The sequence below is a fragment of the Theropithecus gelada genome, chromosome 14, assembly GCF_003255815.1.
Source record: "Theropithecus gelada isolate Dixy chromosome 14, Tgel_1.0, whole genome shotgun sequence".
Lineage (NCBI taxonomy): Eukaryota > Metazoa > Chordata > Mammalia > Primates > Cercopithecidae > Theropithecus > Theropithecus gelada.
The window spans coordinates 8,667,282-8,802,743 of record NC_037682.1 but is presented as its reverse complement, the minus strand read 5'-3'; the positions used below and the strand labels follow the sequence as shown (position 1 = coordinate 8,802,743).

Genomic DNA, 135,462 nt, shown 5'->3' with positions numbered 1-135,462 from the left:
AAAAATAAACTAGCTGGGCATGGCAGCTCATGCCTGTAATCCCACCAACTGGGGAGGCTGAGGCAGGAGAATCACATGAGCTCAGGAGTTTGAGACCAACATTGTGAGATCTTGTTTCTGCAAAAAGTTTAAAAATTAGCCAGACACAGTGGTAGGGCCTATAGTCCCAGCTACTTGGGAGGCTGAGGTGGGAGGATCACTCGAGCCCAGGAGTTTGAGGTTATAGTGAGCGATGATGACACCATTGCATGTCAGCCTGTGTGAACAGAACGAGACTCTATCCCAGAATTTTTTTTTTTTTTTTTGAGACAGATTCCTACTCTTGCCCAGGCTGGAGTGCAGTGGCAGGATCTCGGTTCACTGCAACCTCTGCCTCCCAGGTTCAAGCAACTCTCCTCCCTCAGCCTCCCGAGTAACTGGGATTACAGGCATGCGCAACCATGCCTGGGTAATTTTTTTTTGTATTTGTAGAGATGGGGTTTCACCATATTGGCCAGGCTGGTCTCGAACTCCTGACCTTGTGATCCACCTGCCTCAGCCTCCCCAAGTGCTGGGATTACAGGTGTGAGCCACTGCATCCAGCCTAAAAAAAATTTTTTTCTTTTTTCTTTTTTTTTTTTTTGAGACAGAGTCTCGCTCTGCCGCCCAGGCTGGAGTGCAGTGGCGTGATCTTGGCTCACTGCAAGCTCCGCCTCCCGGGTTCATGCCATTCTCCTGCCTCAGCCTCCCGAGTAGCTGGGACTACAGGCACCCGCCACCTCGCCCGGCTAGTTTTTTTTTTTTTTTTTTTTTTTTTTTGAGACGGAGTCTCGCTCTGTCGCCCAGGCTGGAGTGCAGTGGCGCGATCTCGGCTCACTGCAAGCTCCACCTCCCGGGTTCACGCCATTCTCCCGCCTCAGCCTCCGAGTAGCTGGGACTACAGGCGCCCGCCACCACGCCCGGCTAGTTTTTTGTATTTTTAGTAGAGACAGGGTTTCACCATGTTAGCCAGGATGGTCTCGATCTCCTGACCTCGTGATCCACCCGCCTCGGCCTCCCAGAGTGCTGGGATTACAGGCTTGAGCCACCGCGCCCGGCCCGGCTAGTTTTTTTGTATTTTTTAGTAGAGACGGGGTTTCACCGTGTCAGCCAGGATGGTCTCGATCTCCTGACCTCGTGATCCGCCCGTCTCGGCCTCCCAAAGTGCTGGGATTACAGGCTTGAGCCACCGCGCCCGGCCAAAAAATTTTTTTTCATTAAAAAAATTAAATAAACTTATTCAGAGCTCAGAGGAAGGTGTTTGGTGACCTGCTGACTACTCTTTGAGGAGTGAATATATGGCCCCTGATGAGAACCCCTGGTTAGTCGTGTGCTGAGCACTGGGAAGGAGAGAAAATGGCATAAAATGCAGACACCTGTTACCTCCTTCGCCTATACCTGCTTACTGATGTTTTGGCGAAATGCTTGGGAGCTGAGTTGGGTGGACCAAGGATGCCAGAGCTTGTCATCTAAGGAGGCTTGGGAGAGGCTGGGTGGTGGTTCTGGTTAGATGGGTCTCCACCCTGCACGAGATAGATGGGCAGGCTCATGAATCATGAGCCCCTCGTGTTCATAACCCATTAACTAGTTTGTCGCAGCACCACTCTTGACTTTCCCACAATATGGGCCCAGACATTCTCAGAGGGTACCATGTTCTTCAGTCCACCCAGATGAAATGGATTTACAAATCCAATGATGAGCTTTCTGAGTATTGACTGTGTTTGGAGATTCGTTCTTGACTGTGCCACTCCAAGTCCTTCAAATGAAAGACAACGTTCGCCCTTTTTTTTCCTTCCTTTTCTGCTCCTTCTAGGATACCCCTCGCCACGTTTTCTGTTTTACCTCCTTTTCTTTCAAGGAATCATTTTAATTGTTCTTCCTCTCCTTGTTCCTCAGTTTCCCTCGCCTTCTCCTCATGTCCTCCTCTCTCTGCCTCTGGATCCAGCCAGCGTCTTCCTCTGTGCTCTTCATGTCACAGGCACCTGTCACCAGGAGCCACTGATGCCAGGCTGTCCTGAGCCAACACACAGGGAGGACTGTGTGATGAGGGAGTGCAGATGGCAAGACAGCCATTCAGCAGCAGAATGGGGGCTGCCCTTGCCACCTAGGCCATCCAGGCTGGGGCTCCTGAGCTGCATGGTCCTCCCTTCATCACTCACCCCTTCTCTGCCAGCCCTCCTCCCCTGCCCTCCCTCCACAGGAGCCCTTGGATTTATCCACACCTGCTGGTGCCGACATGCCCTAGACTGAAAGCGCCGCTCCAGGTGTGGTTTCGCCTGGTGAATGGAGAGGCACGGGGCAGCTCTGTGTCCAGAGGTGGAAGAGGCTGTTCAGGGCCAGCCTTGCGCTTGGGTTCAGCCAGCGCGGCTGCCCCCGTCCATGCCAGGCCGTTCTGTTGATCCCCGCTATCGAGCGGAGCGTCAGGACAGGAGCTTTTGCTGTCTCCTTCCTGCCTCAGAACCCCACCCACTGTGTTTTTTCTCATCTGAATCTCATTTTGAAATCTCCAGCCCAAGGGGTTTCCCAACACCTCCCAGTTTTGAATCAACCCGCTGATGCCAGCACTCCCAGATGAGGAATAGAGATGTGAGGTGTGACCTGGCCTGGCACTGCGCCCCGAAGACACTCCTGTGCCTGCAACAGTCATCCGACTGGTGGCATCTGGACAAACCAACCTAGTTCCCTCCTTAGCTTCCATGAAGGAGAAAAACAAGTGGGTACAAGCTGAGGACAAGGCTGGGAGTGGAACTGTAGGAACAAGGACTGGCCAGATGGGGACACCAAGGCAGCCACGCTCCTCCCCTGGAGCCACAGCTGCAGGTCTGGCCTGCACCAGGTGGTTCTCTTGGGCAGCCAAAGAATTCTCTGCCCCCACCAGTGTCTCGGTGGAAACCATGCCCAGTCTCTCTCGGGGCCACCCCACAGGAATATGCCTTTAGTTTCCCACCTATGGCTTCATGGGGAAGACTTCCGGCAGCAGGGGCCCAGACACGGCAGCAGAGTCTAGAGCAAACACAGAGAACTGGGTCAGTCTTCCTCTTTGTCCTACTGCAGCCTCGGGGTCCGGTCATTCTCCGAATGGGGCTGAAGGACAGCAATAGAGCCAGAATGGCAGCCTTGGATTTTATTTTTAAAATCTATTCAAAGCTTCGGTTCTGCATCCAATTCCCAGAGAGCCCATCCCCTCATCCAAATGCGCAGAGTGGCATGCCAGCACTGAGCCACCTCTGGAGGGTCGGCACCCTCTCACAGGGGTGAACACCGCAGACTGTAACTGAGCCTCTCGCTGCTCCTCTGATTTGAGGAGCAAGCACACCTGATACCACAGCAAGCACTTGTTCTTGGCACTTGGTGTCACTCTTGCTTCATCTTGGCTCAGCTTACACTCTTCAACAGACTGGTGGCGATCACCACAGAGAACTCTCTTCTTCCCTCTCAGCGCCACATGCACACACATGCACACTCACACAAGTATACTCACATATGCGCACAATTGCACACACACGCACACAATTGCACACACACGCACACACATGCACTCACACACGCACTCACATACGCGTGCACACGCACACTTGCACACACGCACATTCACACAAGTGCACAATTGCACACACGCACACTCCACATGCACACTCACACACACACACACACGCCCGCCAGGGCAGGAGCCTGGCTCTCCAGGAGACAGGGCAAGTGTCCAGACAGAAGGATGAGCGCCATGTTGTGGCACAGGAGGGCCCCATGGCGGATGGTGGGGAGGAAGGGCCATGTGGACAGGCAGGGTGGGGTTGGGAGGGGGTCCTCATCTTTCCTGAGCAGGGCCCTGGGTGGAACCAAGTCTTCTGCGATTGCTCATTGTTGACTTCATCAGCATATTCTTAAAACTCGAAATTGCTCAGAAGATAATCTAACAGCACAAACATGCACACATAAACAGTAAGAGTCCGTTGGCATCAAATTGGCAAAGTGTGGTGGCAGAAGCACAGGAAGGATCCATTCCAGGTGTGGGGCTTGCTGCCCCTCCCTCTTCAATGCGCTGGCTACCAAGCCTTTGCCAGTCCCCAGTGCAACAGTTCACAGACTTTTTTTCTGCTAAGAACGGCTTTTGGCAACCCCAAAAATGTGATGTGCCCTTTCGGTGGATAGAATTAATTGGCGTAATAGAACGTGTCCTCCTCTCAGGCTTCAGCGCTGCTGCCTCTTTGCAGCTTCTCTCAGCCTCAGTTCTGTCACTTTTCCTCACTCAGACAACAACAGGTTCCTCCTAGCGAGGCGGTAATAAGCTCCCACTGGACTTTGGGGTCCTCTAGAATCACCTGCAAACTCCGCTCCTCCCTCCCAACGTTGTCTCTAGAAGATTCCTTTGTCCTCGAGGCTCTCCTTTCAGTGAAGGACCCTCATGGGGACACAGTGCCTCCTCTGGGACACACAGCCATAATATTCTTCTCATAAGAAATCCAACTCCTTGACCGGGCACAGTGGCTCACGCCTATAATCCCAGCACTTTGGGAGGTCAAGGCAGGTGGATCACCTGAGGTCAGGAGTTTGAGACCAGCCTGACCCAACATGGTGAAACCCCATCTCTACTAAAAATACAAAAATTAGCTGGGCATGGGGGTGCGTGCCTATAATCCCAGCGACTCGGGAGGCTGAGGCAGAAGAATCACTTGAACCCGGGAGGCGGAGGTTGCAGTGAGCAGAGATCATACCACTGCCCTCCAGCCTGGGCAAAAGAGCAAGACTCCATCTCACAAAAAAAAAAAAAAAAAAGAAAGAAAAGAAAACTCCTCTGCTACCCATGAGGGAAGGTGACTCAGGATGAAAGAGAAGTTTGACAATCCCTAAATATCACCAGCTTAAGAAGAGCCATTACCCAAGAAGTCAGTGTGGAAAGGGCTGCCGGCCTCAGCCACAGCCGTCCTCTACCCACACTGCCGTCTGCCGCAGGCCACAGCACTGTCAGCCGAAAAAGCCCAATGACATCTGGGTTACAGGGCTTGAGGCTGCCCTGATTTCTAGCCAACAGCTGGGCAGTCCTCAGCAAGAGCTCTCCTGGGAACGGGTCGGGGAGATTCCCTGTGCCCTGTCATTCTGACATCTCCCTGCACAAGGGAGCGGGTTAACCATGTCCTTGCCACCTCATCTTTGAAAACATCTCATAAAAGCACATCAGAGAAAACAGTCTTTTCATCCCACCTATCATTAGTTCCCAGAACAGGGGCTGGGGGTAGGCAGCCTCCCTGAGAGTTTGCGGGATGAGGCAACACCGGCGCCTGAACTACCATTTAGCCTATTTCTGGAGATAAGCCTGTTGATGTCAAAGTCAGGAATGACCAACTCCAGCCAACAGCGTCCTGTGGAACTGGGTCTGCGGCATCTCCTTTCTCCCAGGCACCGTCCCCAGGGCAGGAGACAGGAACCCTAGATCGTGGGGGTTTGTGAACTGACCTAGGTAAATAATAACAAGTCGGGCTGCGCTCTCCTTGAGGTAGTTCAAAGTACTTTATCACCATTACCTCACTGATCTCACCAACATCCAAGGAAGGAAGGAAAGAAAAAAGGCAGAAGCTTTCTCATTTCATAAAACAAAAGTGAATGAGGGATGGGCGCAGTGGCTCACACATGTGATCCCAGCACTTTGGGAGGCCGAGGCGGGTGGATCAGCTGACGTCAGGAGTTCAAGACCAGCCTGACCAATATGATGAAACACCGTCTGTACTAAAAATACAAAAACTTAGCCAGGCGTGGTAGTGGGCACATGTAATTCCAGTTACCCAGGAGGCTGAGACAGGAGAATTACTTGAACCTGGGAGGCGGAGGTTGCATTGAGCCAAGATCTCACCACTGCACTCCAGCCTGGGCAACAGAGCAAGACTCCATCTCAAAAAAAAAACACAAAACCAACAACAAAAAAGTGAATGGGGAGTGGGAGCTTTTAGGTGAACCAGCTCCTATTCACTCACGGTCAGTGAAGAACAGGTATCTCAAATACACACAATAATACTAATGGGGAGCGGGGAGGGCACACAAATGAACTCCAAAGCCCTGACTGGCCCATAGCCAGAAAAAAACAAAAAAATTCCCGATTTGGGTAGAGGAGTCCTCAACTGGGAGTTTGACAGTTCAGACTGATTTCAAAAGACGGGCTGAATTTCACTCCTCTGTGCTGGAAAGGGTATCAAACCATAAATTCCCCCTGCCCTGACTTCACCAAACTGTAAACAACAGAGACGCGCACCTCAGTAATTAGAAGAAAAAGCTAAGTGGCTTGTCAGCTAAGTGGCTTGAGTAGGCATAGGTGTGGCTGGAAGCATTCTGTGTATTTTCTCTACAGCCAAATGTATAAATAGTCAGAAATACTAGTTTAATAAGGTTATAAATTTGGAGTGACTCTTTACATCTGACAGTGAGGTCTGGGGTTCAACTATTTCACCTCTGAAATCAAAGGGGCTGCTATGGAGTATTCATCTCTGACCACTTCTTTTTTTTTGAGATGGCGTTTCGCTCTTGTTGCCCAGGCTGGAGTGCAGTGGCGCAATCTCAGCTCACTGCAACCTCTGTCTCCTGGGTTCAAGCAATTCTCCTGCCTCCGCCTCCTGAGTAGCTGGGATTACAGGCGCCCACCACCACGCCTGGCTAATTTTTTGTATTTTTAGTAGAGATGGGGTTTCATCATGTTGGCCAGTCTGGTCTTGAACTCCTGACCTCAGGTGATCCACCCACCTCGGCCTCCCAAAGTGCTGGGATTACAGGCGTGAGCCACCACGCCCGGCCCATCTCTGACCAATTCTTCCAGAATGTTCCCCAGGTTTCTTCCTCACACTTTATGATTCTATTTTACTGACACAAACAATTTGCCCTCCAATGTTTTGTGGAGGGGATAACAACTCTGGGTATTCAAAGATGTTTTCTGACATCTTATCTCTTTCCTTCCCTTCTTGGTCTGCCCTGGACTACCTGAAATGCCTCCTAAACGCGTGCTTCCCTTACCAATGTTCATGAGACGGGTACTTGTCCTGGTTAACTCCTACAAATTCACAAGATTCTCTAATGCTCAAGTTCAAAGCACTTGCATCTCTAGGTAATCATTGTTTGCTATAATGGTCTTTAGTTTTTTCTATCTACAATGTTTCTTTTTCTTTTTTTTTTTTTTTGAGATGGAGTCTTGCTCTGTCGCCCAGGCTGGAGTGCAGTGGCCGGATCTCAGCTCACTGCAAGCTCCGCCTCCCGGGTTTACGCCATTCTCCTGCCTCAGCCTCCCGAGTAGCTGGGACTACAGGCGCCCACCACCTCGCCCGGCTAGTTTTTTGTATTTTTTAGTGGAGACGGGGTTTCACCGTGTTAGCCAGGATGGTCTCGATCTCCTGACCTCGTGATCCACCTTCCTCGGCCTCCCAAAGTGCTGGGATTACATGCTTGAGCCACCGCGCCCGGCCTTACAATGTTTCTAAACGTTAATTTAATTGAACTTAAAAGCGACTGTGCATAATGTGCCGCAACTTGGCACTCAGCTCATGTAAACAGTGTGTTGCTGACAGGGTAGGTCTAGTGCAGGAAATAACCCCGTCAGCAGCGCTGTCCCACATAGGACTACAAATCCATGACAGCCTCAGGGTTCCCCAAGAGTCACAATGGGTGATGTCATTCTTCTGGGGCTTGGCTAGGCCATGGCTGGGTCTAGAGGCACTGTCTCTTCCCAGTCCGTTTTTAGAACTAATATTTGCAGTGCTACTTCCACATTTCCCTCTATTTCTGATTCATGCCAGCCTGGGGCCTGAGACAGAATAAGCCTGCAGCTGAACACATTGTTACCACTTTTTTTCCAGAACCTTAGGAAAACGTTGTTAATATCCAGGGCTATGAGTGACCTTGCCGTCCCACATCACGGAACTGTTTATTAAACAGACGGATGGACAACCTTATAATTAGGTCAACTACGTATACTCCGATTCAAGCCCTTGGTTCCATTCCTTTTCTCTCTAAGATTAGGGAATTTCTCAATGACCAATAACGCACAAATGCACCCCCCTCACATCCCGAGGGAGATTGCTCAGCCTACAGCCACCCTGTGAAGATCCCATGACTTCTGGCATCTGCCCCAATAACCCAAGTCTCTTATCTGTGAGCTTTGGTTTGTCAGACCCTGTTGTTCGCATTAGTCTTCCTGTGCCTGTGAGGACAGAACCCGGACAAAGTGGGAGTCCTGATCCTGCGTATGCTGGTTGAATAGGTAAACACCCTCAGATAAGGAGGCCTTGGGAAAACCATTGTGACGTCCTAAGAATGCAAGGTGTAAAAGTTCCGATCCCACTCTCCCACCCCTAAACCAGTTGAGACACAGACCTGCCCTTCCCCAGGTTGACTTGGCCCGAGTAGATAGCATCTGCAATCTACACTCGCTCCCTCCCTCCCAAGTGAATCAGTCCCCAACTGGTTACCTCCCCAGGCTCCTTGGAGACAACGCCAAGTACAGCCTAAGGGGTGACGGCTCCATTTCAGGAGCCTGGCATCTCCGAGAGTGCCACCCCAATCCTCCGCTTTGGGCAGGTGCATGGGGAGGACTCAGGAAAGAGGTGTTCTGCCATGGACCAGTCCAGGTCCAAAAAGTCTCGAGAAGTGCCTGGGAGCCAGGAGAAGAGCCGAGAGATGAAAGGAGATGCCTGAGGTGCCGCAGCCCAGGTCTGAGCCGGGCTAGAAACCGCGTGACAAAACAACGATGCCTTCTTAGCCGTGATGGAACTCCCAGATTAGCTCAGCTTTCTTCCTTTTGTTTTGTTTTGTTTTGTTTTATTCATCTCTGTAGCATCTGTTTTCCTCTGGGCATGTGACACTTCCACTTTTTCCCTTCTTTGGTCCTCTTCCAGAGGTTCTGTTCTATGCTGGATTAGGTCAGGAGTGATGGATTGTTCTTATACACACGGGATATGGTGGATGAATGTGTTGATCTGACACTCATTGAGAGTTCTAAACAGGGAATGATAGCAGTGACAAGTGGCGAAAGACACAGCCCTTGCCTCTCGAGCTTCTGTGGGACCCAGCAAGCTGGTGGGGCGCACCCAGCTTTATGCATCTGCCCTCAGGAGAGCTGCACAAGCTCCAATTTTTCTACTTTTATTTTTATTTATTTATTTTTTGAGATGGAGTCTCACTCTGTTATCCAGGCTAGAGTACAGTGGCACGATCTCTGCCCTCCAAGTTCAAGCGATTCTCCTGCCTCAGCCTCCCAAGTAGCTGGGATTACAGGTGCCTGCCACTGCGCCCAGCTAATTTCTGTATTTTTAGTAGAGACAGGGTTTCACCATCTTGGCCAGGCTGGTCTTGAACTCCCGACCTCGTAATCCACCCTCCTTGGCCTCCAAAAGTGTTGGAATTATAGGCGTGAGCCACCACGCCCAGTCTCAGGCTCCGATTTTTCTAAATGGAAGCCTCATCTCTTACTGACCCACTGGGTAACAGAACCCTTGATTTTTTTTTTTTGTTTTGTTTTGTTTTTGAGACGGAGTTTCACTTTTGTTGCCCAGGCTGGAGTGCAATGGCGCGATCTCAGCTCACTGCAACCTCCGCCTCATGGGTTCAAGCGATTCTCCTGCCTCAGCCTTCCTGAGTAGCTGGAATTACAGGCATGCGCCACCACATTCAGCTAATTTTGTATTTTTAGTAGAGATGGGGTTTCTCCATGTTGGTCAGGCTGGTCTCGAACTCCCGACCTCAGGTGATCTGCTCACCTTGGCCTCCCAAAGTGCTGGGATTACAGGCATAAGCCACCACACCCGGGCAGAACCCTTGATTTTTATGTAAGACCGATCTCTTGGCCTGGCGCAGTGGCTCACGCCTATAATCCCAGCACTTTGGGAGCCCAAGGCAGGCAGATCATCAGTTCAGGAGATTGAGACCATCCTGGCCAACATGGTGAAGCCCTGTCTCTACTAAAAATACAAAAATTAGCTGGGTGTGGTGGCATGCACCTGTAAACTCAGCTACTTGGAAGGCTGAGGCAGGAGAATGGTTTGAACTCGGGAGGCAGAGATTGCACAGTGAGCCAAAATCACGCCACTCCACTCCAGCCTGGCAACAGAGTGAGACTCTGTCTCAAAAAAAAAAAACAAAACAAAACAAAACAGATCTCCCGCTGGTAACGACTGGTTAATTAGTCTCTGGTTTTCTGTCCTCCTTCTACTCAAATGCTCCAGAAGAGCTCTGTATTTAAATACGTCCAAGTATGAATCTCTGGTCAAGTGAAAACTATTTCTAGAAAACGAGTAAGTCTTCCCAAATTCATCTGCCTCAGCTAGGACGGGCATAAATCACTTTTTCTTGAATTGGTCTGCATTGCATATCCCCCATTTCCTTTTCATCTTTTTGTTTTTTTTAATTGCCAAACAAGATGTATGCCACCCAAGCCACAAAATGGTAGACAACCAATTTCTGTCCTGCTACATCCAAAATTCTCTAAGGTTCTACAAATACGAGCAATGATCACTAAATGACTTGTGCTGTAAGGGAAGAAGAGGAACTGGAAATATTCTGGCTAGTGCCAGGAGCTCTGGGGACCCCAGCTCTGCCTGGCTGCCTGGGTCCAGTCATTCCCAAGGAGATAATGTCTATGGCTGCTGACAGGTCTCTCTGGTGACCATACTTTCAGAACTGGAAATTGGTGGTGGCCTGATATGTAGCCTGACAAAGGGCCAGTGTGTCTCTGTCCCAGAAATTGAGATAGTCCCAGAAATCTGAGGCCACATGGTTACCCGCAGGACAGTTCTGACACCATTTAGCTCATTAAAGCAGATGTTCAAACTCTCCAAACCCACCTATCTACTCACAATTTGCATCCCCCCAACCCCCATCAGTCTCCTTTTTTTAAAAAAAGAGATATGTTAAGCCAGGCATGGTGGCTCAGGCCTGTAATTCCAGCACTTTGGGAAGCTGAGGCAGGAGGATCACTTGAGACCAGGAATTTGAGACCAACCTGGGCAACACAGCAAGACCCTGTGTCTACAAAAAATCAAAATAAAAAAATGAGCCAGTGATGCGTGCCTGTGGTCCCAGCTAGCTACTCGGGAGGCTGAGATGGGAGGATTGCTGGAGCCCAGGAGGATAAGGCTGCAGTAAGCTGTGATTGTAACACTGAACTCCAGCCTGGGCAACAGAGCCAGACCCTGTCTCCAAAAAAAGAAAGCAAAAAGAGAGACAGAAATGCTAGCGGTAAAAACAAACAAAAAAACCTAACTTAAAGCCTGCACATTCCCCGCAGGGGGTTGTTTATGGCCCTGTATCCAGCTGGCTCTTCCTAGATTCAAAAGTAATTATTCCAAAAGAATGCTTTATGGTTAAAATTAAACCACAGTCCAAACGCTATTAGAACCAAGACTTTGAACAAATGCCAAAGAGGACAGTTATGAACATCTTGACAAAAAAAGAGATCCACCAGAAGGAAGAAATCTAAAACAAAAAAATTAAGTAAAATGTTGAAACCTGTTCAACCACCCTACTATAGTTAGTACGCACTTTTTAACCACATTAGGAAAGCGAAACTCGTCGTGGGTGGGGTGGAAACGCTGCCAGGTCATCCTGTCTAAAGAAACTCGGGTCGCGCCTACCTGAGGGACGTGCGGGCGCGGCTCGGCCCCCACGAGGCGCCCCGACACCCCGCCGGCCGCGCGGCTCCCGCAGGCACAGCGCCCGCCCCGGCGAGCACCAGTGCATCACCCCGGTGACGTGGGTCACCTGCCCTGATGCGTTATTCCGCCGCTTGATGAAGAAACCAGCATCTAGGAAAACACAGAGGCGCCCATTAGCGTGCACGAAAATGCCCGAGGGAGCTGAGAGCTGGCGAAGTCACGAGTGCCGGGCTCCGGGCGGGAGGTGGGGGCAGGGCGGCGGGGCAGGGCCGGGGCAGGGCGGCGGGGCAGGGCCGGGGCGGGAGCGGCGATCCGAGGCCGGATCAGCAGCGCCCCCTCCTGGAACGCCGGAAGCGCCGCGCGCTCGGGTGCCGCTCTCCTTCCAGCCCGGCGCGCCGCTGCCCCCTATCGGACAAACGCTTTGACCGTTGGCTAAAGCAAGTATCAGACGTCAGCTCCTCCAGGTGGCAAGCACGCCTGGCCAAGCCTCAGTTTCTACATCTCTCAAATGGGCGCGATGGCAACACCAGCTACCCTTGCACACCTCAGAGGGTGACCAGGAACAAATGAAGGAAGAGCCGCTGTTTCTCCCTGGGCTGGCCTCACTGCTTAGGCCCGCCTCGCTGCTTAGGCCCTAACAAAATCCAAGCCGCCTCCCTGAGGTCATCTTTCTCCCCCTTGTCTGAACTAGGAGCAGTTATAAAACCACAGTCATGTTGTTCTAAGAGTGGCGTCTCTCTAAAAGTAGCTTCAGTAACTACACAAATGTATTTAGCATGATTTTCAAAACATTTTTTCTTATAAGCATGTATCATAATTTAAATTAGTTTTCTGGCAATTAGCCATTCACTGTCTAAATCCCCCACCACACTGTGAGTCCTGGGGATGCAGGGACCTCCCTGCCACTGTCACTGTTGTGTCTCCAGAATCTGCCTAGCATAGTGCCTCCCACACAGTAGGTGCTCAATAAATCACTGTTGGAAAAACACATGGATGAAGCCTAGGAGCTGGAGGCTAGCCAGAAACAGAAAGGACAAAGTCAGATATGGGGGGAAATAGTATTTCCAGAATGGTAACTCAAGTTAATATTAAAAATGAGGCCAAAGGCCGGGTGCGGTGGCTCATTTCTGTAATCCTAGCACTTTGTGAGGCCGACGTGGGTGAATCACTTGAGGCCCCAGGAGTTCAAGACCAGTGGGGCCAAAACGGTAAAACCCTGTCTCTACTAAAAATAGAAAAAATTGGCCAGGCGCGGTGGCTCAAGCCTGTAATCCCAGCACTTTGGGAGGCTGAGACGGGTGGATCACAAGGTCAGGAGATCGAGACCATCCTGGCTAATGCGGTGAAACCCTGTCTCTACTAAAAAAAAAAAAAATACAAAAAACTAGCCAGGCGAGGTGGCGGGCGCCTGTAGTCCCAGCTACTCGGGAGGCCGAGGCAGGAGAATGGCGTAAACACGGAAGGCAGAGCTTGCAGTGAGCTGAGATCCCGCCACTGCACTCCAGCCTGGGTGACAGAGCGAGACTCCGTCTCAAAAAAAAAAAAAAAAAAGAAAAAGAAAAAATTAACTGGGCGTGGTGGTGCGCATCTGTAATCCCAGCTACTGAGGAGACTGAGGCATGAGAATCTCTTCATGCCTCCCTTCATGGGAGGCAGAGGTTGCAGTGAGCCGAGATTGCACCACTGCACTCCTGCCTGGTGACAGAGTGAGACTCTGTGTCAAAAAATAAAAATAAAAAAGGCCAGACACAGTGACTCACGCCTATAATACCAGCACTGGAGGAAGCCAAGGTAGGAGGATCACTTGAACCCAGGAGTTCAAGACCAGCCTGGGCAACAAGGTGAAACCACATCTCTGCAAAAAATACAAAAATTAGCCAGGCACTGTGGCGCATGTCTGTAGTGTCAGCTATTTGGGAGGCTGAGGTGGGAGGATTGCTTGAGCCCAGGAGGTGGAAGCCGCAGTGAACCATGATCACACCACTGCACTCCAGCCTGGGTGACAGAGTGAGATCCTGTCTCTAAATAATAATAATAATTAATAAAATAAAATAAAATAAAAATGAAAGGCCAGGCACAGTGGTGAGTGCCTATAATCCCAGCTACTCAGGAGACAGGTTGGAGGCTCACTTGAGCCCAGGTGTTCTAATCCAGCTTGGGGAATGTAGGCATCTCTATTTTAAAAAGAAAAAAGAAAGAAAAGGTGGGGATGATGAAAAAGGTTTTTAAATAGAAAGACGTGGTGGTTGCACAACATTGTGAATGCATCAAATGCCACTGAATGGTACGCTATAAAATGATTAATTATATGTTATATGCATTTCACCTCAATAAAAAAAATGAAAGGGCAGAATTGTAATACAATCATTATGATCCTTCCTGATTTAGACACTGCAAATACTTGATGAAGTCAACATAAAGAGATAACTTTTATAGAGTGTTCTACAGTTGACATAAATGTTTCATATAAATGATTTCATTTGTCCCTCCCAACAAGCCCATGAACTTGCAGACGAGGAAAACAGGATTGCAGATCAGTGGCTTCCTTCCAACAGGTAGGGCACACTCCCACTCGGGGGCTCAGCCCTTGAGGCTCCCCGCTATGAAAAGACTTCCTCCAAACCACAGCTTCCCCCTGCCCTCTTGCTGGGCTCTGCTTCAAGAGTCACCAGAAGGGCCTTCCTCAAAGAGCGGCCCTCCTCCCCACCGTCATTCTCTCTCCCTTACCCGGCTTGAGTTTTTCTTTAAAATTCTTCAGACATATTATATTGACATTATTTCTTTTTGTCTCCTTCCATCATAATGTAAGCACCAAGAGAACAGGGCTATTTGTGAGTTTTGTTCTCTGTTATAATCCTGACATCTGGAATGGTACCTGACAAATAATAGGTGCTTAATAAATACTGTTAAATGAATGCATTTGTTAATTGGCCAGATCTTTTGAGGAGCCAAGGCTTTTTAGGTCACATCACAAAAACGAAATTACAATGTGATGGAGATAAAATACCAGTTGTGAGAGGCCTGTAACGAAGCGCTACCCAGTTCACTGATTATTCCCTGCGTGTGCTCCCCTTATCCCCCAGGGAGGCACCTGACTATTGTATCCCTGGCTTCCAGCACGGTGCTAGACACCTAGTATTAGGCACTGGTCTGCATCAGTAAGAAACAATGGATTCTGAGCAACATAGACAAGAACAGAACTGGCCACAATGCACGTCCCAGTCCCACCCTAGGTGTGCACATGGCAGGGAACGGGGAGTCTCTGAGGATCAGAAGAAGGAGGAAGGAGGACATGCAGGACAGGGGTCAGAGTCCAGGGAGCAGCAGAGCATGGCCTTGTGAGCCCCACGTGATCTGTGTAGAAATGGCTACCAAGACCAAGCTGATCTGCCATGCAAACCTTGCACGATTACTTCTTGTTCCCAGGAGAGAGCTTGCAGGGCTAGCATCTCATGAGTGGGGTTGGTGTGGTCTGACAGGATGGATGACCCCTGTGCTATGGACAGTGAGCCTCTGAGAGGCAGTGGCCACTCCATAATACTGTCCAGTGGCCTCTGAGAAATTCCTGGCCAGCAGTGGCTGCCTTCCTCCAGTTCCTGAGCCAGGCAGCCAGGTGTGATGGAAAGTTGTCAGGTATAACTCAAAGAACATAGATTAAGAGTCTAGAGGCTGAGCACAGTGGCTCACACCTGTAACCCCAGCACTTTGGGAGGCCAAGGCAGGTGGATCACCTGAGGTCAGGAGTTTGAGATTAGCCCAGACAACATGGTGAAACCCCATCTCTACTAAAAATACAAAAATCAGCTGGGCATGGTGGCAGACACCTGTATTCCCAGCTACTTGGGGGGCTGAGGCAGGAGAATTGCTTGAACCCGGGAGGCAGAGGTTGCAGTGAGCTGAGATCAAGCCACTGCACTCCAGCCTGGGCGACAGAGCGAGACGCTGGCTCAAAAAAAAAGAAAAAGAAAAGAAAAAAGAAAAAGAGTCGACTCCTGTGCTTTGCTGGCAGCTCTGCTTCCCGCACCTGTTTGAACCTGTATCTCTAAGGGCAGTTTACAGATTGCAAACAAAAACTCACACAAGCATGAAATGTGGTCATTTGTCCATCCTGACCATGGACATAGGGGATTACTGTTATACTTTAAATGGAACAAAATAGGCCAGGCGCGGTGGCTCACACCTGTAATCCCAGCACTTTGCGAGGCCGAGGCGGGCAGATCACGAGGTCAGGAGATCAAGACCATCCTGGCTAACACGGTGAAACCCCGTCTCTACTAAAAATACAAAAACTTAGCCAGGCCTGGTGGCGGGCGCCTGTAGTCCCAGCTACTAGGGAGGCTGAGGCAGGAGACTGGCGTGAACCCGGGAGACGGAGCTTGCAGTGAGCGAAGATCGCACCACTGCACTCCAGCCTGGGCGATAGAGCAAGATTCCGTCTCAAAAAAATAATAATAATAATAAAAAAATAAATGGAACAAAATATTTAATACAGATAATACCTGTTTGCCAGTGTGGGCCTCACATTTGAACGTTATGGTACAGAAACATGTTTTCATCCTTAATAAATCATAAAAGTTTATTAAAATGTTCTTTTTTTTTTTGAGACCGAATTTCACTCTTGTCACCCAGGCTGGAGTGCAAAGGCGCAATCTTGGCTCACTGCAACCTCCACTTCCTGAGTTCAAGTGATTCTCCTGCCTCAGGTACCCGCCACCATGCCTGGCTAATTTTTGTATTTTTAGTAGAGATGGGATCTCACCATGTTGGCCAGGCTAGTCTTGAAAAAATGTTCTCAAAGTGAAGTTTCCTTCCCTCCCTCCCTCCCCTCCTCCTCCTTTCTTCCTTCCTTTCTTTCCTTCCTTTCCTTTCTTTCTTTTTCTTTCTTTCTCTCTCTCTCTTTCTTTCTTTCTCTCTCTCTTTTTCTCTCTCTCTTTTTCTCTCTCTCTCTCTTTCTGTCTTTCTTTCTTTCTTTCTTTTTCATGGTCTCGCTCTATCACCCAGGCTGGAGCGTAGTGGCACAATCTCGGCTGACTGCAACCTCCACCTCCGAGGCTCAAGTGATCCTCCCACACCAGTTTCCCCAGTAGCTGGGACTACAGGTGTGGGCCACCAGGACCGTCTAATTTTTGTATCTTTTGTAGAGACGGGGTTTCGCCATTTGCCTCGGCTGCTCTCAAACTCCTGGACTCGAGCAATCTGCCCACCTCGGTGTCCTAAAGTGCTGGGATTATAGGTGTGAGCCACTGCACGCAGACTCTGAAACTGAATTTCTTTCTTTCTTTTTTTTTTGAGACAGAGTCTCGCTGCAGGCTGGAGTGCAGTGGTGCAATCTCGGCTCACTGCAAGCTCTGCCTGCCGGGTTCATGCCATTCTCCTGCCTCAGCCTCCCGAGTAGCTGGGACTACAGGCGCCCGCCACCACGCCTGGCTAATTTTTTGTATTTTTAGTAGAGACGGGGTTTCACTGTGCTAGCCAGGATGGTCTCGATCTCCTGACTTCGTGATCCGCCTGCCTTGGCCTCCCAAAGTGCAGGGGTTACAGGCGTGAGCCACTGCACCTGGCCTGAAACTGAATTTCTTTTTTTTTTTTTTTTTTTTTTTGAGACGGAGTCTCGCTCTGTCGCCCAGGCTGGAGTGCAGTGACCGGATCTCAGCTCACTGCAAGCTCCGCCTCCCGGGTTTACGCCATTCTCCTGCCTCAGCCTCCCGAGTAGCTGGGACTACAGGCGCCCGCCACCTCGCCCGGCTAGTTTTTTGTATTTTTTAGTAGAGACGGGGTTTCACCGGGTTAGCCAGGATGGTCTCGATCTCCTGACCTCGTGATCCGCCCGTCTCGGCCTCCCAAAGTGCTGGGATTACAGGCTTGAGCCACCGCGCCCGGCCGAAACTGAATTTCTGTAGAAAACTCCAAGCTTTGTAAACTGTGGTCCACGCCCCCATATACAAACATGCACAGGTGCACGCCCACGCGCGCGCACACACACACACACACACACACACACACACACAATCTTCCCCCAAAGCTTCCTTATCATATGTCCAAAGTACGCAGCTCGAAATTCATGCAAATTATTTATTACAATACAAATTTTTTTGTTTTGTTTTGTTTTTTGTTTTTTTTTTTTTTTTTGAGACGGAGTCTCGTTCTGTCGCCCAGGCTGGAGTGCAGTGGCCAGATCTCCGCTCACTGCAAGCTCCGCCTCCCGGGTTCGCGCAATTCTCCTGCCTCAGCCTCCCGAGCAGCTGGGACTACAGGCGCCCGCCACCTCACCCGGCTTATTTTTTTGTATTTTTAGTAGAGACGGGGTTTCACCGTGTTAGCCAGGATGGTCTCGATCTCCTGACCTCGTGATCCACCCGTCTCGGCCTCCCAAAGTGCTGGGATTACAGGCTTGAGCCACCGCGCCCGGCCAAAACAAATTTTTTTTTTTTTTTTTTGAGACAGAGTCTCGCTCTGTCGCCCAGGCTGCAGTGCAGTGGCCGGATCTCAGCTCACTGCAAGCTCCGCCTCCTGGGTTCACGCCATTCTCCTGCCTCAGCCTCCCGAGTAGCTGGGACTACAGGCGCCCGCCGCCTCGCCCGGCTAGTTTTTTGTATTTTTTAGTAGAGACGGGGTTTCACCGTGTTAGCCAGGATGGTCTCGATCTCCTGACCTTGTGATCCGCCCGTCTCGGCCTCCCAAAGTGCTGGGATTACAGGCTTGAGCCACCGCGCCCGGCCCACAAAACAAATTTTTTAAAAATCACAACGTGATTTGCATACTGGCAATAGGCTGTTACTTGCCATTTGCCAGGGTATGATTTGTATTTTGTTTTCATTTATGCTGGTTTCAGGAACTCTGGCCATTTGCCGTTTCCCTGCACTACCTATGCAGAACCCTCCTCCCCGTGGGAACTCAGGCATGGGTGGGCATTTAGTTTTTCTCAATTCCCACAGCATGTTTTCATCTTATATTGCCTAAAATTCAGAAAAGGTATTTAGCCATCAGTGGAGGCCTGGGCTTGGCATGCATTAAATGCACAAACACAGCCTGGAGTCAAAGCCAAGCTGAGTGGCACACCTCGTGACAGAACAGCAGAAGAGCAGACCCAGGTGCGTGCGCAGGTGTCGGGGCCCCAGGCAGTGGGGCTGGCCAACTGGGGGGCACAGGCCCCAGTTGAAGAAAACAGAGAGAGGCAACTCCAGGTCCTATATGGGCCCAGTGTGGCCAGATCTTCTCATTTTCCAAGAAAAACCAGAAACATACTTTTTAATGTGAATCTCTGCATTTTATAAAGGTACCAATTAATTCTAAACATGGTGTTAAAATATTCTTTGGGGCAAACACAACACGTCTATGGCTGATGTGGCATCAAAGCCACCTGACTGTGAGCTCTCCAGAGCAGAAGATGGTTCCAGCAGGCTTCTGGACCGTTCATTCATTCACTGCTAACTAGGGCGGTCGCTTCACCTCCCAATCACATGGCACTGAAGACCCAGCCAGCTGGTAGAGCTACCACATAGGTCCAAACCCTCCTCACACCACCACTTACTACCAACACATACTAGCTATGTCATTTCGATTGACCACTCTGATGGGCTTCAGTGCCACCGCAGATAGTAAAACAATCCTGCTTATAGGGCGGTTGTGGGATTAAGTTAGATAATATGGGCAACATGCCTAACGCAGAGTAAACATTTCACATCAACTACTGCTATCCATGCCCCTGGCGCCTCCTTCCTCACCATCCATTCACATTAATCAGCCAATTCTGTTAAATCGGACTTTTAAATCTCTCTCAAGTCTTGTTTTTATTCCTCCTCTCTCTGCTGTAATTCATAACCTCATCCTCTCTACCTTGAACTATTTATTTATTTGTGTGTGTGTGTGTGTGTGTGTGTGTGTGTGTTTGAGACAGGGTTTTGCTCTGTCACCCAGGCTGGAGTGCAGTGGTGCGATCAAGGCTCGCTACAGCCTCAACCTCCCAGGCTCAAGTGATCCCCCCACCTCAGCCCCCTGAGTAGCTGGAACTACTGGCATATGCCAGCATGCCCAGCTAATTTTGTTTATTTTTGTAGAGATGGGATCTCACTCTGTTGCTCAGGCCAGTCTGGAACTCCTGGACTCAAGCAATCCTCCTGCCTCGGCCTCTCAAAGTGTTGGGATTTCAGGCTTGAGCCACTTTGCGAGGCCTGAACTACTTATCATAATGATCTAGTAATCGTATCTCCACTTTACTGAGTGCCCGCACACCATGGCCTGGTGACTCCATCTCTGAGCTAGACTTCTCTATGTGAAGCACAGATCTGATGGCATCATCTTCCCTGTCACCTACAGAACAGAGTCACAATTCCTCCTGCCTTTGAGGCTCCCTCCCAAGTCTAGCCCTAGGCTCATATCCTGCTAGTTTCTTTTCCCTCTGCTCTGGGCCGGGCATGGTGATTAACGCCTGTAATGCAAACACTTTGGGAGGCTGAGGCTCAGGTGGATCACCTGAGGTCAGGAGTTTGAGATGAGCCTGGCCAACATGGTGAAACCCTGTTTCCACTAAAAATACAAAAATTAGCCAGGTATAGTGGCACATGCCTGTAATCCCAGCAACTTGGGAGGCAGAGGCAGGAGAATTGCTTGAACCCCGGAGACGGAGGCTGCAATAAGCCGAGATTGTGCCACTACATTCCAGCCTGGGTGACAGAGTGAGACCCTGTCTCAAAAAGAAAAAAAAAAAAAAAAAAGGCCAAGGCCAAGAGCCTGGTTTTACACATTTTTTGCATTCCCAGAGGGCATACGGTAAGTGCTCACTGTTTGCTGAATGAATTAATTGGACCAACTAAGAATGCATTTTAGCCAAAAGTTAATGTTACTTATTTCTTTGTTTGTTTGTTTAGTTTTGTTTTTTGGATGAGACGGAGTCTCCCTCTGTCACCCAGGCTGGAGTGCGGTGGCATGATCTCTCCTCACTGCAACCTCCACCTCCCAGGCTCTATCGATTCTCCTGCCTCAGCCTCCCTAGTAGCTGGGGTTACAGGTGAGCACCACCACACCTGCTTAATTTTTGTATTTTTAGTAGAGATGGGGTTTCATCATGTTGGCCAGGCTGGTCTCAAATGCCTGACCTCCAGTAATCTGCCTGCCTCAGCCTCCCAAAGTGCTGGGATTACAGGCATGAGCCACGGCACCCAGCCAAAAGTTAATGTTACTTTAACACATTATGTTACAAGAAACAAGACTGGGACTATACAAAGAATAAAATAAAAAAAATTTTTAAATCATCCAGGCTTGAGCCCAGGAGTTTGAGACCAGCTTGGGCAACATAGTGAGACTCCATCTCTATTTAAAAAAATATACATATGTATATACACACACACATATGATATACATATATTTTTAAAATAGATATATGTTTATTTATATACATATATAAATGTATACATACACATATAAAATATACATATATGTATATAAAATCACTCAGGAGCCCTGGAATGTGTGTGTTTTGGTTAATTTTAGTAGAAAAGGGTATTACCTATGCAAAGCTCTAGTTGCCTAGATAACTGAAAATATCTGCACTTACCAGGTTGTTGGCATTTGTCTCGGTATCTTGGTCTTCATTTCTCTTTCTGTGGCCCTGGTGAAATGCGTCTGATATCTCAGGAGAAAATGTAATCCAAAGAACGAATGTGGTTGTCTGGTTTATCATTTGTATACTGTGCAGTGCAATCTGAGAGATTTTCACAAAGCCAAAAAGTGCCCAAGTATGACCTTGTGCCTGTGCAGGCGTCTTACAAAAAGAGACGATTCTCTGGCTCTCAGAGAGTTTCCAGAGGAGGCGAGGAGTGATGATCTCAGGATGGCAGAGATCTAGGAAAGAAAATAAACTTCATTTTTTTGACATATATATATTTATTATTATTATTATTGGAGACAGAGTCTCACTCTGTCACTTAGGTTGGAGTGCAGTGGAAGGATCTTGGCTCGCTGAACCTCCACCTCCAGGATTCAAGTGATTATTGTGCCTCAGCCTCCCAAGTAGCTGGGATTACAGGTGTGCGCCACCATATCTGGCTAATTTTTGTATTTTCAGTACAGACGGGGTTTCACCATGTTGGCCAGGCTGGTCTTAAACTCTTGACCTCAGGTGATCTGCCCGCCTAGGCCTCCCAAAGTGCTGGGAGTACAGGTGTGAGCCACCACACCCCACCAAAATTTATATTCTTAAATACTTGCCACTGAAGTGCTCATCCAGCAAGCATGAGCCGAATGAATGGAAAGGTTGCTACACAGCCTCATTCCCTACTCCCATGCAGGATCCCAGGCCTTGCTTTGGCAGGTGAAGAAGCCGAGGTTCAGGGCTTGTCTGGTAGGAATAGAGGAGGCCATTCAGCAGACAGAGCTGTTTCCAGCTCAGCTCTGGAGTCAGGCTGCCTGGCTCTGGCAGTGTCTAGTGGGTAGAGTCAATAGAGTAATAGTTCCTGTCTCAAAGAGCTATTGGCCTAAATTATAGAGAACATGTAAAGTGCTTAGCATGGTGCTGATTAAACTACTCTGGTTATTACAAGAATTCAGTAAACGTTAGCTATCATAATCATTTGTCAAAACGATCCTACCATGAGGCTTGAGCCATCTATAGCTTATCTTTACAACTCTGCCCACACCTTATTAATATCTCCACTTTATTGTCTAACAATGGGATCAGAGTTCCTAGAAAATGGAAGAACAAGCTATCAGCTTCTGCCCAATAAAGAAGCAGAAATAGCGGAGCTGTGGAGAAGCAAATAGGTCTCATACACAGAACGCCTGGTTGTGCAACTGGCTTGGCATAAAAATAGATCTGGACTCTCAATGGCCATGCAGGAAGGAAGAAAACAAAGGCGCAAGTCTTCAGGCTGCTGAGGGAAATTCTATACCCAGAAAAATCTCAAGTACAAGTATGGAACAAAGACAGTTTCAGGCTTTTGAGGCTTCAAAAAATGTGACATTCAAAGAAACGGGGTAAATTATTATAGCAATTTCTCAATAGATATTAAATAGTACTGAGACTGATAAAGTCACTGAATATGACGGGTTGATTCATTCTGCAAACACATGCTGAGTGCTACTATGTGCTGGTTACACACTGGACTAGAGAGGGTAACCAGACAGACACATATTGCTCCCCCATAGAGCTCATTTACATCCTAGTGGGGACAGACAAATGTAAACAGCTACAGTAGGAAAGCTCTGAGTCAGAAGGTGATGAACGTGATGGAGGAAGAGAAGTCAGGGCCTCTAGCCTCAGCTTCCAGGAACTGGAACTACAGAACTACAGGAACTACAGCAGACAGAAGAACGAACTACGGCTGGGCGCAGTGGCTCATGCCTGTAATCCCAGCACTTTGGGAGGCCGAGGAAGGCAAATCACGAGGTTAGGAGTTCGAGACCAGCCTGGCCAACATGGTGAAACCCAGTCTCTACTAATAAATACAAAAATTAGCTGGGGATGGTGGCGGGCGCCTGGAGTCCCAGCTACTCAGGAGGCTGAGGCAGGAGAATAGCATGAGCCCAGAAGGTGGAGCTTGCAGTGAGCTGAGATCGTGCCACTGCACACCAGCCTGGGCAACAGTGTGAGACTCCATCTCAAAAAAAAATTACCAGCAACTGATGGCTTAAAACGACAGAGGTTTATTCTCTCGCAGCTCTAGAGGTCAGACGCTAAAACCAAGGTGTTGGCGGAGGCCACACTCTCTACAGAGACTCTGGGGAAGAATCCATTCTGTGCCTTTTCCAACTTCAGGTGACCATCGGCACTCCTTGCCTCATAGCTGCATCACTCCAGCCTGTGCCTGGGAGATCACACCGCCTCCTGCTCTCTGTGTGTCTGTTCTCCTTCTCTTCCTCTCTCTTATAAGGACACTTATAATGGCATTTATGACTCACCTCTAAAGTGGGCCCTTCTCTCGAGATCTTTAACTTAATTACATCTTTTGCCATTTTAAGGTAATATTCACAGGTTCCTGGGATTAGGAAGTGAATATATGTTTGGTGGACCACTTTTGTGCCTACCATAAGGAGCAAGAAAAATGGGGCAGTCACTGGAGGGAAATGTAGGGTACAGAGAGGTTTTTTGTTTTTGTTTTTTAAGATGGGAAAAGTTGGCAGTGTGCAGTGGCTCACGTCGGTAATCTCAGTACTTTGAGGTAGAGGCAGGAGGATCGCTTGAGCACATAAGTTCAAGACCAGCCTAAGTAACATAGAGAGATCTCATCTCTACTTAAAAAAAAAAAAAAAAAAAACTAACCTGGTGTGGTGGTGTGTGCACCCGTAGTCCCAGCTATTTGGGAGGCTGAGGAGATTGCTTCAGCCCAGGAGGTTGAGGCTGCAGTGAGCCATGATCATGCCACTGCACTCCAGCCTGAGTGACAGAGTGAGACCCTATCTCAAAAACAACAACGACAAAAAAAAAAAAAAAGAACAACAACAACAACAAAAACGTTTGGAGATGGAGTGGGAACCAGCTTGGCAGAGTGGAGGTAGCTGGCACTTAAGTACTTAAAGATAATAGAAACAAAAAGTTAACAGTTCACTCTACTTATCCCAAAAAAAGTTCAGGACACTGAGGGACCAGATACCTCAGATGGAAGGAAAAAGGCATAGATCTGAGAACAGAGAAATTGTTTAAGCATCTGTATATAAAGCAGTTAAGCTCACAAATCCCCCCAACCTTTTTTAGCCGGGCACCAACTCCTGTAGCACAGTAGAGGGTTTCCTCTCTGGGGAAATTGAATCTCAGAAGCACCAACTCAGGGACACCAGGCACAGCTGAAGATGGAGTGAGCACTGAGCTGAAAACAAGGGACTGGGTGAAAACATGTGTACCAAGTGGTGGCTCCACAACCCTCTCTCCCCACCCTGCTGCTATAACCTCTATAGCAGGGGCCATGCAGATATCCCCCAGACAGATTGGAGAATTCTCTGGAGAAACTAGATGGTCCCTTCAGTGAGATTTACAGATTCTGATATTTGGGTGTACCCAGTAAAATATCCTGCTTGCTTCAGTTGCCACAGAGTGGAGCCCATAGATCAACAAGCCCCAAATTGTGCTTCCAGTTGCCTCTGCTTAATGCCTCATTCCTAAATATGGACAGTCGAAGATCAAACATTTGAGGAAAACTTCCAACAATACACACACACACACACACACACACACACAAAGGAGCGGGGGGATGGGGGGGAGCAGGGGGGTGGGGGGGAAGCCAGGGGGTGGAGGGGAAGCAGGGGAGGGGAACTCAAGGGGAAACAATAAGAAAAGCAGAAGAAAACTCAAAAACTGGAAAAATCCTTGGAAAGTTAAGAGAACAGACTCATGAAACAAGAACAGAAATACTATATATACAAAAAGAAGCATGGTCAGGTGCGGTGGCTCATGCCTGTAATCCCAGTCTTTGGGAGGCCGAGACAGGTGGATCACCTGAGGTCAGGAGTTCAAAACCAGCCTGACCAACATGGCGAAACCCCATTTCTACTAAAAATACAAAAAAATTAGCCAGGCGTGGTGATGCATGCCCGTAATCCCAGCTCGTGCAGGGCGCACAGGAGGCTGAGGCAGAAGAACTGCTTGAATCGGGGAGGTGGAGGTTGCAATGAGCCAAGATCACACCATTACACTCCAGCCTGGGCGACAGAGTAAGACTCCATCTCAAAAAAAAAAAAAAAAAAAGCAACCAATGAACAAGACAGTTAAAATGTAAAATTTCAATAGAAAGGATAGAAAAATATAGTTAATAAAGTTGAAAGTGGATCTCATGAAAAGAGATGAGACTGGTGGTTACTGGAGGCCAGGAAGGGTGGAGGAAATAAAGACATGCTAATGAGTAGAAATGTACAGGTAGATGGAAGAAATGGGACCCAGTGTTCTATAGAGCAGTAAGGTGACTGTAGTAAACAATAATCTATTGTACATTTCAAAATCGCTAGAAGAGAATGATTCGAATGTTCCTGGCATAAAGAAAAGATAAATATTTAAGATGATGGATATCCCAATTACCCTGATTTGATCTTTACACATTATATGAATGTATCAAAATATTACATGTACCCCCAAAAATGTACATCTGTTATACATCAGTTGTTTTAAAGTTAATGAAATTGTCCAGAGAGTAGAATAAAAAGAGACAGACAAAAGGAGAAAAAAAGATAACAGCTATAATTCTGGGTCCAACATCCTCTAGTAAAGCCAGAGAAAATGGGATGAGGATATAGGTTGAGTTAGGGAGTGGTAGCAAACAGGTAATTTACATAGAAAAGAAAAATGCTCTCTATACAATTAAAAGAAAAGAACAAAAAGACTTATAAATAGCAATACTTGGAAGTTAGAAGATAGTGAGGGAATTAGCCAGGCACGGTGGCATATGTCTGTAATCCCAGCTACTTGGGAGGCTGAGGCACGATAATTGCTTGAACCAGGAGGTGGAAGTTGCAGTGAGCCAAGCTCATGCCACTGCTCTCCAGCCTGAGTGACAGAGTGAGACTTTGTCTCAAAAAAAAAAATTAATTAAAAGGAAAAAAAGAAGAAGATAGTGAGGAAATGCCTTAAAAAATCTAAGGGAGGCCGGGCGTGGTGGCTCACGCCTGTAATCCCAGCACTTTGGGAGGCTGAGACGGGCGGATCACGAGGTCAGCAGATCGAGACCATCCTGACTAACCCGGTGAAACCCCGTCTCTGCTAAAAATACAAAAAACTAACCGGGCGAGGTGGCGGGCGCCTGTAGTCCCAGCTACTCGGGAGGCTGAGGCAGGAGAATGGCGTGAACCCGGGAGGCGGAGCTTGCAGTGAGCTGAGATCTGGCCACTGCACTCCAGTCTGGGTGACAGAGCGAGACTCTGTCTCAAAAAAAAAAAAAAAAAAAAAAAAAATCTAAGGGAAAAATATTTCCAGCCTAGAGTTCTGTACCTAGCTAAACTATCAGTCAATTATGAGCAAAGAATTGAGATTTTCAGACAGATAGTGTCCCAAAGTTTACCTTCCATAGTCACTTTCTCTAGGAGCTATTAAATGATGCAGTTGACCAAAGTGAGGGAGTAAAACAAGAAACAGGAAGATCTAAGATCCAGGCAGTAGAAGCTGCAACACAGAAGAGCAAAAAGAGGTGGTATTGACATAGGGATTTTGTAGGACTAGTTTCCCAAGACACAGGTCACAAGACCCCACTAATAAAAAAGGATACAGCAGGCCAGGTGGTGGCTCACGCTTGTAATCCCAGCACTTTGGGAGGTCAAGGCAGGAAGATCACTTGAGATCTTCCTGGGACCAGCCTGGCCAACATGCTGAAATCCCATCTCTACTAAAAATGCAAAAATTAGCCGGGCATGGTGGCAGGAGCTTGTAATCCCAGCTACTCGGGAGGCTGAGGCAGGAGAATCGCTTGCACCTGGGAGGCAGAGGTTGCAGTGAGCCAAGATTGTGCCACTGCACTCCAGCCTGGGCAACAGAGTAAGACAGTCTCAAAAAAAAAAAAAAAAGAAAGAAAGAAAAGAGAAGAGAAGAGAAAGGAAAAGAAAAAAGAAAAGAAAAGAAGGACACACCTACCAACAAACAATCACCATTATGGCATGTGGCTTCTTATGTTTTTTCTCACTTCTTTCTTATCTCCTCTCCTGCTTTTGTCACTTGGGACCCCTTCATTCTTCAGGCTCCTCTTTCAGAAATTTTGCGCACATCAGCCTGCACCTTCTTTCACAACCCTCAAAATCTACCCTTTATCCTGCTGCAATTATCCTCCATCTCATACACCCCATCATGTGTCAAACAAAATCCTTCTAGCCCATCCTCCATCCTTTTCTCAAACATTTCCCTATGAGCTCCCAGTCAGGTTTTCTCCCAATACCCAAGTTTCCTCTGTCAACACGTTACCAACACGTTCTCTTTCTCCTCCATATGTTCCCACTCCCTCTGAACCAGCCACTCCTCTTTACTTCCTTTGATCCCGGCCTCCGCCTTCAGCCCCAGTAGCTTTTCTTCCTCACTTCCACTCTCTTTTATTTTAGGCTCAGACTCTCTCCATTCCTCTCTCAACTTTACCCCTTCAGTGTAAAGTTGCCTGGCTCTAATTTCTCCTCTGACTTCCAGTACTTCCCTTGTCTGCCTCTTTCCTTGTTTGGTGTCAGTCCTTCATCTGCCTCATTCACTGGTACCTTCACCTATAATATCTTTATTTTCCATAGAAACAGATTCATCAGTGATATCTTTCACTTCACGCAAGACGCCCCCGTCAACTCCCACTCCTTTCTCAGTCCCTTGTAGTTCCTCACTCCCTTTGACACTTTCAAAAGGAATTTCCATCTCATCATCAGTAAATGCCATCACTCTTTCATCACCAGTAACTTCTACCACTTTTTCAATGTTCTCCTCATTTATGCTCCCCATTCTTGAAACCTCCAATTTCTCCCCACTGGTCCCCAACTTCTCCTCGCTAGATCTCAGCTTCTCTGCACTTGACCCCAACTTCTCTCCACTCAACCTCAGCTTCTCTCTGCTTGATCTCAGCTTCTTTCCACTCAACCTCAGCTTCTCATCACTGGTTCCCAGCTTCTCTCCACTCAACCTCAGCTTCTCTCTGCTTGATCTTAGCTTCTCTCCACTGGTTCCCCGCTTCTCTCCATTTGATCTCAGCATCTCTCCACTCAACTTCAGCTTCTCATCACTGGTTCCCAGCTTCTCTCCACTCCATCTTAGCTTCTCTCTACTTGATCTCAGATTCTCTCCACTTGATCTCAGATTCTCTCCACTTGATCTCAGCTTTCTGCCAGTGGACCTCAGCTTCACTCCACTGGACCCCTGCGTCTCTCCCCCGGACACCAGCTTCTCACTACTAGACCTCAGCTTCTCTACACTTGATCTCATCTTGTCTACACTCGACCTCAACTCCTCATTCTGCCCCAGTTTATATCCACTGGATCTCAAGTCCTCTCCAGTGGTCCCTACCTTCTCCCCAGCAGACCTCAACCTCTCTTCAAACCCAGACCCCTTCATAGGCCCTGCTGTCATCCCTGCACTCTTAGATTTAGCCCTTATTTCGTGTTTGACCTCTTGCTTTCCCCAAATCTCCCTTGGGCTGTCTTTCCCCAAATCTACTGAAGCATGTGATGCACTTGCTCCACGGTGCAGCAGCTTCACATCCGTCCTTTCCTGACTCGGGCCTGACTTCCCTTTCAAGACCGTCTTTTCCACATCTTCCAGTCTCCAGTACTCAGACTCCAGCTTCGGTTTTTGAGTGTTTCTACTCAGGAGCTCCACTCTTTTCCCAATCACCATAAGCTCGTTCCAAGGTTCCCAGGTTTTCTCTCGCAGCAACGGCACCCCCTTGCAGCCCCGCTCCATTGGCGACCGTCCGTGGACCGCGGCCCCGCTTGGGGCGCCCTGGCCGCGGGCCTTGTGGAGCCCCCTAGTCCTCCTAGGCTGCTTACCCCGCCGCTCCCTCACGCCCAAGGGCGGAAACCTTAACAGACCCCCCTTCTCCACAGACACTGTCCCCTGCCCTCGCCCCTGGTCTACCACCCACATCGCCACCACTGCTCCCCATTTCCCGTCCCTACCCTGCCACCCTCACCCTCTTCCCCTTCCCCTTCCCCACTGCCTGGTGGGCGCCAAACTGGGCGAGTGCGCACGCGCAGGCCGCACTTGGCCGTTGGAAGGAGGGGCCCGGAACGGCGGCACAGGGTTGTGGGGGTTCAGTCCGCCGGGGACTGGAGGGAGACGCGGCACGCGGCCTCTGCGACCCTATGAGCTCTGACCCCAGCTCCCACACTGTAGCCTATCACCGGACCACTCTCCGTGCCGCGTGCCCCTTAAAAGCTGGGGCCTGGGACAAGAACGACAGACATTGCAGCCAATGGTGTCACGCACGGTGCCCCGGTACCCAATCGAAAGGCGCAGCTGAGGGAAAGGCGGTGGGAACCGCCCCCGACTCCAGGCGACTCCTTGGCCGGGCGGGGGAGAGCGTCCTCGTCAGCTGAGAGCACACTCACTCGGTCGGTTCCTTGGGCGAGTTACGGGGACGACCTGCGGGAGCACGCGGGCAGTGGCCGGACGCTGAAGCCGTGTGTGCTGCAGCCCAGGAGAGCGATGGAGACGCATGCGGAGGCTGGGAAGGAGGGCAAGGTAGAGAAAGGATGAAGAACACCCCCACCCCCAGCCTCCCCTCTCTCCATGAGAGCCCGTGATGCCCAATCATGCGGTGGTGTGTGTATGTCTGTGTGTGTGGTTGGCTGTCTCTGTGTGTTTGTGTGTGTGTGTGTGTGTATAGTCTGCATGTGTGTGTCTCTGTGTGTCTGTGTGTATGTCGATGTGTCTGCATATGTCTGTGTGTGTCTGTGTGTATCTGTGTATGTCTTTGTGTCTGTGTGTCTCTGTGTGTCTCTTTGTGTGTCTGTGTGTCTGCGTGTCTGTGTGTGTATGGCCTACGTGTGTCTGTGTGTGTGTGCGCATGTCTGTCTGTCTCTGTGTGTGTCTGTGCATGTCTGTGTGTGTGTGTCTGCGTGTACTTGTCTGTGTGTGTCTGTGTCTGTGTATGGTATGCGTGTGTCTTTGTGTCTCTGTGTGTCTGTGTGTATGGTCTGTGTGTGTGCACGTGTGCGTGTGTGTGTGTGTCTGTGTGTGCATGCATGTGTCTGTGTGTGTCTGTGTGTGTCTGCGCATGTCTGTGTCTCTTTGTGTCTGAGTGTGTGTGTGTCTGTGTATGGTCTGCGTGCATCTTTATGTCTGTGTGTGTGTCTCTGTGTATATCTCTGTGGGTGTCTGTGCGTGTGTGTGTATGGTCTGCATGTGTCTGTGTGTGTGTCTGTGTATTTCTGGATCTGTGTGTGTGTTTGCATGTGTCTGTGGGTGTCTCTGTGTGTCTGTGTGTGTTTGTGTCCGTGTGTCTCTGTGTATCTGTGTGTGTCTATGTCTGTGTGTCTGTGTGTTGGTGTGTGTGTATCTGTGTGTGTTTCTATATGTCTGTGTGTGCCTGTGTCTGTGTTTGTCTCGTGTGTCTGCGTGTGTGTGTGCCCATGTGTCTCTGTGTGTATGTGTGTGTCTGTGCAAGTGAGAGAAGGGAGACTTGAGCAAGGGAGTGGGTAGCCTCTGTGGCACCTGTGTGGGGACTGATGAGGATGCCAAGGGAGGCGGGGTTTTGCCTTTGTCCTGACAGATGGAAAGGGACCGTCACTGTCACTCTTACCCTCCCCAGGACCAACTCATGCTGGCTTGATGGGGGTAGGGGGTGGGAGGTGGGGGCGGGGAGAAGGGCAGGATGTTAGGGATTGAGCAGAGGCTGGCATCCTCTTCTCCTTTCCCAAGGCGAGAGAATCCTGTTCAGCCCTAATGGCTTCATTTGTGTTCTGAGTTCATATAATCATAAGACTATTTCTTCCTTTTGACTTCATTCAGCAAAGAGTTGAGTATCCACGTTGTGCCAAGGATGGTTAGAGCATGGAGAGGTGCACCCTTTTGGGAGATGGAGGCATATGCACAGTGGGCCATGGCTAAGGATGAGGATGGAGCAGCTGTGGTCCACCTTTGAGGCCCGTCTCCCTCAAGCAGCTACCAAGCAGTGTAGGTCAGAGCAGAAATACTAAGGCAGCAGGAAGGAGGCTGGGGACTAGGGAACCTGCTGCACCAGTTAGCCAAACTGCATGTGTTTGGGTTCTGGGGCAAGTGGGAGAGGCTGCCTTGGGAGTGTCAGAGAAGCCAAGAAATGAGGAGCGAGGTTCAAGTGGTTTGGAGGGACAAGAGGGGCTGAGAGACACAAAGCATGGAACAGAATGGTCTGCTTCAATGTTTATCTATGTTCATCTTCATGGTTAAAGGAGTTAACATATATAAAATGCTTAGGGCATATATATGAAATGGTTAGAGTCGTGCCTAGCATATTGTAAGGGCCAACATAAGCGTTAGCCATTATATTATTATTACTGTTATATTATTATTGCTGTATGTTCTGAGGATGTGCTGAGCTATTGAACAGATGGATGCACCCCCCAGCCTTTGCAGGAGCCATACTCTCTGAAAGTTCACTACCAATACTTATCCTCTAGGTTAGGTATTGCCTTCTCTAAGATCTTCCTTTAAATATAGAGACATTAAAAGACTATATAAACAAAAATATAATAGAGGAGAAAATGAAATAATATAAAATACTAGCCAAGCATGGTGGCTCAAGCCTGTAATTGCAGCACTCTGGGAGGCCAAAGCAGGCAAATCACTTGCGGTCAGGAATTTGAGACTAGCCTGGCCAACATGGTGAAACCCCATCTCTACTAAAAATCCAGAAAATTGGCCAGACATAGTGGTGTGTGCCTGTAATCACAATTGCTTGGGAGTCTGAGACAGGAGAATCACTTGAACCCGGGAGGCAAAGGTTGCAGTGAAACGAGATCACGCCATTGAACTCCAGCCTGGGCAACAGATCGAGACTCTGTCTCAAAAATAAATAAATAAACCCAAAGGATTATAAATAATTCTACTATAAAGATACATGCACACGTATGTTTTTTGCAACACTATTTACAACAGGAAAGACTTGGAACCAACCCAAATGCCCATCAATGATAGACTGGATAAAGAAAATGTGGCACATATACACCATGGAATATTATGTAGCCATAAAAAAGAATGATATCATGTCCTTTCCAGGGACGTAGATGAATCTGGAAGCCATCATTCTCAGCACACTAATACAGGAACAGAAAACCAAATACCACATGTTCTTACTCATAAGTGGGAGTTGAATAATGAGAACACATGGACACAGGGAGGGGAACAACACACACTGGGGCCTGTGGGGGACTGAGGGGCAAGGGGAGGGACAGCATTAGGACAAATACCTAATACATGTGGGGCTTAAAATCTAGATGACGGGTTGATAGGTGCAGCAAACCACCATGGCATATGTATACCTATGTAACAAACCTGCACATTCTGTACATGTATCCCAGAACTTAAAGTTAAATTTAAAAAATAAAATAAAATAAATAAATAAAATAAATAATATAAAATACTATTTAAATAATTCAAAAGAAGACAAGAAAGAAAGAATACAGGAATAAAAACAGATGGGACAAAGAGAAAGCAACAAGCAAGATGACAAGTTGCTAGCCTGCTACATCAGTAATTACAATAATTATGAATGGACTAAATTCTCCAATATAAAAAAAACATCATCAGATTGTATTTTGGAAAAAAAACAACTAGAGTCTGTTAAAAGATACATATTTTAAATATAAGGACACAGAAAGGTTGACATAAATGGGTGAGAGCTGGGCATAGTGATGCACACCTGTGGTCCCAGCTATGTGGGAGGCAGAGGTGGGAGAATTGCTTGAGCTCAGGATTGTTTGAGGTTACAGTGAGCTGTGATTGTGTCCCTGCACTCCAACCTGGGACACAGAGTAAGACCTTGTCTTAAAAAAAAAAAAAAAAAAAAAGGGTCAGGCCCAGTGGCTCACACCTGTAATCCCAGCACTTTGGGAGGTCAAGTTAGGCTGATCACTTGAGGTCAGGAGTTCGAGAGCAGCCTGGCCAACACAGTGGAACCCCATCTCTACTAAAAATACAAAAATTAGCTGGGCCTGGTGGCATGCACCTGTAATCCCTGCTACTCAGGAGGCTGAGGCAGGAGAATGTCTTGAGCCCAGGAGGTGGAGGTTCCAGTGAGCCAAAATCATGCCACTGCACTCCATCCTGGGCAACACTCTCTCTCAAAAAAGAAGAAAAAAGAAGAAGAAGGAGGAGGAGGAGGAAAGAAGAGGAAGAAAGAAGAGGAAGAGGAAGAAGAAGAAGAGAAGAAGGAGAAGGAGAAGAAGAAGAAAGAAGGAGAAGAAGAAGAATACTAGAAATAAAGAAGGATGGCCGGGTGCAGTGGCTCATGCCTGTAATGCCAGCACTTTGAGAGGCCAAGGTGGGTAGATCACCTGAGGTCAGGAGTTTGAGACCAGCCTGGCCAACGTGGTGAAGCCCTGTCTCTACTAAAAATACAAAAATTAGCCAGGCGTCATGGCAGGCACCTGTAATCCCAGCTACTCGGGAGGCTGAGGCAGGAGAATCACTGGAACCTGGGATGCAGAGGTTACAGTGAGCCAACATCACACCATTTCATTCCAGCCTGGGTGATGAGAGTGAAACTCTGTCAAAGGAAGGAAAGAAGGAAGGAAGGGAGGGAGGGAGGGAGGGAGGGGAGGGGAGAGGAGGGGAGGGAGGGAGGAAGGAAGGGAGGAAGAAAAGGGAAATAAAGAGGGACATTTTGGCCGGGGGCGGTGGCTCAAGCCTGTAATCCCAGCACTTTGGGAGGCTGAGACGGGCAGATCACGAGGTCAGGAGATCGAGACCATCCTGGCTAACACGGTGAAACCCCATCTCTACTAAAAAAAATTCAAAAAACTAGCTGGGTGAGGTGGTGGGCTCCTGTAGTCCCAGCTACTCGGGAGGCTGAGGCAGGAGAATGGCATAAACCAGGGAGGTGGAGCTTGCAGTGAGCTGAGATCCGGCCACTGCACTCCAGCCTGGGCAACAGAGTGAGACTCCATCTCAAAAAATAAATAAAATAAAATAAAAAGGGACATTTTATAATGATGAAAGATTTCATTCCACAGAAAAATAATCCTAAATTTATATGAACCTAATAATATAGCATCAAAATATGCAAAATAAAAGATGACAGAACTAAAAGGAATAATAGGCAAACCTACAATTAAATAGTAAGTAATTGTATTTTTTTTTTAGAAATGGGGTCTTTTATGTTGGCCAAGCTGGTCTCCAATTCCTAAGTTCAAGTGATCCTCCCACCTCGGCCTCCCAAAGTGCTAGAATTATAGGCATGAGTCACCATGCCCAGCCCAGTTAGAAATTTTAACACAATTCTCAACAACTGTTACAACAAGCAGACAAAAATATCAGTAAGGATTTAGAAGATTTAAATAACATGATTAATCAACTTGATCTAATTGGCTTATGTAGAGCTGTGTACCCAACAACTGCAGAAAATACATTGTTTCAAATGCACGTGAAACATTTACCAAAATAAATGATACCTTGAGCTATAATGCAAGTATAAATAAATTTTAAAAGACTGAAATCATATAGATTGTACACTCTGACCCAGAATTAATGTGGAATCAAAACAAAAACATAACTAGATTCCAAACTATTGGAAATTAAGCAACATGCTTCTAGATAACCCATAGGTCAAAGAAGAAATTATAATGGAAATTAGAAAATATTTTTAAATTGATGATTATAAAAATATGACATATCAAAACTCATAAGATACACAGTTTCCAGAGGGAGATGTATACCACTACATGCATATTTTAGAAAAGAAGAAAGCCGGCTGGGTGCGGTGGCTCACGCCTGTAATCCCAACCCTTTGGGAGGCTGAGGCGGGCGGATCACGAGGTCAGGAGATCGACACCATCCTGGCTAACACAGTGAAACCCCATCTCTATTAAAAATACAAAAACTAGGCCGGGCGCGGTGGCTCAAGCCTGTAATCCCAGCACTTTGGGAGGCCGAGATGGGCGGATCACGAGGTCAGGAGATCGAGACCATCCTGGCGAACACAGTGAAACCCCGTCTCTACTAAGAAATACAAAAAATAGCCGGGCGAGATNGGCCGGGCGCGGTGGCTCAAGCCTGTAATCCCAGCACTTTGGGAGGCTGAGACGGGCGGATCACGAGGTCAGGAGATCGAGACCATCCTGGCTAACACAGTGAAACCCCGTCTCTACTAAAAAATACAAAAAACTAGCCAGGCGAGGTGGTGGGCGCCTGTAGTCCCAGCTACTCGGGAGGCTGAGGCAGGAGAATGGCGTGAACTTGGGAGGCGGAGCTTGCAGCAAGCTGAGATCTCAGCACTGCACTCCAGCCTGGGCGGCAGAGCAAGACTCCGTCTCAAAAAAAAAAAAAGAAAAAGAAAAAAAGAAAAGAAAAGAAGAAAGCCTTGAGTATACGACACTAAAGAAAATAGGTAATTATTATTATTATTATTATTATTAATTTGAGAGGGAGTCTTACTTCTTTGCCCAGGCTGGAGTGCAGTGGTGTAATTTCAACTCATTGCAACCTCCACCTCCCAAGTTTAAGCGATTCTCTTGCCTCAGTCTCCCAAGTAGCTGAACTACAGCTGTGCGCCACCACACCTGGCTAATTTTTTTGTATTTTTAGTAGAGACAGTGTTTCACCATGTTGGCCAGGCTGGTCTTGAACTCCTGACTTTAGGTGATCCATTAGCCTCGGCCTCCCAAAGTGCTGGGATTATAGCGTGAGCCACCGCACCCAGCTGGAAAATAAGTAACTAAAAAAAAAATTTTGGCCGGGCGTGGTGGATCATGCCTGTAATTCCAGCACTTTAAGAAGCTGAGGTGGGCCTGGTGCAGTGGCTCACGCCTGTAATCCCAGCACTTTGGGAGGCCGAGGTGGGCAGATCACAAGGTCAGGAGATTGAGACCATCCTGGCTAACATGGTGAAACCCCATGTCTACTAAAATACAAAAAATTAGCCAGGCGTGGTGGCGGGCACCTGTAGTCCCAGCTACTTGGGAGGCTGAGGCAGGAGAATGGCGTGAACCCGGGAGGCAGAGCTCGCAGTGAGTGGAGATCGCGCCACTGCACTCCAGCCTGGGAGACAGAGCGAGATCTCTGTCTCCAAAAAAAAAAAAAAGAAGCTGCTGAGGCTCAGGTGGATCATCTGAGGTCAGGACCAGCCTGGCCACCACGGTGAAACACCGTCTCTATTAAAAATACAAAAAAAGGCCGGGCGCGGTGGCTCAAGCCTGTAATCCCAGCACTTTGGGAGGCCGAGACGGGCGGATCACGAGTTCAGGAGATCGAGACCATCCTGGCTAACACGGTGAAACCCCGTCTCTACTAAAATACAAAAAAAAAAAATTAGCCGGGCGAGGTGGCGGGCGCCTGTAGTCCCAGCTACTCGGGAGGCTGAGGCAGGAGAATGGCGTGAACCCGGGAGGCGGGGCTTGCAGTGAGCTGAGATCCGGCCACTGCACTCCAGCCTGGGCAACAGAGCCAGACTCCGTCTCAAAAAAAAAAAAAAAAACAAAAAAAATGGCCAGGCGTGGTGGCTCATGCCTGTAATCCCAGCACTTTGGGAGGCCAAGGCGGTCGGATCACAAGGTCAGGAGATCGAGACCATCCTGGCGAACATGGTGAAACCCCGTCTCTACTAAAAATACAAAAAATTATCTGGGCGTGGTGGCAGACTCCTGTAGTCCCAGCTTCTCGGGAGGCTGAGGCAGGAGAATGGTGTGAACCCGGGAAGCGACGGAGCTTGCAGTGAGCGGAGATCGCGCCACTGCACTCCAGCCTGCGAGACAGAGCGAGACTCCGTATAAAAAAAAAAAAAAATTAGCTGGGCGTGGTGGCACACGCCTGTAGTCCCAGCTACTCTAGAGGCTGAGGCAGGAGAATCGCTTGAACCTGGGTGGTGGAAGTTGCAGTAAGCCGAGATTGTGCCACTGCACTCCAGCTTAGGCAACAGAGTGAGACTCTGTCTCAAAAAAAAAAAAAAAAAAAAAAAAAAAAAAATTAAAGAAAACAAGAAAGGCTGAGAAATTAATGATACATTCATTCTCAACAAGTCAGAAAAAGAAGAGCAAGTTAAACCCTAAGAAAATAGAAGGATAAGAGGATAAGCACACAAATCAACAAAGGCCGGTTGTAGTGTCTCACGCCTGTAATCCCAGCCCTTTGGGAGGCCAATGTGAAAAGGGGAGGATCACTTGAGAGTAGGAGTTTGAGACCAGCCAGGGCAACATAGTGAGACCTCCTCTCTACTAAACAAACAAACCAAAAAAAAAAAAAAAAAAAAAAAAAGAAGAAGTCAACAAATAGAAAATAAACATACAAATAGGGAAAATAAATAAATCAATAATGCCAAAAGTGGTTTTATGAAAATGTTAATAAAATTAATAAACTAGCAAGACTGACAAAAGAGAGATTGAGAGAGCAGGAGAGAGATGGAGAGGAAGGAGAAGAATACTAATTACCATTCTCAGGAATTATAAAGGCGACATCACTAGAAATACTACAGACAAAAAAAGAAGGAGTAGATATGAACAAGTTTTTGGCAAACAAATTAGGTAATTTAGATGCAATGGACAAATTTATTGAAAAAGGCAACTTACCAAACCTGAAGCAAGAATAGAAAATCTATGTAGTCCTATACATATTATAGACATTTAATCTGTAATTTAAAATATTTCCAAAAATATCTTTCTAGCACAAATAAAATCACATGTAAATTCCTCAAAACATTACGGGGGAAAATATCATTTTTATATAAATTATTCCAAAAAACAGAAATAGAAGGCACAGTTTCTGTCTTATTTTAGGAGGACAGCATAACCTTGATACAAATATCTGTCAAGAGGAGATACAGATGGTGAGGATTGCACAACAATGTGAATGCACTTAATGCCACTGAATTGTGTGCTTAAGAATGGTTAAAATGGGGCTGGGCACGGTGGCTCACACCTGTAATCCCAACATTTTGGGAGGTTGAAGCAGGTGGATCACCTGAGGTCAGGAGTTCAAGACCAGCCTGGCCAACATGGCGAAACCCCATCTCTACTAAAAATACAAAAATTAGCTGGGCATGGTGGCGGGTGCCTGTAATGCCAGCTATTCTGCAGGCTGAGGCACGAGAATCACTTGAACCCAGGAGGCAGAGGTTGCAGTGAGCCAAGATTGTACCACTGCACTCTAGTTGGGCAACAGAGTGAGGATCCGTCTCAAAAAAAAAAAAAATGATTAAAATGGTAAATTTTATATTATGTATATTTTATCACAATAAAAAAAATGTTAGGAACATTACAAGAAAGGAAAAATACACGTTAATATATCTCATGAACATAGATGCAAAAATCATAAAATATCAAGTTGCAGCTGGGGGCCAGGCATAGTGGCTCATGATTATAATCCTAGCACTTTGGGAGGCTGAAGCAGGAGGATTGCTTGAACCCCGGAGTTCAAGACCAGCCTGGGCAACATAGAGAGACCCCCATCTCTACAGAAAAATTGAGAATTAGCCAGGTGTTGGCCGGGCGTGGTGGCTCATGCCTGTAATCCCAGCACTTTGGGAGGCCAAGGCGGGTAGATCATGAGGTCAGGAGATCGAGACCATCCTGGCTAACACGGTGAAACCCCGTCTCTACTAAAAATACAAAAAATTAGCTGGGTGTGGTGGCGGGCGCCTGTAGTCCCAGCTACTCGGGAGGCTGAGGCAGGAGAATGGCGTGAACCTGGGAGGCAGAGTTTGCAGTGAGCCGAGATCGTGCCACTGCGCTCCAGCGTGGGTGACAGAGTGAGACTCTGTCTCAAAAAAAAAAAAAAAAAAAAAATTAGCCAGGCATGGTGGCACATGCCTGTAGTCCCAGCTCCTTGGAAGGCTGAGGCAGGAGGATCACTTGAGCTCAGCAGGTTGAGGCTGCAATGAGCTGTGATCATAAACACTGCACTCTAGCCTGGGCAACAGAGTGAGACTCTGTCTCAAAAATTAAAAAAAGAAAAAGGTTGAGGCTGGCCACAGTGGCTCATGCTTATAGTCCCAGCACTTTGGAAGACTGAGGCAGGAAGATTGCTTGAGCCCTGGAGTTTGAGCCTACGGTGAACCATAATCACACCACTGCACTCCAGCCTGGGTGACAGAGCAAGACCCTGTCTCAAAAAAAAAAAAATTATCAAGCTGAATAAGCAATATACAAAAGGATAACACTTCATGAACAAGGCCTTCTTCCAGGAATGCAAGGTAGTTTAACATTTGCAAATCATTCAAATGAAATTCAGCACATAAACAGATGACAAGAACATCTATATGATTATCTCAATCAAGGGAAAAACGATTGATAAAAATCAACACTCTCATCAAATTAGGCATAGCAGGGAGTTCCATTAAGCTTCATTAAGATACCCTTGATTAAAAATATATATATCGGCCGGGCGCGGTGGCTCAAGCCTGTAATCCCAGCACTTTGGGAGGCCGAGACGGGCGGATCACGAGGTCAGGAGATCGAGACCATCCTGGGTAACACGGTGAAACCCCATCTCTACTAAAAAAAAAAAAAAAAACTAGCCGGGCGACGTGGCGGGCGCCTGTAGTCCCAGCTACTCGGGAGGCTGAGGCAGGAGAATGGCGTAAACCCGGGAGGCGGAGCTTTCAGTGAGCTGAGATCCGGCCACTGCACTCCAGCCTGGGTGGCAGAGGCAGACTCTGTCTCAAAAAAAAAAAAAAAAAAAAAAAAAAAAAAAAAAATATATATATATATCTAAAAACACTTTGGGGTTAAATTTTAAATGCAGTCCCTCTGAGATTAGGAACATGTCATCATATCATCACTTCTACATTGTACTGGAGGTCCTGGCGAGTATAATAAGGTGGTAAAAAGAAATAAAGGTTGGAAAGAAAGAACTAAAACTGTCATCATTTTAGATTATAGGACTGTATATGTAGGAAAGCCAAAAGAACTGGCCAGGAAGGTGGCTCAGACCTGTAATCCCTGCACTTTGGGAGGCCTAATTTAGGAGATCTCTTGAGCCCAGGAGTTCGAGACAAACCTGGGCAACATAGTGAGACCTTATTTCTATGAAAAATACAAAAATTATCCAGGCATGGTGGCAGATGCCTGTAGTCCCAGCTACTCAGGAGGCTGAAGTGGGAGGATCCCTTGAGCCTGGAAGTTCAAGGCTGCCATGAGCCAAGGTGGCATTACCACACTCCATCCTGGATGACAGAGCAAGACCCTGTCTCAAAAAAAAAAAAAAAGGATCCACAAACAATTAAATTAATAAGTGAGTGAGTTCAGCAAGATAGTTTAAAAATTTATTAAAATTAACAAGTAAATTTGCGTGGACACAAAGTAAATATATAAAAATATATGATTTTTTTTTCTTTCGTTCTTTCTTTTTTTTTGAGATGGAGTTTCACTCTTGTCACCCAGGCTGGAGTGCAATGGGGTGATCTCAGCTCACCACAACCTCTGCCTCCGGGTTCCAGGGTTTTTCCTGCCTCAGCCTCCTGAATAGCTGGGATTACACGCGCCCCCCACCACACTTGGCTAATTTTTGTGTTTTTAGTAGAGACGGGGTTTCACCATGTTGACCAGGCTGGTCTCAAACTCCTGACCTCAGGTGATCCACCCGCCTTGGCTTCCCAAAGTGCATGAGCCACCTCGCCCGGCCTTTTTTCCTTTCTTTTTTTTTGTTTTTTTTTGTTTTGAGGCAGGGACCCGCACTGTCATCCAGGCTGGAGTGCAGTGGTGTGATGGTGTGATCATGGCTCACTACAGCCTTGACCTTCTGGGCTCAAGTGATCCTCCTGCCTCAGCCTCCTAAGTAGCTGGGACTACATGTCTTTGCCACCACACCAGGCTAATTTTTGTATTTTTTTGTAGACATGGGGTTTCGCCATGTTGCCCTGGTTGGCCTTGAACTCCTTGGCTCAAGTGATTCTCCTGCCTCAGCCTTCCAAAGTGCTGGGTTCACAGGCATGAGCCACCATGCCCAGCCTATTGTTTTTCTGTATACAATTAGAAGATGAAACTTTAAAAAATATAATTTAAAAAGCAAAGAAAGGTCGCCTATAATCCCAGCTGCTTGGGAGGCTGAGGCAGGAGAATCGCTTGAACCCAGGAGGCAGAGGTTGCAGTGAGTCGAGACCATGCCATCGCACTCTGGCCTGGGCAACAAGAACAAGACTCTGTCTCAAAAAAATAAATAAATAAAATAAAAATAAAAAGCAAAGAAAAAAGAGAATCATCAAATACCTAGGAATAAATCTCACAGAAGACATGCAAGACCTTTACACAGAAAACTACAAAACATTAAAGATGACCTAAGTCATTGGAAAGATATTACATGTTTTTAGATTGGAAGATTAAAAATTATAAATTATAAAATTACAAAGAGATCTAGTCTTCCCAGATTGATCTATATATTTGATATAATCACAATCAAAATCCCAGTACGTTTTTTAGGGGTAGAAATTAACAAGCAGAATATCTGTAGAAATGTAAAGGACTTATTTTTTTTTTTTTTTTTTTTTTTTTTGAGACGGAGTCTCGCTCTGTCGCCCGGGCTGGAGTGCAGTGGCCGGATCTCAGCTCACTGCAAGCTCCGCCTCCCAGGTTCACGCCATTCTCCTGCCTCAGCCTCCCAAGTAGCTGGGACTACAGGCGCCGCCACCTCGCCCGGCTAGTTTTTTGTACTTTTTAGTAGAGACGGGGTTTCACCGTGTTAGCCAGGATGGTCTCGATCTCCTGACCTCGTGATCCGCCCGTCTCGGCCTCCCAAAGTGCTGGGATTACAGGCTTGAGCCACCGCGCCCGGCCATGTAAAGGACTTATAATAGCCAAAATTATTTTGAAAAGAAAGGATAAAGTTGGAGGCTTTGCACTATGTGGTTTCAAGTCTCACCTGTCAAGTTACGGTAATCAAGACAGTGAGATATTATCATAAGGATAAACATTTAGACCAATGGAACACAGCAGAGAGTCCAAAGAGTGACACTCTTTTTTTTTTTTTTTTTTTTTTTTTTTTTTTGAGACGGAGTCTCATGCTGTCACCCAGGCTAGAGTGCAGTGGCAAGATCTTGGCTGACTGCAAGCTCCACCTCCCGGGTTCATGCCATTCTCCTGCCTCAGCCTCCCGAGTAGCTGGCCCTACAGGCGCCTGCCACCGCACCTGGCTAATTTTTTTTTGTATTTTTAGTAGAGACGAGGTTTCACCGTGTTAGCCAGGATGGTCTCAATCTCCTGATCTTGTGATCCATCCACCTCAGCCTTCCAAAGTGCTGGGATTACAGGCATGAGCCACCGCGCCCGGCCTGTCACTTTTAATAGGTCAATTGATATGTGTACACCAAAGCAATTCAATAGCAAAAGGAAAATGTTTATAACAAATAGTGTTCAAATAGCTGGCCACATGGCACAATGAATCACAACCCATACCTCACACTGCATATTCAAAACAAATTGAAAATCGCCAGGCGTGGTGGCTCATGCCTGTAATCCCAGCACTTTGGGAGGTTGAGGCAGGTGGATCATATGAGGTCAGGAGTTTGAGACCAGCCTGGCCAACATGGTGAAACCCCATCTCTACTAAAAATACAAAAATTAGCCAGGCGTGTGGCGCACACCTGTAATCCCAGCTACTTGGGAGGCTGAGGCAAGAGAATCATGTGAACCCAGGAGGCGGAGGCTGCAGTGAGCCAAGATCACGCCACTGCACTCCAGCCTGGGTGACAAAGCGAGACTCCATCTCAATAAATTAAAATTAGGCCAGGCACGGTGGCTCATGCCTGTAATCCCAGCACTTTGGAAGAACAAGGCAGGTGGATCGCCTGAGGTCAGGAGTTCGAGACCAGCCTGGCCAACATAGTGAAACTCCATCTCTACTAAAAATACAAAAATGAGCTGGGCGTGGTGGTGGGCACCTGTAATCTGAGCTACTCAGGAGGCTGAGGCAGGAGAATTGCTTGAACCTGGGAGGCCGAGGTTGCAATGAACTGAGATCTGCCATTGCACTCTAGCCTGAGCAACAAGAGTGAAACTCCATCTCAAAAAAAAGAAAGAAAGAAAGAAATTAAAATTAAAATGAAGAGAATGAATTGAAAATAGATCATAGCCAGGTGGGGTGGCTCACATATGTAATATCAGCACTTTGGGAGGCCAAGGAGGGTGGATCACTTGAGGTCAGGAGTTTGAGACCAGCCTGGCCAAAAGAGTGAAACCCCATCTCTACTAAAAATACAGAAATTAGCTGGGCGTTGTGGCGGGCGCCTGTAATCGCAGCTACTCAGGAGGCTGAGGCAAGAGAATCATTTGCACTCCAGCCTGGGCAACAGAGCAAGACCCTGTCTCAAAAAAAAAGAAAAAAAGAAAAAAAAGAAAATGGATTATAGACTCAAGTGTAAGCTTAAACTGTAATACCTCTAGAAAAATAAATAGAATATCTTCATGACCTTGGGGTAGGCAAAGATTTCTTCAACAGGACATAAAAAGCCTTAACCATAGAAATAAAGGACTCTTATGTTGAGCTTGTAACATTTGAACCATTAAGAGAGTCAAAGGCAAACTATAGACTAGGAAAAGATACTGACAAAACGTATAATCAACAATGGACTTGTCCCCAGGAACAGAGTTCCTACAAATTACTGAAAAACAGATAATCTGATCTTTCAAAGAGGTGGCTGGAAAGAATCAGAGGACTGAACAGGCACTTTACAAAAGAAGATATGCAGATGACTGATAAATACAGAAAATGCCGCTCAACATCATTCCTCACCAGGTAATACCAGTTACACTCCCATGCACAATTACCACGCCTCGACTAACAGGGTGGAAGTAAAAAAGACTAACAATTCCGAGCCGTCACAGTGGTTTGTGCCCAGACTGATCTGTATATTCGATGCAATCACAATAAAAATCCCAGTACGTTTTTTAGGGGTAGAAATTAACAAGCCGAGTATGTGTAGAAATGTAAAGGACCTATAATTGCCAAAATGATTTTGAAAAAAAAGAATAAAGGTGGAGGCCTTACACTGTCTGATTGCCAGTCTCACCTGTCAGATTACAGTAATCAGGCCAGTGAGATATTATCATAAGGACAAACATAGACCAATGGAACAGAGAGTCCAAAGTTTATCATACTTAATAGGTCAGTTGATATGTGTACACAAAAGCAACTCTCATCTACTCCAGAGGATTGCCTGAGCCCAGTTCAAGGCCAGCCTGGACAACACTAGCGGGACCCCATTTCTTTAAAAAAAAAAAAAGAGAGCGAGAGAAAGATAAAATGACTAACAACTCTGAAGTATTGGCAAGGATGTAGTGCAACTGGAACTTTCATACACAGTGCTGCTGGCAGTGTACATTGGTTTAGTCACCTTAGAAAATTGTTTGGCAGTATTTACTAAAGTGTTTTAAACATATAATATGCCTTCCCTGTGAACAAGCACTTCTCATACCCAACAGAAATGGGGACTTAGGTCAAAAGTCCTCAAAAGATGGCTGGATGCGGTGGCTCACACCTGTAATGCTAGCGCTTTGGGAGGCCAAAGCGGGCGAATCACTTGAGGTCAGGAGTTCAAGAGCAGCCTGGCCAACATGGCAAAACTCCATCTCTACTAAATTACAAAAATTATCTAGGCATGGTGGCAGGCGCCTGTAACCCCAGCTACTCAGGAGGCTGAGGCAGGAGAATCACTTGAACCTGGGAGGTGGAGGTTGCTGTGAGCTAAGATTGAGTCACTACACTCCAGCCTGGGTGACAGAGCGAGACTCTGTCTCAATAAATAAATAAATAAAGTCGGCCGGGCGCGGTGGCTCACGCCTATAATCCCAACACTTTGGGAGGCCGAGGCGGGCGTATCACCTGAGGTCAGGAGTTTGAGACCAGCCTGGCTAACATAATGAAACCTTGTTTCTACTAAAAATGCAAAAAATTAGCCAGGCATGGTGGCGCGTGTTTGTAATCCCAGCTACTCGGGAAGCTGAGGCAGGAGAATTGCTTGAACCCAGGAGGCGGAGGTTGCAGTGAGCTGAGATCTCGCCGTTGCACTCCAGCCTGGGTAACAAGAGCAAAACTCCGTCTCAAAAAAAAAAAAAAAAAGAATTGTTCATGGCAGCTTTATTCATAATAGCCAAAAACTTGAAATAATCCAAATGATAATCAACAGTAGATACATGCATTATGATATAATCATGTAATGAAATAAGACACAGCAATTGGGAGGGGGGAGGGATTGCATTGGGAGTTATACCTGATGTAAATGACGAGTTGATGGGTGCTGACAAGTTGATGGGTGCAGCACACCAACATGGCACAAGTATACATATGTAACAAACCTGCACGTTATGCACATGTACCCTAGAACTTAAAGTATAATAATAATAAAAAAAAAAAAAAAAAGGGACACAGCAATGAAAACAACTACTTCTCCACTCAACAACATAGAGAGAGCTCTCTAAAGAACAGGGGCACAAAAGAATGCACAATGCATAACTGCATTTCTGTGAAGTTCAAGAATAGGCAGGCCAGAATAGGCTGGGTTCAGTGGCTCACACCTGTAATCCCAGCTCTTTGGGAGGCCAAGGCGGGTGGATCACCTGAGGTCAGGAGTTCAAGACCAGCCTGGCCAACATGGTGAAACCCCGTCTCTGCTAAAATACAAAAATTAGCTGGAAGTGGTGGTGTGCGCCTGTAATCCCAGCTACTCAGGAGGCTGAAGCAGGAGAATCCCATGAGCCTGGGTGGTAGAGGTTGCAGTGAGTTGAGATCACGTCACTGCACTCCAACCTGGGTGACAGAGTGAGACTTCGTCTCAAAAAGAAGAATAGGCCAGGCCTGGCCGGGCGCGGTGGCTCACGCCTGTAATCCCAGCTCTCAGGGAGGCAGAGGCGGGAGGATAGCTTGAGCCCAGGAGTTCAAGACCTGCCTGGGTAATATAGCAAGACCCCATTCTCCACAAAAGGGAAAAAAAAAAAAAAAAAAAAAGACAAGAATAGGCCAGGCCAGGCACGGTGGCTCACACCTGTAATCCCAGCACTTTGGGAGGCGGATCTGGCGGGCAGATCACCTGAGGTCAGGAGTTCGAGACCAGCCTCAACATGGAGAAACCCCATGTCTACTAAAAATACAAAATTAGCCAGGCGTGGTGGTGGATGCCTGTAATCCCAGCTACTCAGGAGGCTGAGGCAGGAGAATTGCTTGAACCGGGGAGGCCGAGGTTGCAGTGAGCCGAGATTGCACCATTGCACTCCAGCCTGGGGAACAAGAGCGAAACTCCATTTCAAAAAAAAAAAAAAAATTAGCTTTAGTTTTTTTTGTTTTTGTTTTTTTTTTGTTTTCTTTAGACAGTTCCTCACTCTGTCACCTAGGTTGGAGTGCAGTGGCAAGATCCTGGCTCACTGCAGCCTGCACCTCCCAAGCTCAGTCTTCCCACCTCAGCCCCCCAAGTAGCTGGAACCATAGGCATGTGCCACCACGCCCAGCTAATTTTTAAAGTTTTTTTGTGGAGGTGGGCGTCGAAGGGTGTCTCACCATGTTGCCCAGGCTGGTCTCAGACTCCTGGGCTCAAGCAAAATTTAGGTGGGAGTGGTGGCACGCGCCTGTAATCCCAGCTACTCAGGAGGCTGAGGCAAGAGAATCTCTTGAACTCGGGAGGCAGAGTTTGCAGTGAGCCGAGATCACAGCACCGCACTCCAACCTGGGTGACAGAGCAAGACACTATCAAAAAAAAAAAAGAGGGAGAAACCATGTAGAGATAACCCTGTAAACAGTGACCAGTGACCTCAGGGTCAATTCCTTCATGCCGGACAGCCAGGCTGAGGGGACAGATACAGGGATCTCCATCCGGGAAGGAGACATCACTAGACCAGCTGCAGATGGGCCACCATCAGGCAAGGTCTTGCCTGTTTCTGGACCCACATATCACCAAGCCCCATCTCAGGGACCATCTCCAAAGTGTGCCAAAATCAGAGAGAGGAGAGAGTGAGGAGGCCTCCAGACTGAGAGGCGGGACAGGTGCCTCTTGTATACTGGTGAGCAATGCTGCAAGGCAGAATGATTCTTAAGCCTCTTCTCTTCCCCCTAATATCACTTGGCACTATGGTGTGGACACAGTAGGTATTCAATAAATGCATGTTGCTTCCGGCCCTTTGGGAGGCTGAGGTGGGAGGATTGCTTGAGCCCAGGAGTTTGAGACCAGCCTGGGCAACATAGCAAGACCCTGTTTCTAAAAAAAAAAAAAAACACACACAAAAAACTTGGCATGGTGGTACATGCCTGTAGTCCCAGGTACCTGGGAGGCAGAGGCAGGAGGATCACTTGAGCCCAGGAGTTGGAGGCTGCAGTGAGCTATGATGGCACCACTGCATTACAGCCTGAGTGACAGAGCGAGACCCTATCTCAAAAATAAATAAATACATATTGAATAACTCAATGCAAGAATGAGCTAGTAGCTTGGTGTCTTGTTGATCTTTTCACTTGAAGAAATACACGTGCTTTGCATGTAAGCTGTTGCCTCTTGGCATCAAAAGTAGTAAATGGAATGGTTTTGGCAACCCCCCCCAAAGGAGGTGAAAATGTCTCACCCAACTCACTTGAAGCCCTGGTTAAGGGATGCCTGAGTAGCCGGCTGGGGAAGGGGTGGGCAAGTAACTGAGAAAGTACATGGGGTTGGAAATTAAGAAACTGGGTTTTGCTGGGCACAGTGGCTCATGCCTGTAATCCCAGGACTTTGGGAGGCCGAGACAGGTGGATCACTTGAGGTCAGGAGTTTGAGACCAGCCTGACCAATATGGTGAAACCCCATCTCTACTAAAAATACAAAAGTTAGCTGGGCATGGTGGTGCACGCCTGTGGTCCCAGCTATTTGGGAGGCTGAGGCAGGATAATCGCTTGAACCCGGGAGATGGAGGTTGCAGTGAGCGGAGATCGCTCCACTGCACTCCAGCCTGGGCAGCGTAAGACTCCGTCTAAAAAAAACAAGCAAACAAACAAAAACAACAACTGGGTTTCAACCTGGCACTGTCGCTTTGCAGCTGCATAACCTTAGACAATTTACTTCCCCTCACGGCACTGCACTCCAACCTGGGTGACAGAGCAAGACACTATCCAAAAAAAAAAAAAAAAGGGGGAGAAACAATGTAGAGATAACCCTGTAAACAGTGACCAGTGACCTCAGGGTCAATTCCTTCATGCCGGACAGCCGGGCGGAGGGGATAGATGCAGGGATCTCCATCCGGGAAGGAGACATCACTAGACCAGCTGCAAATGGGCCGCCATCTCTGGTTGTCTCAGCTTCAATATCTGTCAAATGGGAAGCTTTCTGCCTGCCTCCAAGGATAGGAGGGTTAAAATGTTTTGGCAGTTGCAAAGCTCAGGTCAGTGCCTTATCAGGACCCCTCTCTGGTGACCTGGGGCATTGCTGAAGCAGTGCTGCTAAAGAGGGTTCTGCAGGTGGACCAGAAGGCCTGCAGGGTGAGGAAGGGCAAAGGGGCCATGCTCAGCTAGGCCAGAGACCTCCCCTCCTCCGCAGCCTTCCTGTGCATCGGTGGATCTGCAGGGAGACAGCTCCTTACAGGTGGAGATCTCTGACGCAGTGAGTGAGCGGGACAAGGTGAAATTCACTGTTCAAACCAAGGTGAGGCAGCGCGGGGCTCGAGGAAAGGTCCTGGTGGCTGCCCGCAGGAGGCCTCCCCCAGGGGTGGTAGGCACGTGCCAACACAGCCTGTGGGCACTGTTCCTCCACCTGGCACTTGCCCTCAGCCCCTCCTGAAAAGCAAGCATCTTAACTAGGCTCTGGGTGCCTCTTCCTGAGGCCCCGAGTCCTAATCATCCCCATCCACGATTCTAAATGAAATCACGCACACTTGAGCTCTAACTTGGTCCTCCCTGGGATGTGGGATGAGGGGGGCCCAAAAGTGGGTGCCCAGGAGACTTGCTGAGGCAGGGCTTGGGGCAGAGAGGGTACCTCAGACGGCCTTCCTGCTTCCAGAGCTGCCTCCCTCACTTCGCCCAGACCGAGTTCTCAGTCGTGCGGCAGCACGAGGAGTTCATCTGGCTGCATGACGCCTACGTGGAGAACGAGGAGTACGCCGGCCTCATCGTGAGGAGGGGCCGGGCAGGGGCTGGGAGGGACAGGCAGAGCACTTGGGTGAGGACCAAAGGCTATGGCGGCCGTCTCGGCAGTAAGAGGTCTCCCAGCTCCGTCCCTCCTTTGAGCAGATCCCCCCAGCCCCTCCGAGGCCAGACTTTGAGGCTTCAAGGGAAAAGCTACAGAAATTGGGCGAGGGGGACAGCTCTGTCACTCGGGAAGAGTTTGCCAAGATGAAGCAGGAGCTGGAAGCGTGAGTGCCCCCTCCTTTCCCAGCCCTCCCCAGCTATCTTCACCAGCTATCCCCCCATGAATGTTTAGAGACCCTGACCTCTGACCCCAGAAAGGGGGCAGGCAGGATGATGGGGGCTGAGGAGGGCCCGTGAGCTGCTGCCACTCTCGCAGGGAGTACCTGGCCATCTTTAAGAAGACAGTTGCGATGCACGAAGTCTTTCTGCAGCGCCTGGCGGCCCACCCCACCCTGCGTCGAGACCACAACTTCTTTGTGTTTTTGGAATATGGACAGGATGTGAGCTGGGCCGAATCCCTGGCCCTGGGGCCGGAGTCTAGCTTGGGTGGGGAGGCACCCAGGGGTGGCAGGGCTGGAGAAGGGGCCCCAGTGGGCCCAAGCCTGTGTCACAGCTCCGTGAGTGGCTTGTGACTCGGCATGGGAGGCGAGAACGCCCACCCCAGCATCATTCCTTCCCTGTGTGCCTCAGCTGAGTGTCCGGGGGAAGAACAGGAAGGAGCTCCTCGGAGGGTTTCTGAGGAATATCGTGAAGTCTGCGGATGAAGCCCTCATCACGGGAATGTCAGGGCTCAAGGTAACCCCTGGAGCTCCTCTCCAGATTCAATCCAGCACCTCAAGTCCACAGTACGGATTGAGGCCCAGGCTGGGTGTGGGAAGGAAGCCACTGGTGGGGCCTGGCCTGGATTGGAAGGAGATTTTGCCAACCCTGCGTGCCTGTGCTGCCAAGCTCCTTGGTGACCCAGTGTAAATGGGGTCCTGCCTGGCTCCCTTAGGAGGTGGATGACTTCTTTGAGCATGAGAGGACCTTCCTGTTGGAGTATCACACCCGTATCCGAGATGCCTGCCTGCGGGCCGACCGCGTCATGCGTGCCCACAAGTGTACGCAAGGTCCAAGGGGTCCTGGATCCCACAGCCCCTCTCCCCAGTGGTTCAACTCCTTGGGGGAGAGAAGAGAGCAGGGCATGCCTTGTCTGTCTGTGGCCACAGGCACCAGGGCTTGACGTGCAGATGTAGGGGCTCTGATGGGGGCTGTTCCCCCAACAGGCCTGGCAGATGATTATATCCCTATCTCAGCTGCGCTGAGCAGTCTGGGAACACAGGAAGTCAACCAGCTAAGGATGTGAGGACTCCCTCCACCCCTACCCTCTCCCTATGCCTGTAATACCGTGTCTTCCCATGAGGGGTCACTCTGTAGATGTCTACCGTCAGCTCTAGGTGGGAGGTGTAGGCTCTCCCGTTGGGGGAGGGTGTTGGGAGGGAAAGGCGAGAGGGAGACTCCCAAGGAGGGGCTGAGACAGATAGGCTTTGAGCTGTTCCTCAGCCCCCTACCCTAACTCCTCCCTACTACTTCCTAGGAGCTTCCTCAAATTGGCAGAGCTCTTTGAAAGGCTGAGGGTGAGTACTGCCTTCTGTGCTCAAAAGCTTTCCTGGTGATCTTCGCAGGGAAGATGAGTCCTGGCAGAGGGAAGAGCTTCAGGATCATCTTGGGTTCAGTGATAACTTGGGCCCAGTGGCAAGTTGGGCTCACACTCCAGACTAGTTTAACGAGAGCTAGGCTGAAGACAAGGATCCAGCTTCGTGTGTGTGTGTGGGGGGGGTGTGCGTGCATGTACATGCGTGTGTGCAGCAAGGGAGAGTTGGGAGGCACAAGGATGTGCCCAAATCTCTGGCAGGCTGCACCCAGCTGCCAGCACACTGCCTGGGTACACACATCCCCCACTCTTCCCCAAGAAGTCCCTTGGAGTGTTGCTGTCTTCCTAAAACGTCTATTGGACTGCATCTCTTCCCTGCTCAAGGCCCTTCAGAGACCCTGCCCCTTCTGGAAGCTCCCAAAGTCCTGAGCTTCCACTTTCAGCCTCTTGTGCTCCAGCCACTGCCTCCCTTCCCTGCTTTGCCCAAGTGCGCTCCCTGAACTAAAGGTTCCCTGAACACATAGCCGCGTTTGCACAGCTGCCAAGCCCTCGGCTCCCTGTCTGGCTCTTACTTAGTCCCTGAGATCCAGATTAGATCCCACTTCCTCTGTGAAGCCTTCCCTGGCCTGCACCCCTCAACACCAGGCCTGACCTGGAACAGTTACCTAAGGCCTCTTTGCTGGATATTTACATGAAACGGTGCCTCCCACCCCTTAGCTGCCCCTCTGACAAGCTCCCTTCCCAGTGCCCACCTTTCTGATGCAGAAGCTGGAGGGCCGAGTGGCTTCCGACGAGGACCTGAAGCTGTCAGACATGCTGAGGTATTACCTGCGCGACTCACAGGCAGCAAAGGTGAGAGGCAGCCCCAGAGCAATGCTCAGGCCTGGAAGCCAGGACAGGGCAGCAGTGACCCTGTGCCCGTGGTCCTAGGACCTGCTGTACCGGCGGCTGCGGGCACTGGCCGACTACGAGAATGCCAACAAGGCACTGGACAAGGCGCGCACCAGGAACCGGGAGGTCCGCCCCGCCGAGAGCCACCAGCAGCTGTGCTGCCAACGCTTCGAGCGCCTCTCCGACTCCGCCAAGCAAGGTGAGCCCGCAGCCCCCCGGCCCCAGCCTGGGGCCACATGCCCTGCCCAAGTCCCCATGCCTCTTCCCCTCCTCTCCAGAGCTCATGGACTTCAAGTCCCGCCGGGTCTCCTCTTTTCGAAAGAATCTCATTGAGCTGGCAGAGCTGGAGCTCAAACACGCCAAGGTGAGCCCTCCCACCTCCCTCCCTCCCTCCCCCAGGCACCAGGGTGTGCGTGCACGTGTGGATATGCACACGTGTTATGTGCATATGTGGGTGTCTGCATGTACATGTGTGCGTGTGTGGATGAGAGCAGCCTCAGCTAAGGCTTGGGGTCATGCTTCCCTGGCTCACGACCCATGCCTTCTCGGTAGGAAGACCCAATTAACAGCAACTGTTATTGCACAGAGCAGGGGTGTGGGGAGCAAGGGGGTATCTACAGTGCAGAAAGAATGGCAGCCTAACTCAAGGAGCAGAGTACTTCAAGGACCTGTTTCTCCTCTGCAGGCCAGCACCCTGATTCTCCGGAACACCCTTGTCGCCCTAAAGGGGGAGCCTTAGAGCAGCCAGAGCTCAGCCAGACCCTGCTCTGGGATCTCCAGTGACCAGGGTATCCCAGACCCCTCTCTCTGGCAAGATGTCTCCTTCTCTAGCACAGTGCCACTAGCCACACCCTCACTCTGCCCCACATCCTCCCAGGGAAAGCCCAAACCCCCTACCACTACCACCACCAAAGGTGCCAGGCCCTGCAAGACACAGGGCAGCATAGGTATCATGATTGGCCACAGGTCAGCAGAGCCCCAGGGACCCCGACACCCCTCCCCAGGAAGCTGAGGAACAACCTCCTCTCTCACCCAGGGCCTTGAAGGAATCATAGCTCTCTTGATCCCAGCCTGTTCTGCTTCACAAATAAAAACCCTGGTTTTGTAGCAAGGAGGCCTATTGTCTTTGCTTCCCTTCCCACAGCTCAAGGGTCCACCAGGTACACCTTCTGCCAAGGCAGTATGATCAGATCCTGGGGACACCGAGGGCACCCCGCAGTATCCTCAGCCCTCTCCAGTGACAGCAAGCTCCTGTGGGAAGGCGCAACACCCAGAAGTTGGGACGTAGGAACCCCAGAAGTGTCTTCCAGGTTTGCCCCCACCCCCACAAACCCTAGCACAAGAATGAATCGCAAGTTCTCCACATGTTATTTCCTAACCAGAAAAGGGATCTAGCCCTTCCTCCCAGAACCACTCACAAGCTCCTGAGAGGTAAGGAGCCAACTGTAACACCAGGCGGCCTCTTCCCTTCTCGGCTCAGTTAATTAGGGAGGAGATATAGATGCCCCATTACCACTCCCAATTCACCTCACCCTAGGGCCAGATTTCTTGGATGTCTTTGCCTGCTGGGCAGGTGAAAGCCCAAAGTACAGGCTGGAAACAACCCATAGCAATGCTGGCAAAAGGCTCAGGGTACCGGCAACACCCTTTTGGTTAAACATAGGGAGGCGGTGCTCAAGACACCTAGGTCTGAAGTCCTGGGCTCCACCTGGCTGGCCCCACCCTGAAAGGACTCCAGCCACATCTAGAGGAGGTCAAAGGCTCAACTTGGGCTGACTCACAGCAACCACTGAACCTGACCCTCATAAACCTGAGTCAGCCATGCAGGGAAGACAGCAAACCAAACTGACCCTTTAAGCTACCTGTGACTTGCCTATCAGCCCACACCTAGGCAGGGACAGAAAAGACTATCAGATGGACCTCACTGACCATCCAGGCAAGGCTACAGAGCACCCAATTCAGGCATAAACCACTTCCGCTGGAACACCCCTGTGGCCAGCACCACTCCTTAAACAGCCAGTCCAGTGTCGATCACAGCCCCACCAACAGAATGGTGACCATCAGAAAGGTGTCTCAGCCAATCACTGGAGCCAGATAAGGGTGTGCAGGGACTGGTTGGGTATGCGGTACAGAGAAGAGATAGCACCATTCTCCCAGTGCACCCCCCCCCCAAGTCTCCTGGGCCCCAACCTTGAAACACACATCCCATTAATGAGCCTTTTTATTATTGTCTTTTTTAATCGAAGGTCCCTTACTGGTCCTGCTTCCATGAGTAGCAATGACCAGGGGAAAAGGGAGAGGAACCAGCCGGCACAGGGAGGGGTCATCTCCACAACATTCCATTTATACACAGAACTAAACAGACAAGCACAGAGTCACTATTGCGGTTAGAAGTTGGCAGCATGGGAAGGGGGAGGACCAGGTGGGGAATGGGGATGTTGTTAAAAAAAATACAGGCTCCCCCACAACTGGGGTACCTGGGGGGAACTTGGTCTGCTTCAACCCAAGAGGAATCAGAAGATCAAAAGCAGTTTGGGAAAGCCAGAACCGTCAGGGATGGAGGGAGAAGGAAAATCCAGGGGGTGGGGGGTCTGTTTGGCAACTGGGGAGAAGGGATTGCCCTCCCCCTGCTGGGATCCCCCCAGCCCCTCCGGTCTGGCAGGAAGGGGGCAGCCTGCAACCCCCGAGGGCAGGTGTGGGGCTGCCAGATGCTCCAGGCAGGGGGCCAGAAGGGGCTCACAAAGGCTTGCCCTCCAGGGAGATGACAGCACTGCCCCCCAACTTCTCTGCCAGGGTGCAGCGGTCCTTGACTTCCTCGTAGCAGTTTGCTTGCAATTCATGTTTGATCCCTGTAAGGAAGAAAGGGGAGCATCTGTGAGCAGTAAGCACTGGGGTGGGGGTAGTTTCTGTGGCTGGGAAGGAGCCAATCAAAGCAGATGGAAGGAACAAGCAGGCAGTGAAGGGGGCGGACCCCCTCTGGGTGCTGTTCACCCTACCCTGCAGCCAAGGTCACAGCAGAAAGGCACTCAGCACCAATGCTGGCCCTTACCTGTCAGCTTCTTCTTGATGGCATCCTTGGAACTGGCATAGATCATTTTGCTCTTAAGGGGCGCACACTCAGGGGCCCTGAACAGAAACATGAGTCAGGCAACTCGCAGCAACAGCAAAGCCATAGGTGACTTTGAGAAACCCTTGGGCTGGCAGTGAGGAGTCTTTTGTTACAACCCCCTCCCAATCCAAACCCACACCTCTGGGTTGACCAGGATCCACAGAAGTTCCCATCATGGGAAAGAGGGTAGGTGACAAGAAGTAGTGCCAGAATGAGCTCACCAGAAGATAAACACCAGGTCCTCCTTCTTGCTCTCCTTGGTCTCATAGGTTGCGTCATAGAGGGCGTAGCGGCAGTCCTTGTCTGGCAGCATCTTGACAAAGGTGGCATAGGGGTCGTCGACAGTCTGGCCCACATCGCCCACCAAGATCTCCTTGCCCTCCTCCAGGATGATGTTCTTCTTGTCCTCACTCAGGCAAAAGAGCACCGCCTTCTTGCGCTTCTTTACCTCCTCTGGTGTTGAAGACTTACGCACCTTCATGTCGTTGAACACCTTGATGACACCATCAGAGACAGCCACACCGGAGGCCTGGGAGACACGCCACGTATACCTCATCAAGAAAAGGACCCTAGGGAACTGCCCCTTGTTTTCTCAGAAGATCCCAGTCCGCGTCTTGGGTGGTCACTAGTGCCCTTCCCAAGGCAAGTCACTAGTTTTTCCACCCAAGCCACTGTCAAAGAACCAGATGGGACACAACCTCAGAATGGCAGCCATGGCCTCTGATCACCTAGTTCAACAACCCCTTCCCTCATTTTACGAGACAGAAATGGAAAACTCGTGAAAAGCAGAGCCTTGACCAAAATGTGAACCCAGAATTAAAAGATCCACCGGCTACTGACTCACTTGCTACTCACCGTATTTGCTCTCAGCCTTTGGATAAAACTGGTGACTTAGAACTTCAGATATGGAGGACCCAAACACCTGAGCCAAGACTCCTCTTCAGAAAAAGCCAAGACCCCACAATGCTAGATGGGACCCCAAGGACACTAACAGTTACAACAAACCCACCAGAACTGCTTGATGCAGTGTTACTACACAAACGACCCCTGTTCCCTCCTAGGGTCTTTCCCAACCAAAACAAGAATCACAACCCCCAATAAGGACCCTGCCCGACAACTCCCTTCTTCCGGGAATAGTGCTAGGCCCCAGAAGTCGCTGGTAAAAACTAACATGCCAAACTCAAGTGCCCAGAAGCCTTGCGATCTTTAAACTCCTACTCTGCGTCGTGCTTGGCAGTGCCCGAGCCGGGGGGGTGGGGGGCAATCCACGGTAAATCTGGTCCCCCGAACTCCCCGGAACTGCAGAGGAAGCCGGCCACGTGACTCGGTAGCTTCCGGAGTAGGCAGGGAAAGGAGATCGGCTAGGTCCGGCCCCCTCCCCAATAGAGAACGGCGTACCTGAGAAGCAGCAGCATCTCCAGGTCCCTAACCCTGTGGAATCCCCTTAAAACAACGGATGTATCAGACCTATCTGCTGCAGGCAGGAGCCTGGGCACGCTACATAACCTTCGGTTTTCTCAGCCCTCGGGCCGTATACAGGGGGCGGGGTGGTTTCCGGGCGGTGCCCGACTGGGTCACTTCCCTAAACTCGGCTCCACCCTCAGGCCCATCCGGGAAGGCCTGGCTGGCCCAGGGCTTCGGCACCCGCGGCCGGGCCTGAGCGTGCGCGCACGCGCCGGCAGACAGCGCCGTTCCAGCCCTCGCCCAATGCACGGGTGAGAACGCAGCTCGTTAGATGTGCTCCCGAAGGCGCCGCGGTCTCTGAGATGCCCCCTGTAAGCCTTGCGGTGCAAGGCCCTAATCGCAGGCACCCACGCCCCAACCGGGACCCCGTCTTCCCAGCATCCCCCCTCGCCGCGCCAGCGCCCGCCCCTCCCGGGCGCAGGCATCTCTGCCACCTGCTCCCGAGACAGACCCGGCTGCCGAGGGAGGGTGACGCGCAGACAGGAACAGCCTTGGGTGGGGCGCGCGCGCCGAGACCTCTCGCGCGCTTTTCCCTCGCCGCCCCCGGGCCGGGTTTGGACGCCGCGTGCTGCAGTCGAGAGCGCGCCCCTAAGGAACGCACGACGCTGGTCGTTCCGCGAGGGGCGCGCCAGCGCGCGCCCCGGACCCCTCCCCCCACGGCCGGTTTCCGCGCGGGCGCACCAGCGGGTGGGGGAGGGGAGCCCAGGGGGCGCGCGAGCGACGTCCAGACCGGCCCTCCCCGGCGCCCACGGGCGCGCACGCGCATTCCGGCACCGCCCGCCCCTCCGTGCGAGACCCTCATCCCGCCCGGGGCGCTGGGGGAGGGGTTGCGGACATCGCTCCCCCGTCGCCTCCTGCGCGCAGGCGACCGACCCGCAGCCGCCTCCCTCGGGCGTCGTGGCTTGCCGCTCACCATGTTTCCGGAAACGAAAAGGAGCGGGCACCGAGAGCCGCAGTAGACAAGAGCGCTGCAGACGCTGCCGGGACCCGACTGAACGCGGCCTCTCCCGGCCCCTTCCGTTTAGTAGGAGCCGCACAATGAGGGGCGGAGCGGGCTTCCGGCGCTCCCTCCGCGGGCCGACGGGAAATGGAGTCCGCGGGCCCTGCGCCGCCGCCTCGCTCGCTCGCTGGGTAACGGAGTCTTCCCGCCGGCCAGCCCGGAGCTGCAGTGCATGCGGGGAAATGTAGGCCCGGGTTCCGGGCGGCACCGCACCGCGCAGCGCGAGCCCATTGGTCCAATTTCCCAGGAACCGCTCTGAACCCGGCGAGGTGGCGCTCAGTAAAATGACCCGAAAACGATCCCCGACTAAGCGGCTCTTTATCCCGCAGCAAAACGGCTTTCTTAAGACCCATCTGGTATTATCTGGATCCGTTGGCCTGAAATTCTTGAGTGAGGTTAGGGTTTTGCTTTTCTGAATCGAAGCAACTATTGATTAGCCTGGAATCCCGACCTAAAGCAAAGAAAATCACAAGTATGAAGGCGTCATCGGTCGGATAACACTAGTACTCCACATGTGCAAAGCCACTCGTCTCCTGAAAAAAAAGGCCATGTGCAACGTCAGTAAAATAAGAATAGCAGGAAAAGGCACAGGGGAAAGGTACAAGCAAATCTCTGAGAGCTTTGTTCTTGTTTAAAGATGTTTGGCAAAGTCATGAGGCGATAAAGGGTAAAGACGAGGCTTTGTGCATTCAATTCAAAGCTTCTTTATGTGCCTTTTACGTGCCACTGAGAAAAAATAGATATTAAGCCAGACTTGCACCCAGCTCTCGAGTTGATAGCCAGGTACGTGGTTATTCTAACACCTGAAAAACTGAGACAAGGTCTATGGTAGTATATGCCTTAAAAAAAAAAACGAGCGGGGGACTCCGGGATGATTTTGTTGTCCTAGAACAGTGACCACAGCCTCACACTCTGCAGGAAGAGAAGACTGGGTCGCAAACAAGCCAGAGGCAAACCCAGAAAGGGAACTGGGGACTCTAATCCTATAAACGGAATTAAGGGTGTAAACGGAGAGCGATGCCAGGGAGTGGAGTACCTTGCAGAGCATGCCGGGGGTTGTAGTCGGGGACATTCCACTGCACCGCCCCCGCCTGGGCTCCCGGCGCTCCAGGTGGAGACAGCAGCTTGACCCCCGCCTCCCGCAAGCGGCCCTGCATGAAGACACTAGCGCCCCCTTTTCCGAGCCTTAGAGTTTCCAAGAGCAACGGGGAGAGGGAGGGGGCTTCGCAGTTACCCTGGAGACGCGCTCCCGCCCGCCCCCAGCCGCGGGATGCCCTAGATGTCCTTATTAGGACATGAGACTCGAGGGGGCGGGGTCAGCCCGACCGCCGGCTTCAGGCTCCTTATAAGGCCGCGGCGGGCAGGAGGCGGGAGCCGGAGCCCATTGGTCCAATTTAGCCCGGGTGGGGCTACTGCGCCGTGGGCTGGGCACAGTCCTGAGGGGCGGGCCTGCAGCTCCGGCGCCCACCTCTCCCTTCCTCACAGCCTGGAGACCTGCGTCTCACGACTTCCGGTATAGCAGCTAGATGCCGGGTGCTGCTTCGAACCCTGGCGGGTCGCCTGTGTCCAACTCAGTTATACGTGTCCTTGAGGCTTCTCAGGTTGAAACCCTTTGTAGGGTTTCCATCTTCAACCTCCCTGGGGGTCTCCCACTTCCGATTAGCCACAAAAATGACGAACTGTTCTCCCCTCTACCTGTGTCTGGGCTTCTTAACCCGCAGCCTGCTCCTCCGCCCCGGAACCCAACCACGTGCCCATCTCAGGCCTCCCCAACTGCCAGGGTGCCCAAGCACTTCTTACTTACAGTCCTCCTTCCTCTAGGCCTCTGACCCCCGACCTTCCGAGTCCTATTTTAGGCCTTCTCTGCACGTCCCCGACTTCCTTTCCACCATACACTCTTTGCCCTGTATCCCGGGGATGAGGATGACCATTTCCTCCAAGGATCCTGCAGCTCCTCCTGCCTTACCTTTGTGTCCTCATCCCCAGCACCCATTTCTGGGTGTCCTTCCCACCAATACGTTTGCACCCGTTTGTCTCCCAGCCCTCGCCTCTCCTGGACTCTTTTCAAGACCAGTCTCCATCTCCAGCCTCCTTCAAGCTTGAGGCTGAAACTGGCAATCTTAAGAGACTTAGAGCGGCCAAGTTCAGGTTAGTCCGTTAAGCGCCGCCCAACCAGTCCTCCCCGTCACAGGGGGCGCTGTCCGCCTTCCTCTCGCCTACACAAAGATGACCCCGCTCTCGAATCTGGGGTGACAGGAAGGAGTCGGTCCAGGCTCCGGGGGCTGGGGTTGGGCGCGTCCCAAAGGCTGGCTGGAGTGGGGCCGAGGGGAAAGATCGTTTAAGAGACAGCGCCCCTCACCAACCACTTAGAGCAGCGCAGGGGCGGGAGGGCGGCAGGCTCTCCTCTCGTTAGTGCCCCGTGTGTTTGGGGCCCTGTGATCTCAGCGGTCCTGCCTTCGGCCTCCCTCTTCTCCCGCCCCGCCCCGGGCCAGGTGTTCGAATCTCTACTCCAGAACTGGCGGCGTCCCAGTCCCGCGGGCGTGGGGCGCCGGAGGACCCGCCCTCGGGTTCATGGCGGCCCCGGTCCGCCTGGGCCGGAAGCGCCCGCTGCCTGCCTGTCCCAATCCGCTCTTCGTTCGCTGGCTGACCGAGTGGCGGGACGAGGCGACCCGCAGCGGGCGCCGCACACGCTTCGTGTTTCAGAAGGTGGGTCCTGGCGTGGCCCGATGGGAAAAGCTGCTGGCCAGGTCGGGCCTGCCCTGACCAGGTACCCTACTCCTGCCCGGCCAGGCGCTGCGGTCCCTCCGACGGTACCCACTGCCGCTGCGCAGCGGGAAGGAAGCTAAGATCCTACAGCACTTCGGAGACGGGCTCTGCCGGATGCTGGACGAGCGGCTGCAACGGCACCGAACATCGGGCGGTGAGCGTCTGGGGAAAGGGTCGGTGATCCCCTGCCTCCCCCAGGTGCAGCTTCCGTACTCACCTGGAGGCCCTTAGCTTTAAGCTCCCCACTCCTGTCCAAGTTGCCGTTCGGCCTCGGGCTAGTGGCTGGCGCTCCCTGAGCCTCCCTCACCGGTTTCACTTATCATCTGAGCAGGTTGCATCCCAGACCTTCGCAGCTGCCGGATTCCGTGGAGTGTGGAGTTGACTCTCTTCTGCTCCCGCAGGTGACCATGCCCCGGGCTCGCCATCTGGAGAGAACAGTTCAGCCCCGCAGGGGCGACCTGCGGAAGTCCAGGACTCTTCCATGCCAGTGAGGAAGGGGCAAGGGGAGCGGAAGGCAAAGTGGGAGTGCGGGAGTATGATTTTCTGGTTTGGGGGATTTGGCAAGCCTGAGTCCAAATCTCACCAGTGATTCCTGGCCTTGAGCAAATGACTTACCCTCTTTTTGACTTAGTATTTTAATCTGTGAATAGGAATATTGGTAACAGCCAACGAGAGAATTCCATGATCAAGCTACTTAGGGAGCCCAGCTCAGTTAGTTACGGGGTCACCATTATTGAGTTTTCCTGTCTAATCACACGTGTTCTGCAGCGCGTGGTAGAACTGAGGCCAGGCTGGGCAGACACCCCCACCCGCTGCCCGGAAACTGCCTGCTGTCTCATCCCACATTTGCAGTGGGCCATCCCATCACCTGGCCCGTTTTACAGGGAAGGAAACTGAGAGATAACTGTGTGACTTACCCAGGGCCACAAAGCCTGCTGGGGACTTATTCGAAGATGACTGGCTGGCTTTCAGGTTCAGAGCTCCTCTGTACCTTTCAGGTTCCTGCCCAGTCCAAAGCGGGAGGTTCTGGCAACTACTGGCCAGCTCGGCACTCAGGAGCCCGAGTGATACTGCTGATGCTCTACCGAGAGCACCTGGTGAGCACTGGGTGGAACCATGGCAGTGGGGTGGGAGGTTCCCAGAGGTGCCTAGCCCTGGCAAGGCAGGCAAAGATTATCCCAGCCACCTGAGCGAGATGAGGAGGGTCCCTGGCACTGAGCCTACTCTGTCTCTTCTACCTTGGTTTTAGAATCCTAATGGCTACCACTTCTTAACCAAGGAGGAGCTGCTGCAGAGGTGTGCTCAGAAGGCCCCCAGGGTGAGCACAGGGATTGGGGAAGACAGGCCCAAGTGGCTCTGGAGCCCACCAAAGACTGCCTTTTCTTGCAGTGGGCCCGTGTGTGGCCCGTGGCTGGGGACACAGGGAACATGGACTTGTGGTGGTACCAGGTGCTCTCTGACGGTCTCTTTTCTGATCCACAGGTAGCCCCTGGGAGTGCTCGACCCTGGCCAGCCCTCCGCTCCCTCCTCCACAGGAACCTGGTCCTCAGGACACACCAGCCAGCCAGGTGGGGCCAACTGCAGGAGATACAGGAAAGCACACGTGAACTTCTTAGTGGGGCCTTAGAGTCACTCAACAACTCCCAGAGCTGATGCTGTTGAGGTTGGGGGCCTTTCCTCAGGAGCCCCCACTGTTGGAGTACCTGGAGGGTGTGAAACCGCAGGTGCGGGGGTGGGAGGGTGCCATGGTTATTGGAGGAGTAGAAAGACTTTTCAGTCTTTCTTTTCGTGTCATTTGACACGTTTTAGGATTTGGCAGGTAGAGATTCAGGATAAGTATTTCGAGGAGGAGGAAACAGCATTAGTGAAGATAGGAGGAAGGAAATCGTCTGAGACACACTTCTTGCAGACCTGAGAATGGAGCTGAGCAGGTCCAAGGAACTGCTCTAAGAGCCAAGAAGACCAGGAGCAGCAGGAGCCACTGGGGTCATTTGTGCAGGGCGCCAAGGGGGCGGTGAAGCCAGCCCAGCTGGGGGCAGGCAGGAGAGCCTGCCAGGAATGAGTGAAGAAGGGAGAGCTGTATTTTTCCCCTCTGCCTCCCAGGTACTCATTGACCCCAGAGGGCCTGGAGCTGGCCCAGAAGTTAGCTGAGTCAGAAGGCCTGAGCTTGCTGAATGTGGGCATCGGGCCTAAGGAGCCCCCTAGGGAGGAGGCAGCAGTGCCAGGAGCAGCTTCAGCAGAGCTGTGAGAAGGAGGGCGGAGGAGGGGGGAAAACAGGGAGGTGGGGATGGGAAATGAGGCCAAAACCCCACCTCTATCCATCACCTGTAGCTGAGCTGTGGCTGCCTCCCTACTGTAGGTGGGTGGTGGGTGTCGGGTGGCATGGGTGTGGGGCAACTGCCCTAGCACAAGGGGTTCTGGCCTCACATACCGATACCCCCCACTTAGTGCCAGTGAAGCAGGGGTCCAGCAGCCACCACTGGAGCTGAGGCCTGGAGAGTACAGGGTGCTGTTGTGTGTGGACATTGGCGAGACCCGGGGGTGAGTGAGGTGGGGAGAAATGAGGTAGATGATCGGAGGAGGCTGGGGGGTAGGCACTGCCCTGCCCTGATCTAGGATTCCCTCCTTGCCACTCCAGGGGCGGGCACAGGCCGGAGCTGCTCCGAGAGCTACAGCGGCTGCACGTGACCCACACAGTGCGCAAGCTGCACGTTGGGGATTTTGTATGGGTGGCACAGGAAACCAATCCTAGAGACCCAGGTGAAGGGCCGTGGGCAGGCTGGCGCCAGGGGCAGGGCCTGGTGGGTGGGGGATCACAAGCTAATGGCCGGCTTGTCAGCAGCGAGCCCTGGGGAGTTGGTACTGGACCACATTGTAGAGCGCAAGCGGCTGGATGACCTTTGCAGCAGCATCATTGACGGCCGCTTCCGGGAGCAGAAGGTAATTTTGCTGGCTTTGCCAGGCTTCCCTGACTGCTCTGAGGCCCCCCTTTTCAGCCCAGAGCAATCCAGGGGCACTTCTGGCAGCCTCCTTGAGGCAGAGCCCTTTGGAATCCAGCCACAGCCACCCTGTGGTTGCTCCAGAATCAGACCTCCACCAGGCCTGTCCAGGCACACAGTAGGAAGCCAGGTACCTGCATTTTTGGGCTGAGCTCAGGAGCATATTAAAGACCTCTTGGGTACCGAGCCCCTGCAGTCTTGGATAAACAAGGCTTAAACCTCCAGAATTGGAAATACAGAGGCTGTACCTTGGTACTTGCTGCTGGATGGACCCCCTAGTCACAGAGGCCGTGTACCCGCCCAGGGGAGGCTTGAAGGATGTTGAGAGATGGAGGAAGGGCTTTCTAGACAAGAGTGTCAGCATGAGCAAAGCTGTGGAGGCCCCTCTGAGGCAGGTGGAGAGGCTAGGGAGGATGCAGAGGCTAACTGGTGGGAACAGGGTCATAGCACCATTTTGAGTGTGACATCATGGACACCCAGGCATGTGGTCATCCAGCCTGACCCTCCCTGCCCACTCTGTCCACTTCCCCAGTTCCGCCTGAAGCGCTGTGGCCTGGAGCGCCGGGTATACCTGGTGGAAGAGCATGGCTCGGTCCACAATCTCAGCCTTCCTGAGAGTACGCTGCTGCAGGCTGTCACTAACACTCAGGTGAGCAGGGAGGGCAGGGCCAGGCAGGCAGGGGCCGCTGTGGTCCATGGTTCATGGTCTGGGCCAGGAACCACCTTCCCTCTCTTGGGTCCTCTTCCCCAGGTCATTGATGGCTTCTTTGTGAAGCGCACAGCAGACATTAAGGAGTCAGCTGCCTATCTGGCCCTCTTGACGCGGGGCTTGCAGAGACTCTACCAGGTGAGCAGAGGCCCCTGTCCCAGTGTCGGGACACAGCCCACAAGGAATTCACCTTGCCTGGGCCCTGTGCATCCCCAAAAGAAGCAAGGTGGGTGAGATCCCCATTTCTCAGGCTGGCCCCCCGAGGCTGAGGACTGGGCAGGGGCTGGCTGGAGTTGTCCCTTCGAGCTCCAGCCTGGCCTCAGTCCCTTCTTCCCTCAGGGCCACACCCTACGCAGCCGCCCCTGGGGAACCCCTGGGAACCCTGAATCAGGGGCCATGCCCTCTCCAAACCCTCTCTGCTCACTCCTCACCTTCAGTGACTTCAACGCAGGAGCCATCAAAAATAAGGTACTGTCTCTGCCCAGCTTCTCGGACGTGGCCTGGCCCAGACCCCCACTGATCCAGCCCTTCCCCAAACCCAGGCCCAGTCAGTGCGAGAAGTGTTTGCCCGGCAGCTGATGCAGGTGCGCGGAGTGAGTGGGGAGAAAGCAGCAGCCCTGGTGGATCGATACAGCACCCCTGCCAGGTAGGCCCTAGAGGGCCCTTAGGTGTCCTCAGCCCCTGCTCTCCGTGCATGGAATTCACCTTAATCCATGCTTCGTGGAGGGAGCTTGGCCTTGTGTGGGCTGCGCAGACCAGAGATGGACAGATCCCAGGGTGCTCATGGAGGTCAAGCGGGGAGGAAGCCAGCAGACCCACACAGTGTCCCAGGCATTGGAGGCCACAGGAGGGAGGGAGATGTCCCACGTGGTGGCGAAGAGGCTTCTTGGAGAAGGGGGCTGGGCCATTAAGGGGAGTGAGGGTGATGGTTTGGAGCCTTTGCTGGTTTTGCCCCAGGGTTCCCACAGGGAGGGAGGACAGCCAGGCTGGCCTGGGGCCTTGAGTGCCAGGCTCAGGAAGTGGGGCAGTGTCCCAACTCTTCTATCCCATGCTGACCCCTCTGCCTGGCCCCTCATGGTGCTGGCCCAGAGTGGGCCACCGTCAGCCTCAGAAACTCAAGCCCCTGTCCCCTAGCCTCCTGGCCGCCTATGATGCCTGTGCCACCCCCAAGGAACAAGAGACACTGCTAAGCACCATCAAGTGTGGGCGTCTACAGAGGTGAGGGCAAGAGACGGAACCTGGAGGGAGTGGTGGGGACTGGGGCTGCCCTAGGCCCAGGGCGTGACCCTCGCTGCCTCTCTTCCTGCAGGAATCTGGGGCCTGCTCTGAGCAGGACCTTATCCCAGCTGTACTGCAGCTACAGCCCCCTGACCTGAGCTTATGCTGTGAAACAGCCCCCAGCCCCCATCTGTACCCCCACGCAGGCTAGCCAGCCTTTTAACAACATCTTTTGTGGTAAAACTAGAATCTAAGTGTTTGCAGCCATATGTGTTATGTAGAAGATGCCTGGCCCTGGGGACCTTATGAAATACGCAGGAACCAGGGATACCGTCTGGACCAGTGGTTTTTAAACAAAGCTGCTTAGGACCTGGGATTGCCTGGTCAGGGAGATGGAGTCAGTGGGGCACTGCAGCTTTGAATCGATTTTATGTCATCAGTTGGTCCTCATCAAATAAAACTTCCTTAGGAGTGCAGAGGGCTCATTGGGAAAATAAAAATAATAAAAATAAATAAAACTTCCTAAAAGAAAAGCTTGAAAACCACTAACAGTCCAGTTGCCTCTTTTTATAGCAAAACAGGCCCAGGGAACTACTAGGGCTTATCCAAATGTACAGTTTGAGACAGAGTTAGGACTGGAACCCAGGGCCTCCTGGCGCTCTCCGGAGTAGAGTTTCTTAGGACCCCTGCAAGCCAGCCAAGTCCACATCTCTGGGCCAGGGCCTGGAGTCCGCCCTCCTCGTTACCTCCTCTCCTCTCGGGGTGGCTGAAGCTCGTGGTACAGAGCTCCCAGCTCCTGTCAATGGGGCCCCCTGGGCCTGAGCATATAGAGACCCCCATTTAGGTGAACTTGGCCTGCCCCCCCCAAGTCCCACCCTGCCCCAGCCTGAGGCTTGCTGCAGTGTGACCCGCCCACCTCAGCCACCAGGACTCCTTCTTTCTCCCTTTATTGCCTTTCTCGTTCTGCCCCTCGTAACAGGCTCCTCAGCTAGGGTAGCTGCAGGGAGGGTGGCTCCCTCCTGCTCCTCAGAAGGTGTAGGCCCCCACAAAGACGGTGAGCCTCAGTACAGAGCTGGCCCGGTAGCTCATGAGGGAATTCATGGTGACCATCTCCAGGTCCAGCACGTACTCCCGGGGGCCTGTCACCGGCCGGGCGAGGACCAGCATGGCGCTGACGTTGTTGATTTGCTGCAGGGCAGTGGGTGGAGGGATATATGTTGTGTCAGCCTGTGTGCTAGGCCCCTGCCCCAGCGTCACCTCCCTGCCCCGTGGCTGTGAGGTGGAGGGACAGCCCTGGCCAGGCTGCGACCCCAGACTCTCATCCAGCTCTTTGACACCCTCAACATCTCTCCTCCCCAACCCAGGCTCCTGCCTTCAGAAATCTCCTGCTGGGGCTCTTCCCACCCTTTCCAGCTCATTCTGTCTGACCCAGGCTAACTGATGATTCAAGGTCACCATGTGGCTCTTGGGAGTGGTGGGACCTTTGGTGACCCAAAGTCAGCAGACTCCCTTCAGAGCATTCAGTTTCAAAATGAAAGAGAAGTGCTGGTTCTAGACAAACCCCTTCTCCTGGTGAGACCCATGCATGCCGCTGCCACTCACCGTGAGCAGCTCACTGTGAGCCACCCCTGGCCCCCTCCCACCTAACACATCCACCAGCAAGGAGTGGACTTTCTGACCCCAGGCCCCTGCACACGCCATTCCCTTGGTTTATGGGTGAAATTGAGATCAGATATGGAAAACTAGTACCAGGACTCAAACTCCCGTGTCCGAGTGCTTCGTTAGAATTGCATTTAACCATCTGCCGTTTGCACCATGGGAATTTAGAATATCCCTGTTGTCCTACAGAAATCCCGCCTCCCGGGGGCGGGGCTTTGGGGAGGGGAGGGGCATAGCAGCCTGGCCGAGTTCCCCCTTAAGGCGTCCTGGAGTTCAGTTTTAGATTGTGCATGTCAGTTGAGGGTTGCAGAAACCTTACCCTAATGTAGAAGTCCCCCTGCGAGTTTCCGGCACGGATCTGAAAGGCATTGTAGGCACCGGGGTAGACAGATGTCGCCTGGATCTGGAACACGTCAGCGGGCACGCTCCGCTCCGAGGTGATGGTCATGTACCGGTGCACAATGGATGAAGGCTGCTCTCGACACAGAGGGTTGGAGGCTGGGCAGAGGCAGCGGCTAGAGACCCCGAGGTGGGGGACATGAATGAGCTCCTTGCCTGTCCCCCCAATTTCTCCTACCCTACAAAGGAAGGGAATTCCAAAAAGACCCTCCCACCCCTGTGACTGGTTGTCATGAAGGACTATGGTTCCCATCAGCCCTCAGGGGCACTCACTTGTCCGAATAGATGCCAGTCAGCCCCAAAGCCCCCTGGGAGACGTAGTTTCTCTCGGGGCCTGGCATCAAATTGACTCACTTGTCAGAGACCTGGACGTAGGGCTCCACACAGCGGTTGGTGTCCACGCAGCGGTAGCCCCCATGGAAGTTGACACAGGTTTGGGCCTCAGAGCACTGGTGCGCACCAGACTCACACTCGTCAATGTCTGTGCCAGGGGAGAGGGGCTAGAATCGGGGGCGTCAGGCTGCCAGCTCCTGACACCATCCTGCCCATCCCACCCAGGCAACCTGTACCTTGGCAGAGGCGTGTGGCCAGCAGCTGGTACCCCTGTGGGCAGTGGCAGGAGAAACGGCCTGGCTCGTTGACGCAGCGGTACTGGCAGAGGTAGCTGGAGTAGCTACACTCATCAATATCTGAGGAAGCATGGGGATGGGGACCCCGGGTCAAGGGCAGTCTTCACCATTCAGTCCCACAAACATTTCCTAAGAAGGCCCAGCCCCGTGTTAGGCTGAATGTAGGAAGACAGGGGGATGAGACAAGCCACAAGCTCAGCCGGGAGATGGAGGTTCAAACAAAGTTCTGCCCAGGCTGCCCCAGCTCAGACTTCTCTCTGCCCAGAACTGGAGGAAACACTGAATAAAGTTAGTGGGAATCTAGAGGCTTGGGTGTGAATCCCACCGGCTGATTTAGGGGAATCTTATTTTCCCAATCAGTAAAATGAGTGTCTTAGACTAGATGAGTCTCGTGGGTCCGCCCTGTGCTGTAACCTGCCCAATTCCTGCAACCCACAGTCAGCCCGAGCACCCAGCGGTCACCTCCAGCTAACTGAGCTTCACAGGCAGACCATTTCCCTTCTCTTGTTCCACTCATGCTGCCAGGTAGCAGTGAGGCCTCATCCCGCAGCAAAGCATAACATAGAGGGTATGTGCCAGTTGACAGGGTGTGAGAAGTCTAGGATCGAGCCCTGGCCCCATCTCATCCTGGCTGTATGAACTCGGGCAGGTCACTTAACCTCTTTTAGCTGAATAATGAAAGTCACCATTTACCCAGGACTTTGTGCTTATTTTAATGTAATCCTCTCAACAAACCTGGAGGGAGATCTGAATGTCCTCATTTTGTAGAGGAAGGAGAAAATCATACCTCGTAGGATTCTTGAGAGGAAGGAGGCCAAGTGTGTCAGGGAACACACTACGAGGGCAGGTTCTCATTAAGTGGCAGTCAATTCACTTTAAAGCACTGCAGCTTGAGACGGGCTGGAGCCCATCTATCACACTCTCACCTAATCCTCAACACAACCCACTATAGAAGCAGAAACAGGCTCAGAGAGAAGCGACTTGTCCTAGTGCAAAATTCAAATGCAGGTAAATGCAGGTGAGCCTGACACGTGGGACAAGTGGCACCCACATCCTCAGTCTCCCCAGTAGGCTTCAGTAGGGACCTAGCTGCCTCTTCTTGTGCCTCCCCCACTGGTCTGGGAGTGCTCCACAGCCAGCCGGAGTGGAGTACCAGGAGGCAGCTGGGTGCACAGTGACGGGACACGGAGGCCTCAAATGGAGAACTGTGTGGCAGGAGGCACGGCATAGGTAGGGCCTGGGGGCTCATGGAGGAGTACGAAGCAGGGGTGGAGCTCTCACCACTGCAGGAGAAGCCATCCCGGTGCAGCTCATAGCCCTGGTGGCAGCGACACAGGAAAGTCCCATAGGAGTTGAAGCAGCGCTGCTCGCATGGGGCCCCCATATCACACTCGTTCACATCTGGGGGTGCCAGGTAAAACAGGGATGAAAGCAGAGGAGCAGCCCAGAGCCTCCACTCTACCTGGGCTGGTCAGGAAGGGAGCGCCCCCACCTCACACCTCCCTGCCCAGGACCCAGGAGCCTGGCCCGGCCCAGCCTCACCCACACAGGAGCGGTTGTTAGGCCCCAGCTGGAAGCCCGGCTCGCACTGGCAACGGAAGGAGCCAGGCAGGTTCACGCAGCGATGCTGGCAGTAGCGGTAGCGGCACTCGTCTATGTCTGGGATAGAGGCAGAAGAAGGAGGGCGGAGGGCAGAGGGCAGGTGGGCTCGAGCCAGGTGGGACTCAAGGCTTAACCACCCATAATCCTGCCTGTGTCCGGGGAGCTGAATTGGGCAGGGTCAGCCAGGACGCCTCCCAAATACACCCCCATACGGTCCTCTGTGTCTGATGACAGGAGGGTGAGGTGGCAGGGGCTGGGGGTGAAGCGTGGGTTGAATGGGGGTCAGGTGCTAGAGCAAGGGCCAGACCAGGGTCACAGAGCCTAGAGAAGCTGCTCGCTGGACTCACCCACACACTCGGGCCCGATCTTTCGGTAACCATCAGGACAGGTGCACTGATAGGAGCCAGGCAAGTTATGGCAGTCCTGGCTGGGGCGACAGTCGTGCAGGGCCTGGGCACACTCGTCCACATCTGCGAGAGACACCACTCAGCCCCCGCCTGGGATCCCGCACACCACCCAACATGACACATAGATCCAACACTTGAATTCAGTTCTCTCAACAGCACACGTAAGAGTTCACCAGCCTGGAGCCAACAGGAAAGGCATCCCTAACCTCTAAAACCGCATGTTGGGGGTTGCATAGGAAATAAGGTCCTGTCCACACCCCCAGAAGCACTGATTCCTGGACTGTCCTTCCTCCAAGGCCTGTGGCTCCCAGGGGACAGACACTGGAAGGCAGAGTTCCTGCAGTGTCTCTGCAGCAACCAAGGGGAGGGGGCCGGAGCTGGCTGGAGCAGTGGCACACAAGCTGGGGCCACCTGTGGCAGGTCGCAAACAACATGAGTGTCTGGATGAGGGTGTGGACGTCACCAGCGGCCCTTTTGAGCCGGGAAGGAACATGAGGTCTGAGTTTAAGACGCTTGGTGAGAGAACTGGAAGCCAGGCACCAGAGCAGTCCCCACTCACCCACACAGCTCTCCTGATCGTCGGGCTCATAGCCTGGTGGGCAGGGGTTGGGGTGTTGAGCAGGAGGCACTGGTGGCGGGGGTCCCTCGCCATGTAGGTCGTTGATGACGGCAGCGGAGCGGGGCAGGCACAAGTAGCCCCCGTAGTGGTTGATGCACTTCATTTCTCCTTTGCAGGCCTCAGGGATGGTCAGACACTCGTTGACATCTGCAGAGAGGGGCCTGCTGGGCACAGCCAGTCTCCTGGGCTGGCCCTGGCGGGAGCGGAGGCAGGAGCCCAGCTCGGCCTTCTCCAAGATGTGTGGCCCCAGCAAAGCCTTCCCACTCTGCTCAACAAGCTAAGTCTGCCTGTCCAGGACCCCTTCCCAGGGTTAGTCAAGGCTGGAGGTGGGGCAGCTGTTCCCACTGTTGCCCTCATTCTTGGCCTGCAAGTGGGTCTCTATCCCTCCCCACAGCCCTAGCCCTAGCTCAGCCCAAGAGTGGGGGCCTCCTTACCCACCCCTGGGGACACTACCCTCCCAGGTTGTGATGAGACAAAGAGCTGGGACAGGAGAGTGGTTCAGAGAAGGCATACAGGATCCAGCTCTTCTGAGGGGTAGGGGCAAGGTTTCCTGGGTTTCTGGGAGAGGGCGAGGCCACCCCTAGCTGAACTGGCCTCCAGAGAACCAGGGCTGGCCTCGGTGTAGCAGAGCTGGGCAGAGGACGAGCTGCTGGGCTCCCATGGCAGCTCTCGGATGTGGGGCTGTCCCTTGGAAAGCAGCTATCAATCCCCTTCTGGGTTCCTGGGGGTGTTTGGTCCCCCAGGCACACACACCCCGGCAGTGCTGGCTGTCTGGGTCCCACTCATAGCCATCTGTGCATTCCTGGAAGGGAACCAGAAGTGGCCAGTGGTCACCCAAAGATCTCCTCCAACTGACCAGGCCAACACTAGGGCCTGAGCCTGGCCACCCTCCGGCCTGCTCCAAACAATGGCCCCCAGCCCTCCACCAGCCAGGAGAAGGAGACTTCCCTGGCAGCAGCCACCCCGGGGTCCGGTCTCTTCCTCCCTACCCTCCCCATCCCAGGCCAGCAGCCCTCACTGTCCCCACCGTGTAGCTGTCGGGCTCTTCGGAATCCTGAGGAGAAGCTGATCCCAAGAGCAACAGCAGCAGCGCCCAGAGCAGTAGAGACCCGGGTAGGCAGGAGGCACAGGGGAGCATCCTGGGGCTGCGAGATGGTGGACACCGGTCAAGGGCCTCTGCCGCGGCACCCCGCTCCCTGTGCCGGGAGTCCGAGCCCAGCGCCCGCCACTGCCCGCTCAGGAACGTGCTTGGGAGGCCTCCCAGGGCTGGGGGCCGACTCCTCACAGGCCCAGGTCCCAGGCCCCGGGTCCCAGGCCCACCCGCCCCGGCCACCCCGCCCCGCGCCCCTGCGGGGAAGGCCGAGGAGCGCGGGCCTCTGTGGGCGCTACGCTGCCGCGGATTCGGCCGAGACTCCGGCCCGCGCTCTCCCCCACGGACGGTCACAGCCACTCACTTGGGCCCGCGACGCCCCGGCCTGCGGCTCTGGCGGCTGGGCTGGCTCCGGCAATGCCTGCGGGCAGACGGACGGGCGGACGGCACAGCTCCCTGGACGCGCGGCCCCAGGAAGCGCCCCCCGCCCGCCCGCCTGCCGCGACGCGGCCCACCCCGGCGCCTCCGCCCGCCCTTCGGCGGATTCCTGAGCCCGCGCCAGGGGGAGGGACCCCGACCCCCCGCTTCTCCGCCCCTGGCCAGCCACAGGCCCCCACCCGGTCCCCCGCGGCGCCGCCCGGAGCCGCCTCCCGACGCCGGTCCAGGGTCCCCCAGCGCTCGATCCTGGGGCCCTGACCTTGATACCAGGCCCCGAGACTCACCCGGGGGCCCCCAGACGCTCACCAAAAATGTCATCCTGCTCGCCTAGATCCTACCTAATCTGCGCCCCCAGAATTTCATCCTGTGCACCCACACCGTAATCCTGGAGCCCCCAGATTCTCATTCTGCGCCTCCCGAGATCGTCCTGGGTACCCAGAGCCCACCTCACCCAGTCCTCCAGACCCTCAATCTGCTCCCTTCAAAATTTTATTCTCTGCCTCAGACCGTCATCCTAAAACATCCTAAAACTTCATCCAGGGTCCCCAGACCCTCGCCCAGGAACGAGAGGCTCCCAGGTGCAGAATTGTCCTTCTCGCTCCCTCCTGCCCTCCACCCCCAGGACCGTCTTCAGCCAGGTGGTCTTCACTGCACACGGCGTCACCCACACCCTCCATCCACAAAGCTACAAGTTTGGGGGCGAGGGCGGCAGTTCCCTTTTGGCACAAAATGAATGGAAGCCCCTGAGAAGGAGGGCAGGGCTGATGTCGGACGTGCAGGATGCCAGGGTCGGGTGCCAACGCGCCTCCTCGACCTCCTAGCACCCGCGTCCCCCGCCCGGTTTCCGCCTCCGCCCCAAGTGGGGGCGTGTCCTTGGAGGCGGAGTATGGGCGGTGCTGGCTCCCAGGAAGGGGAGTGGCCTCTGTTTGCCCACGTCTCTGGGCGGAGTCAGGCGGGAAAGCGCTGCGTGTCCGGGGATCCCCCGCCTGGGGCCCGCCCTTCTTTTCCCTTTGCCATCCCTGCTTATCCCCACTGTCGCCCTCCACGTGACCCCAGCCTGCCGAGGAGGGGACGTGCTGGTGGGTCCCGAGGCGAGCGCCTGGGGTTCAGGTTAACTGCGCAGTTCCCGCTCCTCGCCACTCTACCACCACCATCCCTCCCAGCCGCTGGGGCCAGAAGGTTAAATGATAGCTCTTCAGGGGCCGGGCGCGGTGGCTCACACCTGTAATCCCAGCACTTTGAGAGGCCGAGGCGGGTGGATCACCTGAGGTCAAGAGTTCGAGACCAGTCTGGAACACCATCTCTACTAAAAATATAAAAATTAGCCAGGCGTGGTTGCGCGTGCCTGTGGTCGCAGCTACTCAGGAGCTTGAGGCAGGAGAATCGCTTGAACTCGGGAGGTAGAGCTTGCAGTGAGCCCAGATCATACCACTGCACTCCAGCCTGGGTGACAGAGCGAGACTCTGTCTTCAAAAATAATAGGCCAGACGCAGTGGCTCACGCCTGTAACCCCAACACTTTGGGAGCCCGAGGGTGGGCAGATCACAAGGTCAGGAGTTCAAGACCAGCCTGGCCAACAAAAACACAAATTAGCCAGTGTGGTGGTATGTGCCTCTAATCCCAGCTACTCCGGAGGTTGAGGCAGAAGTATCTCTTGAACCTGGGAGGCAAAGGTTGCAATGAGCCGAGATTGTGCCATTGCACTCCAGCCTGGGTGACAGAGCGAGAGTCCATCTCAAAAAATAATAATAATAATAATAGCTCTTTAAAACAAGAAAGACAATAACAAGTGTTGGCAAAGATATGGAGAAACTGGAGCCCTCATGCACTGTTGATGGAAAATGGTTTGGCAGTTCCTCAAAATGTTATCACATGACCTGGCGATTTCATTCCTAGGGACACAAACCTAGGATAATTGAAAAGATATGTACACACACAGAAATCTGTACACAGCATTTATAGCTGCATTATATATGAGCCAAATGCAGAAACAACACAAAATCTGTCAACTGATGAATAACACGATGCAGTACATCCATACAGTGGAACATTATTCAGCCATAAAAAGGAATGAAGTGCAGATGCATGCCACAATATAGGTGAATTCTTGAAAATATTATGTGAAGTGAAAGAAGCCAGACACAAAAAGCCACATATTCTATTTATTTTTTATTTTTTTTAGGTGGAGTTTTGCTCTTGTTGCTCAGGCTGGAGTGCAATGGCATGATCTCGGCTCACCACAATCTCTGCCTGCCGGGTTCAAGCAATTCTCCTGCCTCAGGCTCCCGAGTAGCTGGGATTACAGGCACCTGCCACCACGCCCAGCTAATTTTGTGTTTTTAGTAGACACGGGGTTTCACCATATTGGTTAGGCTGGTCTCAAACTCCAGATCTCAGGTGATCCACTCACCTCGACCTCCTACAGTGCTTGGATTATAGGCGTAAGCCACCGTGCCCAGCACACATATTACATTTATACGAAATAACCAGAATAGGCAAACCCAGAAAAACAGAAAGTACATTAATGGTTGCCAGAGGAAGGTGGGGAATGGGGAGTGACTGCTAATGGGTCTGAGTTTTCTTTGGGATAATGAAAATATTCTAAAACTAGATAGTAGTGATGGTCACATAACTATGCAAACATACTAAAACCCACTGAATTGTACACTTCAAAAAAGTGAAGTTTCTTTAGGAGGCCGAGGCGGGTAGATCACGAGGTTAGGAGATCAAGACCATCCTGGCTAACACAGTGAAACCCCATCTCTACAAAAAAATTAGCCAGGCATGGTGGTGGGCACCTGTAATCCCAGCTACTTGGGAGGCCGAGGCAGTAGAATGGCGTGAACCTGGTAGGCAGAGCTTGCAGTGAGCCGAGATCACGCCACTGCACTCCAGCCTGGGCAACAGAGCGAGACTCCATCTCAAAAAAAAAAAAAAAATGTGAAGTTTATAGTCTGTAATAATACCATAATAGGGCCGGGCGCGGTGGCTCAAGCCTGTAATCCCAGCACTTTGGGAGGCCGAGACGGGTGGATCACGAGGTCAGGAGATTGAGACCATCCTGGCTAACACAGTGAAACCCCGTCTCTACTAAAAAAAATACAAAAAAATAGCCAGGCGAGGTGGCGGGCGCCTGTAGTCCCAGCTACTCGGGAGGCTGAGGCAGGAGAATGGCACAAACCCGGGAGGTAGAGCTTGCAGTGAGCTGAGATCTGGCCACTGCACTCCAGCCTGGGCCACAGCACCAGACTCCGTCTCAAAAAATAAAAATAAAAAAATAATAATAATAATAATACCACAATAGGCCGGGCATGGTGGCTCATGCCTGTAATCCCAGCACTTTAGGAGGCCAAGGTGGGTGGATCACCTGAGGTCAGGAATTCCAGACCAGCCTGGCCAACATGACAAAACCCCAACTCTACTAAAACGACAAAAATTAGCTGGCTATGGTGGTGAACACCTGTAAGCTACTCAGGAGGCTGGGGCAGGAGAATCACCTGAACCTGAGGGGTGGAGGTTGCAGTAAGCCAAGATCGTGCCACTGCACTCCAGCCTGGGCGACAGAGCAAGACCCTGTCTCAAAAAAAGGAAATATTAAAAAAAGGCAGGAAAGGGGTGCTGCTGTCACCCCGTTTCACAGATAGGGAGGCTGAGAGACTTGTCCCAGGTGAAGGATGGGACTTGCACTCATGTTCCATGGACTTCAAGACCCGCTGAACTCCTTGCCCCATATTAGAGCATGAAGCACCTGCCCTGCGAACACTCACTCTGTGCCACAGTGTTGGGTGCTCCACTAAGTATCATTCCACTCAAGCCTCAGCCTGAGAATTGTCATTGCCAATTAGAGATGAAGACATGAGGCCCGGGGGGATGACTTAGTGCACGGCTGGTGCACAACCTGGACCTGAACCTCCATCTTTGCACTATCCAGCCTGAGTGAGCCTCCCACTTGGAGTTGCCTCCTCAGAATGCCTCCCTGGTCCTCTGCACCCTCAGTGACTTTCCCTGCCTTGGCCTGCTCTGCACTGGGTCCCTTTCAAGGTCCCAGACACCACTGGATCAGTGTCTCTCTCTGACCAAGTAGTGAGCTCCTCTCAGGCAGTGAGGCCCCTGTGCCCGTGGCCCACCCCTTACTGGGTGCCAGCAGGGATCTGCAGGGTCGGCAGGTGAATGGACAAATGAGTGAGTGGGTGGAGGAAGTTCACTGATCCACTCAACAAGTTTACTCGGCCGGGCGCAGTGGCTCATGCCTGTCATCTCAGCACTTTGGGAGGCTGAGACAGGTGGATTGCTTGAGGTCAGGAGTTTGAGACCAGCCTGACCAACATGGTGAAACCCTGTCTCTACGAAAAATACAAAAAAATTACCTGAGTGTGGTGGTGCGCACCTGTAGTCCCAGTTACTTGGGAGGCTGAGGCAGGATAATCGCTGGAACCCGAGAGGCAGAGGTTGCAGTGAGCCGAGATCGTGACACTGCACTCCGGCCTGGGCGACAGAGTGAGACTCCGTCTCAAAAGAACAAAACAAAACAAAAAATGTTTACTGAGTGGCCACTGTAAAGCAGATGCTGTGGTGCTGGGCACCAGGGACACAGCACTGACTAAAAACAGACCCAAACCTCCTGGCCTTGGGAGCTCTCATTCAAGGGAAGGAAAGAGAGGATCAAAGAGGAAGGCCACTGGGCCCCACACCTCCAGTCCCTCCTCCCCGTGGCCTCCCACATCCTACCATCACAACAGACCCACATTGGGACCTCCACCTCTGAGGGCTGACATGGAGCCTTAGCCATTAGTCATACAACAGGACAAGCCTGGCTGGGGCCCGTAACTGGGCTCTAGAACCACAGGGCCAGGCACCACTCTGGGGATGGTCTGTCCACGGCATTTCAATAAAGGCAGCAGCATGCTTTTCAAATAGAGAAGCCCCTTGGCTTACTCTCTGGGCAGGGCGACAAAGTGTGGCCTCACGACTCTGGGAGGAATCCTAATAAAGAAATGCAGTAGTGAGCATGTAAGTGAATAAATCCCAGGATTACAGCTGTCCTGTCTCCCACCCCATGGAACCCTAGAGAGCCAGCTCTTCACACCCTTCTCTGGTCTTGGTCACCAGTTCTCAGCCTGAACTCCTAGAAGGGAGGTCTCCAGCCCAAGGACCCACTTAGAACAAAGACAGCGGTAATGGGTGTTAATACTGCTGCCCAGCCCTTGACCTCACAAGTTAAGTTTTGGCCTCCCTCTGTCTGTGATGCTCACAGTTATCCTTCTGGCTCTTCAGCCCCCTCATCCTCATCCCTAGACCATGGGAGGGATGAGGAACGGGAGGCACTAGCAGCAATGGCTGCTCCTGGACTCTGACTCTGCACTTTCCTGTTTTGTTTTGTTGACACGGAGTTTCACTCTTGTTGCCCAGGCTGGAGTGCAATGGCGCAATCTCGGCTCACTGCAACCTCCACCTCCCAGGTTCAAGTCATTCTCGTCCCTCAGCCTCCCGAGTAACTGGGATTATAGATACCCGCCACCATGCCCACCTACTTTTTTGTATTTTTAGTAGAAACAGGGTTTCACCATGTTGGCCAGGCTGGTCTTGAACTCCTGACCTCAGGTGATCCACCCGCCTCGGCCTCCCAAAGTGCTGGGATTACAAGCGTGAGCCACCGCGCCTGGCCTGGTTTTGTTTTTTTGACACAGGATCTTGGACCCAGGCTGGAGTGCAGTGGCATGATCATAGCTCAATGCAGCCTTAATCTTCCAGGCTCAAGCAATCCCACTGGCCTCAGCCTCCCCAGTAGCTGGGACTACAGGAGAGCACCACCATGCTTGGCTAACCTTTTTTATTATTTTTTTAGTAGAGATGAAGTCTTGCTCAGTTGCCCAGGTTTGTCTCCAACTCCTGAGCTCAAATGATTCTCCTACCTTGGCCTCCCAAAGTGATGGGATTACAGGCATGAGCCATTGTGCCCAGCCTGCTTTCTTGTTTACAACTTATGATGATCAACTGTTCAGTCAACAAACACCTAGTGAGCCTGCCCCATGCCTAGCCCTATCCTGGGCACCGAGGACACAAGCAAACCGAACCCTTCTGGTGTGGCTGGAGGCAGATGCCCAATGGGCACAGGTGCAGCTGGGCTGAAGGGGCTGCAAAGCTTCTACCAGAGGTTGGGGAAGCAGGGAAGGCTTCTTGAAAGAGGCAGCCATTGAGGTGACTGAGCTTCATAGTAGGAGCAAGAGTGGTTCCTTTGGCCAGGTGCAGTGGCTCACGCATGTTATCCCAGCACTTTGGGAGGCTGAGGCGGGTGGATCACCTGAGGTCAGGAGTTCGAGACCAGCCTGACCAACATGGTGAAACCCTGTATCTACTGAAAATACAAAAAAATTGCTGGGCATGGTGGTGCACGCCTGTAGTCCCAGCTACTTGGAAGGCTGAGGCAGGAGAATTGCTTGAACCCGGGAGGTGTAGGTTGCAGTGAGCCCAGATTGTGCCACCGCACTCCAACCTGGGTAGGAAAAAAAAAAAAAAAAAAAAGAAAGAAAAAAGGGGTGGGTTGGGGAGCAGACAGGCAGAGGACTGAAAGCCTGAAGGCCTGAGCAAGTTGTGGGTTCTAGGGGTCCACCCCTCACCCACCAAACCTGTCTTCCCCTTCGTGGTTTCTCCAGCCCCGCCCTCACACCCTCCTCCTCGATCTGCAGGGCTTCCTGCCTCCATGCCTCTCCAGACTGCACCAGCATGGCACTGACTACCCACCCCTCCTGCCTCCTGGCCCTGTTGGTGGCAGGCCTAGCCCAAGGCATCAGAGGCTCCCTTAGGGCCCAGGTAAGTGCTCCCAAAACCTTACAACTGCCAGTCCCACACCTGGGGTCACCCCTTCAGAAACAGCTGGCCTGTCATTCTCATTTTTCAGAGGGAGTCACTGAGGTTGGAGAGGGGGCTGACGTGCCCAAGGGCACATGGGAAGACAGAGAAGGCTAACTGGCTGACCCCTAGCCCAGTCCTTGCACGGCTAGGAGCTAAGGTGGGGCCCCAGCAATGATTCCTCTGCCCACTGCTCCTCTCTACCCTTGGTTCCTTGCCAGGACCTCGGTCCCCAGCCGCTGGAGCTGAAAGAGGCCTTCAAGCTGTTCCAGATCCAGTTCAACCAGAGTTACTTGAGCCCAGAAGGTATCACAGGGCACATACATCTCCACTCCAAGCCCCTACTTTTTTTTTGAGACGGAGTTTCACTCTTGTTGACCAGGCTGGAGTGCAATGGTCTCATCTTGGCTCACTGCAACCTCCACCTCCCGGGTTCAAGCGATTCTCCTGCTTCAGCCTCTAAGTAGCTGGGATTACAGGCATGTACCACCACACTTGACTTTTATATTTTTAGTAGAGACAGGGTTTTACCATGTTGGCCAGGCTGGTCTTGAACTCCTGACCTCAGGTGATCCACCTGCCTCAGCCTCCCAAAGGACTGGGATTACAGGTGTGAGCCACCGAGCCCAGCCATCCCACTTTGTAATAGATGAAAAACTTGAAGCTCAGGGTGGGGAACAGGCATGGTCAAGGTCACTCAGCAGGACAGGGCAGAGCTGGGCATGTGCTCCCTGGTTTCCTGAAAGCATGAGTGGGTCCAGGATCATTCTTTGCTATGGATCTGGAGGGCAGTGGCAGCGGGTGAGGTCCTGCCCTAGTCCTACGTGATCCCCTGGCTCCGCAGTCACTTCCCTGTGATTCCAGGCAGTGGGCAGGGGGCCACCACCTAGTCATTCGTTCATTCAGCAAACACCCAAGGACACCCATTTTGTCCCCACGTTGGGGACTTCTTCTCTAGCCCATGATCCAACCCCTGCCCCTGCCCTCTCGCTGTACTGATCTTTCTAGGGGGCTGGTCTGCGTATGCCTCTTAGCTCAGGCTGCCCGTGCCGTTGTCTCCTCTCCCCGTCATGTTCCAGCTCTCCTCCTGTGGTCAGAGGTGTAAAGGAGGTGGCCTGGCAGGAAGCTGGTCTCTGGCCGCACATCCTTTCCTTGAGTCACCACCACCAGACCCCTTACCTGGCTTCCTACCCAGGGTGGCCAGAGATGGTCCTCTCGCTGCCTCTGGGGAAAACCCAACCCTAGGTGGGCTGGGTAACCACTTCCTGGGCCTGGGTATCTGCAGTGGGGCCTTGTAGGAGCTACACGAAAGGAGCCAGTGCTCAACTGGGTGGGTGTGGGTGGAAGGGTGCCCAGCCAGTGGCTACTTCCTGCCCCTGAGGGTTTGGGAGTCAGCCTAGGACAACTCCCTCTTGGTCCAGAGCATGCTCGCCGCCTGGACATCTTTGCCCACAACCTGGCCCAGGCTCAGCAGCTGCAGGAGGAGGACTTGGGCACAGCTGAGTTTGGGGTGACTCCATTCAGTGACCTCACAGGTACCATTAACCCTTCCGGCCTGTAGGTGGTGGTTGGGGAAGCGGTCTCCCCAGGGACACTGGCAGCTGGACCCAGTGGACCTTCAATTTTCACTTCCCAGGGAAGGAAATTCATTTCCCTGAGGACCAGGGGCTTGGGTGCTGGTATCAAATCACCCAGTGCAGGGGCAGAATCACTGTAGCCCTGTGTCCTAGCCCAGCCTAGGGGCCAGCACAGCAGCTACACGGAAGCACCCAGCAGGGAGTCCAGCCTCTCTAGGCTCAGCATCCCTGCCTTTTTGAGACAGGGTCTTGCTCTGTTGTCCAGGCTGCAGCACAATGGTGCAATCACAGCTCACTCAGCCTCTACCTCCTAGACTCAAGCAATTCCCCCAACCTCTCAGCCTTCTAAGTAGCTGGGACTATAAGCCCGCACAACCACACCCAGCTAATTTTTCTACTTTTTGTGGAGATGGGGTCTTGGACTCCTGACCTCAAGTGATCCATCTGCCTTGGCCTCCCAAAGTGCTGGGATTATAGGCGTGAGCCACCACACCCGGCCTATCCTTGCCTTTTTGCCCCTCAGGGCATTATGGGACCAACGGCTGGAGTGGGAGAGGCAGAACAGGGAGAAGGGGTCAAAACAGAGACCTCAGTGGCCCTGTCTGTTCCCCAGAGGAGGAGTTTGGCCAGCTCTACGGGTATCGGAGGGCAGCTGGAAGGGTCCCCAGCATGGGCAGAGAGATAGGGTCCGAAGAGCCAGAGGAGTCAGTGCCTTTCACCTGTGACTGGCGGAAGGTGGCCGGTGCCATCTCACCCATCAAGGACCAGGTATCTGCCCCTACCCAGCTCGCTCTAATTCAGCTAAGTGGTGGGAAGGAGAGGGGCCTGGCCCGAACACCTAGCCCCGCCTCACCCTCTCGCCCTCCAGAAAAACTGCAACTGCTGCTGGGCCATGGCAGCGGCAGGCAACATAGAGGCCCTGTGGCGCATCAATTTCTGGGATTTCGTGGATGTCTCCGTGCAGGGTAGGGCTGACAGAGGGTGCAGGTGTGACAGGGGAGGGAGGCCTAGGGGCCTGGTCACCCACACTGTCCCTTCTTGCACCAGAACTGCTGGACTGTGGTCGCTGTGGGGATGGCTGCCGTGGTGGCTTCGTCTGGGACGCGTTCATAACTGTTCTCAACAACAGTGAGTGCACTGCCCCGCCACTCTGTGCATCTGCAGGGGGACAGGGTGGGCAGGAGCGGAGCCTCCTCCCTTGTCTTGCTTATCTGCAGGCGGCCTGGCCAGTGAAAAGGACTACCCGTTCCAGGGCAAAGTCAGAGCCCAAGGGTGCCACGCCAAGAAGTACCACAAGGTGGCCTGGATCCAGGACTTCATCATGCTGCAGAACAGCGAGCACAGTGCGGGCAGGGCAGGGTCATGGGCGGACGGCAGGGACAGACACCGGGGCAGAGGCAGACACACTGGGTGACTGGGCTAGAAGACAAGAGGGGGTAGGAGGAGCGAAGGAGGGAGAGAGAAACCGACACGCCCACATGCCAAGGGTCTGATGATGCTCCTGTCCCCAGGAATTGCCCAGTACCTGGCCACTTATGGCCCCATCACCGTGACCATCAACATGAAGCCCCTGCAGGTGGGATGGGAGAGCTGGCAGGGGAGGGGAATACAGGGGACTTGGCCCTACACTCAGCCCCTCGGCCCCCACCCCCTGCAGCTATACCGGAAAGGTGTGATCAAGGCCACACCCACCACCTGTGACCCCCAGCTTGTGGACCACTCTGTCCTGCTGGTGGGTTTTGGCAGCCTCAAGTCAGAGGGGATATGGGCAGAGACAGTCTCATCGCAGTCTCAGCCTCAGCCTCCACACCCCACCCCATACTGGATCCTGAAGAACTCCTGGGGGGCCCAGTGGGGAGAGAAGGTGAGTGTGATCTATTGGGGGAGGGGCAAGGCAGAACAGGCCTCTTCCCACCTTCCCACCCGTGTCCCCTAACCTCCTAGGGCTACTTCCGGCTGCACCGAGGGAGCAATACCTGTGGCATCACCAGGTTCCCGCTCACTGCCCGTGTGCAGAAACCGGATGTGAAGCCCCGAGTCTCCTGCCCTCCCTGAACCCACCTGGCCCCCTCAGCTCTGTCCTGTTAGGCCAGCTGCCTCCTCGCCAGCCCTACCCCCAGGTTTTTGCTCATCTTCCCAATCTCAATACAGCCTGAATAAACCAAGACAAGACCTCTGGCTTGTGAGTGGACTCTTCTGGTGGATGGGCGGAGCACAGTCACCATTCCCTGAGATATGTCCCAGTTCCCAAGAGGCCACTGTAAATGTCCATCCTTGTACACGGACACCAGGTGCTCAGAGACAGACACAGGCACATCTGCACGCCCCCCACCTGCTCCCCGGAGCGAGGACCAGTCTCCAAACTCAGGGCAACTTTATTGTCAGTGTGGGCGGGACATTGGGAGGGGCCTCAGTCATGATAGAGGCGCAGGAGGCAGCCGCGGAGGGTGCCCATGTAGCGGTCCCAGAGGGCCTGGTGTCTGTAAGAACATGAACAGTGACAGCTGAGTTTTCACAACACTCACCATGGTGGAGGCCCTGCCCTGAGTGCTTTCTACACCTTCATTCATTTTGCCCTTAGAAAATTCTTACAGTTCTTCTCATGATGAACCCCAGTTTGTATATGAGGAAACTGAGGCATGGAGAGGTTAAGAAACCTGCCCCAAATCACACAGCTTCTAAGAGGGGGAGCCAGAGCTTTGGTCCTACCCCCAGGGTAGTAGAATGAGGAACCTTGAGTCTGCGGGAGGTGAGGTCCTGGCAGGTGGCAGGCTGGGGCAAGGCCAAGCTAGACAGGAGGACAGGACTGCTCACCGGAAGCCATCGAGGGAGTGGACAGACGCTGAATACTGATTCAGGAAGAACCGCACGTCGCTGAGTGGCCAGTGGTCGGAGCGGCAGGGTTCCACAAACTGTGGGCCCAAGAGAATACTTAGCACTCGTCTAGGCCGGGAACAGGCCAGGTTGGGTGTCAGAGGGCACAACAGCTCACCTTCTCCACGAGGTCCACAAACAGGTCTCTGACATCTTTATTGTGAGTCAGCTTGGCGGCCACGTTCACCAGCCCCCGGGACAGGTTCTGTGGGGCAGGGATCCTTGGAGTTCTGCTTTCTGCCCCAGAAGTTGGGAGCTGAGCACAGAAGCTGGGGGAGGAGTAGGTCCCTCCCCAGATCCATCCACCTCCCTCCATCAACCAAGTCCCCATTGTTTATGAGCTGCTCCCGTCAGCGGCCACCGTCAGCAGCCACCAGAGGGAGCAGCAGCGCCACCTGCCGGCCAGTCTCTGGGAGGGGCAGAGCTGCCCAGTAGAGGTGGCGAACTGGAGGCTGACGATGCCAAAGGCCAGAGGCTGGATGGAACCACAGACCTTGAAATTGGCTTCCATCTCAGAGAAGACGCCCAGCTTTCCCCGGAGAGCAGTGCACACCAGGCTGCAGAGACAGGGTCACACCTATAGCCACCTGGGCCCCTACTGCAGGCCCTGCCCCATGGCCCCCTACAAGGTCACCTCTTGTGCAGGTCCAGAAGGTCCTTGTCAGCCACTAGCACCTTGAGTTCCTTCAAGTCCTGGAGAAATTCCTTGTCTAAGTCCATGTCCATGTCATCCATCTGCGAGTCTATGAGGCCATGAAGGGGGTTGCAGTGGGTGATAAAATCCCCTTCTGGGATAGCCTAAGCCTTTCCTCACCCAATACTTCATTTCCCCCCTAGGGACAGAAGAGGAAATGGAGTGTCAGAGAGATGCAGTGACATGCCCCGGGCCACAGAGAGGCAATAGGCCCTCTGTCTGCAGACAAGCTGTGTGTGGGAAAACATTCTATGGGCAGGGTAGCCTGGGTGTGGGCCGCGAACAGGAGCGAATGCTGGGAACTGGGGGCCTGTGGGAGAAACTACTGGTGGGGAATCAGGTCCTGAGGATGGGGAGACATCCAGGCACCTAGGTCAATGGGGGCCTCACCGACGGCTCCAAGGGTCCAGTTTTGGATCATGAGCTCAGCGCAGAAGGCAAAGTCACCGAAGCTCAGATACTGCAGTTTTTTCTTCCCTGTCTCAAAGCGGTTGTTAGCAAAGAAGACGATGGCTGCATAGTCCCTGCACAGAAGAGAGGAGGGTCCTCAGGGCTTGAAATTCCTTCTTAGGCCGGGCGCGGTGGCTCAAGCCTGCAATCCCAGCACTTTGGGAGGCCGAGACGGGCGGATCACGAGGTCAGGAGATCGAGACCATCCTGGCTAACATGGTGAAACCCCGTCTCTACTAAAAAATACAAAAAACTAGCCGGGCGAGGTGGCAGGCGTCTGTGTTCCCAGCTACTTGGGAGGCTGAGGCAGGAGAATGGCGTAAACCCGGAAGGCAGAGCTTGTAGTGAGCTGAGATCTGGCCACTGCACTCCAGCCCGGGCGACAGAGCCAGACTCCTTCTCAAAAAAAAAAAAAAAAAAAAAAAAGAAATTCCTTCTTAGTAAGCAGCTGCAACCTCAGCTGGGTGTCCGAGTTCTGGCCTCTCTCCGCCTCAAGTTGCTGTGTGACATGTCTCAAGTCACTTCTCTACGCCCTTTCCCCATCTGTGCGAAGAGAAGGTTCCAGCCCAAGTTTCCTAGTGCATACAGTGGGAGACCATAAGGGTAACAGTTACTATTTACTGAGCACTTCCTAAGTGCCAGGGCTGTGCCATGGCTTTACATATGGCATCTCTCAACAGCCCAACTGGAAATCGCTGGACTGTGCTTTGCATCCAGGTCAGTCTGGTCCAAAGTACAGACCAAGTTGGGTGCGGTGGCTCAAGCCTGTAATCCCAGCTACTCGGGAGGCTGAGGCAGGAGAATTGCTTGAACCGGGAGGCAGAGGTTGCAGTGAGCCGAGATTGCACCATTGCATTCCAGCCTGGGCAACAAGAGTGAAACTCCGTCTCAAAAAAAAAAAAAAAAAAAAGTACAGACTAAAAGTGGGATAATCACTCCCCCAGCATACTAAGGAGGTCAGAAGGGTTGGGGTAGGGAAGGTGGACAAGCCTCAGGGCCCAGGGAAGTAGTGTGCAGGATGGGGAGGTGGCTAGCTCCTCACCTGGCCAACCGGTCAGAGAGGAGAAAGTGTTGCTGAATATTGTCCACCAGGGAGCCCCGCATTTCCTCTACCACCTTGAAGACTCGCTTAAAGTTGTCAAACTGCAGGGCAGTTAGGGTAGATACAAGAGAGGACTGGTCAGAGTGTCCACCATGTCGCTCACCCAATAAACCACTTACTGAACATCCCTCCCTTCCCCATCCACCTATCCAGTCGGCAAGTGCTGATTTAGCATCTGTTATTCCTTCAACCAACTATTGGTTATTAGTACTTGTTATCAACTCAAATGCTTAGCAGCTCCTGCCGTATCTTGCCTTGGATAAATGTTTACTCAATCTTATCTCTAAATCCAACCCCATTTTAGCACCATGCTCTCCAGATCTTCACAAGTTTGAGTTGGAACAGACTTTCCTGGCTAAGCCCCAGGAACTAAAAAATAAAAAACAAATGCTAAGCTATAAACAGAAAGCTCACAGGAGATACAAAAGAAAGGCATCAAAGGCCCAGAAGGGTTACTTCTTCCTGGCGTACCAAAAAGGCTTGTGGAGAAGGTGGCATCTCATCTCCTGTCTTGGATTTCAAGATGTAGATATTGCCAAGAACAGTACCCTCCAGGTAGAGCAACATGAGTAAAGGAAAGCCTGGGGGCTGGAGAAATGTAAGCCTAGAGAGGTCTGCAGGGACGAGATCACAGGACAGTCTATAGGTCAAAGCCAAGAAGTGCAGCTGCTACCCAGGACGCAGTGGGAGCCCAAAGTCAGATCTGGGCTTCTGAAAGGTCACTCTGGCCATACAGTACAGGATAGCTTGGAAGGAGCAACAGGGAGCCAGGCACAGTGGCTCACGCCTGTAATCCCAGCATTTTGCGAGGCCAAGGCAGATGATCACTTGAGGCCAGGAGTTCAAGACAAGCCTGGCCAACATGGTGAAACCCCGTCTTTACTAACAATACAAAAATTAGCCGGGTGTGGTGGTAGACGCCTGTAATCTCAGCTACTGCAGAGGCTGAGGCACAAGAATCGCTTGAACCCAGTAGGCAGAGGTTGCAGTGAGCCGAGATCACACCACTGCACTCCAGCCTGGGGCACAGAGCAAGACTCTGTCTCAAAAAGGAAAAAAAAAAAAAAGGGGGGGAAAGGGGAAGGGAGGAGAAGACTAGGTATGAAGCTGCTGCCACAGTCAGAGGCTGGAGCTGGGGCAGTGGTCAAAGGGAGGGAGTGAAGTGCAAATGGGATGCTGTGTCTGTGTGGGTGCAGTGCCCACCTGTCTCCGGCAGCTCTTGAGGGTGATGCCTGTTTTGGTGCTGATGTCATCCAGGTCTTTCTTGGTGCCTTTGGACAGCTTCTTGCCCAGCACCTCCCGAACAAAGGCCTCATCAAAGGCATAGTACCTTGTGGAGTCAGACACCACCATTGACCCCCCCCATAAAAGAGAGGAAAGGGGGCCTGGAGGGGCCTGGCAGGGCCTGGGTCTGACCCCTTCTGCTCTCAACTTTCTGATGGCTGGGTAAGTCCCATCCCTCCCTGGGCCTGTTTCAGCTGGGAAAATGGGTATACAGTCAGACTGGTTGATGTCTCCACCATCCCACAGGGTGAGCACCTCTCGATGAGTAGTGCCTGCCGGGAGGGCGGAATCTGGAAGATGAGCTGGTGCAGTAGCTTGGGTGGTGCGTGCAGCAGCCGCTCGAGCATGTGGAAGGTGCGGTAATGGTCCATGGTGTCGCTCTGCAGCACCGCTGCCGTGGCGCCCGTCTGCTCCAGGATTCCCGAGCGCACCCGCAGGGCCACCGCGTCGGTCACTGGAAAGTGGGCGCTAGCATCAGGTCCCGCCCCGCCGACGCCAGAAGCCCTTAAGGGATTCCATCCCCGATCCCTATAACACCCCTTATTCCCAGGCGCTCGCCCACTTCCCTAAAGGATGACCAAGTCCTAGCCCCGCCCCCTCTCCCATTCAAAACAACCGCTCCGCTGACGGGCTTCCCCACACGCCCCTGACGGACCCGAGTAACCATCGAGCCAGAGGCGATACACGTCCTCGTCGATAAGGGTAGTGTTCCCCACGAAGATGTCCAGCTCGCTGGTCATGGCGACGCCCGGGGCCGCAGCGGCCCGAGCAGGAGGGAGCACCGCTCGGGCCTGGCGCGCCGCCTCCAGGCCACTTCCGGGAGTGCCGAGATTCCGCTCCCGGCATCCGGACCCAGCATAGGACCACTTCCGGGACACAGCCAGTGGGGGCGGGGACGGGGCGGGAGCGGCGAGGGAAGAGAGGGGGAGGACTACGCGGAGGAGCAACGCTTCCTCCCGCCGGGAGGGGGAGTCCCGGGCTCCTGCGTCCTGTCTCCCCGCGGCGGTCTGCAGGAGCTCGAAGGGAGTTCCTCCTTTCGTCTCCACGGTCCCCGAAACCTCTCCCCTCACTTCCTCCTGGCTTTTCTCCCACCTTCTCTGCCCTCTTCGGGACCTCCTAAGTTTGACCTGTATCCTAAACTTAGGGGGTTTCACAGGGCTCTGTACTAAATCTCTTCTCCGCAAAAATGGGGTATGCCCCGACTTCCTCGGGCTCTTGCTGGAGACCCCTTTGTCCATCCTGCGCATGAGCACCTCTCCTGGGCCTGGGGCGCCTGCTGCCACCTTGGTTTTAACCACACCCCCATCCCCACGAGCTACTGACGTCTCTAATTCTGCCCTTCTGAGCTCTGCCTGGAAGTTCACATCCGGAGGGGCCGCCTATTGGCCAAGTCTGTCCACACTCTTCCTGTAAGCCCCTCAAAAGCTCAACATATTCTAGACAGACCTCTCGCTCTCCCCATTTGTTTCTTTCCTGCGTCACTATTTCAGTGATAACCCTAACATCCACCAGTTCTCTCTTTTTTTTTTTTTTTTTTTGAGACGGAGTCTCGCTCTGTCGCCCAGGCTGGAGTGCAGTGACTGGATCTCAGCTCACTGCAAGCTCCGCCTACCGGGTTCACGCCATTCTCCTGCCTCAGCCTCCGGAGTAGCTGGGACTACAGGCGCCTGCCACCTCGCCCGGCTAGTTTTTTGTATTTTTTAGTAGAGACGGGGTTTCACCGTGTTAGCCAGGATGGTCTCGATCTCCTGACCTCGTGATCCGCCCGTCTCGGCCTCCTAAAGTGCTGGGATTACAGGCTTGAGCCACCGCGCCCGGTCCATCCACCAGTTCTCATAGGAGAAACCTGGGCTTTCTGCCAGACTCCTCTCTCCCCACATTCAGTTCGGCTGATTTGCCTCCCGAATATTTCTAGTATCTGTTTGTCCTCTCCACCCCCACTGACGCTGCCCCAGCCGTTTTTCTGCTTAGCTCTCCTTGCTCCTTGCACAGTTACCAATCTCCCTGTTTATGTCCCCTCCCCGCAGGGTTCGGCCCACACAGAGTTCGGCCCAATCTTTTTTAAATACCTTTTTTTTTTTTTTTTTTTTTTTTTTTAGACAGAGCCTTCTCGCTCTGTCGCCCAGGCTGGAGTGCAGTGGCGCGATCTCGGCTCACTGCAACCTCCGCCTTCTCGGTTCAAGCAATTCTCTGCCTCAGCCTGTGGAGTAGCTGGGATTACAGGCTCCTCCCACCACGCCCGGCTAATTTTTGTATTTTTAGTAGAAACGGGGTTTCACCATCTTGGCCAGTTAAATGCATATATATATGTGTGTGTGTGTGTGTATATGTATATATTTGTTTTTTGTTTTTTTGGTTTTTTTTTTTGAGACGGAGTCTAGCTCTGTCGCCCAGGCTGGAGTGCAGTGGCGCGATCTCAGCTCACTGCAAGCTCCGCCTCCTGGGTTCACGCCATTCTCCTGCCTCAGCCTCCCCAGTAGCTGGGACTAAAGGCGCCCGCCACCAAGCCCAGCTAATTTCTTTTTTGTATTTTTAGTAAAGATGGGGTTTCACTGTGTTAGCCAGGATGGTCTCGATCTCCTGACCTCGTGATCCGCCCGCCTCGGCTTCCCAAAGTGCTGGGATTACAGGCGTGAGCCACCGCGCCCGGCCAAATGCACATCTTAGAATGTTACTCCCTTGCTTAATATCCTTACAAATATTACTCCCTTGCTTAACATCCTTACTGGCCTTTGGAAATGCTCCAACCTAGTACTGGAAGTTCTTAAGAATCTGGCTTTTACCTACCCTTGAAGCCTCTCTGTCTCTCTCGCGTTTTCTGGACACATCTGCTTTTCAAAAACCATCAAGCTATCCTCATTTTTCCTAAAGCAGCTAAGCTCTTTCGGGCACCAGTGTCTTTCACCTTGTTATTCTCTCTCCCTGAAATAGCTCTTTACTGGGCAAAGTCCTATGGATCTACCAGAGCCTCTTGGATAGCATCCCTTTTGGGAATCCTCTTAAGGACCCTCAGACCATACTTCTCCCCGATTTGTTTCTTGTTTAACACAGCTTGTCTTCCCGGACAGACTGCGTCCTCCTTGAGGATGGAATCAGTATTTTGGTTAAATTTATTTCTGCATGGGCCTTGCACATAAAAAACGTTTATTGAACAAACGAATCCTGTATGTTCCTCCCCCCGGGCAAGAAACGCTCCCTGGGAGGGATAGTAGTCTAACGGTGAGCTAGAACGTTTGGACTTAGGGTTCCGAGGAACCGGGAGCAATCCTTAGTGAGCCCAGACTTCTGAATTTGATCAAAGGTAAAGAGGGACTGGAGAGCGGTCCATCTGACTTCCGTCGGGGATGGGCAGGAGTCCGGGGTGGACGCCTGAGTCTTGTTCTCAGAAGAGCCGAGAGGCCTAGGCTCGAGCTTAGGGCGATCCGGTACTTGGAGGTTCGAAGCTCCTAGTTTCGGGTTGAGACCGGTGCGGAGGGCGATGACGCGGGCCTTCCTTGACATCGAGGATCAGTAACACTAGGAGTGGGTGGGGAAGGGGCCCCCTGAACTCAGGCCCCGCCCCTTTCCGGGGACTTTTCACCGGATTGGCTGTCCTTCCAAACGTCGTGCGGCCCCGCCCCGGCGCGCGCCCCGCCGCGTGCCCAGCTGGGGTAGCTGCTGCAGCCTACGCTGCCTCGGCCACTGCCTGCTGCGCGCGGAGCCGGAGCCCGACCCTGAGTGGCGCCGGGCCCGACGTGGGGCTCCTGAGTCGCGGCGGCGGGCGGGCGATGCTCCAGCGGCCTGACCAGCCATGGAGGCCGAGGCAGGCGGCCTGGAGGAGCTGACGGACGAGGAGATGGCGGCGCTGGGCAAGGAAGAGCTAGTGCGGCGCCTGCGGAGGGAGGAGGCGGCGCGCCTGGCGGCACTGGTGCAGCGTGGCCGCCTCATGCAGGAGGTGAATCGGCAGCTGCAGGGCCACCTGGGCGAGATCCGCGAACTCAAGCAGCTCAACCGGCGTCTGCAGGCAGAAAACCGTGAGCTGCGCGACCTCTGCTGCTTCCTGGACTCGGAGCGCCAACGCGGGCGGCGCGCCGCGCGCCAGTGGCAGCTCTTCGGGACCCAAGCATCCCGGGCAGTGCGCGAGGACCTGGGCGGCTGTTGGCAGAAGCTGGCCGAGCTGGAGGGCCGCCAGGAGGAGCTGCTGCGGGAGAACCTGGCGCTTAAGGAGCTCTGCCTGGCGCTGGGCGAAGAATGGGGCCCCCGCGGCGGCCCCGGTGGCTCGGGGGGCTCAGGCGCCGGGCCAGCACCCGAGCTTGCTCTGCCCCCGTGTGGGCCCCGCGACTTAGGCGATGGAAGCTCCAGCACCGGCAGCGTGGGCAGTCCGGATCAGTTGCCCCTGGCCTGTTCCCCCGATGACTGAAGGCACTGCCTCCTCCACGCCGATGCCCGCCTGGATTGCTCCCCGAGCTGTGGACCTCGGGACCTGGACGCCGTCCTGGCTGCACAAGAGGGGCCGCTGGCATGGACTAAGAAATCCTGACACCGATAAGGGCCCCTCGTTCTTGCTGGCAGGGCAGCAGGGGGACTGAAGGCTGGAGCGGAGGGACTTGCTGGGGGTTGGATTGGGGGTAATAAACCCGGACGGAAGCGGAGCCCGCGGCCTGGGCAGCGTCTGTTTGGTACTCGCCGGGGTTGGGGCGAGGGTGGGGTGCTGAAACAGGCTACCATTCCCATCCAGAAGGACTGCAGAACTAATGATTCCCCCATTACTTCGAGCCTGGGGTGGGATGCGGGGCAGTGGTAAACCAGACTTCCCCCATCGGGCGCCGGGACCGGCCAGAATCCAGCCCCTGAAGTGGCTCCAGCTCCCTTCCCGGCTTCTTCCTGTTCAAGACAATGGGGCAGGAAGCAGCTGCTGGGGGCTTAGAACCACTCGGCCCCCTCCTCTGAGGCTGGAAGGGGGCATAACAGCGCCCCACCGTGGCACACGCAACAGCACTGTGGGCCCCCACGGGAAGAGGGACGGTAAGCCTCTTCGCTTTTACCCCAGAGGACTCTCTCCTCTCAGTCCTGGAGATGAGGCCAAGCGGATGTAGCCCCACTTGTCAGATAAGACAAAGTCCAAAAATATCAAATAATCTGTCCAAGGTCATGCAGTGAGTCTGTAGAGCTAAGGCTGGGACTTAGGGCTCAAATACTCTCCCATTGGCCTTGGGGTCCAGTGAGGCGCTCAGGCCACAGCTTCAAGCCTTTTATTCCATTTTGGTAGGTTTGTATAAAAATACTCTCTTTAGGAAAATAAATAGCAGCTGCCCTCGCTGTGGAGGCTTGGATTCCCTGGAGCTGAAGGCTTCTCAAAGCTGAGATCGGCAGATCTGCTCATCACAGAAGCCGTGGGCACCTCCTGAGTTGTGCGGTTCAGGAGGGGGCGGCAGAATGGCCTGGTCCAATCACCTGCTGCTGCTGGCAGTGGGGCTGGTGAGTTAGTGTTCTAGGTGGGCAAAGTGGCACCTTCTGTCAGGGGGTAGGGTTGGGTGGATCACAGGAAGAGGGTGATGGATAGTGTGGCAGTGACCTGGAAGGGGTTAGGGCTCCAGAGGACCTCTAAGGATCTACAAAGTCTCTGGGCTGCCGGGAATTCTCTGGCACAAATGGGGAATATTTTGTCTCTGATTTAGTGCAAATTGTGCTAGAGAGGCCAGCTCTAGAGAAACAGTGGGCAGCTTTGGTGGCCCCAAGCTGGCTCTACTGTGAAGCACAATATGGTCAGTCTCATTAGAGGGATGGAGAAGCTGCTGGAGTTGGATGTGGGATACTGTCCAGGCCAGCTGGACCGGTGGGGGAAGGGGCGGAGACGTTGGTTAGGGTGGCACCTGCAGGGTGTAGGGCTCGGGTGCCTCACAAAGCAAGGAGGGTTGGAGAGCCAAGGGGGTCAGAGGATGGGTCTCCGCTGCTGCTGCTACTCTTGCGATGAGCTGAGGCACAGGGCTCAGGAGTGCTGGGGTAGGTGAAGACTAGGCTGGGGGTGAAAGGAGTTAGGGAGGGTGTGGTCATGAGCGTGGGGGTGTGCAGTGCCTCAGGTTCAAGCACAGGCCCTGGGGAAAGGGAGATACAAGGTACAGGGCGGCAGGGGGCTGGCGGGCTGCTCGTGCCACTGGTACTGCCTGTGTCCCCCTCCTTGGCTCCTTCGGGGATTTTGCAGATGGGTCGGTGGGCTTCCAGCACCAGCTCCAGGCGCTCCTTCTGCTTCTGCAGTTCCTCAATCTCTCGCTGCAGCCCGGATTTCTCATCTTCCAGTTTGTCAGTCTCCTGTAGAAGATCAGGAGAGGAGTCAGGAAGGTGAGGGCTGAATACCCTGGAGCCTCAGATGTTTGGACTCAGGGTTCTGAGGAGCTGGGGTTGGGTGGGGAGAGAGGGGGGCAGTGGAGAGTCTCCAGCAAGTCTGGACTGCAATTCCCATGAGCCCCTGGGAGAAAATGGGCACGACTCCCATCAGGCCCAGGCATTTTAGGAGATTGCTGGCACCGGGCGGTGACTCAGGCCTGTAATCCCAGCACTTTGGGAGGCTGAGGCGGGTGGATCACTTGAGGTCAGGAGTTTGAGACCAGCCTGGCCAACATGGCGAAACCCTGTCTCTACTAAAAATATAAAAATTAGCCGGGTAGGGTGGCAGGTCCCTGTAGTCCCAGTACTCAGGAGGCTGAGGCATGAGAATTGCTTGAGCCTGGGAGACAAATGTCACAGTAAGCCATGAGCCGAGATCTCGCCACTGCACTCCAGCCTGGGTGACAGAGCAAGACTCTGTCTCAAAAAAAAACAAGGAGATTGCTGGCTGAGCCTCAGCTCTGCTCTGCCTCCAGTAAGACATGCTGCAGCCAATTTTTAATCAATTTTTCCTCATCATTTGCCCAGGACTGCCCCTCGGACAAGGAGCTAGGATGGTGGGGTAGGGGCTACATATACTGGGGCTTTGGGGGCTCCTGGGAGACAGGGTCCCTCAGAGTTCGGTGGACCAGGGCTGGTGCTCACCGCCTGCAGGAAGTCGGTCAGTTCCTTCCTCCGGTTCCTGCACTTGGCCGCAGCCAGCTTGTTCCGCTCGCGCCTTACTCGTCGGCGCTCCTCTTCCTCAGGGCTGATCTGGCGGTGAGACTGGCAGTGAGGAGGACCCTGGGCCACTGGTTGCCTGGAACTCGTCCCTCATGGTGGCCCAGTGGTAGGACCCTGACAGAGGTCATGGCAGGGCCCCCTCAGCCTGTGATTTAGGGATCACTGCACCCAACCAGTTCTCTGCACTGAGGCACTGTCTGCTTGGATTGGTAAAATTTCCTCCTCGCACCTAGCTTTAGTGCACATTCCTCTCCCATAATGCCCTCCCCTTCCACAAACCCTAACCCTCCTTATCTCTCAGGACTCAACTAGATGTTCCTGCCTCCAGGAAGCCCTCTTATTCCCCAGCCAGAAGTGACCTTTCCCCCTCAGCACCCTCTTTGCAGGACCCTCATCCTTCTGGATCTCTGGACAACCAAGTCTCCTCTTCCAAGAGCTGTAAGCACTAGGAGGGGATAATGAGTGCTGCTGATTAAGTTGCAATGTGTTGGAAGCCTACTATGTGCCAGCCAAGTACTTTATATAGATTCTTGTTTTTTCACTGAGAATATGCAAAGATTTTTTTTTTTTTTTTTTTTGAGACGGAGTCTCGCTCTGTCCCCCAGGCTGGAGTGCAGTGGCGCGATCTCGGCTCACTGCAAGCTCCGCCTCCCGGGTTCATGCCATTCTCCTGCCTCAGCCTCCCAAGTAGCTGGGACTACAGGCACCCGCCACCTCACTTGGCTAATTTTTTGTATATTTAGTAGAGATGGGGTTTCACCATGTTAGCCAGGATGGTCTCGATCTCCTGACCGCGTGATCCGCTCACCTCAGCCTCCCAAAGTGCTGGGATTACAGGCGTGAGCCACCACGCCCGGCCTTTTTTTTTTTTTTTTTTGAAACGGAGTCTGGCTCTGTCGCCCAGGCTGGAGGGCGGTGGCCTGATCTTGGCTCACTGCAAGCTCCGCCTCCCGGGTTCACACCATTCTCCTGCCTCAGCCTCCTGAGTAGCTGGGACTACAGGTGCCTGCCACCACACCCAACTAATTTTTTGTATTTTTAGTAGAGATGGGGTTTCACCGTGTTAGCCAAGATGGTCTCGATCACCTGACCTCATGATCTGCCCACCTCAGCCTCCCAAAGTGCTGGGATTACAGGCATGAGCCACCGCGCCCGGCCTTTTTTTTTTTTTTTTTTTTTATAGACAGAGTCTCACTCTTTCCCAAGCTGGAATGCATTGGCCTGATCTCGACTCACTGCAACCGAGTGATTCTCATTCCTCAGCCTCCCAAGTAGCTGGGATTACAGGCATATACCACCACACCTGGCTAATTTTTGTATTTTTAGTAGAGATGAGGTTTCACCATGTTGGCCGGGCTGGTCTTGAACTCCTAACCTCAGGTGATCCACCCTCCTCAGCCTCCCAAAGTGCTGAGATTATAGGCATGAGCCACTGTGCTTGGCCTTTTTTTTTTTTTTGTAGTGATGGGGTCTTGCTATGTTGCCCGGGCTGGTCTGGAACTCCTGGGCTCAAGGGATCCTCCTGCATTGGCCTCCTAGAAAGCTTGGATTACCAGCGGGAGCCACCACACCTGGCCTCTTTTTTTTTTTTTTTTTTTTTAACATAGATTTTTTTTTTTTTTTTTTTTTTGAGACAGAGTTTCACTCTTGTTGCCCAGGCTGGAGTGCAATGGTGTGATCTTGGCTCACCGCAACCTCCACCTCCCAGGTTCAAGCGATTATCCTGTCTCAGCCTCCCTAGTAGCTGGAGCTGGGATTACAGGCATGTGCCATCACGCCCAGCTAATTTTTTTGTATTTTTAATAGAGACGGCGTTTCTCCATGTTGGTCAGACTGGTCTCAAACTCCTGACCTCAGGTGATCTCCCTCCTTGGCCTCCCAAAGTGCTCGGATTACAGGTGTGAGCCACCGCACCCGGCCTGTTGTTGTTGTTTTTTGTTTGTTTTTGTTTTTGAGACGGAGTCTTGCTCTGTCGCCCAGGCTGGAGTGCAGTGGCGCGATCTCAGCTCACTGCAAGCTCCGCCTCCTGGGTTCACACCATTCTCCTGCCTCAGCCTCCCGAGTAGCTGGGACTACAGGCGCCCACCACCACGCCCGGCTTTTTGTATTTTTTAGTAGAGACGGGGTTTCACCATGTTAGCCAGGACGGTCTTAATCTCCTGACCTCATGACCTGCCCGCCTCGGCCTCCCAAAGTGCTGGGATTACAGGCGTGAGCCACCACACCTGGCCTTAAACATAGATTCTTAACCCAACTTTCCATGAAAAACTGAAGCCCACGGAGGATAACTTGCTTATGGTTCCAGAGTAGGACTTAGAACCCATAGAACCCACTCACTCTATTCCACATTGAGTGACAGGCCAGATGAGAGAGACCATTTCGCCAAAAGGATCCAACTCACAGCTCACAGCCCTACCTGGAGAACCCAGGATCAAAGGGTCACCCGCAGAACCAGGCTGAAGGAAGGATGCACAAGAGGGTTTACCCCTGGCCCGCTTCTGTGGCTCACACCACAGTCCCTCCTCACCACAAAGGCCAGACATCCTGTTCTGGGAAACCTATCCCTGGCTATCTCTCATCTTTCCCAGGGCCCTAACCTCTCTCCCCATCCTCTACCTGCCAACCAAGCTTTTTAAACTCATCCCCTGTAGTCTCCCACACCAAAATGCCCCACGGAGAGGAAAGAGAGCCACTCCTTTAAAGACTCGCCATCTCTTATTCACTTATTTTGGTAAGGGCCTTGGGGAGCCAAGAATTCTCAGTTCCCTCTACTTTGAGCCTTCTGTTAGCTCCCAGTGAGACAGAGTGGCTTGGTGATTAGTTTTGGGGATTTTATTTTATTTTGTTTTTTCGGTAGAGACAGGGTCTCTCTACGTTGCCCAGCCTAGTCTTTAACTCCTGGCCTCAAGTGATCCTCCTGCCTAGGTCTCTCAACGTGCTGGGAGTACAGGCATGAGCTACTGCACCTGGCCTTGGCTTGGTGGTTAGGATCTGACTTCAGAGCTGGATAGACCTGGAGCCAAGGCCAGTTCTGTGCCATTACTCACTACTTGTGTGATCTTGGGCAAGTGACTACCCCTCTGTGCCTTCATTTCCTTGGTGGAAGATGGGGAAAACCAGGGTACATACCCCAGATAGATTTCTTGAGGATTAAATGAGACAGGGAAACTGAGACTGAGGGAGTAGCTGAAGGGAACCCTCTTGTTCCTGCTCTCTCCCAGACAACATAAGTGTCCCCTCTATGCATGCTGGTAGGTGGAGACCCCCTCGCCATTACATGTGTGCATGTTACATGCTCTTGCCTCCACCTCCATCCTTGCTCCTGCCATCCCTCTCTACCTGGAATGTCCTTTCCTTCCTCTGTGCCTCTGCCAGTCCTACCCATCCTTCTAGGCCAATATGCCACCTTTTCCAGGAAGCTTCCGTGATCCAGAAGTGACTGTTGTATCCTCTGGGCCTCCCGTGGGGCTCCTATCGCGTTCAGCCTTGGGCTGTAGTCACCTATAGCCTACCTTACTCTCTCCTAACCCTATGTTCTCCTTTCTGGCAGGAGCTTCTCTGCACCCTAGCACTCCTGGGTGGAGTCGGAGCCACTGCGATGCCTCTGTGCCTTACCTGTTCACAAGGTCTTCGACGCACCCCTGGAGGCGGCCCCAGGGCCCGAATGACTCCTGGCCGGGGTTGTGGGGGGCTGTACTGAGGGTAGGTCAGAGGCCTGGGGTAACTGCTGGGCCCCAGGAAATGAGGCTGTACCATCCACTGCAGCTCCTGACTGCCACTCATGGTGTTGATGCTTGGCACGAGGTGGAACTTCTAAGGAATAAGAAATGGAAGGCCACAGATGAGGTCCATGTGGATTGAGGGGCTTCCACTGGGCAGAGGCTACACTGCTGTCTACCTTCAATGTACAGGCTAGCTCTGAGAACAGAAAGAACACAGCCTGGCAGTCAGAGACTGACCTGGTAGCAAATCCCTGCTCATAAGCTGTGTGGTTTTGGGCAGGTCACATAACCTTTCTGTGCCCCCGTTTCCCCATTAGAGCTAACATTTATAAAGTATAAACTGCCAGGAACTGTTCTAACCACTTTACAAATACTGACTCATATCATTGGCACAGTAGTATCTTCATTTTCTTTTCTTTTTTCTTTTTTTTGAGATGGAGTCTCACTCTGTTGCCCAGGCTGGAGTGTAGTGGCATGATCTTGGCTCACTGCAACCTGTGCCTCCCAGGTTCGAGTGATCCTCCTGCCCCAGCCTACCGAGTAGCTGGAATTACAGGTGTGCACCACCATGCCCGGCTAATTTTTGTATTTTTAGTAGAGACAGGGTTTTACCATGTTTGCCAGGCTGGTCTCCAACCCCCAACCTCAGGTGATCCACCCGCCTTGGCCTCCCAAAGTGCTGGGATTACAGGCTTGAGCCACCACACCCAGCCTAGTATCTTCATTTTCAGACAGGAGAACAGTTGTCCACAGACACAGAGCCAGTGAGTAGGAAACAGTATTTGAGCCCAGCAGCTGGTCTTTTACCCACTCCTGCACCTGTTTGCACGAAGAGGATAATTACAGCTCCCATCTCACGGGGAGGCTGTGAGAATCAAGTGAGAGAATGTGTGCGACAGTCTGGTAAGTGGCAGGTGCCCCGTGCAGAGGGGCTGAGGCAGGAAAGAGTCACTGCTGTGGGTTCAGGCCATCCCAGTGCTTTTTTTTTTCTTGAGACAGGGACTCACTCTGTTGCCCAGGCTGGAGTGCAGTGACCTGTGGGCTCAAGCAATCCTCCCACTTCAGCCTCCTAAGTAGCTAGGACTACCTATGTGCACCACCACATTTGGCTTTTTTTTTTTTTTTGAGACAGAGTCTTGCTTTGTTGCCCAGGTTGGAATGCAGTGGCTTGATCTTGGCTCACTGCAACCTCCACCTCCCTGGTTCAAGCAATTCTGCCTCAGCCTCCCAAGTAGCTGGGACTACAGTCGCCCACAACTGTGCCCGGCTAATTTTTGTATTTTTAGTAGAGATGGGGTTTCACTATGTTGGCCAGGCTGGTCTCAAACTCCTGACCTCAGGTGATCCACCCGCCTTGGCCTCCCACAGTGCTGGGATTACAAGAATGAGCCACCGCGCACAGCCTGGCTAATTTTTTTTTAAATTTTTTTTGTAGAGACAGGGTCTCACTAGGTTGCCCCAGGGTGGTCTCAAATTCCTGAGCTGAAGCAGTCCACCCACCTCAGCCTCCCAAAGTGTTGAGATGACAGGCTTTAGCCACCTGGCATGGCAGGCTGTCCCAATTCTAATCTCAGCTCTCAGCTACTTACTGCCTGTGTGACCATGGGCAAGTTATTTAACCTCCATGTGCCTCAGTTTCCTCATTTTTAATATTGTTACAGGTGAAGATTACAGGATTTCATTGATGTTAAGAAGTACCATTTAATACCTCTGAAATCATAGTTTAATTGGCAATTTAAAAAATTTTAGTGGACTAGGCATGGTGACTCACACCAGCATTTTGGGAGGCTGTGTCTAGGATCACTTGAGCTCAGGAGTTCGAGGTCACACTGGGCAACACAGTGAGACTTCATTTCTACAAAAAAAAATTTTTTTTAAGTAGCTGGGTGTGGTGGTGCGTGCCTGTGGCCAGGTCACTTCCCAGCTCGGCTCTCAGTAGGATTGCTTGAGCCCAGGAGGTTGAGGCTACAGTGAGCTGAGTTTGTGCAACTGCACTACAGCCTGGGCAACAGAGGGAGATCCTGTCTCAAAAAAGAAAAGAAAAGAAAAGAAAAGAAAAGAAAGAGAAAAAAGAAAAGAAAGAAAGAAAGAAGAAAGAAAGAAAGAGAAAGAAAGAAAAAGAAAGAGAAAAAGAAAGAAAGAGGGAGGGAGGGAAGGGAAGGGAAGGAAGGAAGGAAGGAAGGAAGGAAGGAAGGAAGGAAGGAAGGAAGGAAGGAAGGAAAGAAGGAAAGAAAGAAAATTAGTGGCATAAAGTTATGGTGGGTTTTTTTCAATCGATGAGGTCTTCGACTCTGTGAAATACGGTAAATGATGTAGCAAGCGCCCAGCACGACGTCCCTGTTCCCATTCTATCAACCAGCTATCTGAGGAGTGGGTTGGGATGGAGCTCAGTGTTCTGGGAGAAGTGGGTTCGAGCTCTGCCGCTGGGCCCTGGGTGTGGGCGCCCAATCATCCGGGAAGCGCCCCACAAGCCCAGGCAAGTCCAGACAGCAGTAGCCTGAGCCCAAGCGCTGCGGGCCCGGCGGCCCAGTGACCCCAGTTCCGGGTCCAAGGCACCGCCGGCGGCATCTCCCACTCCCGAGGTTGTCCGGGCCCGGGCCGCTCCGGGCCAGGAAGGGAGGGGCGCCCCGGGTGACTCAGCCGCCGTGACTCGGCCGCCGTGACTCGGCGGAACGGACGCCCCTCCTTCCCTCCCCTGCCGACACGTGCTCGCAGCCCCTCGACAGGAAACGGGCACCTGCAGCCTCCCGGGTGCCCCCAGCGGGCAGCGGGCGCCGTTAGGGGCCGGGAGCGGGGTCGCGAGAGTCGCCCGCAGCCTGACCCCCCGCACGTCCCGGAACATCGAGGTCTCTATTCGCCGCATTCGGCAAAGGTCCACTGCCCGGACCCCCCGGGGCTCCCCAGGCGGAGAAACGATAGGGACTTGGCGACGGAGGGGCGAAGGACAAACAGACGGACGGACACGCGGACGGTCGCAGACCGGGCCGGGACTCCCACCCCGGCCCAGCTGCTCTCCCGAAGGATCCCGCCTCCCTCCCGTGTTGGGACATCTCACCCCGGCCCAGACTCCAGATCCCAGGAATTCAGCCCAAGGCGAAGAGACCCTCCGAGCCGTCGGGGCGGCAAACCCAGGCGCCCACGCCCCTTCTGAAGCAGGGTGGACGCAGAAGTCAGAGGTGGGCAGGAGGAGAGAAAGCGGGCAAGGAGACAGAGGGACAGACGCGGACTGCAAGGGAGAAGGGGGCGGCTGGGAGAAGGGGAGTTCGCGGGTCTCTGCCGCCCGCTGCGCAGTGGGGGCAACTGGCCCCGGACGCCGAGGGGCAGGATCCTCGCCCCGGCCCCCAGCCCGGCCCAGACTCCGCTTCCCGGCTCCAGTCCCGGAGTGTGCGGCAGTTGACCCGGCCTCCCACGCGCCGTCCTCCCGGGGGACCCCCGGCGTCGGGCCCCTCTCACCTGCTGGGCTGCCTGCGCTGTGGCCGGGTGCTGCGCGGGGCCGCCATACCCGCCGCCGTTCCCGGAGCTCGGGCCTGGTTCCCCGAAGTCTCGGAACATGCCCGGGGCTGGCGGCTTCGCGGGGTCCACGGCTGCTGGGTTCTGACTCACCCGCGCGGTGCGGAGTCTTTTCTTTTTATGAATGAAAAGTTCTCGGGCTGAACCACTGCGACCGCGGGGGGTGGGGGCGTTGCAGCGACGCGGTCACCTCCAGGCTCCACCCGCGAGACGCGCAGCCTTGGCCCGTCGGTCCCGAACTTGGCGACGCCTCCCCCAGTCCGGCGGCAGCCTTTTCACTGGGATGGGCCAGGCTCGGCGTTCCCCGGTGGCTGCGGGCCCGCCCCCCTGACGTAGCTGCCCATACATGGTGCAACTTCCTCGCCGCGCCCAGGTGGAGCCCCGGGTTCCCCCGCGGACTGACGCACCTGCCCGAGCCCGCGCACCGCCCCAGCCCTCTCGCGGCCTGGGCTAGTCTCTGTTTCTGCTCCCACAAAATAGCATGAAAGAATCACATCTCTAGGAGCCACGCCAACCGCCACCCAAAGCTTCGTGGAGTGAGATCTTTCCGCTGGCCTTGTTTTAAGGCTTCGAGTATATGAAAAGTGAATAAATGACAAACCAGGGTTACAAAAATGGTGGCATATTTTATTTTATTTTACTTTATATTTTTGAGACAGGGTCTCTGTCACCCATGCTGGAGTGCAGTGGCCCGATGTCGGTGCACTGCAGGCTCAACTTCCTGAACTCAAGGGATTCTCCTGCCTCAGCGCCCCCTCCAAGTAAGTGGGACTACAGGCGCGCGTCACCACGCCCGGGGAATTTTTGTGTTTTTTGTAGAGATTGGGTCTTGCCATGTTGCCCAGGCTGGGTGGTATATTTTAAATGTTTACGATAAGGTAATGCTTTGAACTAACCACACATACAATGCAATATAATTGTATTACTCAGGATAATTTCAGGAACCATAACGAATTTTAATTCAGGGCCACTACAGGTGTCCTGAGGTCTGATAAACGCCATCTTCTTTACTGTCAGTGCCTTTCGGCCACCAGTCTTGTTTGGAGAGTATGTCAAAGGCGAGTGAATGTGAGGCCATGGCCAAACGTGCTTGGGAGGCAGGTATCATCCTCATCCCTGTTTTACAGATGGGGAAACTGAGGCTGGGAGATGTTGAAATGAATTGCTCAAGGTTGCTAAGTGAGTAGCTGGCACAGGTTGCCAAGTCACAGCCATGGGCGCTCCAAGCCCAGGCTCAGCCAAGATTTTTCACAGCCCTTACACTTTTACAGACACCTTGTTGCACATCCAGAATGTCAGTGCTAGGTACCATCCCAAAGCTTCTTCTCTGATTACTTCCATCTATAGGTGAGGAAACTGAGGCCCAGATGGAGTACTGAGCTGCCAGCTGTCACACGACTACAGAAAGAGGGCTGGGGCCAGGTGTGGTGGCTCATGCCTGTAATCCTAGCACTTTGGGAGGCCAAGGCAGAAAGAACCATTTGAAACCCCATCTCTACAAAAAATTAAAAAAATTTTCCCGACATGGTGGTACTCCTGCCTTGTGGTCCCAGCTATTCTGGAGGCTGAGGAGGGAGGATGGCTTGAGCCAGGGAGGTCGAGGCTATGGTGAGCTGTGACTGTGCCACTGCACTCCAGCCTGGGGGACAGAGCAAGACTCAAAGTAAATAGATCAAGAGGGCTGGGCTAAGGCCGGGCGCGGTGGCTCACGCCTGTAATCCCTGCACTTTGGGAGGCCGAGGCGGGCGGATCACGAGGTCAGGAGATCGAGACCATCCTGGCTAACACGGTGAAACCCCGTCTCTACTAAAATACAAAAAATTAGCCGGGCGCGGTGGCGGGCGCCTGTAGTCCCAGCTACTCGGGAGGCTGAGGCAGGAGAATGGCGCGAACCCGGGAGGCGGAGCTTGCAGTGAGCCGAGATGGTGCCACTGCACTCCAGCCTGGGCGACAGAGTGAAGACTCCGCCTCAAAAAAAAAAAAAAAAAAAAAAAGAGGGCTGGGCTCTCCTGCTTCTCCATCGGTCCTTCCATTTCATCAGCTCTAGCTTTTCCCTCTGGGCTACTTTCCTTGGGAACACAGGCCAGCAGTCTGTGGGTGCACTCGGTACTTAGAGCCAGGAAGGCCAGTTTGGCCCTGGGGTTCTAGTCCCAGAGCTACCATTTTCTGTCTGTATGACACTGGGCAGGTCACCTTCCCTCAATTGGGCCTCGCTGCTGATCTCACGGAGCTGTTGTGGGATCAAATGAGATCACAGATGTGAAAGTGCTTTGTAAGCTGTAAAGTGTTGTGCATTCAGAAAGTCGTTACCAACCTGGTGCCTCTCCTTTGCCTTTGAACGACCCAATGTTTGTCATCCTCTGGTCATCATGATCTGTGTGTGTGTGTGTGTGTGTGTGTGTGAGAGAGAGAGAGAGACAGAGACAGAGACAGAAAGACAGAGACAGAGAGAGAAAGACAGAGACAGAGAGAGAAAGAGAGAGACAGAAAGGAGAGGAGAGTGTTTCTGAGGCAGTGTGATCCATGGACAGAACACTCGTGCTGGGGTCAGACAGCTCTGAGGTCTGGGTTTGAATGTGGTTAGGCTGCTCACCAATTGTGTGACCTAGATGAGGCACACAATCTCTCAGAGCCTCTTTCTTTATCTGTGAAATGGAGACATAATGATAACTATCTCAAGGGTTGTTGGAGGACACAAATAATGTCACATGCTTAGCACAACACATAGTAAGAATTTGACACATAGGCTGGCTACTGTGGCTCACGCCTGTAATCCCAGCACTTTGGGAGGCCGAGGCGGGTGGATCATGAGGTCAGGATTTAGAGACCAACCTGGCCAATATGGTGAAACCCCGTCTCTACTAAAAATACAAAAATTAGCTGGGCATCGTGGCCCATGCCTGTTGTCCCAGCTGCTCGGGAGGCTGAGGCAGGAGAATCGCTTGAACCCGGGAGGCGGAAGTTGCAGTGAGCCAAGATTGCACCACTGCACGCCAGCCTGGGTGACAGAGTGAAGCCCCGAAAAAAAAAAAAAAAAAAAAAAAAAAAAAAATTGACAAATAGCAGTGAAGATGAATTCACATGTTAATAAAAAGCCCCAGGGGTGGGAACCTTTGGGACTGATCACACGTGAAGGCACTCATACGGCACATGTGCACACACATGTGCCCGCACATACACACACACTGATACCTCAACTTCTTGGCAGAGCCCAACCTGGACAGGTCAAATGTGACACAGGTAACCAGGGAGGGATGACACAGGTCAGCCTTGACTGTGTTCGCTTGCCTGCTCCAGAAACATCACCCTGCACCCGACCCCACAGTCCCCAAGCAGTGGATGCTGGGGCCACTGGGGCAACTGAGGGAGCAGGGTTTCAGGTCTGGGGTGGACGTGTGTGTGTGTGTGTGTGTGTGTGTGTGATTACATGACTTTGAAAGTCTCTTCCTGCTCTAACCGTCGCTGGAGCCACAAGGAGGTCCTTTCAGAGGGAGCACATTCCAACCTCCTCAATCACTAACCCCAGCCTTGTGGCCGTAGAAACGTTCCTGGCCTCTGACCTCACCAGCTTCCACTGAGGGAGGCCGGGAGAGAACCCCAGGGGGCCACAGCCATCGCTGGAAGTTTGGGGGCAGGGAGGCCTGAGAGACTCTGCCACTGTGCCTTGGTGGCTCTGTAAGATTGGCTCAGTCCCTTCCCCTCTCTAAGTCCCAGAGAATCCCCACCTTTTGGGACTGCAGTGAAGGAAAGGAGGCTTGGCACCCAGTGGGTTCTCAGTGTGGCCAGGGCATTGGAGGTGATAGTTATGTTTATCAGTTTCTATTCACTCTTTAATTGAAGTTTATGTTGTTTTTGTTTGTTTGTTTGGTTGGTTGGTTTGAGGTAGGGTCTCACTCTGATGCCTAGGCTGGAATGCAGTGGCAAGATCACAGCTCACTGCAGCCTCAACCTGCTGGGCTCAAGCAATCCTCCCTTCTCAGCCTCCCGAGTAGCTGGGGCTACAGGCGCGTGCCACCACGCCCAGCTAATTTTTTTTGGCTCAAGCAATCTGCCTGCCTCGGTCTCACAAATTGCTGGGATTACAGGCATGAGCCACCGTGCCTGGCCTTTGAAGTTTACGTTTTTACTTGAGATTAAATTCATGTAACAAACAATTAACTGCTTTAAAGTATACACTGCAGTGCCATTTATTACATTCACAATGTTGTACAACCATCACCTTTCTTTAGTTTCAAAACTTCATCACTCCAGAAAACACCCCACACCTATGAAGTAATGACTCCCTATTTCCCTCTTCCCTCATCCCTAGTACCACTAATTTGCTTCCTGTCTCTATGGATTTGCTCATTCTGGGCATTTCAAGTAAATGGACTCATATATTATGTGGTCTTTTGTCTGATTTCTTTACTTAACACAACATTTTCTCTTTTTTTACCTTTCTTTCTTTCTTCTTCTTCTTCTTCTTCTTCTTTTAGATGGAGTCGTCTTCTTCTTTTTTAGATGGAGTCTTGTTCTGTCACCCATACTGGAGTGCAGTGGCCCTATCTTGGCTCACTGCAACCTCTGCCTCCTGCACTCCTCAAGTGATCCTCCTGCCTCAGCCTCCCGAGTAGCTGGGATTACAGGCACCTGCCACCACACCTGGCTAATTTGTGTATTTTTAGTAGAGAGAGGGTTTCATCAGGTTGGCCAGGCTGGTCTCAAACTGCTGACGTCAAATTATCTGCCTGCCTCAGCCTCCCAAACTGCTGGGATTCGAGGTGTGAGCCACCGCACCCAGCCAGCATAACATTTTCAAGGCTCATTCGTGTTATAATATGCGTCAGTACTTTGCTCATTTTTATGGCTGAGTATATATGACCATTTATTTATTCATAAGTTGATGGACATGGGATATTTCCACTGTTTGGCTATTATGAATAATGTGGTTATGTACATTTCTGTACAAGTTATTGTGTGGATATATGTTTTCATTTCTCTTGAATATATACCTAAGAGTGGAATTACTGGGTTACATGGTAATCTTCTGAGGAACTGCCAGACTGTTTTACAAAGTGACTATACCATTCTACATTTCCACCAGCAATGCATGAGGGATCTAATTTCTCCAAACCCTTATCAACCCTTGTTATTTTCCATTTTTTATATTAAAGACATCCTAGAGGGTATGCAGTGGTATCTCATTGAGTTTTGATTTGATTTGCATTGTCCTTAATGACCAATGAACATCTTTTCCTGTGTTTTTGGTTTCATCTGTACGTTTTTTGGACAGATATCTATTCAAGCCTTTACTTTTTTTCTTTTTCTTTTTTTTTCTGTAGAAATATATTGGTCTTAATATATTGCCCAGACTAATCTCAAATTTCTGGCCTCAAGTACTTCGCCTGCCTTCACCCCTCTTCATGCTGAAATGACAGGCAGGAGCCACTGCTCCCAACCATTGCCCAGGCTGGAGTGCAGTGGTGCAATCTCGGCTCACTGCAGCCTCCACCTCCCGGGTTCAAGTGATTCTCCTGCCTCAGCTTCCTGAGTAGCCGGGATTACAGGCATGTGCCACCATGCCCGGGTAATTTTTGTATTTTTAGTAGAGACGGGGTTTCACCATGTTGGCCAGGCTGGTCTCAAACCCCTGACCTCAAGTGGTCCACCCACCTCAGCCTCCCAGAGTGCTGGAATTACAGGCATCAGCCACCACGCCTGGCCCATTGCCCATTCTTAATTTTTTTTTTATTTTGAGATGGAGTTTTGCTCTTGTCACCCAGGCTAGAGTACAATGGCACAATCTCAGCTCACCGCAGCCTCTCCCTTCCTGGTTCAAGCGATTCTCTTGCCTCAGCCTCCTGAGTAGCTGGGATTACAGGAATGCGCCACCACACCTGGCTAATTTTGTATTTTTAGTAGAGACGAGGTTTCTCCATGTTGGTCAGGCTGGTCTCGAACTCTAGACCTCAGGTGATCCAGCCACCTCGGCCTCCCAAAGTGCTGGGATTACAGGCATGAGCCACCACACCCGGCCAATTGTTTTTTTTCATGTTGAGTTCTTTTTATATCTGGATTCTAAACCTTTATCAGTTATAAGATTTTCAAACATTTTATTTTACTTTGTAAGTTGTCTTTTCACATTCTTGAAAATGTTCTCCTTTTTTATGAGATGGAAAAATGTTCTTTGATGCACAAAATGATGCATTACTATTTTTTATGAAGTCCAATGTATCTTTTTGTTGTTGTTGCTCATGCTTTGGGTGTCTAATGTAAAAATCCATTGCCAAATTCGAGGTCATGAAGATTTACTCCTATGATTTCTTCTAAGAGTTTATAGTTTTAGCTCTTAGATTTAAATTGTTGGTTAAATTGAAGTCAAGCACACATACAGTAAAGTGCACACATCAGTGTGTTCAGCTTAATGATTTTAAAATAAGTCATTATGTATTATTATTATTATTTTGAGACAGAGTCTTGCTCTGTTGCCCAGGCTAGAATGTAGTGGCACGATCTCAGCTCACTGCAACCTCTGCCTCCTGGGTTCAAAAAATACTCCTGTCTCAGCATCCTGAGTAGCTGGGACTACAGGCACATGCCACCACGCCCGGCTAATTTTTGCATTTTTTGTAGAGACGGGGTTTCACCGTATTGGTCAAGCGGTCTCGAACTCCTGACCTCAGGTGATCCACTCGCCTTGGCCTCCCAAAGTGCTGGGATTACCGACGTGAGCCTCCACACCTCGCCTTATTTATTATTATTTTTAAGACAAGGTCTCACTCTATCTCCCAGGTTGGAGCACGGTGGTGCTATCACAGCTCACTGCAACCTTGAACTCCTGGGCTCAAGCTATCCCCCCACCTCAGCCTCCCAAGTAGCTGGGACTGCACGTCTGCCACCATGCCAATTATTTATTTATGTCTTTATTTATTTATTAGTAGAGAGGAAGCTGTTGCCCAAGCTAATCTCAAACTCCTGAGCTTCAGTGATCCTCCCGCCTCGGCCTCCCAAAGTATTGGGATTAGAAGTATGAGCCACCAAGCCCAGCTTCAATGGCTTCTGCATGTATATAAACCCATGTAATCACCACCCTTATCAGGATGACATTTTTAGCAACTCAGAAGGCTCCTCTGAGTCACACTTCCCACCCATAGGTAGCCACTATTCTGACTTCTGTCATCATAGATTAGTTTTGCCTGTTCTTCAACTTCATATACATTTGACCATATGGCGTGTACTCTTTTGGGTCTGGCTTCTTTTACTCAACGTGTCTGTGGGATTCATCTGTGTTATTGAATGACCTGGTAGCTTGGACTTTTCTGTTGCTGCGTCCCATTGCACAAATATTCCACAATCGGTCTCTCCATTCTCCATTCCCCTGCTGATGACTTGGGGGGCCTTCTAGTTTTGGCCTATTATGAATAAGGCTGCCATGAATATCCTTTTGGGAGCCAGCTGTATTCATTTCTCTTGGCTATGTGCCCGGGTTGGGAGGAATTGTTGGGTCATATGGTTGGTGTACATTCAGCTTGAATTGATTCTCTCCACCAATGCTCCAACGTGGATGTAGCATTTTACATCCCACCCATGTTGTTCAGTGGGTAACAGTTCCAGTTGCTCCACATCTGGAGATGACTTTTTTTTTTTTTGAGACAGGGTCTTGCTCTGTCACCCAGGCTGGAGTGCAGTGGTGTAATCTCAGCTTACTACAACCTCTGCCCCCCAGGCTCAAGCGATTCTCCTACCTCAGCCTCCCAAGTAGCTGTACAGGCACCTGCCACCATGCCCGTCTAATTTTTATAAATTGTAGAGACAGGTTTTTACCATGTTGGGCAGGCTGGTCTCGAACTCCTGACCTCAGGTCATCTGCCCACCCTGGCCTCCCAAAGTGCTGGGATTACAGGCATGAGCCGCGGCACCTGGCCTGGAGATGACATGTTAATTCACTTCTACAAAGATTTATTTTCCTTGGTCCTGGCCCTATCCTCTCTCCCCTGAATGCTCTCCACAGCTTCCAGCTCAGCACTTCCCACCCAGCAGCCTGAGGGATTGTTTTAATCATGAAAAATTTTAAGAGTCTGAGCATTTCACCATCAGACTTGGACCTACCCCAGCTGTGGCACCTTTGGAATTGCTACCCAGGAAGGCTTGAAGCCTGGGAAGGGGTGGGCTAGGTGTGCTTGGCGTACCCCATGTTCTTTTAGGTTACATGCTGCTTGGGAGGCTTGAGGGGCTAAGAGGATAACACTAGTGGCTCTTGCTCATTTAACTCTGATGAACCAGACGCCATTCCAAGTAACATGTTTAATCCTCACAGCAACCCTGTGAGAGAGATGGTATAATACACCCATTTTACAGATCAGGAAATGGAAGCACAGAGAAATTAAGCAACTTGCTAAAAGCCACACAGTGAGGAAGGAAAGTGTGTGGAATCCAGACCCTCGCAAATCTGGTGGGGCTTGGCCAAATTCACAGGCTTTTCCTTCATAGGTACCTGCTTACTCTCCGCCCCAGGCTGCCAGACCGAGCCCCTCACCTTTGCACAGACAACTCCCTCTGCCCAAGGAACCTCCCTTGACCCCTCACCTGGCTGACTTTTATGCTGCAGCTTTCAGTTTCCCCACCACTTCCTCAGCAAGGTCGTCTACAAGTCCAACCCAGGTGAAATCCTTTAATCCCTTATGCAATGAGCAATACAGTTCCCTCGTGCAATGAAGGACATTACCTTTTGTTTTTGTTTTTGTTTTTTTTTCTGAGACGGAGTCTCGCTCTGTCGCCCAGGCTGGTGTGCAGTGGCACGATTTCCGCTCACTGCAAGCTCCGCCGCCTCCCGGGTTCATGCCATTCTCCTGCCTCAGCCTCCTGAGAAGCTGGGACTACAGGCGCCTGCCACCACGCCCGGCTAATTTTTTTTTTTTTTTTTTTTTTTTGAGACGGAGTCTCGCTCTGTAGCCCAGGCTGGAGTGCAGTAGCCGATCTCAGCTCTCTGCAAGCTCCGCCTCCTGGGTTCACGCCATTCTCCCGCCTCAGCCTCCCGAGTAGCTGGGACTACAGGTGCCCGCCACCTCGCCCGGCTAGTTTTTTGTATTTCTTAGTAGAGACGGGGTTTCACCCTGTTAGCCAGGATGGTCTCGATCTCCTGACCTCGTGATCCACCCGTCTCGGCCTCCCAAAGTGCTGGGATTACAGGCTTGAGCCACCGCGCCCGGCCCCGGCTAATTTTTTGTATTTTTAGTAGAGACGAGGTTTCACCGTGTTTGCCAGGATGGTCTCGATCTTCTGACCTCGTGATCCGCCCGCCTCAGCCTCCCAGAGTGCTGGGATTACAGGGGTGAGCCACCGCACCCAGCCAGGACATTACCTTTTATTCTCCCTGTTCGGAATAATGTTTGAAAGTATTGCATTTTGGAGATGGATATGCGTGTTTCTGTATATGTATCTATATCTGCATCTACCAAGTTGATGGCCATAAAAAGGGGGTGTGGAGGCCGGGCGCGGTGGCTCAAGCCTGTAATCCCAGCACTTTGGGAGGCCGAGACGGGCGGATCACGAGGTCAGGAGATCGAGACCATCCTGGCTAACACGGTGAAACCCCGTCTCTACTAAAAAATACAAAAAACTAGCCGGGCGAGGTGGCGGGCGCCTGTAGTCCCAGCTACTCGGGAGGCTGAGGCAGGAGAATGGCGTGAACCCGGGAGGCAGAGCTTGCAGTGAGCTGAGATCCGGCCACTGCACTCCAGCCTGGGCGGCAGAGTGAGACTCCGTAAAAAAAAAAAAAAAAAGGGGGGTGTGGAAAAGAAATTATTTTATTTTATCATATTTTATTTACTTATTATTTGAGATGAAGTCTTGCTCTGTCGCCCAGGCTAGGGAGCAGTGGTGCGATCTTGGCTTACTACAACCAAGTCTTTTATTTTTTTGAGATGGAATCTCGCTCTGTCGCCCAGGCTGGAGTGCAATGGCACCATCTCGGCTCACTGCAAGCTCCGCTTCCCGTGTTCACGCCATTCTCCCGCCTCAGCCTCCTGAGTAGCTGGAACTACAGGCACCCGCCACCACGCGCCTGAGACTAAGTCTTTAATCATCCCTACCTCCCCAACATCTGACTCCATTCAACTTTTAGTTCAGTTAATTCAGAAGAATGGATAAAGAAACTGTGGTACGGCCGGGCGCGGTGGCTCAAGCCTGTAATCCCAGCACTTTGGGAGGCCGAGGCGGGTGGATCACGAGCGAGACTATCCTGGCTAACATGGTGAAACCCCGTCTCTACTAAAAATACAAAAAACTAGCCGGGCGTGGTGGCGGGCGCCTGTAGTCCCAGCTACTTGGGAGGCTGAGGCGGGAGAATGGCGTGAACCCGGGAGGCGGAGCTTGCAGTGAGCCGAGATCACGCCACTGCACTCCAGCCTGGGAGACACAGCGAGACTCCGTCTCAAAAAAAAAAAAAAAGAAACTGTGGTACATCTGTGCAGCGGGAGACAAGCCAGGCACAAAAGAGCATGTGGTGAACGATTCAATTGATATGAAATTCTGCAAAAAACAAAACTAATCGATGACAACAGAAATGAGTTAAGTGATTTCCTGGGGTGGGGGAATCTACTGCAGATAGGCAGGAGAGAACTTTCTAGGGGGACGGAAATGTTCTGTATCTGGATTGGAACGTGGCTACACAGATGTATACACATAACCAGCACATTAACAAAGCGTGCATTCTACTGAATGTAAGACAAACGTCGACGAGGTAGCTTTTGTTTTTGTTTTCGTGAGACAGGGTTTCACTCTTGCCCAGGCTGGAGTGCAGTGGCCTGATCACAGCTCACTGCAGTTTCCAACTTCTGGGCTTAAGTGATCCTCCTGCCTCAGCCTCTCAAAATGCTAGGATTATAAGCGTGTGCCACAGTGCTCGGCCAGATTTTTCTTTTCAGCAAGACAGATCTATATATACTCAGTGAAAGATCTTCCAAGATAATAAGAAAACCAAAAAGTAAGAAATGATACGGGATGTAGATAGGCTACCCTCTTGGTAAAAAAAAAATACACAAGAAACTGGTTACTGTGGAGGGGAGGCTTCTTACTCTACCTCTTTTGTAACTTTTGAATTTTAAAATATCTTAATGTATTGCCTAGTCGAAAAAGAAATGCAATTAAATGTTTTTAGTGTAAAGCAACATAAAATATAAAAACGACGTTTTAAAATAATTTCTTCTCCAGGCCAGGTGTAGTGGCTCACTCCTATAATCCTAGCAGTTTGGGAGGCCAAGGTGGACTGATTGCCTGAGCTGAGGAGTTCAAGACCACCCTGGGCAACATGGTGAAACCCTGTCTCTACTTGGTCCCAGGCCAGGGGCGGTGGCTCACGCCTGTAATCCCAGCACTTTGGGAGGCCGAAGGGGGCGAATCACTGGAGGTCAGGAGTTCAAGACCAGCCTGGTCAACATGGTGAAATCCTGTCTCTACTAAAAATATAAACATTAGCTGGGTGTGGCAGCGCACTCCTGTAATCCCAGCTACTTGAGAGGCTGAGGCAGGAGAATCACTTGAACCCAGGAGGCGGAAGTTGCAGTGAGCTGAGATCACGCCATTGCACTCCAGCCTGGGTGATAGAGTGAGACTCTGACTCTAGAAAAAAAAAACAAAAAAAAACAAAACAAAACACATGCACACACACAAGCAAACAAAAAAACAAAACAGCGACTTGGTCTTCCTGGCCACAAGGCACTTTCATTCAACCCAGAGAGGTGGTCAGACACTCAGACTAGTCCTGGTGCTAAGGAGACGGTGCTGCGGGGAGGAGCCAGAGAGTGCCAGGGCCATCACTGGAGCCCAGGAAGGAAGAGTTCTTTCCAACTGTGGTGGGGGTGGGAGAAGCCTTCCTGGCAGAGGAGAATTGGGGAGAAACATTTATAAAAAGCGAGGCTCCCTTTCCCTCACCAGCCACCTCTCCAGCCCAGGACTGTGGGACGAACATCAAAGACACAGCTCCAGCCTGGCTGGGTCTCTAATAGTTCGTTAAATGACGTCATTATGTGACTTCAGGTCAGTCTCTTTCCCTCTGGGAGCCTCAGTTTCCCCTTCCTGCAGATGAGGTTTACATACTGTGGACCCTGAAACTAGAGGTTTCCATGGAGACGGCAGGGGCTGGGATGGGGTTTTGGGCCTCTCATCCTTGCTTCAGTAAGCGCCATTCAGCAGGCAGGAGGGGCTCTGGCAGTGGACATCTTGGGTTTGAATTTCAGTTCAGCCACTTCCTGGCTGGGCAAGCTGGGGAAGCTGGGAAATTCCCTAACTTCTCAATGCCTCAGTTTCCTCCCTTGTAAAGAGGATGCTGGCCGGGTGCAGTGGCTCTCGCCTGTAATCCCAGCACTTTGGGAGGCTGAGGCGGGCGGGTCACCTGAGATAGCGAGTTTGAGACCAGCCTGACTAACATGGAGAAACCCTGTGTCTACTAAAAATACAAAATTAGCCAGGCGTGGTGGCACATACCTGTAATCCCAGCTACTCAAGAGACTGAGGCAGGAGAATTGTTTGAACCCGGGAGGCAGAGGTTGCAGTGAGCCAAGATCACGCCATTGCACTCCAGCCTGGGTGACAAGAGCGAAACTCTGTCTCAAAAAAAGAAAAAAAAAAAAAAAAAAAGAGGATGCTAATAATCTTACCCGCTTTTCACGGTTGTAGGGGAGTGACTGAGCCATGGCATGGACAGTGCTGAGCATGGCACCTGTACAGTAAGGGATGGATAAATGTTAGTGAGAATTTTCTTGCTGTTTTATTTTGTGCTTTATGGGCAATTTCCTCTGAAGGGTGATGTCAGGGGCGCTGCTGTCAGTGCCCAGGATGGATCTGCCCACTCCACCTGGCCCCTTAAGTTTCTTGGAGTGGCTCCTGCTTCCTGCAGACCCAGGCTCAGACAGTTGGAGCCTGTCACCCAGTTCTCAGGTTCCCCCTAACTCCTCAGACCTGGGCCATACCCCAAGCCCAGTACCCCATGGGTGCCAGCTCCTGCTCTGGGCCAGGAGTGGTATGAAACACCCGTCCTGGATGAAAGGCTGGCAGGCCTGGGCTGGGCCAATAAACCACCCCACCCATCCTGGGAGGACTTCTGGGCACTGGTGTAAACTGAGTCATGGGGGGTGAGGGGGTGAGTCACACAGCCTGGATGTGGGAGCCAAATGGGACAGAGCTCGCCTGTGTGGGGTCCCTGGCCCCGTCTCAAACAGCCACAACTCTCAGCCCACCTCCGACACCCATCAGGCCCCTGGCCCACCGCAGAGGTGAGCGGGGCCAGACCAGGTTCCCAGAGGACAGGAGCCTGGAGGCTGGACTCCCAGCATGCACGCGTGTGTCTGTGTGTGAGTTTGTGTCATGTGTTGTGAGGGGCGGGTGGCAGACCGGAAAGGGAGGCTCTGACTCCGGAGGGAAGGATGGATTGGGGTTTGGAAAAGAGTCAAAGCCCTGGAGAGATTTTGGCGGGAATGCTTCGCTGCCCTCTCCTGGCCTCTGAGGGTTGGGCTGATTTTCCTGCCTGAACCAGCTTTCTCCCTTTAGGGGAGGGAGGAAGAGGAGCTGGGGCCTGGTGGGTGACCTCCGTGTCCTCTAGGGTATACAGAGGGCAGAGTCGGTTGGAGGAAGGAAGATCCCCAGAAGCCAATTTAGACTTCATCCCAGAAAGGTCTTTCCCCTCGGGGCCAGAGCTGCTCAGGGACCAGGGACAGAGCTCCCTGCGACGCGGGTGTACAAGGACTCCCAGGAGTTGTGCAGGCCCCAGAGCAGTTCTAGAGTTGACCTTGGCCAAGTTGCCAAGTTACTTAACCTCTTTCTGCCTCAGTTTCCTCATCAGTAAAAGGAGGAGGTCTGTGAGGACCATAATGAGTTAATGCATCTGAACTGCTTAGGGTGTACCTAGCACAGAGTAGGTCTATATACAGGTTTGATTTTTTTTCTTTTTCCAGACAGGTTTGCCAGGCTGGAGTGCAGTTGCTGGATCGTGGCTCGCCAAAGCCTTGCCCTCCCAGGCTCAACCGACCTTCCTCCCTTAGCCTCCTGAGTGCTGGGAGTATAGGAATGTGCCACCATGCCTGGCTTTGTTTTGTTTTGTTTTGTTTTTGGTAGAGATGGGGGTCTCACTGTGTTGCTCAGGCTGGTCTTGAACTCCTGGGCTCAAGCAATCCTTTTGCCTCGGCCTCCCAGACTGCTGTTATTATAAACATGAGCCACCACACCTAGCCCATGTTTACTTTTACTATTTGAGCCTGTTTTCTCATCTATAAAATGGGTGAGAAAGGACCCCTGAGGTGGCCCTTGTCCAGCTTTCTCTCTGGTCCCAGTCTCTGGTTTTATTCCCTGGGAAGGTGCCCCCTAAGCCCTGTCACCCTGCCTGACTCTATCTCCCTGGCATTTTCCAAGTAAGCAAAGGAGGATGGGGTTGGTGGGCTTCTCAGCTGGGTGTCCTCAGGTTTACCCCTGGGTGCCTGGGGGATGTGTGTCAGAGGAGCGGGGAGTTTCCCTCCTCAGATGAATCAGCTGTGTGACCCGATCCTCATCCCTGCCAGAGCCCCTCCCAGCCGGCAAGAGTGGGGCGCAGCTGCCCCACTGGGAAAATCCCCCAAATCCTGCCAAAGCTCCTGCTGAAGCGTTCTCCCGACTCAGCTGATTCAGTCCTCTTTGAGTCTGCCTGAGTTCCAACAGAAGTACAAGTCGGGCAGATTCTCTCCTTCCCTGGACAGACCCTCTGGAGCCTCCTCCCTGGGATCTGGGGTTTGCAGTATGTGAGAGTGGGAGGAAAAGGAGTTGGGGCGGGGGTTCTTTACCTGGCCTCAGTCACCCTTCCCCTGGTTTTTTTTTTTTTTTTAGACGGAGTCTGGCTCTGTTGCCCAGGCTGGAGTGCAGTGGCACGATCTCGGCTTACTCTAAGCTCCGCCTCCCGGGTTCACGCCATTCTCCTGCCTCAGCCTCCCGAGTAGCTGGGACTACAGGCGCCCGCCACCACGCGCGGCTAATTTTTTGTATTTTTAGTAGAGACGGTGTTTCACTGTGTTAGCCAGGATGGTCTCGATCTCCTGACCTCGTGATCCACCAGCCATAGCCTCCCAAAGTGCTGGGATTACAGGCGTGAGCCACCGCGCCCAGCCCCCCTGGTTTTATAAAAGGAGCAGAGCACAGGACTTGTCCAAGTTTTCCCAGCACCCTCTGAGCTGAAGGCACATCCCTGCTCCAAGGTAGGAAGGGGCCAAACAGGGCAGAACCCACTGCCAGCCTGAGGGGGTGGGTTTTGGAGGGCCATTGACCTGGCAGGGGATCAGTTCCCACTGTAGACCTGGAGACCCTTCTTGCCCAGTAGGTTTGGTCATTGCACTGTCTAGGCCTCAGTTTCTTCATCGGTAAAAAAGGGACTTTCTGCTGGGCATGGTGGCTCATGCCTCTAATCCCAGCACTTTGGGAGGCCAAGGTGGGTGGATCACCTGAGGTCAGGCGTTCAAGACCAGCATGGCCAACATGGCAACCCAGGAGGAGGAGGTTGTAGTGAACCAAGATCATGCCACTGTACTCCAGCCTGGGTGACAGAGTGAAACTCTGTTTAAAAAAAAAAAAAGAGAGAGACTCTCAGTTTTGGCCCAGCTTCTCTCCCAGGTGGTTCTGAAGACCCAACCTCCTGTGTGCTTTAGAAACGAGATCCTGAGTCCTTGCTGGGTCTCATCTGTCTTTGCAGTCCCCACCCCAACAGCACTTCGATAAAGTGGGGGTTCAACAGTGCATAAGATGCCCTGGAGTTGGATGAACTGGGTTTGAATCTTGGCTCTGCCACTTACTTGCTCCATGACTTGAGCCAATTATTGAACTTGTCTGGGTCTCAGTTTCCTCTTCTGCAAAATGGCAATAATAATAGAGCCAGGTGAAACTTAGATGAAATCATGTAGGTAAATGCTTCGCACTGTGCCTGGCTCTTGTTATGAACAGAATGAGGAAACTGAGACCCAGAGAGGGAGAGTGGCTTTAATTCACTCACTCATTTATTCAAGAATGTTTGGCTGAGTGCAGGGGCTCATATTTGTAATTCCTTTGGGATTACTTTGGGAGGATGAGGTGGTAGGATTGCTTGAGCCCAGGAGTTCAAAGCTGCAGTGAGCCATCATCATGCCACTGCACTCCAGCCTGGGCAGCAGAGCAAGACCCTATCTCAAAAAAGAAAGTTAATTTGGCATCTGCACTAGGCTGGGCCCTATGCCGGATGCTGGAGGATAAAGCATTGCCACTGTTCTGAAGGGATCTTACACACAGATGAGAGCAGCAGGCGGGCGGGAGCTGTGGGAGCCTAGGGGACATGCCTGCAACAGTTGGGGTGAGGAAGGATGGGGAAGGATCCTGAAGAATTACACCTGAGCCAGTAGGTCTGCAACATGGCGCCAGCCAGGGAAGTGGGCGAGGGTAAGCCAAGCAGAGGCTACAGCACCAGCAAAGGCATGAAAGTGAGAAAGGCCACCATGTGGGCAAGAAAAGTCGCACGCAGCTCAACGTTCTTGGACAAGGAGTGTGAAGCAGGGAGTGGAGACGGGATGAGGCAGACGGGTCCAGCAGGGGCTGGAGTCGCCAATTACCTCATTCATTCATATAATAACTTATGGAGTCATTGTTCTGGCCGAGCACTGTGGTAGGCTCTGGGGACAGGGCTGAGATCTAGCCACTGTTCCTGCCTTCACAGAGCATAGTATGGGCATGGGGCTTAGGGGCCAGCAGGAGACGGACATCCATCAAGCCATTACACAAGTCACCACACACTCCGGCCATCAGGGCTGCAAGGCAGGTGCTCAAGCAGAAGGAACAGCCCGAGGCCCAGGGTTGTGCGACAGTGGGTGAAGGAAGTAACAGACGGCTCCAGCAGAGTGAGCATGGGCAGAAAGGGGTGCCCCAGGGAAGCGGGGACAGTCGATGGGCACCAGGTCACGGCCAGTGCAGGAGAGCGGACTCTATCCTGCAGACTGTGGGGAGCCATGGAAGGGCTTTTGGCAGAAGGACATGGCCACTCTGCGGGAGGGATCTGTTGACCTGGCTGTGGAGAATGGAGGAGGGACAAGAGGACAGTGGAAGTGGCTCGGGAGACAGTGGGTTGTGGGGTGGGGCAGGGCACAGCGATGGAGAGGGGCTATGTGTGTGACACACTCAGCTATGAAAGAAGCCAGTGCCATTGACCCCACCTGGGCATCTCTGCGGGACCCATGAGGTGCCTTGGCCCACTTTGGTGGAGTGCAAAGCCCTGGCGGCCCAAGGGAGGCAGAGCACCAGGCTCCAACTTGGAGACCACCCAGCTTTGGGGACTTCCCAAGGCTGGGCAGAGGGGGACTCAGCCCTGGGGAAGCTCAGGGTGGGGAGGAAGCTGGAGAGAGGACTGAGCCAGCATCTCATGACTCAGCCACTTCCACCCAGTCAGCCTGGTGGCATCTCCGCTCCCCTGCTCTAAATTCCGATTTGGTGAGACTGCTGGAGGCTGAGTCAGTCTCGGCACGGCACGAGAGCTGTGTCCCAAGGGGCTCCCTGCCAGACACCCTGGCCTCCAATCCAGGCCAGGGCCGGGCACTGGGCTGGAGAGATGGAGGCGTGCGGGAGCCAGGCTCCGAGGCTACAGCAAGTCCCAGCAGAGCAGGGCGGCCTAGTGAGATCACATAAGTGAACATGCTTCGTGAGTTATGAAAAGCTGTTTTCCTCGGTGGGCTCAGGGACCTCATTGCCTGAGGAAGGGACTGGGATGCAAGTCCTAGCTCTGCCCACCTCATCGCATGACACTGAGAAAACTCCTTTCCCCTCTTGGCTTCAATTACCTTGACCGCAGAATGGGGCCAACATCTCCTAAAGAGGTTGTGAGAATTAAATTTAATACATATGAAAGCGCTTTGCAAACTGTCCAGTGGGCCCTATGAAGGTCAGGATGGTAGAAGAGGACAGTATGAATGGCGGGGCTTCCAGAGAGACTACCTAGGGTTGCGCAGGTTGTTCACTGCACAAGGATGTCCAGCCTAGGGTGCCGAAATCCAGCCCATCCCATCCTCTGCTCCCCAAACCACGTACCCTGGCCTAGGACTGCCTGGGCTTGGTACCTTCCTCTAATATGCACAAATGTACCTCGCGGCCTAGCAGTGGCCCCTTAGACGTTCCTGGAGGGATCAACCCCTGGAATTATGGGAAATCTCTGAGAAACTGATTTGGGATGGAGGGGAAGTGGGGCTGGTTTTGCAGAGGTTCTTAGAGACAGGGCCTAGCCTCAGCAGTGAGGCACAACTTATTGCTAGGGGCAGCTATGGGGGCCTGGCCGGGTCAACGGGGTAGTCTCTCCTGGCCCTGCCTCTCCCTAGCAACCAAAGCAGGTAACCACCAAGACAGTATTTTAAAAAACACTCAAGACACAGACCCAAGCCGGGTTTTATTGAAATGCCAGGAGCAGGCACATGTCAAAGTAGCCAAGGAAGGGGGGATGGTGGGACAGGCTGTGTGAGCTGGCAGGGATGCGCAGGCCTCATGTCCATGGTCCTGGCATCCCCTCTGCCAAAGGACAAGTAGGCACAACCACCCTCCCCCCAAAATGGCATGCTCAGGCCAGTGGGGCCCCTACCCCTAGACCATGAAGGCTCCAAGGAGAGGGCCTGGAAGTACTAAGTTTTCTCCCTTGTGAGGGGGAAGGAAAGAAGGGGAGATGCAGGAGGAAGGGGAGGTATAGCAGGGGATGAGCGTCCCAAGGAAGTCTCTCCTCTTAGGTGTCTGCACCCAACCCACGGTCCTGGGCAGTGGAGAGGAGCAGCATTACAAAGGGAGGCTGAAGGCTCATCCCTCAGAGAACCGGATTCCCCCAGCCTGTGGGGCTTGCATCAGCCCTGAACAGAGGGCAGAAGTTCAAGGGGACTGAAGATGCAGGTAGTTCCCAAGTGACCTAGTAGTCCCCCGAGTTGGGGGGCTTGTCCTTCATGGGACAAGGAGGAAGACAGGAGGATCCATCCCCAGCATGGAGGGGAGAGGGCAGTCTCCCCAGTTTGGCCCCTCTAGGTCAGTTCCACGTTGTTGGCACGGTCAAGCACTCGGGAGCCACGGGCACTGCCCCCAAGCTGGAAACGACTCTCATAGAGAGTGGGGCAGAGGTGCCAGCGGTTGGCCCGGTAGATGCCCAGGTAGGTATAGACATCAGGCTTGTAGGTGAGCAGGCACTTAATACCTGCTGCACGGATGGCTGAATCCGCCTCCAGTACACCCAAGCGGTCCGTGAAGTCGTCCGTGTAAACACAGATGACCTGGCGCCCACCCTCCTTGGCCCGTGGGCTCACCTTGGCCACCTGAAGCCGGCCTTCAACCACGGCCCGGGCAATGCCAGCCCAGGCATGGTCCAGCTTAAAGCCTGGTGCCAGATGCATAAGCCACTTGCCTGAGAGCACGTGGTGGGTGATGGCGAGCTGGCGCAGGGTGCCCGGTGTGATGGGCCGCCCACTGGTCTGCAGAGCTTCCCAGGCTGCCTGCAGGCCCTGCACATCCCCGGAGTTGGGGCTGTAGCCCTGCCCATACACTGCAATCCAGCCCACAGGCTCTGAGTTGGGTGAACCGGGGTCCCCATAGCGGGTAACTTGGGATGGTGGGTACTTGGCCAGCCAGGCATCCAGCTCAGTGGCAGGTGTCGTGTGGGCATCAAACACTAGCCAGGGGTCCATGTCAGCTGCCATAGCCTCTGCAGCCAGGTGCTCAGCAGTGAAGCCATCCTCACGGCCACCTGGAGAGTCCTCCTCTTCCAGCTCCTCACCTGGTTCCATCCTGCTGTGAGGGAACCGAGTCAGGGCAGGGTCTGAGACAATAACTACAGGTGCCAGGCACTGGATTAAACTGTGGCCTTGGGTAAGAGTTATTGTCGATGCGCCTCAGTTGCCTCATCTTTACAATGGGGTAACAACTGTTCCTGTCCTGTAGATCCGCTGTGAAAATTAGATGCCTGAGGAGTGAGCGCTCCAGAAGGGTTGCTGCAGTTATTACTATTCTCCTTGACTTACAGACAAGGAAACTGAGGCTCAGAGAGAAAGGACTTGCCCAAGGTCACCTGTAGTGCGTGGCAGGGCCAAAGGGTGAATCCAGGCGTGGGAGCAACCGGCCCCAGCTACACCTCCCGGCCCTGCCAAGGCCCCCTTTTCCTGGCAGGTATCCGGAGCGCTGGCATTTAATAGAGGAAGGCAAAGAAGCGCACGTTCGCGCAGCTCCCAAGGCCGGCTCTGTAGTGCCAGGCCTCCCGAGAAGGCGTTATCGGGCCCACTTAAAGACGAGGACACTGAGGTCCAGAGAAGGCACAGGCCGTTCCGAAACCCATGGGGCGGTGCCCGGACTCGAACCTGGGCTTGTTAGAGCCTGCAGGAGCGCCAGGCTCCGGCCGTGCCGCGCCCGCCGCCATTAACGCCCACGGCCCGAGCGGTGCTCCCGCCCCGGCCCTGCCCTGCCCCTCCCGCCGCCCGCAGTCACCTCCGGCCTTCGCTGCGTTCGACGCCGGCCCAGCCCCGGGCCCGGTTCCGCTCCTGCCGGGGCTCCGTGCCACCGCCGCCGCGCCCCACCCCCGCCACGGCCGCCGCCGCCGCCGCCATCTTAGCGCCGTGCCACCTCAACAACAACTTTATAGACAAGCGCAGCCACGGGGCGGAGCCGCCGGCCTCAGCGGCCGCAGCGGCCGCGCTGTGGGGCGGGGCCGGCAGGGGAAGGGGCGGGGCCGACGGGGAGGTGCTGACTCGGGGGGCGGGGCCATCGCGGGAACCCCGGGAGGGGCGGGCAGTGGGGGGCGGGGCCAACGTTCGCTCTTCTGGTCTTGGGGGCGGGCGGGAGCAGCGGTACAGACCGGGGAGGGATGCGTACGGCCCGGGAGGCTCCAAGAGGAGGGCACTAGGGCCCTGTGAGCGGCGTCTTAACAGGCGGCGTTAGGACTCCACGGGAAGCGGCGGGGGCGGAGCGGGCGGCACCAGGACCCGGGGGAACCGAGGCGGGCGGGCAGCGAGCAGGCCCGGGAGCCGGGAGGCTGCGGGCGGCGGCGCTGGACCCGACGCGGCGAGAGAGGCCCCGAGATGCCGAGCAAGAAGAAGAAGTACAACGCGCGGTTCCCGCCGGTGAGCACATGGCAGAGCCCGGCAGGGAGTGGGCCCGGCTCCCGGGAGGCTTGGGCCCAGTTCCCGCTGGAAAGGCAGGCGCGCCGCGGTATTCGGGGGCCTGGACGCCCCGCCTCCTCCGTGCCCTCCCCGCGTCCGCGTCCTCCGCCCCCTTTCTCCGGGGATGCCCCTTCCTCCCCCGGCACCCCCTTAGGGGACGGAGGCGACGGGGTCTGAACTCTGCTCCCCCACCCGAAGGCGCGGATCAAGAAGATCATGCAGACGGACGAAGAGATTGGGAAGGTGGCGGCAGCGGTGCCTGTCATCATCTGTATCCTGCCGGGGGCGGGCCGGGTCGAGGGGCGTCGGGGAGGGAGGCAGCGGGTCCTCTCCCGCCCTGGCGTTCTCCTTGACGCCCCTCAGCCCGGGCGCTTGAGCTCTTCCTAGAGTCGCTGTTGAAGAAGGCCTGCCAGGTGACCCAGTCCCGGAACGCCAAGACCATGACCACATCCCACCTGTGAGCGGCGAGGAGCAGGGAGGGGCCGGCGGGGCTGGCGCGGGGAGTTCACACACTGAGGGAGGCAGAGCTTGGATGGCGAGGGAGGTGGGCGGCGGCCGGCACACCAGCAAGGCCACAGACTGGCAGAGGAGGGGCTGGGCGTCCAGGCAGAGGGAGCCACTTGAGTAAAGGAGTGCAGGCCCGGGGGCGGAGATCAGCCCGAGCTCCAGTCTGACATCCGGAGCCCCTTGCTGCCACCCACTGAGGGTTTGGGTGTCTGGGCCCGTCTTGAGTGCCAGCCCCTCCTCACCTCTTCCAGGAAGCAGTGCATCGAGCTGGAGCAGCAGTTTGACTTCTTGAAGGACTTGGTGGCATCTGTTCCCGACATGCAGGGGGACGGGGAGGACAACCACATGGATGGGGACAAGGGCGCCCGCAGGTGGGGCCAGGGCCTGGCATACAGTGGGGAAGGCCAAGGCCACAGGGCTTGGGGGTGGCCAAGGAGTAGGGAGACCTCCGGGCAGATGGACTGTACCTTCCCAAAGGGGCCGGAAACCGGGCAGCGGCGGCCGGAAGAACGGTGGAATGGGAACGAAAAGCAAGGACAAGAAGCTGTCCGGGACAGACTCGGAGCAGGAGGTGAGTGAGGCCCCAGCTCTTCGCCCTGCCCTTGATGATGGGACAGACAGCCTCGCCCCAAGCTGAACTGGCAGGAGGCCAGCGCCCATCCTTTTCTGCGACCTCTTTGCACCCGGTTTATTTGTAAACTGGGGCTGTGAGGGTCTACTGCTGTCCCTGCCACTCCCAGTGATGGGCTCGTGTCTTTTCCTGTCAACTCTGACCTCTGTGGTGCTCACAGGATGAATCTGAGGACACAGATACTGATGGGGAAGAGGAGACATCACAACCCCCACCCCAGGCCAGCCACCCCCCTGCCCACTTTCAGAGGTGAGCAGCCCAGGGGCATGGAAGGGTGCTGGCAGACTCCCTAGAGCCAGTTTACCCTTCCTGGTCTCCCTGGTCCCTTGGTCTTGTTGATTGTGGCATATTTGGGGGGTGGGAGGAGAATAACTGAGGAGACTGAGGAGGGCTCCAAGGCAGGAGACTGTTCTCCTGAAAGATCCTGCTCCACCCTGCCAGGGCCTGTGGGTGGGCCCTGGGCCTGCCCTGCGTGAGCTGCCCTGGGCCTTGGCCCCATGGATCTGGAGGGTGGTGGTGGGAGGGTCAGGTGGGGGAGGGAGGGGCTTGGCAGCTGTCCCCGTGGAGGGCATGGTGGGGCTTAGGCCTGACTCCCCCCTGCCTTCTGCTCTGCAGCCCCCCGACGCCCTTCCTGCCCTTCGCCTCTACTCTGCCTTTGCCCCCCGCACCCCCGGGCCCCTCAGCACCTGATGAAGAGGACGAAGAGGATTATGACTCCTAGCGCCTTCTGCCCCCCAGGCCATAGCCCCTTTTAGTTGGTTTTAGTTGCTCTGGGGGGAAGAGAGAAGGTAGAGCTGTTCTTAAATTTATTAAAAAAAATAATAAAAGGGAATCTCAGTGTCTGTTCCAGGCTCTGTGCAGGACATCATGGTTGCCATCCCATCCACCCACCTGCCTTCCCCACATGAAACTGGGAGCTGGGGCCGGGCGCGGTGGCTCACTCCTGTAATGCCAACACTTTGGGAGGCTGAGGTGGGCGTATCCCCTGAGGTGAAGAGTTCAAGACCAGCCTGGCCAACATGGTGAAACCCCGTCTCTACAAAAAATACAAAAATTAGCTGGGCGTGGTGGTGTGCCCCTGTAATCCCAGCTGCTAGGGAGGCTGAGGCAGGAGAGTCGCTTGAACCTGGGAGGTGGAGGTTGCAGTGAGCTGAGATCACACCACCGCACTCCAACCTGGGTGACGGAGTGAGACTCCATCTCAAAAAAAAAAACTGGAGCCGGGCGCGGTGGCTCAAGCCTGTAATCCCAGCACTTTGGGAGGCTGAGACGGGCGGATCACAAGGTCAGGAGATCGAGACCATCCTGGCTAACATGGTGAAACCCCGTCTCTACTAAAAATACAAAAAACTAGCCGGGCGAGGTGGCGGGCGCCTGTAGTCCCAGCTACTCGGGAGGCTGAGGCAGGAGAATGGCATAAACCCGGGAGGCAGAGCTTGCAGTGAGCTGAGATCCGGCCACTGCACTCCAGCCTGGGCGACAGAGCGAGACTCCGTCTCAAAAAAAAAAAAAAAAAAAAACTGGGAGCTGGGGCCGCGTCAATGGCAGGTGAGGTGGCAGTGAGGGGAGAGAGGGATCATCTGGGGAGGCTGGAGGCCCTGGCTCTGCTGAGCACGCCAGGGCTGCCTACAGAAGGGAGGTGGGAGAGCTCGCAAGTGCTGGGCACGTGGGGGACACCTGCCCCGTGGTGCTGCTGACCCCTCGCGGGCTACTGCCCTGCTCTCAGCAGCCTCTTGTCTCTCTGATGGAGACTGTTCTGCCCCCTGTGGGCTGCTGTGAAGGGATAAGTGGGACAGGGAGCAGGAACAGGTCTTGGAAACTGTAGAGTCCTGTGCCCAGTGTAGTGAAGGGCATGTGGAAAGGAGCAGACATAGCAAGATTGTGAAGGGCCTTGAAGGTGGTTTTTGAGCAGGGCGGTGACACACTATGTTCATCCAGATAACCTTTCAGAGCAGACCCAGGAGCTGTGTTGCGTGTAAAGCAGAGGCACTCAGGTTGGGGAAGGCGCAGGTAGCCCACGTGGGGCCTCCTGGGGCCCGCAAGGCATTCAGTTTTAAAGGTCTAAATGGTGGCTTATGCCTGTGGTCCCAGCTGCTTAGGAGGCTGGGACAGGAGTTCAAGGCAGCAGTGAGCCATGATTGCACCACTGCACTCCAGCCTGGGCAACAGAGCAAGACCCCGTCTCAAAAAAAAAAAATGTCAAAAAGAAAACGTATACATATAGTCTGTTTCTTTTTTTTTTTTTTTTTGAGACGGAGTCTCGCTCTGTCGCCCAGGCTGGAGTGCAGTGGCCGGATCTCAGCTCACTGCAAGCTCCGCCTCCCGGGTTCACGCCATTCTCCGGCCTCAGCCTCCCGAGTAGCTGGGACTACAGGCGCCCGCCACCTCGCCCGGCTAGTTTTTTTTTTTGTATTTCTTAATAGAGACAGGGTTTCACCATGTTAGCCAGGATGGTCTCGATCTCCTGACCTCGTGATCCGCCCGTCTCGGCCTCCCAAAGTGCTGGGATTACAGGCTTGAGCCACCGCGCCCGGCCTATAGTCTGTTTCTTAACAAACTCAGTGGCTTTCTCGTGGGCACTGGTGGCAGCAGGGAACTGACTCGGAAGTCTGGGTGAGGTGATGGCAGCTGGAGCAGGACGAGGTAGGGGCACAGTGAGCGGTGGGCAGACTTGGGTCTGTGCTGGCCTCAGCCTTCAGCATGGAGATGGCCGACTGCACATGGAGGCTGAGGGGATTGTTAAGGGCGACCCCCAGGTTTCTTTCTGCAGCAGCTTTGGTGGTCAGGGGCTCCTTCCCTGCTGGGGGACACAGGAAGAACAGGTTCAGCCTGAAGGTCACAGTGTGGCTGTGATGAATTGGGGGTGCCTGTGAGGCTGCTGAGGGAAGGTGCTGAGTGGATGTGTGAATGTAGGGGAACAAAGACACGTGTGAGCCTCAAAAGCAGGTGACCTCTCTGAGCATGGGGTGCTGGGGCAGACCACCAAAGGAGATGAGAGAGCCCAGAACCCGTGCCACCCAGGATCCACGGTGGTGCCCATACAGGTACATCTGGAAGCAGGGAGAGGTCAAGTGTCAGACACCGTGGACAGGAGGTGGCGCCTGCAAGGCAACCCTCAGCTTTCCCGGCGACTCCACCAGTGCTGCTTGGGCCTTGGTGGTGGTTGTAGGGGGTGAGTGGGCTGGAGGTGAGAGACCCTGAGGCGTGTGGAAGCAGCACTTAGGGATGCCAACCAGAGACCACTCAGAGTGAGGGGCATAGGAGTGGGCAGTGGTTTATTTACATACATATTTACATTATATATTGTATATATATAAATTTTTCACACTATATGGATGCATAGGGGTGGTTTTTAGATGGCGAGAATTTTAGAGACGATCTGCAGGGATAGGATGGGAGAGAATTGATGGGGTGAGGTGGGGGAACCTCAGGCCAACCTCAACCTGCCAAGGGACAGGACAGTGAGTGGGTTTTGCGGGGAGGATTGAGGTAACTGTTTTTTGTTTGTTTGTTTGTTTGTTTTTTGAGACAGAGTTACTCTTTCACCCAGGCTAGAGTGCAGTGGCGTGATCTCAGCTCACTGCAACCTCCACCTCCCAGGTTCAAGCAATTCTCCTGCCTCAGCCTCCTGAGTAGCTGGGATTATGGGTGCCCGCCACCATGCCCAGCTAAGTTTTGTATTTTTAGTAGAGACATGGTTTTACCATGTTGGCCAGGCTGGTCTCAAACTCCTGACCTCTAGTGATCTGCCTGACCTGGCCTCCCAAAGCGCTGGGATTACAGGCATGAGCCACTGCATCCAACCAGAGGTAACAATTTTTTTTTTTAATTTTAACTTTTTTGTTTTGTTTTGTTTTGGAGCCAGGGCCTCTCTTTGTTGCCTGGCCTGGAGAGCAGTGGCACGATCACGGCTCACTGCAGCCTTCTGGGCTCAAGGGATCCTCCCGCCTCGTCCTCTAGAGTAGTTGGGACTATAGGTGTATAGTGTGTGTATGTTGTGTGTGTGTGTGTGTGTAGAGATGAGGTCTCACTATGTTGTTCTGGCTGGACTCGAACTCCTGGGCTCAAGTGATCCTCCCACCTTGGCCTCCCAATGTGCTGGGCTTTCAGACGTGAGCCGCCACACCTGGCTGGTCTTCACAGCTTTTATCTGATGGTGTCTGACTTCTCTGTGAAGCAGGGGGTGGGTCTCCTTCCCTGAGTGAGAGACCCAAAGAAGGAGAAGGTGGGTTAAAACACCCAAGGCTGGGCCGGGCGCGGTGGCTCAAGCCTGTAATCCCAGCACTTTGGGAGGCTGAGACGGGCGGATCACAAGGTCAGGAGATCAAGACCATCCTGCCTAACACGGTGAAACCCCATCTCTACTAAAAAGTACAAAAAAAATTAGCCAGGCGAGGTGGCGGGCACCTGTAGTCCCAGCTACATGGGAGGCTGAGGCAGGAGAATGGCATAAACCCGGGAGGCGGAGCTTGCATTTTTGAGACTCCGTCTCAAAACAAAACAAAACAAAAAAAACACCCAAGGCTGATGGGAGGGTCAACGATTTGAGACATGGAGAGGAGACAGCCCTGGGGAGCTGGAAACGGGCGTCTGCAGGCCCTGCCTGCCTCTAGGTGCCCTGCTTTGGTAGCAGTGCCTTTTTTGGTTTCCTTTCAGGAACCATCTCTCCTCTGCTGGGACCTGTGCTTTGTGCAGTTGAGCACCCTCCCTGGGGCTGAGGGGTGGGAATGGCACGCCAGGCTAGCCCATCACAGAGTCACCCACACTCCACCACTGATTGGTGCAGGGGTGGGGTCCTGAGCCCTGGGACTTCAAGTGGGACCATCAGGAAAGGGTTTTGACAGGATCACTGGCAAGATGACAGCGACCACATTGGGGCAGCAGAGCTGGCGGAATGCGTGTGGGCTGCCAGGAGCTGTTGGAAGCAACTTATTACCCTGAGGGAACCATCCTGCCTGAGAACAAAACCAGCACAGAGAGCAGAGCCAAGAGGTCCAGAGACAAGAGCTTCCTGATGCCATCTGGGCACCTGGGGCTGAGCTGGCTCGAGGCCTGTGGACCTTGGACTTCTTAAGTCACATGAGCCAATAAACATTTCCCTCCTCAAAGCCCGTTGGGTTTCTGTCACTTGTCATTGAAAGAGCTCTGGTTGACATAGGGCTTGTGGACAGGAGGTGGATCCCACTGGCCCAGAGGCAGCTTTCTCTCAAAACAGATTGGGGGTGGACCCAGGGAAGGTAGACACTTGGGGTCACCAGAGCAGAGGTTGTGCCAAGTGCGTGTGAGGAGTGGGAGAGGGAAAAACCCCTGAAGCCTACTGGCTGGGTCCATCCAAGAGGTGAGGGTCAGAATGGGGAGGGTTCAGGGTGACGCCTGGGAAGGCGAGGAGGCAGGGGTGCAGGGTGCGACCCTCACTGCATCCAGGCAAAAGGCCCGAGGAGGCCTAGGTGGGCAGGAGGAGCTGCCTGGAGCAGCTGGCCTGCACCTCTGTATTCTTGGCCTGCTGGTTCAGCCTTGAGGTGGAGCACTTAAGACTGGAACCTCTGGAGCCAGGCCCAGGGTTCAAATCCTGACTCCTCCACTTACTAACCTCAGACAAATTCTCCACCTTCTCTATGCATCAGTTTTCTCATCTGTAAAATCAGGCTAGTTGTTACCTATGTTAATTATATGTACTATATGTTTTCTTTTTTAAAACATATGTACTATATATTTCATAGTCACTCCTCAGTATCTGGGGGATTGGTTCCAGGACCCCTATGGATACCAAAATCTGTGGATGCCCAAGTCCCGAAGTTGGCTCTGCAGAACCTGCCAATAGGAAAAGCCAGCCTTTCATATCCACGGGTTTCACATCCTGTGAATATTGTATTTTTGATCTGTGGTTGGTTGAATCCACAGACGTAGGACCCACGGGTGTGGAGGGCCAACTGTACTGTATATACCTGTATGAGGGCAAAGCTTGCTGATGTCACAAAGCCCAAACATACAGGTTCAAATGCAATGGAAGTTTGTATCTTGCTTACGTAAGGTTCATAATGGGATTTATCTGATCAGTGGGCAGTACTTCTCTAAGAGGGACTTCAGGGCCTTGGCTCTTGTGGTGCCATCTTAGCCCATGATTTCCAAAGTCACTGTGGAAGGGGAAAGCTCAGAGCCCATGGAGGTTTTTATGGGCTAGGATGGGAAGTAGCCCAGTGCCTCTGCCCACCTCCCACTGGCTGGTAATTTCTGCTGACCTCACAGGCCATGCCCAGCCTTTGCCAAGTGTTAGGATGCAGCCTCCTGAGACAGAGGGCAGGGGCCCAGGGGAGATGGTGTTCCTGCCTGGGTCACGTGGCCTCTGGGTGCCTCCTAGGAGTGGTGAAAGATGGCCTCTGCCCAATGGGTGCCACTGGACACCGGGAAGGGGCAGCCTATCAGTGTCCTGTCTGCAGAGCTCTGCTGGGGAACCAATGATTTTCTCTTTTTTCTAGCTGTGGGACACCTTTAGCCTAGTCCGTCTGAATGTCTTGCTCTGATCTCAGCTGCGCCCAGGGTGCAGGTGTGACCAGTATGTGGAATGGAGAGCAGCTTCTGAGGCCAGCATGGCAGCCAACAGTGATACTCCCTGCCAGTTGAAGAGCCACTCTCTATAGCCCACCACAGGGTTCAATCAGCAGATGTTTCCTGAGCACCCAACATCATTACTCAGCAGGGAAATGAGATACCAGTCACCCACCCATTAAGAGTCTGACATCCCTGGCCAGGCGCCGTGGCTCATGCCTATAATCCTAGCAGTTTGGGAGGCCGAGGTGGGCAGATCACCTGAGGCCAGGAATTGGAGACTAGTCTGGCAAACATAGTGAAACCCCATCTTTACTAAAAATACAAAAAATTAGCTGGGTGTGGTGGTGGGTGCCTGTAATCCCAGCTACGAGGGAGGCTGAGGCAGGAGAATCGCTTGAACCCAGGAGGCGGAGGCTGCAGTGAGCTGAGATTGCACCATTGCACTCAAGCCTGGGCGACAGGAGCAAAACTCCATCTCAAAAAAAAAAAAAAAAAAGTAACATCCCCAAGTACTAGAGAGGAAGAGGCTACACAACACTCATACATGGCTGGTGGAAATGTCAGTAGGTACAACCACTTTGGAAAACCATTCAGCAGTTTCTTATTAACACACACACTTCCCCTATGATCCAGCAATTGCACTCCTAGGTAGGTGCCCAAGAGAGATGGGGGCATAGGGCTACCGGAAGACATGTACAAGACTGTAGCCCCAAACTGGAAACAGCTCAAATGCCCATCAGCAAGAGCGTGAATACGTAAATGGTGGAATGTTGTATGATAGAACAGCAGTAAAAGGAACCACTGTCAATGCAACACCATTTGTAGATCTTGTAGACCTTACGTGGAGCAAAAGAAGCCAAACAAAAAAGGACATGGGCCAGGTGCAGTGGCTCACACTTGTAGTCCCAGCACTTTTGGAAGCCAAGGTGGGCAGATGGCTTGAGTTCAGGAGTTCAAGACCAGCTTAGGTAACATAGTGAGACCCTGTCTCTACAGAAAAATACAGACATTAGCTGGGCATAGTGGCGCCCGCCTATAATCCCAGCCACTCACGAGGCTGAGGTGGGAGGATGGATTTAACCCAGGAGGTAGAGGCTGCAGTGAGCTGAGATTGCTCCACTGCACTCCAGCCTGGGCGACAGAGTGAGACTCTGCCTCAAAAATTAATTAGTTAAAATGAAAAAGAGTACACACTGAAGTAATTCATTTAAGCCACGCTCAGGAACAGGAAAAACTAATCAACGGTGATGGAAGTCAGTACATCTGTAAGGGGTGGGGATTGGCTGGGGGTCGGGTACAGGGAGCCTCTGGAAGTGTTCTTCAACTTGAACTGGGTTACATATAAAACGATTAAGCTGTACACTTAAGATTGGTGCACTTCTCTGATATCTTCATAAAAGTTTTACTTAATCTTTATCTATCTATTTAGACCCTATTGCACACCAGACACTGTTCTAGGTAGTGGCGATTAAGTGAACAAAATGTTCTTGGAGTTTATTTCTGAAGCAGTGAGACAGACAATAAAGATGGATTGTGCCAGGCACGGTGGCTCACGCCTGTAATCCCAGCACTTCGGGAGGGTGAGGTGGGTGGATCACCTGAGGTCAAGAGTTCAAGAGCAGCCTGGCCAACATGGTAAAACCTCGTCTGTACTAAAAATACAAAAAACTGGCTGGGTGTGGTGGCAGATGCCTGTAATCTCAGCTACAAGGGAGGCTGGGGCAGGAGAATCGCTTGAACCCGGGAGGCAGAGGTTGTAGTGAGCCAAGATTGTGCCATTGCACTCTAGCTTGGGCAACAAGAGTGAAACTTCGTCTCAAAAAAAAAAAAAAAAAAGAATCCCATGTCAGATGGTGATCCATGCTCTGGGGAAAATAAATAAAGCATAACAGGCAGTCCAGGGTGAGAAGGGAAGCCTGCATTCTTTTTTTTTTTTTTCCCCGAGACAGAGTCTCACTCTGTCTCCCAGGCTGGAGTGCAGTGGCACAATCTCAGCTCACTGAAACATCCGCCTCCTGGGTTCAAGCGATTCTCCTGCCTCAGCCTCCCGAGTAGCTGGGATTACAGGTGCCCACCACGCCCAGCTAATTTTTTGTATTTTTAGTAGAGACAGGTTTCACCATGTTGGCCAGGCTGTTCTCAAACTCCTGACCTTGTGATTTGCCTGCCTTGGCCTCCCAAAGTGCTGGGATTACAGGCATGAGCCATGATGCCTGACCTTGAGGGGCCAGCATTCTTTTGTTTGTTTGTTTGTTTTTGTTGGTCTGTTTTTTATGTTTTTTTTGAATAGTCTTTTTTTTTTTCTTTTTTTTTTTTTTGAGACAGAGTCTCACTCTGTCGCCCAGGCTGGAGTGCAGTGGCACGATCTCGGCTCACTGCAAGCTCCGCCTCCCGGATTTACGCCATTCTCCTGCCTCAGCCTCCCAAGTAGCTGGGACTACAGGCGCCCGCCACCTCACCTGGCTAGTTTTTTGTATTTTTTAGTAGAGATGGGGTTTCACCGTGTTAGCTAGGATGGTCTCGATCTCCTGACCTCGTGATCCGCCTGTCTCGGCCTCCCAAAGTGCTGGGATTACAGGCTTGAGCCACCGCGCCCGGCCTTTGGGGCCAGCATTCTTAACTGGGTTCGGGGAAGACTCTGGTGACAGTGAGTATGGAGTGCATGGGCTCACAGCCCTCTGTGGGGAGAGGGCTCCAGGCAGAGGGAACAGCAAGGGCAAAGGCTGGGAGGACTGGATTTCATCTGTTAGTTTCCTTGTGGTCTCCTCTGCTCCCACTGCCTCAACCACCACTCAGCGCCTGACTCAGGGGCCACCAGCTCTGGACTCAGCCCGCCTTAGCTGAGAGGTGTCCTTGTGGCACTGGCAGCCCCTTGGGCCTGAGAAGCTTGGTGCAAAGGGAGAAGGAAGAGGCATGGGGAACCTACCACACTCCTGCCCTGGGTGCTGCTGGACTTGGGGCCCCAGAGGCCGGGGAAGGAGGCAGAGGGGTAAGGAGAGTTGAATGACTGAGTGAATCTGCTCGTCCTCTCCCAGCCTCATCCCTGGCCTGGTCAAGGAGCTGACGTGCTATGGGATCTGTTGACTTTCCCTTTCCCTCTCTGGGCTTTGCCCTCCACAGCCATGAAATAGGGCTGCAGATGCCTGCCCCGTGGTTCATGAGAGGCAGGAGGCGTTGCAGCAGTGCGTTGCTCTGTGCTTGTCAGGTCTGAGGCCACTGTCAGTTTCTCTGCACCCCCGAGCCCTCCTCTAGGAGAGATGTCCTCATACCCCCACCTTATGGATGAGGAGACTGAGGCTCTAGAAGTGAGGTAATGGCCCAGAGGTAGGCAGGAGCTTGATCTAGGCATATGTGTCGTCTAGGACATGGAGAGGTGGAGTTAACAGCCTAACCCCCAATACACACCCAAAGGCCATCCCTTTCTCTGGCACAGGGACAGTTGGCTCCAGGACATAGACACGACCAAATTCCCACTCAACTAGGCTACAGGCCCCGAGGCAGGGGACTGGCGCCCATGATCTGGGCAATCTACCAGGGGCCTGGTCCCTCCCCTCTTTGGGGCAGGGCCTTTGATGAGAGTGGGTCTGGACTTTCTCGGGAGCTCCTTGTAGCCAGGAAGTGACAGGGCTGTGTGACTACTTCCCATCATCAGAGTGAACTATCATTATTCTGAAATCCCATTTTTCCTATTGTGTGTGTTCAAATGTCGTTTTAAAAAATGGAATAAGGACTAAGATTTTTGCCAGTAATCAGAAAGCTGCAAAGAAAAACAGGATCCCACACGATGCCCATCAGATAAAACAGAAAATCAGATAAAACCTGTTGCTAGTAAGGCTGCCAGTGAATGGAATTCTGGCATTTGGTGGGCGTGTAAGTTAGTGGGGATGTTTGAAAGGGCATTTTGGCAGTTGTGTGTCCCCTGGCAGGTCCACTCCTGGGTTAAACCTCTCACAAGCAGACAGATGTATCCCAGGCATGGTTTGAGGTGGCAGAAAAATCAGTGTCCATCACTGGGCAACTGCCTGGGCAGAGAGCAACAGGGATGGAGCTTAAATGCAGAGTGCTGAGTGAAAAACAGTCAAATAGAGAACCAGAAACAAAACGTGCAGACATACACAAGAATCCTCTACATAGCATTTCTGCCACTTACTCTGTTACCTTGGACAAGTGACTTTAAGCTGTCTCTACCTCTGTTTTCTTTTTTCTCTTTCTTTTTTTTGAGACAGTCTCTCTCTCTGTCGCCCAGGCTGGAGTGCAGTAGAGCAGTCTTGGCTCACTGCAACCTCCACCTCCCAGGTTCAAGCGATTTCCCTGCCTCAACCTCCTGAGTAGCTGTGACAACAGGCGCATGCTGCCATGCCTGGCTAATTTTTGTATTTTTAGTAGAGACAGGGTTTCGCCATGTTGGCCAGCCTGGTCTGGAACTCCTGACCTCAGGTGACCCGCTCGCTGCGGCCTTCCAAAGTACTGGGATTACAGGTGTGAGCCACCGCGCCTGGCCTATTTTCTTTTATAAATAAATAAAAGAAAGACAAGGGAATGGCACTTGCGATCCAGGCCCTCCACCAGGGGTCTGGTCCCTCCCCTTTTTGGTACACAGCCTTTGATGAGAGTGGGTCTGGACTTATACACAGGTGTGTGCGTGGAACAGGGCATGGAGAGGTGAAGTTAACAACCTATCCTGCCACACCTGAGGCCATTCATTCCAGGTTGCAGGGATGCTCAGCTCCAGGACATGGATGAGACCATATAGACACAAATATATATGTATATGTCTCTCTATACACAAATATATACATATTTATATGTATATGTGTGTGCCTATATGTGTGTGTGTGTGTGTATATATGTATACATATATTTTTTGAGAGATGGGATCTCACTTTGTTGGCCAGGCTGGTCTCAAACTCCTGACCTCAAGTGATCCACCCGCCTCAGCTTCCCAAAGTGCTGGGATTACAGGCATGTGCACCCCCGCCGGCCTCTACCTCTGTTTTCTTTCTTTTCTTTTCTTTTCTTTTTTTTTTTGAGACGGACTTTCTTGTCACCCAGGCTGGAGTGCAATGGCACTATCTTGGCTCACCACAACCTCCGCCTCTCAGGTTCAAGCGATTCTCCTGCTTCAGCCTCCTGAGTAGCTGGGATTACAGGCATGTGCCACCACGCCTGGCTAATTTTGTACTCTTTTTAGTAGAGACAGGGTTTCTTCATGTTGGTCAGGCTGGTTTCAAACTCCCGACCTCAGGTGATCCACCCGCCTCGGCCTCCCAAAGTGCTGGGATTACGGGTGTGAGCCACCGTGCCCGGCCTACCTCTGTTTTCTAATCTGTAAAATGGGGATCATAATAGCACCTCCTTCAGGGACATGTGATGGTTTCATGAGATATGATATGTAAGTTGCTTAGCATAGTGCCTGGCATAGAGTAAGTACCCAATAACTGGTGCTGTTACAGACATTTATGGAAATAAGATCCTGGAAAGCAGATTGGAAGGGCATGTGCCACACAGACAAGGGGGCGTCGTGGCTCAGGGCAGCAGGAATAAGACTGGGATGCAGGGAAGGGGAAAGTCCATTGAAAAGGGAAGCTTTAGGCCGGGCACAGTGAC

The 135,462-nt window shown here is 52.7% G+C and overlaps 10 protein-coding genes across 22 annotated transcripts; 5 read left to right on the top strand and 5 right to left on the bottom strand.

Moving 5' to 3' along the window:
• The first annotated feature begins 29,280 nt into the window (after positions 1–29,280).
• Positions 29,281–52,901, top strand: SNX32 (sorting nexin 32). The gene is made up of 13 exons (XM_025355545.1): positions 29,281–29,754; positions 48,680–48,784; positions 49,139–49,249; positions 49,369–49,490; positions 49,643–49,766; positions 49,957–50,061; positions 50,261–50,366; positions 50,532–50,607; positions 50,843–50,882; positions 51,665–51,751; positions 51,830–51,989; positions 52,069–52,154; positions 52,476–52,901. The coding sequence occupies exons 1-13, from the start codon at positions 29,719–29,721 to the stop codon at positions 52,527–52,529; spliced, it is 1,212 nt and encodes a 403-aa protein (XP_025211330.1). The 5' UTR covers positions 29,281–29,718; the 3' UTR covers positions 52,530–52,901.
• A 1,097-nt stretch (positions 52,902–53,998) lies between these two features.
• CFL1 (cofilin 1) lies at positions 53,999–60,598 on the bottom strand. Of its 6 annotated transcripts, XM_025355549.1 has the most exons (5): positions 58,414–58,595; positions 57,277–57,814; positions 55,121–55,428; positions 54,840–54,916; positions 53,999–54,639 (listed from the first exon to the last, which is right to left on the bottom strand). In XM_025355549.1, the coding sequence occupies exons 2-5, from the start codon at positions 57,277–57,279 to the stop codon at positions 54,527–54,529; spliced, it is 501 nt and encodes a 166-aa protein (XP_025211334.1). In that variant the 5' UTR covers positions 57,280–57,814; positions 58,414–58,595; the 3' UTR covers positions 53,999–54,526. The 6 variants fall into 6 exon arrangements, with proteins under 6 accessions (XP_025211334.1, XP_025211336.1, XP_025211333.1 ...); XM_025355551.1 differs by lacking the exons at positions 57,277–57,814; positions 58,414–58,595 and adding an exon at positions 60,437–60,598; XM_025355548.1 differs by lacking the exons at positions 57,277–57,814; positions 58,414–58,595 and adding an exon at positions 59,330–59,371.
• Positions 59,580–65,606, top strand: MUS81 (MUS81 structure-specific endonuclease subunit). 2 transcript variants are annotated; one of them, XM_025355544.1, is made up of 16 exons: positions 59,580–60,069; positions 60,154–60,283; positions 60,531–60,616; positions 61,128–61,226; positions 61,379–61,447; positions 61,612–61,697; positions 62,233–62,373; positions 62,578–62,670; positions 62,768–62,889; positions 62,972–63,069; positions 63,661–63,777; positions 63,880–63,975; positions 64,177–64,305; positions 64,380–64,483; positions 64,972–65,055; positions 65,147–65,606. In XM_025355544.1, the coding sequence occupies exons 1-16, from the start codon at positions 59,935–59,937 to the stop codon at positions 65,211–65,213; spliced, it is 1,656 nt and encodes a 551-aa protein (XP_025211329.1). In that variant the 5' UTR covers positions 59,580–59,934; the 3' UTR covers positions 65,214–65,606. The 2 variants fall into 2 exon arrangements, with proteins under 2 accessions (XP_025211329.1, XP_025211328.1); XM_025355543.1 differs by having other exon boundaries at positions 62,969–63,069.
• EFEMP2 (EGF containing fibulin extracellular matrix protein 2) lies at positions 65,602–72,739 on the bottom strand. Of its 2 annotated transcripts, XR_003115553.1 has the most exons (12): positions 71,825–72,739; positions 71,398–71,515; positions 71,124–71,172; positions 70,311–70,517; positions 69,692–69,814; positions 69,285–69,401; positions 69,024–69,143; positions 67,683–67,802; positions 67,468–67,594; positions 67,034–67,229; positions 66,009–66,243; positions 65,602–65,873 (listed from the first exon to the last, which is right to left on the bottom strand). XR_003115553.1 is itself a non-coding variant. In XM_025355542.1 (11 exons), exons 1-11 carry the CDS (start codon positions 72,214–72,216, stop codon positions 66,082–66,084), a joined length of 1,731 nt encoding a protein of 576 aa, XP_025211327.1. In that variant the 5' UTR covers positions 72,217–72,739; the 3' UTR covers positions 65,602–66,081. The 2 variants fall into 2 exon arrangements, 1 of the variants encoding a protein (XP_025211327.1); XM_025355542.1 differs by having other exon boundaries at positions 65,602–66,243.
• Positions 72,740–78,585: 5,846 nt separating this feature from the next.
• Positions 78,586–82,502, top strand: CTSW (cathepsin W). Its single transcript, XM_025357093.1, has 10 exons — positions 78,586–78,708; positions 78,969–79,053; positions 80,169–80,282; positions 80,938–81,092; positions 81,193–81,289; positions 81,372–81,452; positions 81,542–81,667; positions 81,836–81,900; positions 81,982–82,188; positions 82,269–82,502. The coding sequence occupies exons 1-10, from the start codon at positions 78,622–78,624 to the stop codon at positions 82,377–82,379; spliced, it is 1,128 nt and encodes a 375-aa protein (XP_025212878.1). The 5' UTR covers positions 78,586–78,621; the 3' UTR covers positions 82,380–82,502.
• A 2-nt stretch (positions 82,503–82,504) lies between these two features.
• FIBP (FGF1 intracellular binding protein) lies at positions 82,505–87,587 on the bottom strand. Of its 2 annotated transcripts, none has more exons than XM_025357094.1 (10): positions 87,384–87,587; positions 86,984–87,182; positions 86,648–86,774; positions 85,385–85,485; positions 84,262–84,416; positions 83,833–83,941; positions 83,692–83,755; positions 83,317–83,403; positions 83,139–83,236; positions 82,505–82,804 (listed from the first exon to the last, which is right to left on the bottom strand). In XM_025357094.1, exons 1-10 carry the CDS (start codon positions 87,466–87,468, stop codon positions 82,735–82,737), a joined length of 1,095 nt encoding a protein of 364 aa, XP_025212879.1. In that variant the 5' UTR covers positions 87,469–87,587; the 3' UTR covers positions 82,505–82,734. The 2 variants fall into 2 exon arrangements, with proteins under 2 accessions (XP_025212879.1, XP_025212880.1); XM_025357095.1 differs by having other exon boundaries at positions 82,682–82,804; positions 84,283–84,416.
• Positions 87,588–90,151: 2,564 nt separating this feature from the next.
• Positions 90,152–91,359, top strand: CCDC85B (coiled-coil domain containing 85B). Its single transcript, XM_025356264.1, has one exon. It carries the CDS (start codon positions 90,519–90,521, stop codon positions 91,125–91,127), a length of 609 nt encoding a protein of 202 aa, XP_025212049.1. The 5' UTR covers positions 90,152–90,518; the 3' UTR covers positions 91,128–91,359.
• A 565-nt stretch (positions 91,360–91,924) lies between these two features.
• Positions 91,925–101,572, bottom strand: FOSL1 (FOS like 1, AP-1 transcription factor subunit). 4 transcript variants are annotated; one of them, XM_025356259.1, is made up of 4 exons: positions 100,990–101,572; positions 97,430–97,627; positions 93,737–93,844; positions 91,925–93,016 (listed from the first exon to the last, which is right to left on the bottom strand). In XM_025356259.1, the coding sequence occupies exons 1-4, from the start codon at positions 101,086–101,088 to the stop codon at positions 92,606–92,608; spliced, it is 816 nt and encodes a 271-aa protein (XP_025212044.1). In that variant the 5' UTR covers positions 101,089–101,572; the 3' UTR covers positions 91,925–92,605. The 4 variants fall into 4 exon arrangements, with proteins under 4 accessions (XP_025212044.1, XP_025212045.1, XP_025212046.1 ...); XM_025356260.1 differs by lacking the exon at positions 93,737–93,844; XM_025356261.1 differs by lacking the exon at positions 97,430–97,627.
• A 17,824-nt stretch (positions 101,573–119,396) lies between these two features.
• Positions 119,397–121,715, bottom strand: C14H11orf68 (chromosome 14 C11orf68 homolog). Of its 2 annotated transcripts, none has more exons than XM_025358266.1 (2): positions 121,498–121,715; positions 119,397–120,807 (listed from the first exon to the last, which is right to left on the bottom strand). In XM_025358266.1, the coding sequence occupies exons 1-2, from the start codon at positions 121,614–121,616 to the stop codon at positions 120,048–120,050; spliced, it is 879 nt and encodes a 292-aa protein (XP_025214051.1). In that variant the 5' UTR covers positions 121,617–121,715; the 3' UTR covers positions 119,397–120,047. The 2 variants fall into 2 exon arrangements, with proteins under 2 accessions (XP_025214051.1, XP_025214052.1); XM_025358267.1 differs by having other exon boundaries at positions 119,397–120,804.
• Positions 121,716–121,809: 94 nt separating this feature from the next.
• DRAP1 (DR1 associated protein 1) lies at positions 121,810–124,153 on the top strand. The gene is made up of 7 exons (XM_025358216.1): positions 121,810–122,129; positions 122,367–122,439; positions 122,532–122,625; positions 122,927–123,046; positions 123,153–123,246; positions 123,467–123,555; positions 123,922–124,153. The coding sequence occupies exons 1-7, from the start codon at positions 122,088–122,090 to the stop codon at positions 124,025–124,027; spliced, it is 618 nt and encodes a 205-aa protein (XP_025214001.1). The 5' UTR covers positions 121,810–122,087; the 3' UTR covers positions 124,028–124,153.
• Positions 124,154–135,462: the final 11,309 nt, after the last annotated feature.

What these genes read in the sequence shown, in the direction of transcription:
- SNX32 (XM_025355545.1), top strand. Translation starts at nt 29,719, where the DNA reads ATGGAGACGCATGCGGAGGCTGGGAAGGAGGGCAAG. An exon ending in AGGCTGGGAAGGAGGGCAAG is followed by an intron (nt 29,755 to 48,679) that starts GTAGAGAAAGGA and finishes CCTCCTCCGCAG; the next exon opens with CCTTCCTGTGCATCGGTGGA. An exon ending in CTCCGACTCCGCCAAGCAAG is followed by an intron (nt 51,990 to 52,068) that starts GTGAGCCCGCAG and finishes CCTCCTCTCCAG; the next exon opens with AGCTCATGGACTTCAAGTCC.
- CFL1 (XM_025355546.1), bottom strand. Translation starts at nt 57,279, where the DNA reads ATGGTGAGCGGCAAGCCACGACGCCCGAGGGAGGCGGCTGCGGGTCGG. An exon ending in CACCCTCCCTCGGCAGCCGG is followed by an intron (nt 55,429 to 56,814) that starts GTCTGTCTCGGG and finishes CGTGTCTCCCAG; the next exon opens with GCCTCCGGTGTGGCTGTCTC. An exon ending in CATCAAGAAGAAGCTGACAG is followed by an intron (nt 54,640 to 54,839) that starts GTAAGGGCCAGC and finishes TCTTCCTTACAG; the next exon opens with GGATCAAACATGAATTGCAA.
- MUS81 (XM_025355543.1), top strand. Translation starts at nt 59,935, where the DNA reads ATGGCGGCCCCGGTCCGCCTGGGCCGGAAGCGCCCGCTGCCTGCCTGT. An exon ending in GACATTGGCGAGACCCGGGG is followed by an intron (nt 62,671 to 62,767) that starts GTGAGTGAGGTG and finishes TTGCCACTCCAG; the next exon opens with GGGCGGGCACAGGCCGGAGC. An exon ending in CAGGAGCCATCAAAAATAAG is followed by an intron (nt 64,306 to 64,379) that starts GTACTGTCTCTG and finishes CCCCAAACCCAG; the next exon opens with GCCCAGTCAGTGCGAGAAGT.
- EFEMP2 (XM_025355542.1), bottom strand. Translation starts at nt 72,216, where the DNA reads ATGACATTTTTGGTGAGCGTCTGGGGGCCCCCGGGTGAGTCTCGGGGC. An exon ending in AGACAGCCAGCACTGCCGGG is followed by an intron (nt 70,518 to 71,123) that starts GTGTGTGTGCCT and finishes CCCTCTCTGCAG; the next exon opens with ATGTCAACGAGTGTCTGACC. An exon ending in CGATCAGGAGAGCTGTGTGG is followed by an intron (nt 69,815 to 70,310) that starts GTGAGTGGGGAC and finishes TGTCTCTCGCAG; the next exon opens with ATGTGGACGAGTGTGCCCAG.
- CTSW (XM_025357093.1), top strand. Translation starts at nt 78,622, where the DNA reads ATGGCACTGACTACCCACCCCTCCTGCCTCCTGGCCCTGTTGGTGGCA. An exon ending in GAGGCTCCCTTAGGGCCCAG is followed by an intron (nt 78,709 to 78,968) that starts GTAAGTGCTCCC and finishes GTTCCTTGCCAG; the next exon opens with GACCTCGGTCCCCAGCCGCT. An exon ending in TCCATTCAGTGACCTCACAG is followed by an intron (nt 80,283 to 80,937) that starts GTACCATTAACC and finishes TCTGTTCCCCAG; the next exon opens with AGGAGGAGTTTGGCCAGCTC.
- FIBP (XM_025357094.1), bottom strand. Translation starts at nt 87,468, where the DNA reads ATGACCAGCGAGCTGGACATCTTCGTGGGGAACACTACCCTTATCGAC. An exon ending in TGAGGCCCCCATTGACCTAG is followed by an intron (nt 83,942 to 84,261) that starts GTGCCTGGATGT and finishes ATGGCCTCATAG; the next exon opens with ACTCGCAGATGGATGACATG. An exon ending in CACTCCCTCGATGGCTTCCG is followed by an intron (nt 82,805 to 83,138) that starts GTGAGCAGTCCT and finishes ATGTTCTTACAG; the next exon opens with ACACCAGGCCCTCTGGGACC.
- CCDC85B (XM_025356264.1), top strand. Translation starts at nt 90,519, where the DNA reads ATGGAGGCCGAGGCAGGCGGCCTGGAGGAGCTGACGGACGAGGAGATG.
- FOSL1 (XM_025356259.1), bottom strand. Translation starts at nt 101,088, where the DNA reads ATGTTCCGAGACTTCGGGGAACCAGGCCCGAGCTCCGGGAACGGCGGC. An exon ending in CAGCGCAGGCAGCCCAGCAG is followed by an intron (nt 97,628 to 100,989) that starts GTGAGAGGGGCC and finishes CTTATTCCTTAG; the next exon opens with AAGTTCCACCTCGTGCCAAG. An exon ending in TGACCGACTTCCTGCAGGCG is followed by an intron (nt 93,017 to 93,736) that starts GTGAGCACCAGC and finishes GATCTTCTACAG; the next exon opens with GAGACTGACAAACTGGAAGA.
- C14H11orf68 (XM_025358266.1), bottom strand. Translation starts at nt 121,616, where the DNA reads ATGGCGGCGGCGGCGGCGGCCGTGGCGGGGGTGGGGCGCGGCGGCGGT. An exon ending in GAACGCAGCGAAGGCCGGAG is followed by an intron (nt 120,808 to 121,497) that starts GTGACTGCGGGC and finishes GTTCCCTCACAG; the next exon opens with CAGGATGGAACCAGGTGAGG.
- DRAP1 (XM_025358216.1), top strand. Translation starts at nt 122,088, where the DNA reads ATGCCGAGCAAGAAGAAGAAGTACAACGCGCGGTTCCCGCCG. An exon ending in ACAACGCGCGGTTCCCGCCG is followed by an intron (nt 122,130 to 122,366) that starts GTGAGCACATGG and finishes CCCCACCCGAAG; the next exon opens with GCGCGGATCAAGAAGATCAT. An exon ending in CCCCCTGCCCACTTTCAGAG is followed by an intron (nt 123,556 to 123,921) that starts GTGAGCAGCCCA and finishes TCTGCTCTGCAG; the next exon opens with CCCCCCGACGCCCTTCCTGC.